Source organism: Tasmannia lanceolata, unplaced genomic scaffold (genome assembly GCF_043159265.1).
Source record: "Tasmannia lanceolata isolate RefF3 unplaced genomic scaffold, GAP_Taslan_0.1 ptg000012l, whole genome shotgun sequence".
Lineage (NCBI taxonomy): Eukaryota > Viridiplantae > Streptophyta > Magnoliopsida > Canellales > Winteraceae > Tasmannia > Tasmannia lanceolata.
In genome coordinates, this window is record NW_027518689.1 from 46,242,776 (window position 1) to 46,381,743 (window position 138,968).

Consider the following 138,968-nt stretch of genomic DNA (forward strand, 5'->3'; position numbering starts at 1 on the left):
AAGCAATTAGTCAACATTCATTCAAGAGAGACAAATCCCGGACTGCTCATTGATTCCGAATGAGGTAGTGGATTATTATTCTAAGAATGAGGACGATGGTTTAGTTTGTAATCTGAATATGAAAAAGGCTTATGATCGGGTTGAATGGGTTGCCTAGATTACCTACTAGGAAGAATGGGGTCTGGAAATCGGTTACACGCTTGTATCATGAGATGAGTATCCTCATCTTGGTTTTCTGTTCTAATAAATGAGTCACAAAATGGTTTTTTCAACTCTTTCTGAGGCCTTAGGCAACGAGATCCTTGCCACTTTTTTATTCTTGATTGTGACTTCAGTAGGATGATTGATAAAGGAAGATCTCAGGGGCTGAATGAAGGCTTCAAGATAGGCAGCTAAGGATTGGAGGTATCTCATCTTCAGTTTGTTGAATATAAATTGGTATTAAGCCTACCTGAGGTGGAAAAAGGTTTTAAAGCTAAATGCTATCCTTTGATGTTATGAGATGGTGATGGGCCAGGGACCGAACTTCCGCAAGTCTAGAATTTTTTGTATTCACAACTCTGCTGAGGATTTTGATGGGCTAGCCTGTTTACTCCCGACATCATATCTATGTCTTCCATTGGGTTTGGGAATCTGTCAAAAGAGGGAGCTGGATTCAATAGTGGGAATGGTGGAGAACGGATTGGACATGTGGAAGAACTTGGTCTCTCTAGGGGAAGAATCACTCACATAAAGGCATTGCTAGCAAACATTTCTATTCACTAGCTATTGGTATTCAAACTTCCCATGAGTGATCAAGCGAATCTTGCAGATTCAGCGAAGATCTTTTTAGGGAGATCTGATAGTGGGTGGAAATTGCATCTGGTCAGCTGGGAGGAGGTTTGCAAGCCTATTAAAGCATGAGCTTAGGTATCAGAGGATTAAAAGTCGTGAATAGTGCACTTTTGGGGAAATGGCTTAGGTTGTTTGGAGAGAACCACCAGCTATGAACCAGGGTCATTGAATGCGAGTATGGTTCTTCTCCGCGACATTGGATATCTGACGATAGGTTTAGAGACGGTGGAGTGACCCTTTGAAGGGACATCCTGAGACAAAAAAAGGTCAATAAAGGGAGATTATGTTTAGGGTTCTTTGTGTGAAGGATCGAGTTTTGATATGAGAAGTGGTGTGAAGAGTCACTTCTGAAGGAGGTGTTTACTGATTTGTTTGTAGTGGTCATGGGCAAGGAAGTATTTGTTCAGGATTGATTTAGGTGGAGGGAGGATAGTATTTCCTGGAAGATGAACTTTAGAAGGACCTTCCTTATCAGAGAATTAGACTGGGTGGCAATGCTATTAGGGATGTTGGAGAACTATTATATCAAGAAGTTCGGAGAAGATAAAAGGTTCGGATCTGGAGCTCTTCTGGGGAGTTCAACACCAAATCATTCTACCATCATATCATACCTTGTCTTGTGCTTCGCGTCGAGCCAGTGTGAAGCATTCCTGCGCCACCCAGGGTATGACATTTGGATGGACCACCTTCTTTGATAAATTATTGATAGTGGATCATCTGCGCAATTGCTACATGTTGATTATTTACCACTGTGTTATGTGTAAAGGCAGGAGAGCCAGTAGATCATATATTCCTCCACTGTAGATTGGCCAGGAAAGTATTGAGTAGAATCTTCAGCTGATTCGGGATGACGTAGGTTTCCCTTCCAGGTTCCTTGACCGCTTGGAGTGCTGGTCTTTTGTTCCCTAGAGGAAGAATGGAAATATTCTTTAGAACTTGATATTGTTCTCTACGATTTGGGTCCAATGGAAAGAAAGAAATGCATTTGTATTTAGAGGATTGGTAAAAAGGTCACAATTTATTTTCATAAAGGTGATAGCTTTAACCATTTCTTGGGTTAGGACCCTTTACTGTTTTAGGTTCGTTCCAGCCTTCAACCTATGACACAATTGGATGGAGATTTGTGTCAGTTCTGAGCTGATGGTGTCTTATTCCCAGCTGTGGGATCTGCGTGCTCCTGGTCAGCTGAAGTTTAACTTTGACGGCTCTAGCATGGGGAATCTTGGGCCAGCTAGAGTAGGCGGAGTTCTCAAAGATGAGAATGTGTCCACGAGGTGGGCTTTTTCGGATCCCATTGGGATCACTGACTCTAACGAGGCGGAGGTAAGTGCGATTTACCATAGTTTCATGATACTAAAGGGCTGTCTCATGGATTGAGCATATCTACCTTAATGTTATAAGGTGGCTTAAGAGGAGACATGCCTTCTCTTTGAGATTTGCTCACGATTTTTTTGAGATTCAAGACCAAGTGGCAGGCTCATCCATTTCATGTCAATAGTGGTGCTATCCAAGGACCGGTCAAAGATATTTGATTTTCTCCCTCCTTGATGGTTTTGCATTATTGTTTGTCTTCTTCTTTCTTTGCTTTCTCGTACTGATTATCTCAGTCATGGGTCCTCTCGCGTTTTCTATCCTTAATATAATCATTTGCCATTAAAAAATATAAAAAATTCACTCCTTAACGTGGTTGCTTGATGTGTGTTGGGACATATTGAGACATAAGTTCCTAGAAGGCATTGAATATAGAGTATATAAAAGGGACAGAGTTAAGTTTGTGCAAGACAAATGGTGTACATGGGCATCACTAATGAATTTATTTCCTGATTGGTTTGGCATGGCTTCTAATAAAGAAGTTTTTGTCCAGGATTGCTCTGAGAGGGTAGAGGGCCTAACATACTCAAAATCATAATGACCACTATTCAGTTGACAAATGTAGTTTAATTACCGTAATTGAAATGCGGGTTAGGCAACCGAGGAGGAGGAATTGGTTGTAATTAAAAATTTTGCCTTTTTAATACCCTTTTTATTTTTATTTTTAAATTCACCCTAAGTTTAATCGTTGTTAATGAAGTTGAACTATCTAATCCAATAAAATTAGATTAATGTAATATAGTTAGTTTTGGGCTAAAAACTTGATCAGATGAGTGAATGCCTAATTAGCACAAGATGATATATAATTTTGTTTTAGATGCTAAAAAGGTCAATAAAGGGATTACTGAACTCCTGAGTTTTCTTGTAATTATTTGCGAGCCTCCGGGTTTGCGCCAAAGTGGTATCACAACCCAGAGCTCATATTCCTAGCCGTGTCCATCACCATACGCCTTCTCGTCCTTTATTTCAATCCAGTAGGGCTTAGATGTCACTGCATTAGGTTTCCAGTAATAGTCAAGGTCGTAGCGCTAGTCTAGTTCAGTTTGGCATTCTCTTAGTATCTAGGGTTTTGTTTGCGTCGGTTGAGTCTCACGTAGCTCCTGCACATCCGTCGCATTTTTCATGCCATATAGGCCGAACGCTCCTCCATGGCGCCAGGGTCGTCTTTAGCCCAGTGGAGCCTGACAACAGCAGTCTCAGGATACAGTAGATTGGCATGCTCTTATGATGGCGACAATGAGTGCGACTCTGGATAGAATTAGTACTCATTTATGGATACAGCCTCCTGCGCCAGCCGCACCTCTTCAACCACAGCTTCCTCTGTCTTCCACTGCTACTGGTGGTGAGAATGGTCGTCGAGAGGTAGATTTGGAGGGCTCCTCAGATCGACAATCTGATGAGGATGATGCCTACGATTTGGATGAGGGGCAGGGTTGGTCCCAGGATGGAGCCCGCCTCTGGTTAAAGCAGAGATTGGTTAGAGCCTTAGAGCACTCATGGGATTCTAGCGTCAAGGTTGATATTGGGGATCTCAAGGGTCATCTCGATCCTGATGAACTCCTTGATTGCCTAAAAAACGTCGACAATTTCTTCGAGCGGAAAGAAGCCCCTGAGGATAACATGGATAAATTTGTGACCATGAAATTGAAAGGTTCTGCCCTCGTTTGGTGAAGCAAATACAAACCAGGAGAGTTCAGCATGGAAAGCGGAAAATTGATAGCTGGGATAAGATGAAAGTCGAAGAGAAAATACATCCCTGCTGACTTCAGATGCGAACTCTACCAGAAATTTTTAGAACTTCGACAAGGTGCGAGATCCGTGAGGGAATAAACGGACAAGTTCCACATTTTGGCAGCCCACAATAGTGTTGTAGAGGATGACGAACATGCCACCGCTCGATATATCTGCGGGCTGAGGTATCAGATTAAAGATCTCATCTCCTTTCAGACGATTCTTACGGTGGACGATGCCTACCGTCTGGCATTGAAAGCCGGGAAGTTAGCCCAGCGATCTCAGAAGAGAGACACAGATCGAGTCCAGCCTAGCTCATCCAGTCGAGGGGCTACTATTGGTCGACCACCTCTCACTCTTCCACTTAAGAGTATGGCTTTGAAGCCTCCTCTTGGCGAGTTGGGTGCAGGACGTGGGCTTCTTGGACCCAGGCCACAGACCAATACCATTAAATGTTTCAAGTGTAGTGACCTGGGCCATCGATCAGCAAAGTGCCCGCCATGTAGGGCATTCAATCGTCGAAACACTTTAGCAGAACCAGTACATGAAGAGGATAAGAATGATCCTAAGTTTGACGAGGACCCCCTCGATGATACTCATCTACTAGAGGATCCAGGTGAGCATGTGGCTATCCTTGATGGAGAGAGGGCCACGATACACTTCTTATCCTTAGGGTCATGATATATCCTAAAGCGCCAAATCTAGACAGATGGGTGCGAAGTAACATTTTCCACACCACAAGCACATCAGGAGGAAAGTTTTGCACCATCATAGTTGATAGCTGAAGGATGGGGAATCTCATCTCCCAGTTGATGGTTGATCGATTAAAATTGAAGACGGAAAAACTTAATCGACCATATAACATCGCATGGTTTAAGGGAGGAGCCGAAGTACCCGTCACATCCTGATGTCTTGTGAACTTTTCATTGGATCTGTTTACAAAGTAGCAGTTTGGTGCAATGAAGCTCCTTTATAGGTGTCATATTCTGCTGGGCCGCCTTGGCAGTATGACCAAAGACCACCCCTGACGGGGAGCAAAATACGTACTCCTTCGTGAAAGATGTCATATTCTGCTTTGTTCTGCTTTATCATACATGTTGAAGTACTTCTTGTGTGCAAGTGGATCATGGGCAGTGTCGGTGAAGCGGATATTCCAGTGGTGTGAAATCTGTCTCTCTTCACAAACATTAAAACCCAACTTATAAAAGGTAAAAACATGAAATTACACTGGCAGTCGGGCACCTTATCAACAGAGAATGCCAAAATAACGTAAAGCGAAAATGGACTCCGAAGGTCCAAAAACCCTAGGAACGTGTCCTCTCCGCTAAAAAAGTGTCAGAGTGGGATGAACCGCTTATGGATTGGCAAGTTCGGGCCAAAACCGGGTCCAGTCCGGTCCTTGTTTAAGGCTGGATATCATCGATCATAATCCAGCGATGCTATAAACATTGCCACTTCAAGTGTCAACATGCTCCATTCACTCTCGAGCTTGCTTTTGAACATTGAGACCACCACAGCTGCACCTTGAGTGTGTTTGGAGAAGTATCTTGGTTCTTGAAATTGACATAGCTGGTTTTTTTTTCATACATTTTATTGGCTTTTGAAGGCTCGAAATCAAAAGGTATAACTGTGAGGGATCAGCAATTGAGAGTGATTAGAGTTGGTTACCAAGAGGTGATATAGTGATGAAATTTTTCTTCTGATTTGTTTTATGGTAATTTAAACTAGACTTGTAAATGAAGCAGGCAAGGATCTCATCTGGGAAGCACTTTATGTAATGTATTCATCGAGTAGGCTCCCGAAAAGAGAATTGGAATCATAGTTTTAATTTGAAAAATTGTTTTGCATACTGATTGCCAAACTGATCTAGAAAACTGTTTGGCATTAATGAACTGTAGATATGTATCTAGAAATTCGGTATACCAAAAAAAACTGTTTGGCATTTCCTTATGAACTGCAGATACGTATCTAGAAATCCGGTATACAAAATATTCTAGGTTCAGTCATGGAACTATGTAAATTTAGTCTTTGCGAAATTGGCACCGGAAGAATCCCAATACTCATCTTGAAATTCGGGATACAAATATTATAGGTTCAGTCATGAAACTATGTAAACTTAATCTTTGTAGGGTTTGAACTTTGAATTGGGAGAATCCCAATCTGTCCATTTTTTGGTAGGGAAGCTGGGATTGAATATTCGACCTTGACTTTGAAGAATAAAGCCTTGACCATTGAGCTAGAGGCTCAATCCCAATCTTTCAGGTTCACTGTATTGAAATTCTTAAAATGGATAAAATGAAGAGCTCTTCAGGTAGACATAATTTCAGATGACATCTTGTTGATGTTACTGGAATCAATCAAACAGATAAAAGGGAAAATTACACTTACACCCTCTCTTTCTAACACTTTTAAGTTGGACCCTATAGTTTCAAAGTCATCAACCGACACCCGCGGACTTTTCTACACGTATAGAGTAGACCACCTCCATTGACGGCCCGTGACTTTAACCTGACGGAATGACTCAAATTAATCTAGATTAATATTTTGAGGATAGAATCACCATCTCACTGCCTTAAGACGTGCTAGAGGGATTATTAGGGTTATGCCATTTCCTTTCAAGCTCGTTTCTTCCTCGTTGACACTTCCTGTAGATGGTATCAAGTTGCTCTACTTCAAGTTGACCCTAGGCCTAAAGCTCGAAAAAACCCAATCAATTTGTCGAAAGATTGCAAACTCCTCAAACCCTAAGACTCCTAGTTTTGAAACTCAAAAAGGAAAATGGAAGTCAAGGAAAATGAAACTAAAAAATCCACCCAAAGAAAACCCAAATTGCTGACTCAAAAATCAAAACCTCAATCGCACCACTTTAGGTTAAAGCCTTTTGGAGTTTACAGATGGGCTTCTCTATTTGGTAAGTATGCACCCAGTTTCTCATATCAGACGTTCACCATAACCAATTTTACAATACATTTTGCCCGTGTTATGTCAATTGTCTAGTAACAATTTTAAAAAGTTTGATTATTAGAGCATTGAATATGATTTATCTCTACCCTTCCAAAAAAAGTATGTTTATCTGCAGGCTAAAGTGTTTTGTGTTGGGGCTGATTTGCTCCTATGGTGTTTGCCCTGCAAACTGCACTTGGTCCTATCCCTCTTTAGAATGTGGGACGCTATCTTAGGGAAAAATGTGCTATATCATTTGACATAAGGCAAATTTACTATGTCGGCTACGGATGAATGAGATCATGTTTTGACATTAGGAGTCCAAAAATGAAAGATGCCATCAAAACAACTTTAACTAGTTTGCTTCTTTTCTACTTCTGACATTGCTCATTCACTATACTTGAATGTTAAAAGTCATAAGTCTTCAAGTCTGGTTTGTTTGGATGCGCAGCTGTGACCTAATTGTAGTTAGCAAAACTCCGTTTTAAAAGTAAATGGCTTTTTTTTTTACTTTCAAAATGACGTTTTGTTTAATACTCCGTTTAAAACTTTTGCAATGAAGAAACTCCGTTTTTAAGGCGACCATTTTAAGCACGTTGAAAATGCGTTTTAAACATTTTAAACACGTTTTTTATTACAAACTTTCCAATTTTATCCTCACCATGCTTTGTAAATGACAAAATTTTATGCTCATTTTCTTTGGTTTCTGTATTTTTGACTACATGTTTTTGAACCAATACCGTATTAACCTTGAATTTTTGGCCCTCCCCCTTTTTTAGCCGGATCACGTTGACCTAATAGAGTATTGGGTAAGTAGTAACTAACCAGTAAGTACTCAACTGGCAAAATCCGTAATTTAGAGATCGTTTTTGTTTAGTGGAAGTCTCGTCGTAGGGCAAGAGTGTACAAAGACTACAATACACCCTACACTACATGTAATGCCTAAACTACCCTTACATGTTATTCAATAGGTATATAGTTGAAACTGACAAGACCATATGCAGCACCTCAGGGCTTCTTTTCAACTACTCGCACAACACCATTTATTTGTTAAGAGATCGAAGCATCCTTTTGGCAAGCCATGCTGGAATCTCTTGGGTATATAATCTCTGAGGGAGTTGCTAAATATTTAGCAAAAATCGAGAGTATGCTTGAATGGCCCAAACTGAAGACTATAAAAGCCTTGAGGGATTTCTAGGCTTAATTAGGTATTACAGAAGACTCATGAGAGATCAGGCAAAATCAACAAGCCACTCACTAAGATGGTCAAGAAAGAAAGAGGCTTTTCAGTGGACTGCCGTAGTCTGAGACTGCGTTCGGTCAACTTAAAAAAGCTATGAGCTTAACTCCGGTTTTAGCCCTCCCGACTTCACTGATGAGTACTTCATTGAAAGTGACACTTCGGGTGTCAGTATTGGAGGAATATTGATGCAAAAAGGTCGTGCATTGTCTCCCAAACATCTAGTCCTCTCTACTTACAAGAGGAAAATGATGGTCATAGCGCACGGCATACAAAAATGGACGCCCTGTCTGATTGGAAGACACTTCAAAATTCAAACAGACCACCAGAGTCTAAATTATTTATTAGACGAGTTGGTGAGTTGTGTGGAAAACTGTCTGTGAGCTAGAGCTCATGTAGCTTATATGAGCTAGAGGGCCACAACACATGGGTCCCACATTTTTTGGTGTGATCCAAAGCATTCATTTGGAAGGCCTTTACATAGATAGGGTGTGTATAAAAAATCAGGTCCAAAGGATCATCCTAACCCATTCAAAAGTGGAGGGAAAAATGGATAGACACTGTTTGTCGACAAATCTGCCCATTTTTTCCTTCCACTTTTGGACGGGTTAGGATGATCCAATGGACCTGATTTTTGGTACACCCTATCTATGATGGGGCCTTGCAAATGAATGGGTCAGATCACCACAAAAATGGTAGGACCCATGTGTTTGGGAACTTGAGCTCTTATAAGCTTATATGAGCTCAAGCTCACGAACAGTGAGCCCATAAAAAAAAAAACCCATTTTGCACATAAGCAAGTTTTTTTCTCTTTTGGTTTTAAATTCTCGGACTTCAATAAAAAGTGAGCCAGACTACGGGAACCACTTAGGGGCCCACCAAATCAATGATACTCAATATCCTAAGGCTCTGATTGTTTTGGATTTTGAGTCCAAAATTGATTATTGGGCTCAAATTTACATTTAGGCCATGTTTGGATACCCACAAGATTAAGATTTGGATTTAGTTCATATTTTGAACTGGATCAGATCCTTTAGATTTCCAAATCAGCTACGACAGTGCAAAAAATTCCGATTTTCAAATATGTTTTGGGAGACATTATTTGGAAATCAATATTTGTGGCACTTCCTTCACCGTCGCTGCTATTCAACGTTGCTCCGGCGGCAGCGAGACATCCCTCCTTCTCTCCCTCTCTCTCTCTTAAAACATGATCATGAAGATGATTGATGTAGTTTGTATCCAAAACTCAAATCCAAATCAAAATACAAATGCATGAGGTATCCAAACGGGCCCTAACTGGATTTTCACAATTGATTGTGAGCCCAAACTTATTGTTGGACTCAAGATTGAGCCCAATAATTAGTTTTGGGCTCATAATCAGTTCTCAAAATAAAAACCAAACAGGGCCTACACTCGACCAGTGATGATAGGGCTTTTCATGGTTGGCTACCAAAACTGGAACTAGACCTGGCAAAAAGTGACCCGGACCCACGGGTCCACCCAGCCCGCCTGTAAATTACGTGTCCAGGTCACCAATCCATGACCCGTTTGAAATTGACCCGCGGGTCCACCCGCCCAGTCAAAACTAGGCCGGGCCGGGTGGACCTGCGGGTGCACGTAGATAAGTGCAAAAGTTTTATTTTGGCTTTTTTTCCCGTAATTGTCATAATTTTTTAATATTCTTTGTAGTTTTTTCGGTAATTGTTATATGTTAGTACATCCTTTCGGTATTTTTTTTCGTAATTTCCATTTTCCCCTATTTTTTCATTTAAAACTTATTACTTCTGCCACAAATCCATAATGATTACTATTTTTTGCTAGCCACCTTTGCAACCATGTTGCTTCTGCCAATCTTTGCATCAAAGGATGGGCCACAAGTCACCTCGGCGAAGATGGCTAGCAAATTCCTATAAAAAAATCTTAAAAAGTACGGCAAAAATCAGGATGACTCGCAAGTCGACCCGGCCCGTACAGGCCGGGCGCAGTCCAAGCTCAGTGATCCGTAATTTTTTCCGGGTCATTTTGACCCGGCCCGCCCGTTTGCCAGGTCTAACTGGAACAAAGAAATCGTAGCATGGGCTTCATCCAACGATACAAATTGCTTCTCGTGCGGGCAATCCAATGGCTAACGAGTGTCTGATCCTTCTGGCAGCGAAGATGAAAGGGTTTTTGGGTGCTTTTATGGAACCCTAGAGAAGGACATAAAACTACTGTGGCTTTTGCTTCCAAATGAAAGGGTTCTTCCACAACTCTCTCTCTCTCTCTCTCTGTCTCTCTCTTTTGGAGCTAATCGATGAGTAAAATATTCTCAAGGAACTCAGATTTCATATCACTTGGAATCCTTTCTAACTCTTCCAACCTGTAAGTTATATCTAACTCCCTCGAATCCACCAATGTTTCATCATTTTCTTCGCAACAGGCTACTTCGAATCAGCATCACACAACATTCAACCACTTATGTCTTTTTTCTTCAAAACCCATTTCTCAAATCCATTTCCACCTTATCAAACCCTAACACATTTACAGTCTCCTACCTTGTTAATTCATGTGGGCTATCAGAAGCTGCAGCTCTTTTAGCCGCCAAGAAAGTCAGCATTGAAACTGCTGAAAAACCTGACTCTGTCCTTTGTTTATTTAAAAACTATGATCTTGACAAAACCCACATCTCAAAGCTCATTACCAAGTTCCCATCATTACTCTTATTCAAACCAGACAAAACCCTTAAGCCCAAGCTTGAGTTTTTCCGAGATTTGGGCCTTTCCGGCCCTAACCTTGCTAAGATTCTCTGTTCAAACCCATATATATTGAGAACTAGCTTAGAGAATAACATCATGCCTTGCATTGATTTCCTTAGAAGTTATCTTTGTACCAACGAAAACATTATATTTGCTCTCAGACGCTCACCGCATTGTCTTGAATTGGGTTTCAAAAAACGGATGGTATCCAATGTATCAACCTTGCAAAAACTTGGTATACCAGACCCGGGAATTTCAAAATTGATCATGACCCAACCCAGTTCACTGATGATGAATCCTGATCGTTTTAGTGAGAATATAATGGCGATTAAGGAGATGGGTTTCAATCCCTTAAAATCAGCGTTTATCAAAGCAGTTCACATTATGTCAGCGATGAGCAAATTGAATTGGGAAGCAAAATTGGAGGTGTATAGGAGTGAGGGTTGGTCTGAGAATGAGATACTTTATGCATTCAAAATGGAACCTAAATGCATGGGTACGTCGGAGAAGAAAATTAGGAAAATTAGTCGTTACTTCGTGAACAAAATGGGTTGGAAGCTATCAGTCATTTCCAGAAACCCAATTATTATGAATTTTAGCTTCGAGAAGAGAATTTATCCTAGATGTTCGGTTCTGCAAATTCTCATGTCAGAAGGTCTGATCGATAAGGATTTGAATCCAGCTCGGGCGTTGTTCTTGTCGGAGAAGGACTTCATGGAGAAGTTTCTGATAAAAAATCTACAGAAAGTTCCTAAAATACAGAAGGTATACCAAAACATGATTGGAGCAGTAGGATTAGACATTGAGTCTACGGAATTGGGTGGAATTCAGAAGTTGTAAAGTTTTCATAACTGAAAACTTCAAATATATGTATTTTTCAGTTTGTTTTCTGCCATTTTTTTTTCCGTTTTGATTCCTTAAAATCAATGTTCATCCAAGCAGTCTACATTATGTCAGCGATAAACAAATCAAACTGGGAAGCAAAATTGGAGGTTTATAGGAGTGAAGGTTGGTCTGAGAATGACATGCTTAATGCATTGAAAAAGCAACCTATATGCATGGGTATATCGGAGAAGAAAATTAGGAAAATGAGTCATTACTTCTTGAACAAAATGGGTTGGAAGCCATCAGTTATTTCCAGAAGCCCGAATATTATGAATTTAAGCTTCGAGAAAAGAATTCATCCCAGATGTTCGGTTCTGCAAATTCTCATGTCAGAAGGTCTGATCGATAAGGATTCGAATCTGGCTTGGGCGATGCTTTTGTCTTAGAAGAACTTCATGGAGAAATTTTTGATCAAGAATCTACAGAAAGTTCCTAAAATACAGAGGGTATACCAAAACATGATTGAAGGTGTAGGATTAGACACTGGTTCTAAGGAATTGGGTGGAATTCAGAAGTTGTAAATTTTCCATAACAGAACACTTGAAATATTTGTATTTTTCAGTTTGTTTTCTGGCATTTTTTTCTATTTTACAGAAAATGGTAGGCTGGAACCTGACAACTCACAGTCTAGAGCACACGATTTACCTCACTGGCGGTTTTCCCTCTTACACTTGATTTGGTGCAATTTTTTTTCTTTCAGTGCCATTAATTCTTACTCTCTGATGCCAATGATTTTATTAGGCTCTTTATCTCGGGAGAAATCTTTGATGAAGAATATGGTACTAATTGTGATTGTGTAGTCTAGACTTTGGTAACAATTCAGATGTGTTTTGGTTGGTTAAATTCAATACAACAAATCCCAGCAACTAAAAGTCGCTGTTCTAATCCTGACTAGAAAATCTTTTGACTCAAACTGAAGCATCTTTAGGTCTTCTAACTTTTTAATTGTTCAAAGTCAGCAAACTGAAAATTACTACCTATTGAACAATGATCTGCTTTATCTCATCATGTGTACACTTTGACCATCTATTTTTCTCTTACACTCTTCCTCAGTTTACCTCTATGGCTTTGTATTTTCTCTCAAAATCCTATTTGGTGAACAAGATTTTTCTTGTTTGAGTGTTTAGAAGCTCCATCCACAATGTCTGTAGTATTATGTACTATGGAATGACATTCTTGTAAAGATATATGAAATTATATATATGGTACCAAGAGTGAGCCGAATTAGCACTCCAAACGATCCCTTCACTCCAAATAGCAAACCAACTTAGCCTATCCTCATCGTACCGCGTACCAGGCTACAATTGTATCTCTTACTCGTTCCCGTACCGCGTTCCAGAACGAACTGCGTTCCAGGTAACACTGGTTTTGCATGAAGGAAGCTCAAAGGTCCTTTGTGAATTTTGGCTCAGAAGAAAGCAAGAAAGCCTTTCTAACATTGTTCTTGTGTACTGTGTGGAATGAGGCTGTTCGTATCTACTCCGGAATATTGCGAGTCACTAGTAAATAAGAAATTCATCAGTTTTGGTTTCATTTTCCCTTTCTGATTCGTCCTTGACTGTAAGTGCTCTGTGATCCTTCAATTCTAGACATGACCTTTTATTCAATTTCATGAAATACTGTCTGAATTGAGCAAAAGATCATGTGGTGTCTGCGTTCACACTTTCAAAATGGACTGAGAGTCTAGTCTTGCTGGTATTAACTTCAGTTTTTAGGGCTTGGCCTAAGCAGCTAGCCTACAAATGATCAGATCTGTGTCCTGAATAGCATTGCTTATTTCTTAAAGGATGACAAGCCGAAACTGAGTTTCTAGGTCTTCCTAACATCTTGATTAACAGGAGCATTTTGATCATGCAATCAGTATAAGCCTTTTATGAAAGTACACGTATCAGCACCATTTGATTGGCTGAAATTGCATGCGAATCAAAACATCACATTTTCAGATGGAAGTGGCCACAGTTTCTCCATGCTCAATATTTTTATAAAAGCTTAAGAAAGCACAAACCAACAGTGCTGAATTTATTTGTAACTGCCACTGAAATTAACTCCTTACAGTGTTGTGCATGTATTTCCATTGTGTGGTCGTTCCTTGTTTTCAATATCAAATTGAAAGTCTCATTTTCTGCTGCTGTTGTTTAAATTCATCCAACCTATTACTACTAACAGCTAAGAGAGTTATTTCACTCCCACCAAAGATCGGAGTCATCTATGAGTAGGATATGTTTAACATAATTGTGGATGTAATGTTTTGGAAATCAATTTCAGATGATGACAATACTGTTTCTGGAATCTACCAAAGGAAAGGCAAAGGAGTTCAGGAAATACCATAATGAATTAAAACTGTTCCAGTAACATTGAATATGATATAGCTGCAGATGCTTGCAGAGCTGTACCACAGAATCACATTGCTGCCTTATAGCATGGTGGATGAAATGCAGTTTTAGTTTTGATCTTAATTGCAAATTACTTACCTACAGAGGCCTTAACAAGATAATTATCCCGGTCCAAAGTTGAAGGTGATACCACTATAAAATTGACGAGCCAGAGACAAGCTGATAATTAATATTTAGGTGTTGATTTGGATTTAGAATTGATTCATCTGGTCATGTTTTCGGAATAGAAATTTTTCTCAGATCAGTTTTAACTATTATGAGGCTTTTCTTGAACGAATTTGAGTGGATTTTTTGATTGTTCATTCATCTATCGGATCAATAATTGTTAGTCCATTCTCTTTGGTAGAATTGCTTTGATTGAGATATAATTGTGACCATTTTTCTCTTCATCAATGATCACTTGACATAAGTCAAAATTAAGATGTTGAATCTTAGTAAAATGAGACGTCATGTTTCCACGAAAAATGAAAGATGGCATCTAAACAACTGGAATGGATTTGAGTTTTTTCTATTTCTGGCATTGCTCGCGCACTTTACTTGCATCCAAACAACTAGAAAGTCTTTTTCTTAAATATTAGTAAGTTGTAATGGGATAAAAGAAACCAACTGTACCAACCATGGACCTTCAACTTGATGCATCGCAAAGTGGCTGGCCATAGCCCAAACCTCAAGTGAAATTGGTGATAATCGGGCCATGTGTGGCAGTCGCGAAAATTTTTTCCAAGGAATATTGATTTATCAAGTGGTGGACGAGGAGGAATGATGGTGGGGAGAATTGAGAGGGCATGAGTGGGGAGAGGGTGAGAAAGGAAAACGTCTATTCAAAATAGAGTTTCATGTTCCTCTATTTTTAGTTCACTTTGCATCTATCTCCTCATTCATGCCATCTCAGTTCTCTTCCTCTCCCATTCTCCCTACCCTTCTCAACACTTGATAAGCTAATATTCCATGAAAAAAAAAACATTTCATGTTTGGCAAACATGGTCTTAGGCCCTATTTGTTTTTTGTCTATGCATTTTGATTAACTTGTAAACTTATGGGTCCCTTTTGTTGGCCGGAGAGTTCATTTTATGTTAATAGAATCCTCTTAAATGTCACTTCCAGTGCTTGTTTAGGCTTTTGATTACTTTTTTTTTTTTTTTTCCGAATGAGGGTAAATTTTATTTAAAAAAGAGAGGCAACCGAGATGGTCATTACAAGTAACCAAAAATGGCAAAAGAAAACAACTATAAGGCAGGAGATGGAAAGTTATGGGCAAGGAAATTTAATCTCTCCAAAGCTCGCACGGTTCTCCCCCTATCGAACTGCCTCATTGTCGGCCGATCTCCTAACGTGATGAAATCCTACTTGGAACCCTTTAAGCCGGTCTTGAATCTCCTCAAAGAAACCTGCGACTCTCCAGGAGTAGGGGCTTGTCCCCTACATCCACATTTAAGGAGTCACCTTCCACTATCAGCCTATCCAACTCACCTCTCTCGATAAAAACGGATTCCTTGTACTTATAGATTTTTTGCCCCCAACCTTGATTTGTGCCACCTGGCATAATTTTCAGTCCTTGCACTTTTAGCACTACCAGAGCCAAACAAATGAAAACCACTTTGAACCTTTGATGACAGCCTCTTTTATAGAAAAGGTTCTTTCTTTTGAGAATGACACCCTGCAACTTCACTCTACTATAATATTTTGAACCCTTGTTTTGATAATGACATCCTCTTTTATAGAAAAGTTTCCTTCTTTTGAGAGTAACACCCGCTCCCCCACCTTCACTATGCTATAATTTTTGACAACTAAATACCTATTTTCCAGTCTACTCTGCTTCTACTCTTGTTTGTTCACTACACTACTCAGGCCTCGTATGGTTGCTTCACTTTGGAAAACACTACGGAAAATTGCTAGAATCTACACCCATTGTTTCACTTCATTTGAATTCATTTCACCAACTAAATGCAAGTTGTTTTTTACTGTTTGACTTTCCTCTCCAACCAATAGAAAGAGGAAAGTGAAGAGAATCTATATTCCTTCTACTTCCATATATGTTATGTGCAACCAAACGGAGCCCTAAGAAAATTTGTTAGATTTGACTATTTCCCCTCATTTTGTTTACAATTGAGTGCGAGGAAAGCTACATTTTGGACTTTTCTTGTCTTGCCCAATTGTGACACTGAGAATAGCCTTTTGCCTTCTTCACCTTTCAAGAGCAAAAAATTTGTACTTGCAATGAAAAACTCCCTCCTTTTATAACACCTCAACCTTCACTCTTTATTTTCTTTTAGTTTTTGACAACCAAATAAGCTGCTTTAACTCCATACTATTCTTACTTTATTCAACATTCACTCAACGTGTGGTATACTCTCCATTTTACTTCACCTCTTAGGAAAGTAACAAGACAGGACCTTAGGAAAACGACCAAAAGAGCACAAAAGCAAGTTGTTTATTCACGGATAACTTCCATGTCTCTCCTTTTGTTTTTCAATCCAGGCCATTTTTGCAGAAAATGGTTGATTTCTGTCCATTGGACCACCTCTTGATTCATAATATAGTCCATTGGACACGAGTCAGACCACAGGGAATCACTTAGGGGCTCTCCAAATCAATGGTCCTCAATGTCCTAAGTAGGGGTCCAACTCGGGTCGGGTGGGTTGGGTTTTCCAAAACCCTACCCTACCCTACCCGAGAATTATCTCGGATCGGGTCTAATTTTTTACAGGAAAACCCGAGATTCGTAAACCCAGCCCTACCTAAGACCCATGATTTCTAAACCCTGTTAGAGATTTTGCAAAATGATGTTGATAAAATTATGTGAATTTTCACAAGTTTTATTTAAATTAGAAAAACAATTTTCAGACAGGTCCGGTCGACCGGGGTATCCCGAGCGACCGCTGATTGGTTACTAGAAACTTAATTGAGTTATAGAAAGGTGTGGGAGGTCGACCGCGGTTTTTTGGATCATAAAAATTAAAATTGACAGAAGCATGCAGGCGGACGACCGCGGTTGTTCGAAAATCTATCCGTTGGGAGAAAATGGACATGGCCTTTTCACTTCCGTTTTTTAACTTTCTTTCGTGTCTTTTGCTTCCCAACAGTCATGGATGATTTTCAAACACAAGGGACACCTTGTCCCTTGTGGATGATCCAAAACACTTAATCACAAAGAGTTGTGATCAAATGGTCATTATTCAAATCAATCCAAAAGATGTTTTGAAGGGATGTTTCCCTTAATGGATAGACATCTAATGCTCTATAAAAAGAGCAGAAATCTGTCTTTTCTATACGCTGAAAAATCAGTTATTGCTGTACTTTCTTTCTCTCTCTAGCAATCTCTTATTCCCTTGTTTTTCAAGATAGTTTGTTCATTAAACAGTGCACTAAAACTGTTTTTCAGAAACAATTTTTGTGTTTTCTCTAAGGCTTGAAGTTCTTGAAAGGTGTTTTGAGTTTGATTCCAATTGTGCAAAGTGTCATCAAATACTTATAGGACCTTCCTATAAGGCTTCATTATATCTTGGAGGCAATTCGTAGATCCCCTTTGCACACAACTGGTTGGGGCGAAATTTATCTTAAGAAAAGCGATTATGCGCCTTGAATCATCTCTACCATTTCTATCTTTTAGAAAATCCCACCAACAAACCCGACCCATGCTATTTACTTATTTTCCTGTCAAGTCGGTGTGTGTCGGGTAAAAGCCGACCCAAATTGCAGCCCTAGTCGAAAGGCCGTATTTGTTTTAAACTTTGAGTCCAATCTTGATTATTGGACTCAATTTTTTTTGTTTTTGATTTTCATAGCTGATTGCAAGCGTAAAACCGATTATCGGATTCGCCAGTGTTGCTTTTAATTTACTAGTAAAATTGCACGTGCGTTGCACGTGTGACTACGGATGATAGGATAACATATAGAGTAGTTTTAGACATTAAAAAGACATATATGTACTAATCCTATCTACCAAACAAGTACGAATGGTCACTAAGTATAGAGAACTGGTTCCTCATGTTAAATCCAAATACATCAAATGACCCTTTTATGATGGCGTTCATGAGGAAGTTAGAATTAAATTCTCCACAAAGAAGACCAATCCTTGCAAATATGAATTCGAAGTACTTGTGTTTTACCATAGAATGAAGGACCAACTAATTCTGTCAACTATACTAAGCTACGCCACTTAGTAAAATGCACCATATTTTCATATTTCAACAGAACATTGCCGAGGTAAAATCTACTGTTGTAAGAGAATCATATATGGCTGTTCAAGATACCCTTCATAGTCAGTGGAAAGAACATACTTATTCCATCGAGCATCTTGTAACAACTCCATTCCATAGATAAAATACATGTTTTCAATCATCTTATCGACTAAGATGTGACTCATAACAAAAGCCACTCAAGGGCAATTACACTGGAAGTCTGCAACAGACGACTTACCAAGGATCCGTGATTAACAGCCTAACATGCACTACATAATTTAAAAAATAATATCCGTGATTCACAGCCTAACATGCACTACATAATTTAAAAAATAATATCCGTGATTAACAGCCTAACATGCACTACATAATTTAAAACATAATATTTTTTTTTCGAAAAGACACAAATTTATTGCAAACTAAAGCTCAGGTACGTCAAGGCGACAAGCTGCCCCCAAAGACTACTAACATTAGCCCATTGAATCCTTGAAAAAATTCTACTTCCGCCTTCTCTGCACCTTCTTTTGCCAATTCATCTGCTATATCATTAGTTGCTCGCCCCATATGTTGAATGCAAGGTAAATAAAATAGAACTCTGCATAAAGCATAAACTTTGTGAAATTTGGCTTGTTCAATGTTTGTTTGTTCTATGAAAATACGAAATGGATATTTTGAAAATGCGAAAAGGATACTTGGTGATATTACCTGGCTATATAAAAGCATATATGCTCCCTAAGAGAACCTCCTCTAGGTCTACTTTCATGACCCGAGAAAAGTAATTAGTGAGCCCAGGAAAACAAAGCATCTAAAAGTAATGGCCAAAAAGAGAAGCATTCAACATGTCCACATGAACATGAACAACAATTGTATAAAGGTTGTATAGATGAGTACCATCTCCTGCTTCGTTCATGTACTTACAAAGGTCCAAAATCCAGGGAAATGTTACTACCTTGTCCAATTTTCCGCCCACCCTACGCAAGTCATTGAAAAATAAGAGGCTCGTAAACAACACCTTGAGAACAAATATTATAAAATGTGAAAGACGGTTCCAGTTAGAATACGGAATCTCTTAAGAGTAGATGCTAACATATACGAAATTTCAAAATTACATAAAAGAGAAAAATCTCATTTAAGGTCCAATTACTAAGAAAGCTACAGTACCACGTTGGAGGACCAATGACCCTATAAAGGAACCAGGGCCAATGTGAAGGGCTCCCCAATGGCTAATAAGGCTACCATGATCCACATGGAAGGCCCAATATATATCAATGAACACAAACCTATATCAAGTGAATCAAAGTTGATAGCTACATCACTCAATTTTCCTGTGGCCCTGTTGGCTTTGGATTTTGACAACCAATTGTGAGCCCACAATTTATTATTGGACTCAAAATTACCTCTTCACTCAAATAATTAGTTTTGGACATACAAGTGGTTCTGGAAATAAAAACAAACAGGGCACTAATATATGCTTTTTGGTTTTTATGTGATAAAGATTCATTGGAATACCATTCAAAAAAAAAAAAGATTCATTGGAAAGGCATGTTATCAAGCAGTGCAAGAAGGGATAAAATGTCTATTTGGTTTTTTTTATGTTTCTTCTAAAATTAATGGGCAATACATTAGTTAGAGCTTTTCAATTGGAATTGATAAGTAATATTCCAACAATTAGTTAGAGCTTTTCAATTTTGAGACAAACATTAAATCTGAACTCTCATTAGTAGTTTGCCTTCTTACAATTGGTTAGAGGCTTCTTGAATATGCAAGATAGAATCCTGAATTTGGTGGGGATATCACGACGTAATCAAGATTATTAATAAGTGTACATCAGTGAAGAAAAACAATGATTAAGAAAAGCCACATTAAAAATCAACTTTGTGTTTGTCTAAACAAGCCCAACACAAATTACGCTACAAGAAATAACCATATAAGAATATCTACTGTACACAAATTACGCTACAAAAAATAGCCATATAAGAATATCTACTGTACAAAAATTACGCTACACAAAATAACCATATAAGAATCTATTGTAGGGATCACAATTAGCAACTGTAAAAAATGGTGAGGTAACTACTACTGTGCTATATATTTGACAATATTTTATTAGAACTTGTATAGAAAGATCTAGTGGAGCAAAAACAGCTGCAACATGCCCAAATAATCAAATATGACAATAGGATTTAAGCGAAGGATAAATCCTATGGTCATACTCAAAACGTACTAAGGATTTGTTTTGAGCGATCAAATATGATCTTAAATCCTATGGTCATATTTTACGAATTTAATCTTCATTTTGAAAAATGAAATAATATAATATTGAACTTTTACCTTCCCAATGGATGCACCCATCATCCACAAAGCTCTGAAGGATCCCGGACAATACATCAAAATAAAATGCAAGAACTAAACAATCAAAATAAACAAAAGAGAAGGCCATAAATGAGAATTGAAAACAAAGGAAAAAACACTCAGATCAAATTGTGCTTCAAAATTGTTTAAAAGAAGGATAAAAAACTATGATACTGTAGAAACCCACAAAGTTTCATCAAAATCATGCCAAATAATGTCAAAATCAATCAAAAGCAATTGAAGCAATTGGAAAAAAGAAAGAAAGAGAAGTACCCATAACAAACCCAAAGATAATTCCTCTTGAACAGCCAATCAACGCATACTGGTAATTTTCATCTATAAACAAAACCCACTAATTTCCAATCACAGGGATTATGGATAAGAAAGGAGGAACATAATTTCACTTTGATAAGAAAGGAGGAACATAGAGTTTCACTTTGGCTTCGTTGCATTAAGGATTTGCCTTATAAGCAGTACTTTTGAAGTAACCCCTCTTTCTATCAGTTCATGCATTATTGAGGACATTAACGACTCCATACAAAATTTCATCAAAATCATGCCAAATAATGTCAAAATCAATCAAAAGCAATTGAAGCAATTGGAAAAAAGAAAGAAAGAGAAGTACCCATAACAAACCCAAAGATAATTCCTCTTGAGCAGCCAATCAACGCATACTGGTAATTTTCATCTATAAACAAAACCCACTAATTTCCAATCACAGGGATTATGGATAAGAAAGGAGGAACATAATTTCACTTTGATAAGAAAGGAGGAACATAGAGTTTCACTTTGGCTTCGTTGCATTAAGGATTTGCCTTATAAGCAGTACTTTTGAAGTAACCCCTCTTTCTATCAGTTCATGCATTTGAGGACATTAACACTCCATCTTCCTTGCACGTGTAGGTAGCTTTCGTGTTATAATGCAGCTTTTTGGTCTGAAACCTCGAAGGAAATGAAGCAATCTCGTACCGACGACCCATATACTAATTTTTATGCAATTACATTGTATCATCTTCTGTTACAAAAGATACTAAAGATGCTGCATTTCTTCCAGGCATTTCCATTACACTCCAAGATGCCAATGTCATCATCCATGTGACATGCCTATACCATATCAATAAAGATACAGATGCAAGTGGTAAGTTCATTCGTTGGACTGTAATTTCACTCCACAAATTCAATGAAAAGATGTATAGAAGGATGATCACTGAAGATGATACATAGTCGAACAACGTGATCTTTGCAAACCCACACAATTAAATGAATAAAAAAATAGAACTTCAAATGAGACGCCCACCTTCAACTGAAAATTGAGCTTCAATCCCAAATATAAATTATGCAGGTTTAAACTTTTAATGCAACAAATTAAACCGTGCTGAAAAGATTGAGGGGGTTGGGAGAGACTCACCTGCTGACCAAATTAGAAGAAATCTAAATCTTTTGTCAATGTCATCGTCCAAGTAGCATACACAAGTACTATAACAATAAAGATACAGATGCAAGAGGTAAGGTCACAAAAGCGCATTCGTTGGACTGTAATTTCACCTCACAAATTCAATGAAAAGATGTATGGAAGGATAACACTATGAAGATGATACATAAATTAACAACATGATTTCTGCAAACCCACACTAATAATTGAATAAAAATATTAAGAACCCTCAAAGGATGACACCTACCTTCAACTAAAAACTGAGTTTCAATCCCAACAACCAATGACGAAGATGGCTAGACAGAACCAAATCAATCTTATGTAAAAAGAGGAAAGTAATATGATCATTTCAAGTCAAACATATCTCTTTTTTTGTCTAATACACACAGAAAACTGGAAGGAAATAAAATAAGCAATGAACTCGCATTTATTGCTAGATTTCTTACTCTGCCGAAAAACCATTGAAATTGCAAAACCAAAAACCATCCCCAAGGTTCTGTTTTTGGATGTACACACAATTGCCATTTGGGAGCACAACCCTCATTGAGGATTTCTAAAATTTGGAATCAGAGGCCTTGGACTTATATATTTGTGGACGAGCTTTAAAATCTTAAAACTCAACATTGCCTTGATGAGGCTAGGATCCAACTTGGTTATAAATTTTGTGTAGCACCCCATAAATATTTCAAGTTTAAAAGCTTCTTCAGTCTAATCATTTGAGTTTACAACTGCTCAATCAATCAAACGTTTTCGGTTAAAAACTTTTTTAATTTAAAACAACTCCTCATCAAGTTGAGCGACGCAACACCACTTTCATATAGATTACATTTAATACCCACTAACCATAGGCATTTCCCATTTTTTTAGATGAACTTCATGAAAATTTCAGCCTGCTAAGAAGAAAAGGGAAAAAAGTAATAGAAGTTTCCACAAACCATTGTCTATTGAAAATCATTTATCTCAATAGAAAGTCAGTACCCAATTAAGAAACATTTTAATATTTTCATACGAAAAAAAAATCATAAGAAATTTTCTGAGTATGTGTATGTGATGGTTTGTTAGGAAAAAATGAAATGCAACAGAATTTTCCAAGAGTTCAAATTTAATACCCACTTACCATAGGCATTTCTTTTCATGACATGAATATTGCTCTTCCCGACACTTCAATGATACATAATCTCTTCTTATAAACCACAGATTTTGACATCTGAATATTGCATCTGACGTTTTATTAAAAAGAGAGACATTTGAATAAAAAAATTAATTAGAAAATATACACTTAACAAATTGATGGAAATGAATTTAAATGAATAAATAAGAAACTTTACAGGAACTTAATTGCAAGGGAAAAAAAATCAGTTGATAATCTTTATAACAAGGAAAAATTTCCTCATCCATAAAAATATCAAATTATCGAATTTACAAACCTATTTGAGCACGCAAATAAGATCCAAATAAATTTATAATATGCACAACAGAGAAGTTGGTCCAACCCATATGAATACTGAAAAAACTAAATTGAAACTCTTGGTCAAATCCGAATATTTGGTGAATTAAGGATACACAGCCCATGGACTTTCCTTTTGAAACCAAAATCCCCACATTCAGATAATGACAAGAGTAAAAACAAAAGTGAGATATATGGAGCAGTTGCACCTTGGATTTTTAAGTGCCCACCCTGTTTGGGTTTCCAATATGGAGAACTTGCACCGAAACTTCACCCGTCTCGATTCCATCCATACACCCTTCTTTGTCGCCTCCGGGGAATCATAGAACATGAAAGTAAACTGGTTCACAAAAATGAAGTGGAGAGAGAGAGAGAGTACCTTGAGCAGTTCGGTTGAAACCCAGAAACCGTATTCCCTAAAAGATTCAGAACTCCTTTCCATGTTCTCTACAAAGCAACAGGCGGTATGCAGGGAAACCCCACTTGGCAAAGCATGCATAAGATGGCCAGACACCTGTGGGACGGGCGATAAAGTCGAGAGAAGAGGCCAGCAGAAAGAAGGTGATTGGTTGAGAATGCGGTCATTATTTGGACACTTCTGCAGGGGTAACTGGGGAGACGAAAAGACGAAAATAGTATAGGGTCTGGACGCGTAAGATTGTTTTCTAAGAAATAAAAGCAAGAATCAAAGGCCATAAGAGCGGGACATAGCGGGAATTATAGGGGAAGATGGTTGACGAACTTTTGGTGGTTTAGGCTTTTAGAATAGTATGGATTGAGTCTATTAATCAGTTTGGGCCTTTAATTTTGAGTTCAATAATCAGTTTTGAACTCCCAATCCCAATTCAATGAGGTGGCCCATTAGACGAACTTATGGATGACCCTCACAGCAGTGAACCCTAGAAATACATAACACATGCAACTCTCTTCCTCCTTCCCCGCCCATCACTATCTATCTAGACTCGAGCTTGTCGACGAGAAAAAAAATCTGAAGGAACCCAGATTTCATTTCACTTGGAAGACTTTTTCTACCTCATCTAATCTGTAAGCTGTATCAAACTCCCTTTACTCCACCAATGTCTCTTTATTTTCTTCGTAGCAGGCTACTTGGAATAAGCATCACACAACATTCAAGCACTCATCTCTATTTTCTTCAAAACCCATATCTGAAATCCATTTCCACCTTATCAAACCCTAATGACCAACCCTCATTTACAATCTCCTACCTTGTTAATTCATGTGGCCTATCAGAAGCAGCAGCTCATTTAGTCGCCAAGAAAGTCAGCATTAAAACCGCTGAAAACCCAGACTCTGTCCTTTGTTTATTCAAAAACTATGATTTTGACAAAACCCACATCTCAAAGCTCATTACCAAGTACCCCTCATTGCTCTTAGCCAAACCAGACAAAACCCTGAAGCCCAAGTTTGAGTTTTTCCGTGATATGGGCCTTTCTGGCTCTAACCTCGCGAAGATCCTCTATTCAAACCCAAATATTTTGGAAAGGAGCTTAAAGAAGAGCACCATGCCTTCCATTGATTTCCTTAGAAGTCATCTCCGTACCAACGAAAACATTATCTTTGCTATCAGACGCTCACCGCGTCTTCTTCATTTGGGTTTCCAAAACCTGATGGTATCCAATGTATCAACCTTGCAAAAACATGGTGTACCAGAATTGGGAATTTCGAAATTGATCATGACCCGACCCAGTGCACTGATGGTGAATCCTGATCGTTTTAGTGAGAATATAATGGCGATTAAGGAGATGGGTTACAATCCCTTAAAATCAACGTTCATCCGAGCAGTCAACATTATGTCAGTAATAAGCAAATCGACCTGGGAAGCAAAATTGGAGGTTTATAGGAGTGAGGGTTGGTCTGAGAATGAGATACTTCATGCATTCAAAACTCAACCTATGTGCATGGGTATATCGGAGAAGAAAATTAGGAAAGCGTGTGATTACTTTGTGAACAAAATGGGCTGGAAGCCATCGGTTATTTCCAGAAACCCAAATCTTTTGAATCTTAGTTTGGAGAAGAGAATTCATCCTAGATGTTCGATTACGCAAATTCTGATGTCAGAAGGTCTGATTGATAAGGATTTGAATCTGGTTCGGGTATTGAAATTGACTGAGAAGGACTTCATGGAGAAGTTTGTGATCAAGAATCAAGAGAAAATTCCTAAAATACAGAGGGTATACCAAAACATGATTGGAGCTGTGGTATTAGACATTGGTTCTAAGGAATTGGGTGGATTTCAGAAGTTGTAATGTATTCATAACAGAACACTTGAAATATATGTATTTTCAGTTTGTTTTCTGCCATTTTTTTCTATTTAACAGAAACTGGTTGGCTGGAATCTGACAACACATTGGCTGGAGTGCACGACGTACCTCACTATGGTGGTTTGCCCTCTGACACTTGATTTGATGCAATATTTGTCTTTCAGTGCCGTTAGTTCTTAGTTATTTGAGTGCAATTAATTTATTTTAGACTCTTTTAGCTTGCCTAGGGTGAAATCTCTGATGAAGAATATGTTACTAATTGTGGGTGTAGTCTTTGGTCATAATTCGAATGTGTTTTGATTGGCTAAATGCAGTAAAATAAGTCCCAGCAACTAAAAGTTGTTCTAATTCTGACACCAGAAAAATCTTTAGACTCAAACTGAAGCATCGTTAGGTCAATATTTTTTTGAACAGGATCTTTAGGTCAACTTTTTAATTCTTCAAAGTCAAGCAAGTGAGAATCACTGCTTCTTGAACAATGAGCTGCTTTATCTTATCATGTGTACACTTTGACCATCTATTTTTCTTTTACACTCTTCTTGAATGTACCTCCAAGGCTTTATATATTCTCTCAAAATCATATGTGAACAAGATATTCTTGTTTAAGCGTTAAGAAACTCCATCCACTTTGTTGAACTTGCTTTTGAACTCCAAAACTTAGCAAAGTTGCACTTTGAGATATTTTGTGTAGATTTATGACGTTATCCTCCATTGAAGTTGTAAAATTAAATTGAAAAAGAATTTGCATAAAAATCCAAGAAGGTTACATCCCCAGATTTCTGAAGTAGGTTTTGGATTTGACATAATTTTATCATATTTCTGAAGTTGGTTTTGAATTTGAAATAATTTTATCAACAGAAAAGACCGTGAAGGGCCTGAATCAGTTATGTGCCAACTATTAGAGATGCTTTCAAAAGAAACTTCCCTTGAAACCAGCAAAATTAATGCATCATAGCTTTTACGGTCAAGTCTCTCTACCATCAGCTTGTGTATTCGACTGGGCGGCCCTTCTAGAAAGGATACAGATGGTGGACTTCTTGCTGCAGTGGGAGATGCTTATGATCACTGTGCTCTATGCATTTGGGCGGGGGAGAAATTTAATATATGTTTATGCATTGCAAAGTAGCTAGAGAGGTGTGGAGCAGTATATTGGCTACATTTGAAATATCGTGGGTCTTTCTAGCAAAGCTCATAGACTTATTGGAGGGATGGTCTACGGCCACATGGAGAAAAAGAGGAAAGGTATTGTGGAATGTATCTCTTTTAGCTACACTCTGGGTGTTGTGGAAAGAGAGAAATGCATGTGTATTTAAAGGACACATCAAGAGTCTTCTTTCCTCTCCAACAAAGTGATAACTCTATCAATATCTTGGATTAAGGCCCTGCCTTGTTTTAGGTTTGTGTCTACATATGACCTATAGAACGGGTGGAAGTAAGTTTGTCTTAGCTCAGAACAGGATCCTAAGGTTATGCAAAAGTGGGAGCCTCCTGAACACATGTTTAAGTTAACTTTGATGGGTCTAGTCTTGGAAATCCAAGGCCATCTGGCATTGGAGGGGTATTAAGAGATGAGCTTGGAGCAGTGACATGGGCATTTGCAGGTCCCATTGGACTTGCAGACTCAAGCGAGGCTGAAGTGCGTGAGTCCACCAAGGAATAAAGCTCCTTGAAAATGAAGGTATGAATAAGTTGGTGGTGGAAGGGGATTCTCTCAATGTAATCTTAAGGCAAAGGAGTTCAGGAAATACCATAATGAATTAAAACTGTTCCAGTGACATTGAATATGATATAGCTGCAGATGCTTGCAGAGCTGTACCAAAGAATCACATTGCTGCCTTATAGCATGGTGGATGAAATGCAGTTTTACTTTTGATCTTAATTGCAAATTACTTACCTACAGAGGCCTTAACAAGATAATTATCCCTTTCAATTGGTCCAAAGTTGAAGGTGATACCACTATAAAATTGGCGAGCCAGAGACAAGCTGATTATTGATTTAGGTGTTGATTTGGATTTAGAATTGATTCATCTGGTCATGTTTTCGGAATATAAATTTTTCTCAGATCAGTTTTAACTGGTATGAGGCTTTTCTTGAACGAATTTGAGTGGATTTTTTTATTGTTCATTCTTCTATCTGATCAATAATTGTTAGTCCATTCTCTTTGGTAGAATTGCTTTGATTGAGATATAATTGTGACCATTTTTCTCTTCATCAATGATCACTTGACATGAGTCAAAATTAAGATGTTGAATCTTAGTAAAATGAGACGTCATGTTTCCACGAAAAATGAAAGATGGCATCTAAACAACTGGAATGGATTTGAGTTTTTTCTGTTTCTGGCATTGCTCGCTCACTTTACTTGCATCCAAACAACTAGAAAGTCTTTCTTAAATATTAGTAAGTTGTAATGGGATAAAAGAAACCAACTGTACCAACCATGGACCTTCAACTTGATGCATCGCAAAGTGGCTGGCCATAGCCCAAACCTCAAGTAAAATTGGTGATAATCGGGCCATGTGTGGCAGTCGCGAAATTTTTTTCCAAGGAATATTGATTTATCAAGTGGTGGACGAGGAGGAATGATGGTGGGGAGAATTGAGAGGGCATGAGTGGGGAGAGGGTGAGAAAGGAAAACGTCTATTCAAAATAGAGTTTCATGTTCCTCTATTTTTAGTTCACTTTGCATCTATCTCCTCATTCATGCCATCTCAGTTCTCTTCCTCTCCCATTCTCCCTACCCTTCTCAACACTTGATAAGCTAATATTCCATGAAAAAAAAACATTTCATGTTTGGCAAACATGGTCTTAGGCCCTATTTGTTTTTTGTCTATGCATTTTGATTAACTTGTAAACTATGGTCCCCTTTTGTTGGCCGGAGAGTTCATTTTATGTTAATAGTTAAAAATCCTCTTAAATGTCACTTCCAGTGCATTTTTTAGGCTTTTCATTACTCTTTTTTTTTTTTTCCCTTCAAATGAGGGTATATTTTATTGAAAAAAGAGAGGCGACCGAGATGGTCATTACAAGTAACCAAAATAAAGGGCAAAAGAAAACAACTATAAGGCAGGAGATGGAAAGTTATGGGCAAGGAAATTTAATCTCTCCAAAGCTCGCACGGTTCTCCCCCTATCGAACTGCCTCATTGTCGGCCGATCTCCTAACGTGATGAAATCCTACTTGGAACCCTTTAAGCCGGTCTTGAATCTCCTCAAAGAAACCTGCGACTCTCCAGGAGTAGGGGCTTGTCCCCTGCATCCACATTTAAGGAGTCACCTTCCACTATCAGCCTATCCAACTCACCTCTCTCCATAAAAACGGATTCCTTGTACTTATAGATTTTTTGCCCCCAACCTTGATTTGTGCCACCTGGCATAACTTTTCAGTCCTTGCACTCTTAGCACTACCAGAGCCAAACAAATGAAAACCACTTTGAACCTTTGTTTTGATAATTGACTCTTTCTCTTGAGCCCTTCAATAACAGCCTCTTTTATAGAAAAGGTTCTTTCTTTTGAGAATGACACCCTGCAACTTCACTCTACTATAATATTTTGAACCCTTGTTTTGATAATGACATCCTCTTTTATAGAAAAGTTTCCTTCTTTTGAGAGTAACACCCGCTCCCCCACCTTCACTATGCTATAATTTTTGACAACTAAATACCTATTTTCCAGTCTACTCTGCTTCTACTCTTGTTTGTTCACTACACTACTCAGGCCTCGTATGGTTGCTTCACTTTGGAAAACACTACGGAAAATTGCTAGAATCTACACCCATTGTTTCACTTCATTTGAATTCATTTCACCAACTAAATGCAAGTTGTTTTTTACTGTTTGACTTTCCTCTCCAACCAATAGAAAGAGGAAAGTGAAGAGAATCTATATTCCTTCTACTTCCATATATGTTATGTGCAACCAAACGGAGCCCTAAGAAAATTTGTTAGATTTGACTATTTCCCCTCATTTTGTTTACAATTGAGTGCGAGGAAAGCTACATTTTGGACTTTTCTTGTCTTGCCCAATTGTGACACTGAGAATAGCCTTTTGCCTTCTTCACCTTTCAAGAGCAAAAAATTTGTACTTGCAATGAAAAACTCCCTCCTTTTATAACACCTCAACCTTCACTCTTTATTTTCTTTTAGTTTTTGACAACCAAATAAGCTGCTTTAACTCCATACTATTCTTACTTTATTCAACATTCACTCAACGTGTGGTATACTCTCCATTTTACTTCACCTCTTAGGAAAGTAACAAGACAGGACCTTAGGAAAACGACCAAAAGAGCACAAAAGCAAGTTGTTTATTCACGGATAACTTCCATGTCTCTCCTTTTGTTTTTCAATCCAGGCCATTTTTGCAGAAAATGGTTGATTTCTGTCCATTGGACCACCTCTTGATTCATAATATAGTCCATTGGACACGAGTCAGACCACAGGGAATCACTTAGGGGCTCTCCAAATCAATGGTCCTCAATGTCCTAAGTAGGGGTCCAACTCGGGTCGGGTGGGTTGGGTTTTCCAAAACCCTACCCTACCCTACCCGAGAATTATCTCGGATCGGGTCTAATTTTTTACAGGAAAACCCGAGATTCGTAAACCCAGCCCTACCTAAGACCCATGATTTCTAAACCCTGTTAGAGATTTTGCAAAATGATGTTGATAAAATTATGTGAATTTTCACAAGTTTTATTTAAATTAGAAAAACAATTTTCAGACAGGTCCGGTCGACCGGGGTATCCCGAGCGACCGCTGATTGGTTACTAGAAACTTAATTGAGTTATAGAAAGGTGTGGGAGGTCGACCGCGGTTTTTTGGATCATAAAAATTAAAATTGACAGAAGCATGCAGGCGGACGACCGCGGTTGTTCGAAAATCTATCCGTTGGGAGAAAATGGACATGGCCTTTTCACTTCCGTTTTTTAACTTTCTTTCGTGTCTTTTGCTTCCCAACAGTCATGGATGATTTTCAAACACAAGGGACACCTTGTCCCTTGTGGATGATCCAAAACACTTAATCACAAAGAGTTGTGATCAAATGGTCATTATTCAAATCAATCCAAAAGATGTTTTGAAGGGATGTTTCCCTTAATGGATAGACATCTAATGCTCTATAAAAAGAGCAGAAATCTGTCTTTTCTATACGCTGAAAAATCAGTTATTGCTGTACTTTCTTTCTCTCTCTAGCAATCTCTTATTCCCTTGTTTTTCAAGATAGTTTGTTCATTAAACAGTGCACTAAAACTGTTTTTCAGAAACAATTTTTGTGTTTTCTCTAAGGCTTGAAGTTCTTGAAAGGTGTTTTGAGTTTGATTCTAATTGTGCAAAGTGTCATCAAATACTTATAGGACCTTCCTATAAGGCTTCATTATATCTTGGAGGCAATTCGTAGATCCCCTTTGCACACAACTGGTTGGGGCGAAATTTATCTTAAGAAAAGCGATTATGCGCCTTGAATCATCTCTACCATTTCTATCTTTTAGAAAATCCCACCAACAAACCCGACCCATGCTATTTACTTATTTTCCTGTCAAGTCGGTGTGTGTCGGGTAAAAGCCGACCCAAATTGCAGCCCTAGTCGAAAGGCCGTATTTGTTTTAAACTTTGAGTCCAATCTTGATTATTGGACTCAATTTTTTTTGTTTTTGATTTTCATAGCTGATTGCAAGCGTAAAACCGATTATCGGATTCGCCAGTGTTGCTTTTAATTTATTGAGTCTATTAATCAGTTTGGGCCTTTAATTTTGAGTTCAATAATCAGTTTTGAACTCCCAATCCCAATTCAATGAGGTGGCCCATTAGACGAACTTATGGATGACCCTCACAGCAGTGAACCCTAGAAATACATAACACATGCAACTCTCTTCCTCCTTCCCCGCCCATCACTATCTATCTAGACTCGAGCTTGTCGACGAGAAAAAAAATCTGAAGGAACCCAGATTTCATTTCACTTGGAAGACTTTTTCTACCTCATCTAATCTGTAAGCTGTATCAAACTCCCTTTACTCCACCAATGTCTCTTTATTTTCTTCGTAGCAGGCTACTTGGAATAAGCATCACACAACATTCAAGCACTCATCTCTATTTTCTTCAAAACCCATATCTGAAATCCATTTCCACCTTATCAAACCCTAATGACCAACCCTCATTTACAATCTCCTACCTTGTTAATTCATGTGGCCTATCAGAAGCAGCAGCTCATTTAGTCGCCAAGAAAGTCAGCATTAAAACCGCTGAAAACCCAGACTCTGTCCTTTGTTTATTCAAAAACTATGATTTTGACAAAACCCACATCTCAAAGCTCATTACCAAGTACCCCTCATTGCTCTTAGCCAAACCAGACAAAACCCTGAAGCCCAAGTTTGAGTTTTTCCGTGATATGGGCCTTTCTGGCTCTAACCTCGCGAAGATCCTCTATTCAAACCCAAATATTTTGGAAAGGAGCTTAAAGAAGAGCACCATGCCTTCCATTGATTTCCTTAGAAGTCATCTCCGTACCAACGAAAACATTATCTTTGCTATCAGACGCTCACCGCGTCTTCTTCATTTGGGTTTCCAAAACCTGATGGTATCCAATGTATCAACCTTGCAAAAACATGGTGTACCAGAATTGGGAATTTCGAAATTGATCATGACCCGACCCAGTGCACTGATGGTGAATCCTGATCGTTTTAGTGAGAATATAATGGCGATTAAGGAGATGGGTTACAATCCCTTAAAATCAACGTTCATCCGAGCAGTCAACATTATGTCAGTAATAAGCAAATCGACCTGGGAAGCAAAATTGGAGGTTTATAGGAGTGAGGGTTGGTCTGAGAATGAGATACTTCATGCATTCAAAACTCAACCTATGTGCATGGGTATATCGGAGAAGAAAATTAGGAAAGCGTGTGATTACTTTGTGAACAAAATGGGCTGGAAGCCATCGGTTATTTCCAGAAACCCAAATCTTTTGAATCTTAGTTTGGAGAAGAGAATTCATCCTAGATGTTCGATTACGCAAATTCTGATGTCAGAAGGTCTGATTGATAAGGATTTGAATCTGGTTCGGGTATTGAAATTGACTGAGAAGGACTTCATGGAGAAGTTTGTGATCAAGAATCAAGAGAAAATTCCTAAAATACAGAGGGTATACCAAAACATGATTGGAGCTGTGGTATTAGACATTGGTTCTAAGGAATTGGGTGGATTTCAGAAGTTGTAATGTATTCATAACAGAACACTTGAAATATATGTATTTTCAGTTTGTTTTCTGCCATTTTTTTCTATTTAACAGAAACTGGTTGGCTGGAATCTGACAACACATTGGCTGGAGTGCACGACGTACCTCACTATGGTGGTTTGCCCTCTGACACTTGATTTGATGCAATATTTGTCTTTCAGTGCCGTTAGTTCTTAGTTATTTGAGTGCAATTAATTTATTTTAGACTCTTTTAGCTTGCCTAGGGTGAAATCTCTGATGAAGAATATGTTACTAATTGTGGGTGTAGTCTTTGGTCATAATTCGAATGTGTTTTGATTGGCTAAATGCAGTAAAATAAGTCCCAGCAACTAAAAGTTGTTCTAATTCTGACACCAGAAAAATCTTTAGACTCAAACTGAAGCATCGTTAGGTCAATATTTTTTTGAACAGGATCTTTAGGTCAACTTTTTAATTCTTCAAAGTCAAGCAAGTGAGAATCACTGCTTCTTGAACAATGAGCTGCTTTATCTTATCATGTGTACACTTTGACCATCTATTTTTCTTTTACACTCTTCTTGAATGTACCTCCAAGGCTTTATATATTCTCTCAAAATCATATGTGAACAAGATATTCTTGTTTAAGCGTTAAGAAACTCCATCCACTTTGTTGAACTTGCTTTTGAACTCCAAAACTTAGCAAAGTTGCACTTTGAGATATTTTGTGTAGATTTATGACGTTATCCTCCATTGAAGTTGTAAAATTAAATTGAAAAAGAATTTGCATAAAAATCCAAGAAGGTTACATCCCCAGATTTCTGAAGTAGGTTTTGGATTTGACATAATTTTATCATATTTCTGAAGTTGGTTTTGAATTTGAAATAATTTTATCAACAGAAAAGACCGTGAAGGGCCTGAATCAGTTATGTGCCAACTATTAGAGATGCTTTCAAAAGAAACTTCCCTTGAAACCAGCAAAATTAATGCATCATAGCTTTTACGGTCAAGTCTCTCTACCATCAGCTTGTGTATTCGACTGGGCGGCCCTTCTAGAAAGGATACAGATGGTGGACTTCTTGCTGCAGTGGGAGATGCTTATGATCACTGTGCTCTATGCATTTGGGCGGGGGAGAAATTTAATATATGTTTATGCATTGCAAAGTAGCTAGAGAGGTGTGGAGCAGTATATTGGCTACATTTGAAATATCGTGGGTCTTTCTAGCAAAGCTCATAGACTTATTGGAGGGATGGTCTACGGCCACATGGAGAAAAAGAGGAAAGGTATTGTGGAATGTATCTCTTTTAGCTACACTCTGGGTGTTGTGGAAAGAGAGAAATGCATGTGTATTTAAAGGACACATCAAGAGTCTTCTTTCCTCTCCAACAAAGTGATAACTCTATCAATATCTTGGATTAAGGCCCTGCCTTGTTTTAGGTTTGTGTCTACATATGACCTATAGAACGGGTGGAAGTAAGTTTGTCTTAGCTCAGAACAGGATCCTAAGGTTATGCAAAAGTGGGAGCCTCCTGAACACATGTTTAAGTTAACTTTGATGGGTCTAGTCTTGGAAATCCAAGGCCATCTGGCATTGGAGGGGTATTAAGAGATGAGCTTGGAGCAGTGACATGGGCATTTGCAGGTCCCATTGGACTTGCAGACTCAAGCGAGGCTGAAGTGCGTGAGTCCACCAAGGAATAAAGCTCCTTGAAAATGAAGGTATGAATAAGTTGGTGGTGGAAGGGGATTCTCTCAATGTAATCTTAAGGCAAAGGAGTTCAGGAAATACCATAATGAATTAAAACTGTTCCAGTGACATTGAATATGATATAGCTGCAGATGCTTGCAGAGCTGTACCAAAGAATCACATTGCTGCCTTATAGCATGGTGGATGAAATGCAGTTTTACTTTTGATCTTAATTGCAAATTACTTACCTACAGAGGCCTTAACAAGATAATTATCCCTTTCAATTGGTCCAAAGTTGAAGGTGATACCACTATAAAATTGGCGAGCCAGAGACAAGCTGATTATTGATTTAGGTGTTGATTTGGATTTAGAATTGATTCATCTGGTCATGTTTTCGGAATATAAATTTTTCTCAGATCAGTTTTAACTGGTATGAGGCTTTTCTTGAACGAATTTGAGTGGATTTTTTTATTGTTCATTCTTCTATCTGATCAATAATTGTTAGTCCATTCTCTTTGGTAGAATTGCTTTGATTGAGATATAATTGTGACCATTTTTCTCTTCATCAATGATCACTTGACATGAGTCAAAATTAAGATGTTGAATCTTAGTAAAATGAGACGTCATGTTTCCACGAAAAATGAAAGATGGCATCTAAACAACTGGAATGGATTTGAGTTTTTTCTGTTTCTGGCATTGCTCGCTCACTTTACTTGCATCCAAACAACTAGAAAGTCTTTTTCTTAAATATTAGTAAGTTGTAATGGGATAAAAGAAACCAACTGTACCAACCATGGACCTTCAACTTGATGCATCGCAAAGTGGCTGGCCATAGCCCAAACCTCAAGTGAAATTGGTGATAATCGGGCCATGTGTGGCAGTCGCGAAATTTTTTTCCAAGGAATATTGATTTATCAAGTGGTGGACGAGGAGGAATGATGGTGGGGAGAATTGAGAGGGCATGAGTGGGGAGAGGGTGAGAAAGGAAAACGTCTATTCAAAATAGAGTTTCATGTTCCTCTATTTTTAGTTCACTTTGCATCTATCTCCTCATTCATGCCATCTCAGTTCTCTTCCTCTCCCATTCTCCCTACCCTTCTCAACACTTGATAAGCTAATATTCCATGAAAAAAAAACATTTCATGTTTGGCAAACATGGTCTTAGGCCCTATTTGTTTTTTGTCTATGCATTTTGATTAACTTGTAAACTATGGTCCCCTTTTGTTGGCCGGAGAGTTCATTTTATGTTAATAGTTAAAAATCCTCTTAAATGTCACTTCCAGTGCATTTTTTAGGCTTTTCATTACTCTTTTTTTTTTTTTCCCTTCAAATGAGGGTATATTTTATTGAAAAAAGAGAGGCGACCGAGATGGTCATTACAAGTAACCAAAATAAAGGGCAAAAGAAAACAACTATAAGGCAGGAGATGGAAAGTTATGGGCAAGGAAATTTAATCTCTCCAAAGCTCGCACGGTTCTCCCCCTATCGAACTGCCTCATTGTCGGCCGATCTCCTAACGTGATGAAATCCTACTTGGAACCCTTTAAGCCGGTCTTGAATCTCCTCAAAGAAACCTGCGACTCTCCAGGAGTAGGGGCTTGTCCCCTGCATCCACATTTAAGGAGTCACCTTCCACTATCAGCCTATCCAACTCACCTCTCTCCATAAAAACGGATTCCTTGTACTTATAGATTTTTTGCCCCCAACCTTGATTTGTGCCACCTGGCATAACTTTTCAGTCCTTGCACTCTTAGCACTACCAGAGCCAAACAAATGAAAACCACTTTGAACCTTTGTTTTGATAATTGACTCTTTCTCTTGAGCCCTTCAATAACAGCCTCTTTTATAGAAAAGGTTCTTTCTTTTGAGAATGACACCCTGCAACTTCACTCTACTATAATATTTTGAACCCTTGTTTTGATAATGACATCCTCTTTTATAGAAAAGTTTCCTTCTTTTGAGAGTAACACCCGCTCCCCCACCTTCACTATGCTATAATTTTTTACAACTAAATACCTATTTTCCAGTCTACTCTGCTTCTACTCTTGTTTGTTCACTACACTACTCAGGCCTCGTATGGTTGCTTCACTTTGGAAAACACTACGGAAAATTGCTAGAATCTACACCCATTGTTTCACTTCATTTGAATTCATTTCACCAACTAAATGCAAGTTGTTTTTTACTGTTTGACTTTCCTCTCCAACCAATAGAAAGAGGAAAGTGAAGAGAATCTATATTCCTTCTACTTCCATATATGTTATGTGCAACCAAACGGAGCCCTAAGAAAATTTGTTAGATTTGACTATTTCCCCTCATTTTGTTTACAATTGAGTGCGAGGAAAGCTACATTTTGGACTTCTCTTGTCTTGCCCAATTGTGACACTGAGAATAGCCTTTTGCCTTCTTCACCTTTCAAGAGCAAAAAATTTGTACTTGCAATGAAAAACTCCCTCCTTTTATAAGACCTCAACCTTCACTCTTTATTTTCTTTTAGTTTTTGACAACCAAATAAGCTGCTTTAACTCCATACTATTCTTACTTTATTCAACATTCACTCCACGTGTGGTATACTCCATTTTACTTCACCTCTTAGGAAAGTAACAAGACAGGACCTTAGGAAAACGACCAAAAGAGCACAAAAGCAAGTTGTTTATTCACGGATAACTTCCTTGTCTCTCCTTTTGTTTTTCAATCCAGGCCATTTTTGCAGAAAATGGTTGATTTCTGTCCATTGGACCCCCTCTTGATTCATAATATAGTCCATTGGACACGAGTCAGACCACAGGGAATCACTTAGGGGCTCTCCAAATCAATGGTCCTCAATGTCCTAAGTAGGGGTCCAACTCGGGTCGGGTGGGTTGGGTTTTCCAAAACCCTACCCTACCCTACCCGAGAATTATCTCGGATCGGGTCTAATTTTTTACAGGAAAACCCGAGATTCGTAAACCCAGCCCTACCTAAGACCCATGATTTCTAAACCCTGTTAGAGATTTTGCAAAATGATGTTGATAAAATTATGTGAATTTTCACAAGTTTTATTTAAATTAGAAAAACAATTTTCAGACAGGTCCGGTCGACCGGGGTATCCCGAGCGACCGCTGATTGGTTACTAGAAACTTAATTGAGTTATAGAAAGGTGTGGGAGGTCGACCGCGGTTTTTTGGATCATAAAAATTAAAATTGACAGAAGCATGCAGGCGGACGACCGCGGTTGTTCGAAAATCTATCCGTTGGGAGAAAATGGACATGGCCTTTTCACTTCCGTTTTTTAACTTTCTTTCGTGTCTTTTGCTTCCCAACAGTCATGGATGATTTTCAAACACAAGGGACACCTTGTCCCTTGTGGATGATCCAAAACACTTAATCACAAAGAGTTGTGATCAAATGGTCATTATTCAAATCAATCCAAAAGATGTTTTGAAGGGATGTTTCCCTTAATGGATAGACATCTAATGCTCTATAAAAAGAGCAGAAATCTGTCTTTTCTATACGCTGAAAAATCAGTTATTGTTGTACTTTCTTTCTCTCTCTAGCAATCTCTTATTCCCTTGTTTTTCAAGATAGTTTGTTCATTAAACAGTGCACTAAAACTGTTTTTCAGAAACAATTTTTGTGTTTTCTCTAAGGCTTGAAGTTCTTGAAAGGTGTTTTGAGTTTGATTCCAATTGTGCAAAGTGTCATCAAATACTTATAGGACCTTCCTATAAGGCTTCATTATATCTTGGAGGCAATTCGTAGATCCCCTTTGCACACAACTGGTTGGGGCGAAATTTATCTTAAGAAAAGCGATTATGCGCCTTGAATCATCTCTACCATTTCTATCTTTTAGAAAATCCCACCAACAAACCCGACCCATGCTATTTACTTATTTTCCTGTCAAGTCGGTGTGTGTCGGGTAAAAGCCGACCCAAATTGCAGCCCTAGTCGAAAGGCCGTATTTGTTTTAAACTTTGAGTCCAATCTTGATTATTGGACTCAATTTTTTTTGTTTTTGATTTTCATAGCTGATTGCAAGCGTAAAACCGATTATCGGATTCGCCAGTGTTGCTTTTAATTTATTGAGTCTATTAATCAGTTTGGGCCTTTAATTTTGAGTTCAATAATCAGTTTTGAACTCCCAATCCCAATTCAATGAGGTGGCCCATTAGACGAACTTATGGATGACCCTCACAGCAGTGAACCCTAGAAATACATAACACATGCAACTCTCTTCCTCCTTCCCCGCCCATCACTATCTATCTAGACTCGAGCTTGTCGACGAGAAAAAAAATCTGAAGGAACCCAGATTTCATTTCACTTGGAAGACTTTTTCTACCTCATCTAATCTGTAAGCTGTATCAAACTCCCTTTACTCCACCAATGTCTCTTTATTTTCTTCGTAGCAGGCTACTTGGAATAAGCATCACACAACATTCAAGCACTCATCTCTATTTTCTTCAAAACCCATATCTGAAATCCATTTCCACCTTATCAAACCCTAATGACCAACCCTCATTTACAATCTCCTACCTTGTTAATTCATGTGGCCTATCAGAAGCAGCAGCTCATTTAGTCGCCAAGAAAGTCAGCATTAAAACCGCTGAAAACCCAGACTCTGTCCTTTGTTTATTCAAAAACTATGATTTTGACAAAACCCACATCTCAAAGCTCATTACCAAGTACCCCTCATTGCTCTTAGCCAAACCAGACAAAACCCTGAAGCCCAAGTTTGAGTTTTTCCGTGATATGGGCCTTTCTGGCTCTAACCTCGCGAAGATCCTCTATTCAAACCCAAATATTTTGGAAAGGAGCTTAAAGAAGAGCACCATGCCTTCCATTGATTTCCTTAGAAGTCATCTCCGTACCAACGAAAACATTATCTTTGCTATCAGACGCTCACCGCGTCTTCTTCATTTGGGTTTCCAAAACCTGATGGTATCCAATGTATCAACCTTGCAAAAACATGGTGTACCAGAATTGGGAATTTCGAAATTGATCATGACCCGACCCAGTGCACTGATGGTGAATCCTGATCGTTTTAGTGAGAATATAATGGCGATTAAGGAGATGGGTTACAATCCCTTAAAATCAACGTTCATCCGAGCAGTCAACATTATGTCAGTAATAAGCAAATCGACCTGGGAAGCAAAATTGGAGGTTTATAGGAGTGAGGGTTGGTCTGAGAATGAGATACTTCATGCATTCAAAACTCAACCTATGTGCATGGGTATATCGGAGAAGAAAATTAGGAAAGCGTGTGATTACTTTGTGAACAAAATGGGCTGGAAGCCATCGGTTATTTCCAGAAACCCAAATCTTTTGAATCTTAGTTTGGAGAAGAGAATTCATCCTAGATGTTCGATTACGCAAATTCTGATGTCAGAAGGTCTGATTGATAAGGATTTGAATCTGGTTCGGGTATTGAAATTGACTGAGAAGGACTTCATGGAGAAGTTTGTGATCAAGAATCAAGAGAAAATTCCTAAAATACAGAGGGTATACCAAAACATGATTGGAGCTGTGGTATTAGACATTGGTTCTAAGGAATTGGGTGGATTTCAGAAGTTGTAATGTATTCATAACAGAACACTTGAAATATATGTATTTTCAGTTTGTTTTCTGCCATTTTTTTCTATTTAACAGAAACTGGTTGGCTGGAATCTGACAACACATTGGCTGGAGTGCACGACGTACCTCACTATGGTGGTTTGCCCTCTGACACTTGATTTGATGCAATATTTGTCTTTCAGTGCCGTTAGTTCTTAGTTATTTGAGTGCAATTAATTTATTTTAGACTCTTTTAGCTTGCCTAGGGTGAAATCTCTGATGAAGAATATGTTACTAATTGTGGGTGTAGTCTTTGGTCATAATTCGAATGTGTTTTGATTGGCTAAATGCAGTAAAATAAGTCCCAGCAACTAAAAGTTGTTCTAATTCTGACACCAGAAAAATCTTTAGACTCAAACTGAAGCATCGTTAGGTCAATATTTTTTTGAACAGGATCTTTAGGTCAACTTTTTAATTCTTCAAAGTCAAGCAAGTGAGAATCACTGCTTCTTGAACAATGAGCTGCTTTATCTTATCATGTGTACACTTTGACCATCTATTTTTCTTTTACACTCTTCTTGAATGTACCTCCAAGGCTTTATATATTCTCTCAAAATCATATGTGAACAAGATATTCTTGTTTAAGCGTTAAGAAACTCCATCCACTTTGTTGAACTTGCTTTTGAACTCCAAAACTTAGCAAAGTTGCACTTTGAGATATTTTGTGTAGATTTATGACGTTATCCTCCATTGAAGTTGTAAAATTAAATTGAAAAAGAATTTGCATAAAAATCCAAGAAGGTTACATCCCCAGATTTCTGAAGTAGGTTTTGGATTTGACATAATTTTATCATATTTCTGAAGTTGGTTTTGAATTTGAAATAATTTTATCAACAGAAAAGACCGTGAAGGGCCTGAATCAGTTATGTGCCAACTATTAGAGATGCTTTCAAAAGAAACTTCCCTTGAAACCAGCAAAATTAATGCATCATAGCTTTTACGGTCAAGTCTCTCTACCATCAGCTTGTGTATTCGACTGGGCGGCCCTTCTAGAAAGGATACAGATGGTGGACTTCTTGCTGCAGTGGGAGATGCTTATGATCACTGTGCTCTATGCATTTGGGCGGGGGAGAAATTTAATATATGTTTATGCATTGCAAAGTAGCTAGAGAGGTGTGGAGCAGTATATTGGCTACATTTGAAATATCGTGGGTCTTTCTAGCAAAGCTCATAGACTTATTGGAGGGATGGTCTACGGCCACATGGAGAAAAAGAGGAAAGGTATTGTGGAATGTATCTCTTTTAGCTACACTCTGGGTGTTGTGGAAAGAGAGAAATGCATGTGTATTTAAAGGACACATCAAGAGTCTTCTTTCCTCCCCAACAAAGTGGGAGCCTCCTGAACACATGTTTAAGTTAACTTTGATGGGTCTAGTCTTGGAAATCCAAGGCCATCCGGCATTGGAGGGGTATTAAGAGATGAGCTTGGAGCAGTGACATGGGCATTTGCAGGTCCCATTGGACTTGCAGACTCAAGCGAGGCTGAAGTGCGTGAGTCCACCAAGGAATAAAGCTCCTTGAAAATGAAGGTATGAATAAGTTGGTGGTGGAAGAGGATTCTCTCAATGTAATCTTATGGCAAAGGGGTTCACATGCTCACCCGTGGCGGTTTGCTAGATTTTTTTATGAGATTCTAGATGGAGTGGGTGAAGCAAATTTATCTTTCAAGCTTGTTAAGCGATCGGCAAATGGGGATGACGATAGGTTAGCAAGGGACGGGGTTTCTAGAGAGGTGTTGGAGCTGTTTGATTTCCTGCCTCCATGCCTTCTTTTTTCTTATGTCTCAGAGGATGCCCTTTGTACTTCTTTTGTTTTCTTTCTTTTTTATTCGCTTGTACTGACCATCTCGGTCTTTGCTGGCTTTTAATGAAACATTCCTCCATTCAAAAAAAAGGAAAGAAAGAAAGAAAAATGAACCAAATTGTAGATCTTTTCATAAATGCTATGGATTGTTTCAGTGTCTGAGTTAAAAATTGTTGATTGAGTTACAATGACTTGGACAGCTATGTTTAGTATACTGAGCATGATGAACTTGAATGTGAGATCCATGTTGATTTAGAAACTTTTGTTTTTGAGCATGAGGATGGAAATGAGGACACCGAGTTTGAAATGGCTTGGTTCATGTTTGACATTGAGGGTAAGAATGACCTTAAGGATTCCAATGGATTAGGGAGCATGAAGAAATACCATTAAAAAAAGAGAGAGGGAGCATGAAGGAAGAAATGAGTGAAAAAATCAGCCATGACACACACAGGACAGAAATTGAAGACCTTGTGGTACTCACAAGGTAACTTTTGCACCATTTGGGGAATTCTATGGGGTATATGCCCTTACATCTTCGCATGGACTGTTCACTACTCATTTTATACACCATGAGGCTGCCTTACATCACCATTTTGACATGAAGAATGCTATGATGCAAAGAGAACTAAATATGGGTGATTACTATGGAGATACCACCCTAAATAGAGCAAGGATCATCTACATGTTTGATTCGGGTGGACTGCGTCAACAATGGGGCTGGTGGGGAACTCAAGGTCGAGTTCTTTCAAATAAGGAGTGTGATGCTGGAGCATCCCCTTATTAAAGTCTACATCAGCCCAAGTTGCTTCGTTAACCAAGGATTTTCTTTCTTACATCAGTGTAAACAAGTAGAGTGGTGTAGTTTAGCCATTTTGGAGTTTTTACATGTCTTTTTAAGTCAATTAGTAGATAGTTTAGACAAGTTATACTTAATTGCGATTTCATTTAGATTAGTACTTTTAGTTTCATTTGCATTTACGTTTCATTTGTAAAGGGAGCTATAAATAGCTTTCCTTCCATTGTAATTTTAATATTTGGACATGTAATTTTGAATTGAATTTTGGAGAAAGGATTTTGTAAAGTTTGTTTCTTCCAAGTGGAGAGAACGATTCTGTTGAAAATTGTAAAGGAAAAATAGATTCGAGCTTGATTTTCAAGCTGCTCGACTTGTTTCTGCATTTACCTTGCTAAAAGGAAGGATTTCTTCCAATTCGTTATCTTAGCATCCCCTTGCTAGGTCGATTGTGGAGATTGATGAAGAAAATCAAAGCTGATTGAAGAAAGCCCCAGGAAGTGTGCAGATCTGTCCTGTTAAAGATACATCACAAGGTTGCTGATTTCTGTGGCATTTTTATGCATCTTTAGTGTTGGATCTCATCGTCCATAAACCTGTAAGTAGAATTCTATAAACATGAAATTACTGCCTCTGATCAACTAAGGTTTTTGGTGGAACTCGTTGGAAATGTAAAATCCTCACTCATCTCTGTTTTAGTAGAGTTCATTGGGATCGATTGGATCCGAGTCCTCAGATCTTGAAATTTTCAAGTTTTAATCCCGATCTTGAGCTTAGAGTTACACTATTGTGATTGTTGTATGGGATTTGCATGCGCGCATCTCATCATGAAGAGCTCAAATCAAACAAATGACAGAAGTTTATTGGAGTGCATTTGATTTCACTAGCATGTTTGAAATTTATGGGTTTTGATCCTAATACAGCCTAATTTGTCAGTGGTGATTTTCTGAAATAGTTGCCTTGTGTTTTTCAGAGGTATTGAAACCGTGCATATGAAAATCAGTATCATGGAACACCTGTAACTGAAGTAAACAAGTTTTTGTTCTTATATGCTGTCAATTTGTTGTCTTCCATCTTTAAGGCCATGTGCTTATAACAGATCTAAAGAGGCTTTGAAGTTGAGTGGAATTCATTGAATCCCACAATCTGATAGAAAGTTGAAGCAATTTGATGTCCTTAGCACAATAACGAAACTACTATACTGACAAAAGCCTAGCTTTTGATAGCAACATTAAGATGCTTGTTTCACATCATTTTGAAGGTTGAAAGAAGCCTTTGCCATCTCCAACTTTTCCAGATAGCTTAATACCGTGAACATGAAGTGGATTTGTGGGATTCAAACTCATGAGTTTGTGTTTAATGATTATAGCATCACTGTTCATTTGAAGTGCAATATCTGCAACTATATGCTATTGAATATCAATTAGAATTTGATTTTCCCACTTTTGGCCTGAAGCTTTGATTAACAATGGCAAGTAGACAACGATATCTACATGCATAGTCGCTTGGAAGGTGTTGAAATGCCTGAATTGGGACCAATTTTAAAATTCGCTCATTTTAAAATAAGCTTACCCTTCAAAAAAGTTAAAATAAGCTCCATTTGCCCATTTGAGTTAAATTTCTGGTTCTCGGTTAGGTCCAAAAACAGATGTGACTAATTGTAGTTTTGAGATTGTGTCAAATTGTGTTAGGACGTGGTTTTAAGTGTACTCATACTAAACATCCAAAGCGAAGCTGAGAGCTAACTTGTTAATGCTCAATATGTGATTGAGGCAGTTGCAATGAGTTTGAGTTGCGTGTTACAAAACTGAACTTCTCCATGCTCAGCTGCAGAACCCTTGATAGAAATTTCCTGAAAAAGGCACAATTCTACCTTTTACTGTTCATGCTTGCCTTTATCATTGTTTCTGCAACTAAAACTCACCTCGAATTACAAGATCGATCTGGTCTCTGTGTATCCAACTACCAGTATCCGACTCCTGCTCATTGACAGCTTCATCAGAACCGGTCCCCTAGAATCTTGATCATAAGTCTTCATTCGGGGAAAAAAGGCTATGCAGATTGGTATGGAATGCCATTCTGCTAGAAACTGATCTAGGAAACTGCTTGGCACTTCCTTGTGAATTTAGAATTTTGGCACACAAGCTATTCTAGCTTCAATCAAGGATCTGTGAAATGATTAATTTACTATTTAAATTTAATCTTTGCAGGATTGGAACTGGAAGATGCCCAATCTTTTGAAATTCTTGAAATTCCGAAAATGAAGAGATCTTCAGAAAGACGATTTCAGATGACAATAGTGTTGCTGGAATCTACCAAAGAAAAGACAAAGGAGTTCAGGAAATACCTTAATGAATTAAAAATGTTCTACAATCATCGGTCTGGTGGTTGATATGCAGTTTTAGTTTTGATCAGAATTACAAATACTTACCTACAAAGCCTCAACAAGATGATCAGCCCTTTCAACTGGTTCAAAGTCAGAGGTGATACCACTATAAAATTGGCGATTCAGAGACACGGGAGTGGATCACTGATTTGGGTGTTGATTTGAATTTAGAATTGAATCATTTGGTCATGGTTTTGTAATATAAATTTTTTTCCCAGGTCAATTTTAACTTTTTGAGCCTTTTCTTGAACCAATTTGGGTGGCTCCTTTGCATGTTCATCCACTTATTTAATCAAGTAATGTTGATTCATTCTCTTTAGTAGAATTGCTTAGATTGAGATATAACTGTGAACGGTGTTCTCTTCATCAATGATATCACTTGATATATGGCAAACATATGATGTTGAATCTTAGATAAATGAGAGATCGTGTTTTGACCAAAAAAAAGAAAATGAATTTTTTTTTTTTTTGAAAGTTGACAATTTTATTGAATAATGGTTGGATAAATCCGAGTACACCATAGACATCAATCATAAATGTAACCCCAATATAATTTTCAACCAGCTGTACTAACTAGAATTGTGTTAACTACGGTCTCCTCCTTTAGCACCCCTGCTTTGGCAAGAAAATCTGCCTCCTTGGTAGCTGTGCTTCTCCGATGTTCATTTATTGGCTGCAAGACCTTTATAAGATCAGGAAAGGGATGTAAGAGATGTCAAGGTAACCTACCTCTGATTTGGGGAATCCGCTTTTAATCAAGCTCCATCTGTTTGTTTGTTGCCTCGTCTTGGTCGGGTGTTACAGGGGTGAAAACCCTAAAAATTAGATTTTTGAGGGGTTTACGCTATAGAATATATAAAACAGAGGACATCCTAAGTTTTCCATGTAGCTTGGCTTTCTCAAAAAAAACCCTTTTCTTCTCTCCGGCGAGCCTGATTCGACGGAGCAATTCCCCGGCTGCTGACGTTCCACGGCTCTTCCCCCGCTTATAGCATCCTATGGCCGAGTCACGATTCCTCCGAGGACGAATCTGAGGTTCCCTCAATGACAGACTCGGGACTCGCCGGGGGTAAAGCTCTCATTTGACGATCTTCGGGAGGTTGATACGCGATCCGGAGCGATTCCGAGTTTGGCGGCATCGGTGTTGTAGTAGCCGCCGTCGATCCATCTCCCCATCTGTATCTTTCCATTACCGCCTCAAACTCATCCCTCTCCGATCCAGATATAGAGGTTTCCGACGCGGAGGTCTCTTTGTTGTAGACGTCGGCCTCATCGGATTCCTCATCCGTATCCTCTACCTCTTCTTCTTCAGATCCCTCAGATTCGGTGTCTTCCTCCATCTCGGTCTCCTCGTGGGTATCCGACTCAGAATCCGGGGGATTCCCACGGTTTGGTGGGAGACACATTTTGCAGAGTGGAGGAGGATTTGGTGAACTTTATGAACTCTGGCAGGGTAAGCCGTGGGGTGGGAGTTCGCCCTAGATGGGCCAGTGGGGCGAATTTAACCCCTCTTGAAGTTCGGCGGATCAATCCCGAACCAGGCCTTTTGGGCGTTCCTCCAGAAGGTGGGCAGCAGTTTCGATCGGAGCCGGCAGATGAGCCGAGCAAGTGGCTTCACCGAACTGAAGAGGCGACTTGGCTACCCGTCCGAACCAAGAAGGGAAGACGCCTGGAGAGTGTCTTCCACAAAAGACAGAGCAGAGAATTGGGAGATTGGCGATGTCACAGATGTGCTTTCAGGAATTTTAGAAGGAGGGTTAGCTGCTGGAAGTGTCACAAAGTCTGGTCCAGTTCGGATTTCAATTTTCCAGGGCACCAACAACAGAGAGCGGATCAGGTGGAGAGGCGTCGACTTCTTCCTCAATCAAAAGAGCATCCAGCAGAGAATGTTAGAATGGAGCCGTTGCTTCCTGCAACTTCGGATGGGGTAGCTTTCAACCTTGAAGTAGTCCCCCTTAAGTCTATTAGTAATGCAGACTTAGGATTATGGGGGAAGATGAAGGAGGGGTGGGATGATGATCTGGATGCGTTGGAAGCCTGGCTTGTTCGAAATGGCAGTCAAGGGACTGAAGCTGTGGTGTATAAAATTGCTCCTCTTGAAATCCAAATTTCCATCCCTGCGAGCGCTAATCGATCGCATTTAATCAGAGACTGGTGCTCTCCATCCCATTCTCCTTTGGAAGACCTGCAAAAATGGGATACAAAATATCCTAAGGAGGGGAAGCCTTCCTGGTGGAAAATCGAAGGCGTTCCGCCTGAAGCATGGTGCGCTGATAATTTTCGGCGTATAGGGAGGAAAATAGGCCAGGTGGTGGAGGTGGATTTGTCGTGTTACGCGGGCTTCGGGTATGAAGTGGGTAGGATGCAGATCATAACTGAAGGTCGTCCCGGAAGTGAACTATCTCTCCCAAGCTCTATCGATGGCACAATTCGCTGGATTCTAGCCTCCCGGGAATCCGATGAAGGCTATCAGAACTCTGCAAAACTCTCCTCTCTTTCTCCAGTAGGGCAGCTGGTTGAGGAAGAGGCGTTGGGTACTCCTCTAAATAATGCTAAGGGAGGGGTATGTGCAGCTGAAGAAGATAACCATCCCATTAATGCAATCCAGGCTGCCTTCAATGCCATCAATGAAGCCTCAGAGTCCATAAATGCTGTCCAGGATACATTCAATGCCATCAATGAAGCCTCAGATTTTCCTTCTGTGCCGGAGATAAATGTCGGGGTCCTCGGGTTGGTGGAGTCGGCGATTCCTTCGCATCCCGCTTCTCGGGTGCAGCAAGCGACGCCGGTTAGCAGCATTTCATCTGGCGCAAATTTTGAATTTCAAAAAGCGGGTCCCACACAATCATACAGGTGGCACAGTGTCGATCGGCCTATTCAGGAATTCTCAACCTCAGATACTCCTTACTCTAAGGTCAACAGCTATGCTGACATTATTTCAGCCTTAACTTCTCCGTATCACAGGGACTATCCTCGAGTGGGTGTAAGCCACGTGCCCGCTTCGGGTCAAAAGGAATTTGATGAAAGAGGAGTTGGTTCAGAGGACATTTGGGATTCTCCACTGGTGGGCCTTGGGACCAAGGAGGAGGTATGGGCCTTTGGGCCTCATCAAATCTGTCTTGGGTATGAATATCTATGTTGGGTCGACAAAGACGTTGGGCCCGCGTATCATTCTCCTTCTTTCTCAGCGTTTGATTTTATTCTGAAGCTTGTTTCTCCCAATTCCAACCCAGACGCTGCCTCTTCTCCGTATTTATTGAACTCTAGACCTCTGAGTCTCCATTCCGAATCCAATACAGTGGGCATCACTCGATCCTCTCCTGAGACTGAGGAGGAGATTGGGGTCAACCAGTTGAGGGGGCATCGTCTGCCAAGTCCCAACAGTAGGTGCATCATTTTCTCTCGAGAGGACCGTTTTACCCTTCAGTGCTGGGTGGGGCAAAGGACGGTGCTCTTTGATTATAGTGGTTGGGGAGGTATGAAGTCTTTATTCTATGGTGAAGTTAGGGGGTGGTCCTTTCGCTCGCTCGTCAAGGTATCGCTTGGAAGATACTCCCATCTTCGTTCACTGAGATGGTGTAGCAAGGCGGACATCCAGTTCCTGCCTTGTGCCCCAGACCTCTATTATGTCCCTTCAAGGGATGACTCTGGTCCAGTTTCTACCCAACAGGTGATTGAATTGATGGTGGACCATACCGTGAATCTCAGTTCCCACTTGGGCCTAGTATTCCCGGGTCCCATTGAGGAATACAGGTCTAGCATAAAGGCGGCAGAATTGCGGGAGGTCGCTGGAGTGTCATCTCCAGAATCCATCTCCGAAGCAAACCTGAAACGCACGGAGAGAGAATTGATGCGACTTCAATCGGATATCAATTATGACTCTGGCTCGCATAGCAATGGTCTCAAACGAAAGAAAAAAGGAAGAAAGATTGGTTTCAGGGAGGGGAGGAACTCATCGGAATACAGTTGTTGATGAAGATTTTATCCTGGAATAGAAATGGCTTGGGCTCTCGGGAGAAAAGAATTCAAATCAAAGCATTAGTTAAACATCGGCGCCCTGAGGTTGTTTGTCTTCAGGAAACTAAGATGGAGCAAATCAGTACCATAGATATGAGAAGCATGGGGTTCAACTCTGATTGGAATTTTGCTTTCTTAGCATCCAAAGGAGCTTCATGGGGTATCTTGGTGGTGTGGGATTCAGTCTTGTGGGACAGTTCAGATGTTTGGCGAGGAGTCTTCTCTCTCTCTGTTGCCTTCAGAAAATGTGAAGATAGTTCAGTCTGGTTCTTCTCAGGCGTCTATGGTCTTTTGTCCACCTTTGAGAAGTGCTATTTTTGGGAAGAATTAAATCAGATGCGCGGCCTATGCTCCGCTCCTTGGTGTATCGGGGGGGATTTCAATGAAGTCCTAGGATCAAGGGACCGCCTCGGGGGCCAGCGAATTACTGTGGGCATGAGATCTTTTGCTGATTTTATCGCCATCAATGAGCTAGCAGATTTACCTTTGGGTGGATCATCTTTCACGTGAGCAAGAGGTTCGCACCGGAGTCGGCTTGACCGATTTCTTCTATCGGGCGACTGGTTGGCAGTTCTTTCCGAAGTTTATCAGCAGGCTCTACCCCATTCTGTCTCCGACCATTGCCCTATCCTTTTGTCTCCTAAAATGGAGTCCTGGGGCTCCCCACCCTTCCGATTTGAGTTAGCTTGGCTGGAAAATCCCCTATTGGAGGCTCAGTTAGTCAGATGGTGGTCTGAATGTGTTTTCGAAGGTCCCAGCGATGTCGTTATTGGCAAAAAATTGAGGTTCATTAAAGGAAAATTAAAAGAGTGGGATAAGGAGCAGAAAGAAGTTGACTACGGTAGGAAGCGGATTCTTGAGGACAGATTGATGGAGATACATTCATTGGCCGATAGTGGTTTGGCATCGGCGGAGGATTTTGAGCAACAAGGAAGATTAATACAAGAACATAAAGAGTTGTTGATGCTTGAAGAAATCTCTTGGCGTCAAAGATCTCGAGTCAAGTGGTTGTTGGAGGGAGATAAAAACACAGCCTTCTTCCATGCCATAGCCAGTGCTCGCAGACGAAGGAACAGAATTGAATCCTTAGAAGTGGAGGGGGAGATTGTATCTGACCGGGAGCGGATTATTGAAGAAATTATTGCATTCTACAGATCTTTATATTCCGCTGATGGGATTTTACGCCCGATCCCTCAAGACATTTGTTTTGCAAGTTTAAGCCTGGAAGCCTCAGCCGGATTGGAAATCCCTTTCTCTGAGGAGGAAATCCGAACAGCACTGTTCTCTCTTGCAAAAGATAAAGCCCTTGGTCCCGATGGTTTCTGCTTGGTTTTCTTTCAGACTTGTTGGGAAACAGTAAAATCGGACCTTCTTCGATTCTTCCTAGAATTTTTTGAGGGTGCTCTCCTCGACAAAGGGACGGGTGCAACTTTTCTAGTCCTCATTCCAAAAATTGAAGGAGCATCAAAAGTATCAGATTTTTGCCCGATTAGCTTGGTGGGCAGCCTCTACAAAGTGCTCGCAAAGGTCCTGGCGGACCGTATCAAAGTGGTTCTTCCATCTATTATTTCGGTAAGTCAAAGTGCTTTTCTAAGCAATCGTCAAATTCTTGATTGTTCCTTAACAGCCAATGAACTATTACCGGAGGAAAGGGGAAGGCGGCATCTTATGCAAGCTCGATATGGAGAAAGCATATGACCGAGTGGATTGGGCCGCTTTAGATTTTCTCATGGGTCGTATGGGCTTTGGGGTAGGTGGAGAGGGTGGATTCGGAACTGCTTATCATCCGCCTGGTTTTCTGTCCTCATCAACGGATCAGCAAAAGGATTTTTCAAATCATCTAGAGGCTTGCGGCAGGGAGACCCTCTATCTCCTTTTCTTTTCCTGATCGTGGCCGAATCCCTGTGCAGTCTGCTGAAAAAAGGTAGTGACATGGGGCTATATAAAGGGTTCCTTATTGGAAATAGTAAGGTGGAAGTCTCGCTTCTTCAGTTTGCGGATGACACTCTTCTGTTCTGTTCTGTTCTCCGGTCATATCCCAGGTTCTCAATCTTAAGGCCATGCTTCGTTGTTATGAGATGGTCTCGGGGCAACGATCCAATTTCACCAAATCTCGGATGTACGCGATTAATGTTTCTGAGAGCGATGCATCCTCTTTCGCCGGAATTATGGGGTGTGGTCTAGATGTCTTTCCAGCAACCTATTTGGGTCTTCCTCTCGGAGTGGGTCGACCGAAACACACCCTATGGGCTCCTATTATACAAAGGATCGAGCGTCGGTTGGCCACCTGGAAGCGCCGGTTGGTTTCCAAAGGAGGTAGATTGGTGCTTCTAAAGGCCGTTCTATCCAATATGCCGATTTATTTTCTATCCCTTTTTCAATGTCTCGTCTCTGTTGCTAAGCGCATCGAGCAACTTCAGAGACGTTTTCTGTGGGGCGGTTCAGGGTCTTCCAAGGGGGTATCCCTGATTAAATGGAGTATGGTCTGCTTGCCTACTAAAAATGGAGGTTTGGGTATCAGGAGGGTTCAGAGTTTTAATCAGGCCCTTATGGGGAAGTGGTTGTGGAGATATGGCAAAGAACACTCCTCTTTGTGGGTCCGGGTCATTGAAAGTAAGTATGGTTCATCTCATGGGCATTGGGAATCAGTTGATAATTTTAAAAACAAAGGGCTTACGGTTTGGAGGGACATCTTGCAGTTGAAGTCTTTATTTGCTCCTGGAGTTCGATACAGAGTATATAGGGGGGATCAGATTCGGTTTTGGCAGGACCCTTGGTGCTCGGCTGATCCCCTTCGAGTTATGTTTCCTGACTTATTTATCGTTTCATCTCAGAAAGAGGCTTGTGTATCGGAATGTTTTGTACGAGAACAGGGAAAAGTGGCGTGGGCTCCTAAGTTCCGCAGAGCCTTCTTTGTTAGGGAGTTAAGATCTCACAGCGCCCTCCTCTCCTTATTGGACTCTTGATTCATCAAGTCTTCGGGCGTAGATCGTCGAATTTGGATTTGGAATCCGTCGGGGATATTCTCCGTCAAATCTTTTTATCACCACATGATCCCTCCTTTAGTGGAGCATGTGTCCTCCTCGGTTTGGCGCCAATCTTGCCCTCCGAGAGTTGCTTTCTTTGGGTGGTCGTTTAGCTGGGGCGGCATTCAAACTATGGATTTCTTGAGGAAGAGAGGAATGTGGCTGGTGGATCACTGCCCTCTATGTTTATCCGCAGGAGAATCCATAGACCACCTCTTTATACACTGTAAGGTTGCTCGATCTATTTGGGGTCTTCTCTTTTCTCGGTTTGGGATCAGTTGGGTCCCTTCCAATTCTATGGCTGAATTTATTCAGAGTTGGGAATGGGCTCCTTGGAAAAGGAAAGGCAGAATTCTGTGGAAGATGTGTCTCTTAGCCTCATGGTGGTTTTTGTGGAAAGAGAGGAATGCGCGTGTCTTTGAAGGGAAGGCTAGTTCTCCATATTGGATTTATATTCAGGTGATAGTTGCGGTCATCTCCTGGGCCCGTATACTTCCTCTTTTTCGTTTTGTTTCAGCTTTTGACCTCTGGGAAGGATGGTCAATCATCTGTATGGAATCGGCTACCAAAGTGAAAACCCGCCCCTCCTGGTCTCCTCCTCCGCCGGGGTCCCTGAAGCTTAACTTTGACGGCTCCTCTATCGGCAACCCAGGAGCGGCAGGAGTAGGGGGGTTATGTAGAAACCACAAAGGGGAAGTCCTCTGGGCCTACTCGGGGCCTATTGGATTGGCAGACTCGAATGAGGCAGAGGTTAGAGCCGTGCACAGCGGGCTTCACTCCATGCCTCGCCTGGAGTGCGACAGAATTATAGTCGAAGGGGATTCCTTAAATGTTATTTGCTGGCTTTCGGGCGCCGCTTCTCCTCCATAGTTTTTCGCCATGTCAGGAGATCAGCCAATGCGGATGCCGACTCCCTGGCCAAGAAAGGCGTTTTTCGGGCTGAGTTTGAGTGCTTTGACTATCTCCCTCCTTGACTTATTGTATTGCTATCTTTCTATTCTCTTTGTTCCTTCAGGACCATCTCGGTTCTGTTTATACATCTATATATATATATATATATATATATATATATATATATATATATATATATATATTCTGTTGCCTTCTTAAAAAAAAAGACCTTTATAAGATCAAGCACTTCGGCTATTATATTCTAAAGGTGCCACGGTCCCCGCAAACTATCCGAAGCCCATCCAACAACATTCGTTGAATCCCCTCCCACTATCAAGGACCTCAAGTTTTTCTCATAAGCCCACCGTAGACCAAATAGTAGAGCCTTGATTTTGCCTCATTTGCATTGCACTGGCCCGCTGGGCTTGAATAGGACATAATAATCGTTTTGTTGTTATCTCTAATTAGGCCTCCGATCCCTCCCCTGCCAGGATTACCCATAGAGCTTCCGTCAAAATTCAGTTTTTCTTTCTAAACATCGTTTGTGCACTTTACTTGCATCCAAAATCCAAAAGGTCTTTGTCTTAAATATTAGTAAGTTGTAATCGGATAAAAGAAACCACCTTAGAATCAGGAATCTTCCGTCGAGGTACCGGTTCCAACTTGGAACCTCGATTCGGCACTCCTTAAGAAGGAGCTTCCAGGGAGCGCGATCCGAAGAGATGAAAACAGCTCCCAACCTGCTCTTATTACTCCATTAGGTACCCCATCACCAATTAACTTGCATCAAACCCCCCTCAAACTGTTCAAAGTATTTCATTGGAGCAATCACATAGGCAAATTTTCAAAAGGCATGAGGAAAGATGGCATGAAAATGAAGACGGTTAGAAAAATTACTGCTTGTTGATGTACTAAAATTTTGAAAGATTTATATGAAGATAGTTAGAAATTACTATTTGTAATGTACTTGAATTTTGAAAGACATATGATGAAAATATTACATTAATGCTCTCACGACGCTCCCAACTTTAACTCTTCTATACCCCATGCTTCCCCGCCCCCGTTCCCGCTCCCGCTTTGTGCTTCTATGCTTATACCATCCATGGACCTTGAACTTGACGCACCACAAATTTTGAAAGATTGATATGAAGACAGTTAGAAATTACTATTTTTTAATGTACTTGAATTTTGAAAGACATGAAGAAAATATTATCTTAATGCTCCCACGATGCTCCCAACCTTAGACTCTTCTATACCCTATGCGCCCTTGCCCCGCCCTTGCCCCTGCCCCCGCTTTGTGCTTCTATGCCTATACCATCCATGGACCTTGAACTTGGTGCACCATAGAGTGTGGCCATAGCCCAAAACTCAGTGAAATTGGAGACACTTGATAAGCTATGAAAGTTTTTTCCATGGAAGATTGGTTTATCAAGTGGTGGGAGAGGGGCAATGAGAGTGGGAAGTGGCTGAAAATTAGGGTGAGGAAAAAAAATCTATTCAAAATGGAGTTTTATTTTCCCTTATCTCCTACTCTCCCTGCCCCTTAACACTTGATAAACTATGATTCCACCTAACCTCAGCAGAAAAAAGGGAAAACAACCTCTAAAAGGAGCAGAAAATCCTGGGCACCTGAGAACAACAATAGGAAAATTCATTTTTTTAAATAAGGCTCTGTTTCTTTCGCTGTAAAAATAGACGTAAAATTTGTTTTATGCAGTAAAAATGAACATAAAACAAATTTTACGTCCATTTTTACGTTGAAAAGAACGGAGCCAAATAGTTAAAAATCCTCTTAAATGTCACCTCGAGAACTTTGTTTAGGCTTTTGATTACTGAGATGGTCATTACAAGCATTAAAAAACAATGGCAAAAAGAAACTATACCAAGCATTCGTCAAGCCACTATCTCTGCATCTAGGTATGGTGGGGCCCACTATTTTAACACCTGTTGGTATGATGGGTCGGGCCCAGTGATTTATAACTATACCTAGCATGGGTGAGGCCACCATGTTGCGCGGTTGCGCCTTATGTTATGATGGGGTGGGCCCACCATCTCCATCCAAACCCATCCATAGAGTGGGGCCACCAATTTACAGCTCATGTTATAATGGGATGTGACTGCGGCTTAACACATGTTTTTTTTATGGCGTGGGCCTACCATTTTACACCGTACGGGTGGGACCCATCATCTCTACCAAAACATGCATAGGGTGGGTCCCACCATTTTAACCTCAATGTTATAGCTGGGTAGGACCCACCAGCTCTACCCCAAATGGCTAAATCCATTTGGGTAGGGCCTACTATATTACACAACATATTTTGATGGCGTGGAGCGCCCCATTTTGCAACCATAGCACGGATCCAGAATACTAGTGCAAGGATAATCATCTAGCATGGGCTCGATCCAAGGATGCAAATTGATTCTAACACGTTTAATCCAATGACAGATCTTCTCCTAATCTCTGCTTTACTGTTTTTTGTCAATGTGGTGGCCCACTAAAAACTTCAACCCCCAATCCTAACCCAATCCAACCCGAGTTTCAACCCGGCTTGGCTAACCTAACCCAACCCAAATTGATTTTTCCCTAACCCGAACCTAACCCAACCCAACCCGATTTCCCAAGTTGGGTTGGGTTTCTGCTGAAATCTTAATGAAAAAAATGCCTCTTTAAATTAGTTACCCCATCAAATGCCTCTTTAAATCTTAATGAAAAAAATCGGAAAGAGAGAACCTTGTAGGTCCTGTGGCGGAAGAACCGAAGAAGAATGAGAGATGGTCTGATGGAGGATTGGAGGCTGCTTGCTTCTCTAAAATAGAAATAGAGAATAAAGATTTCTACTTTCTAGGTTAGGATTTGCGTTTACCTCTTGTTTTTGACTTTTTGATAAGTATATAAAGTATACACTATTATATTTTCAAGGATAGAAAATTAGAAGCTAGAAAAAACAACACGTGAAAAATTAAAAATGTCAAAAACTAACGTGTTAATCTTATTTTTTTGCCGGGTTACAGGTTAGGTCGGGTTGCCTGATGCCCAACCCAACCCAACCCAACCCGGATTTTGGTCGGGTTGCCAAACCCCAACCCGGACCCGAACCCAACCCGCCCCAAATTCGGGTTCAACCCGACCCACGCATTGGGATGATCCTACACTGCAAGCCAAGATGAAAGGGTTTTCCGATGCTTGTGAACCCTAAAAACACATAAAACCATTGTTGCTTCCTTCTTTTTCCCGCTCCCCACTATCCATCTTGAATCGATCAACGAGTACGTTCGAAATGATGGTTAAGGAATCCAGATCTCAAATCCCTTGGAATACTTTCTACCTCATCCAATCTGTAAGTTTTATCTAACTCCCTTTACTGCACCAATGTCTCTTCATTTTCTTCGTACCAGACTATTTGGAATCAGCTTCACACAACATTCAACGACCACCTATGTCTTTTTTCTTCAAAACCCATATCTCAAATCCATTTCCACCTTATCAAACCCTAATGACCAACCCTCATTTACAGTCTCTTACCTTGTTCATTCATGTGGCCTATCAGAAGCAGCAGCTCTTTTAGCCGCCAAGAAAGTCCGCATTGAAACAGCTAAAAAACCAGACTCTGTCCTTTCTTCACTCCAAAGCTATGATTTTGACAAAACCCACATCACAAAGCTCATTACCAAGTGCCCATCATTACTCTTAGTCAAACCAGACAAAACCCTGAAGCCCAAGTTTGGCTTTTTTCGTGATTTGGGCCTTTCCGGCCCTGACCTTGCAAAGATCCTCTGTTCAGACCCATATATTTTGAAAAGGAGCTTAGAGAAGGAAATCATGCCTTCCATTGATTTCCTTAGAAGTCACATTAGTACCAATGAGAACATCGTCTTTGCTCTCAGACGCTCATCGCGTCTTCTTCAATTGAGTTTCCAAAAACGGATGGTATCCAATGTATCAACCTTGGAAACACATGGCGTACCAAAATCAGGAATTTTGAAATTGATCATGAACCAATCCAGAGCACTGATGGTGAATCCTGATCGTTTTAGTGAGAATATAATGACGATTAAGGAGATGGGTTTCGATCCCTTAACATCAACGTTCATCCGAGCAGTGTTTGTTATGTCATTGATAAGCAAATTGACCTGGGAAGCAAAATTGGAGGTTTATAGGAGTGAGGGTTGGTCTGAGAATGAGGTAGTTTATGCATTCAAAAGTCAACCTATGTGCATGGCTATATCAGAGAAGAAAATTAGGAAAGCGAGCGATTACTTTGTGAACAAAATGGGCTGGAAGCCATCGTTTATATCCAGAAACCCTATTCTTTTGAACCTTAGTTTGGAGAAGAGAGTTCATCCTAGATGTTCGGTTATGCAAATTCTGATGTCCGAAGGTTTGATCGATAAGGATTTAAATCTGGCTTGGGTTTTGAAATTGACTGAGATAGACTTCATGGAGAAGTTTGTGATCAAGAACCAAGAAAAAATTCCTAAAATACGGAGGTTATACGAAAACATGATTGGAGCTGTAGAGGATTAGACATTGGTTCTAAGGACTTGGGTGGAATTCAAAAGTTGTAAAGTTTTAATAGCAGAGCACTTGAAATATATGTTTTTGTCAGTTTGTTTTCTGGCATTTTTTTTTTTTTTTTGTATTTTGCAGAAACTGATAGGCTCGAAGCTGACAACTCGTAGGTTGGAGAGCACGACGTTCCTCCCTATGGCGGTTTGCCCTCTGACACTTGATTTGGTGCAATTTTTTTGTCTTTCAGTGCCATTAGTTCTTAGTTCTTTGATGGCAATTATTTTATTTTAGACTCTTTTAGCTTATCTGCGATGAAACTTGTGATGAAAAATATGGTACTACTTGTGGGTGTAGTCTAGACTTTGGTCACAATTCAAATGTGTTTTGGTTCGCTAAATGCAGTAAAACAAATCGCAGCAACTAAAAGTTGTTCTAATCCTGTCACCAGAAAATCCTTAGACTCATATTGGAGCATCTCTAGGTCAACTTTCTAATTCTTCAAAGTCGGCAAGTAAAAAATTACTGCTTCTTGAACAATGAGCTGCTTTATGTTATCATGCATGCCCCTTGACCATCTATTTTTCTTTTACACTCTTCCTCTATGTACCTCTAAGGCTTTGTATTTTCTCTCCAAATCATATGTGGTGAACGAGATATTTCTTGTTTAAGTGTTAAGAAATTCCATCCACTTTGTTGAACTTGCTTTTGAACTCCAATACTTAGCAAAGTTGCACTTCGAGAGATTGAGTGCAGATTTCTGAAGTTATCCTCCCTTGAAGTTACCAAATTAAATTGAAAAAAGAATTTGCATAAAAATCCAAGAAGGTTACATCACCAGATTTCTGAAGTAGGTTTTGAATTTGAAATAATTTTATCAACGGAAAAGACCGTGAAGGTCCTTAACCAGTTATGTGCCTACTATTAGAGATACTTTCAAAAGAAACTTCCCTTGAAAACACCAGAAAAATTAATGCCTCATAGCTTTTGCTGTATAGAAAATAAACCAAGATTGTAGATCTTTTCATAAATGCTATGGAATCTTTCATTGTCTGAGTTAACTCAACAACTTGCATGAAAATCCCATGTTTCAGTGTCATTTCTTATTTCATGCGTCCGGGTTTCCAAGTTGTTGAAGATTAAGGATTCCAATGAATTACAGAGCCTGAAGGAAGAAATGAGTGAAAAAAAATCAGCCATGACACACATGGGACAGAGATTGAAGACCTTGTTGTGTTTCCCAAGGTGACTTTTGTACCATTGGGGAATTCTATGAGGTATATGCCCTTACATCTTTGCATGGGCTGTTCAGTACTCATTTTTTACACCATGAGGCTGGCTGACATCAACATTTTGACATGAAGAATGCTATGATGCAAAGAGAACTCAAGATGGATGATTACTATGAAGATACCATCCTAAATAGAGCAAGGATCGTCTACATTTTTTATCCGGGTGGACTACATCGACAATGGGGCTGGTGGGGAACTCAAGGTTGAGTTCTTTCAAGAAGGGGAGTGTGATGCAGGAGCATTCCCTTAATAAAGTCTACATCAGCCCAAGTTGCTTCGTTAACCAAGGATTTGCTTTGTTACATTAGTGTAAACAAGTAGAGTGGGGGTAGTTTAGCCATTTTGGAGTTTTTACATGTTTTTTTAAGTCAATAAGTGAGCATAGTTTGGACAAGTAATACTTAATTGCCATTTCATTTAGATTAGGCCTTTTAGTTTCGTTTGCATTTACATTTCATTTATAGAGGGAGTTATAAATAGCTATCCCTCCATTGTCATTTTAGTTTTTGGACATCGTAATTTTGAATGAATTTTGGAGAAAGGATTTTGTAAAGGAAGTTTCTTCCAGGTGGGGAGACTGATTCATGTTGAAAATTGTAAGGAAAAAGGTGGATTCGAGCTGCTCTAGTTGTTTCTGCATTTACCTTGCTAAAAGCAGGTATTTCTTCTTCCAATTTCGTTATCTTAGCATCCCCTTGCTAGATCAATTGTGTGGTTTGATGAAGAAAATCACAGCTGATTGAAGAAATCCCTGGGAAGTGTGCGGATTTGCCCTGTTAAAGATACGTCACAAGGTTGCTGATTTCTATGGCATTTTATGCATATTTAGTGTTGGATCTCATCCTCCATAAACCTGTAAGTAGAATTCTATAAACATGAAATTACTGCCTCAGATCAACTAAGGTTTTTGGTGGAAATCGTTGGAAATGTAAAATCCTCAGTTTATTGGAGTGCATTTAATTTCACTTGCATTTTTGGAATTTTGAGGGTTTGGATCCTAATACAACCTAATTTGTCAATGGTGATCTTCTGAAATAGTTGCCTTGTGTTTTTCAGAGGTATTGAAACCGGGCATATGAAAATCAGTTTCACGGAACAGAGTTTTTGTTCTTATGCGCATTCAATTTTTTGTCTTCCATCTTTACTGCCATGAGCTTATAACAGATCTAAAGAGGTTTTGTAGTTTAGTGGAATTCAATGAATGCCACAATCTGATCGAAAGTTGAAGCAATTTAATGGCCTTAGCACAGTAACGGAACTACTATGTTGACACAAGCCTTAGATGCTTTTGTAAGCAGCATTAATATGCTTTTTTAGATTGAAGAAGCCTTTGCCATCTGAACTTTTCGAGATAGCTTAATACCATGAACCTGAAGTGGATTTGTGGGATTTGAACTCACGAGTTTGTGTTTTCTGATTATAGCAGCTCTGTGCATTTGAAGTGCAAAGGCGTCCTTCAATTTTAAAATAAGCTCCATTTGCTCATTTGAGTTTTGTCAGAACCCATATCTGAAATCCATTTCCACCTTATCAAACCCTAATGGCCAATCTTCATTTACAGTCTCTTACGTTGTTAATTCATGTGGGCTATCAGAAGCAGCAGCTCTTTTAGCTGCCAAGAAAGTAAGCATTGAAACAGCTGAAAAACCAGACTCTGTCCTTTGTTTACTCCAAAACTATGATTTTGACAAAACCCAAATCTCAAAGCTCATTACCAAGTTCCCTTCATTACTCTTAGCCAATCCAGACAAAACCCTAAAGCCCAAGTTTGAGTTTTTCTGTGATTTGGGCCTTTCTGGCCCTCACCTTGCAAAGATCCTCTGTTCAAGCCCATATATCTTGGGAAGGAGCTTAAAGAAGCACATCATACCTTCCATTGATTTCCTTAGAAGTCATCTTCGTACCAACGAAAACATTGTCTTCGCTCTCAGACGCTCATCGGGTCTTCTTCATTTGGGTTTCCAAGAACGGATGGTATCCAATGTATCAACCTTGCAAAAACTTGGTGTACCAGAACCGGGAATTTCAAAATTGCTCCTGACTCAACCTACTGCACTGATGGTGAATCCTGATCGTTTTAGTGAGAATATAATGGCGATTAAGGAGTTGGCTTTCAATCCCTTAAAATCAATTTTCATCCAAGCAGTCTGCATTATGTCAGGGATAAGCAAATCGAACTGGGAAGCAAAATTGGAGGTTTATAGGAGTGAGGGTTGGTCTGAGAATGAGATACTCAATGCATTCAAAAGGCAACCTAGATGCATGGCTATATCAGAGAAGAAAATTAGGAAAATGAGTGGTCACTTTGTGAACAAAATGGGTTGGAAGCCATCAGTTATTTCTAGAAACCCAACTATTTTGAGTCTTAGCTTTGAGAAGAGAATTCAACCTAGATGTTCGGTCATGCAAATTCTCATGTCAGAAGGTCTGATGGATAAGGATTTGAATCTGGCTTGGGTGTTGTTAATGACTGAGAAGGACTTCAAGGAGAAGTTTGTGATCGAGAATCAACAGAAAGTTCCTAAAATACAGAGGGAATACAAAAATATGATTGGAGCTGTAGGATTAGACAATTCCTCTAAAGAATTGGGTGCGATTCAGATGTTGCGATGTTTTCATAACAAAACAATTGAAATATATGTATTTTTCTGTATGGTGCTCGCTATCCAATAAGTTAGATATTTCAGTTTATTTTCTGGCATTATGTTTTTTTTTTTAAATTTTTACAGAAACTGGTAGTGTGGAACATGACAACCCGCCATGGAGATAGAAAGAAATTTCAGAATTGCATTCTGTAGCTCTATTTGTGCCATCTGGATAGAAAGAAATTTCAGAATGCATAATCAAAAGGAGAACCACAAGCAAGCAATCTTATTAAACATCCTTTTATGCACCAGATGCCGCACCCTTGCCCTGGGTCTATCCAACACTTTGAATACTACTAAATCCCGCCTAGCCTCTCATCTAGATATTCCCTTATTCACTCCCCAAAAAATTTGGAGAACTTGCAGTTGGAAGCCTCCTGACCGAAACATTGTGAAAGTCAACACTGATGCCTCCCTCTTAAATTGCTCTGCTGGAGTTGGAGGCTTAATGAGGAACCACCATGGAGATATTCTTGGCTACTTCTCTCTTGAAGTTCCCCAAGAGGACATCCTCTGCCTTGAAATCGAGGCTATCTACAAGGGAATTCTCCTTGCAAATTCCTAGTTCAATTCTCATCTTTGGGTAGAATCTGATTCCCTCAACGCTGTTAAAGTTATTCAAGGGAGCTTGGCTTGCCCTTGGCACAAGATCCCAACTGTTGCCAAGATTCATAAGATTCTCTCAAATTACAATTCCTGGGATATCTCTCACATTTGGAGAGAGGCAAATCAAGCAGCAGATCTCCTCTCTAAAGAAAATTTTGATCCAAAAGGGGAATTTCTGTATCCTAGTTGTGTTCCTTCCGAGCTTAATAGAATTGTTGTTAATGACTCCTCGGGAGTCTTATATCATCGAATGTAACCTTTTTCTTTCTTTAATATATCTGGTTGGGGTCTGCCTAACCCCAGTTTACCCATCAAAAAAAAAAAAACTCATAGGCTAGAGCGCTCTACGTACTTCACTGCAGTGGTTTGCTCTCTGACACTTGATTTGGTGCAATTTTTGTCATTCAATTTTATTAGTTCTTAGTTCTTTGATGGCAATTATTTTATTTTAGCTCTTATAGCTTATCTTGGGTGAAATCTGTGAGTAAGAATATCATGCTTATTTTGTTTGTGTTGTCTAGACTTTTGTCACAGTTCAAATGTGTTTTGGTTGGATAAACGCATTAAAGACAAATCCCAGGAACCTTGCAACTAAAATTTGTTGTTATAGTCCTGGCACCTGAAAAATCTTTAGAGTCACACTGTGGCATCCCTAGATTCTCTAACTTTTTAATTCTTCAAAGGCAGCGAAGTGATGATTGCTGCTTCTTGAGCAATGATGTACTTTATCCTATTATGTGTATACTTTGACTATTTTTTTTTTTTTCAGGATGGTTGAAATTTCATTCAAAGAGAAAGACCGAGATGGTCAAATACAAACACAGAAGAATAGAACAAGATGGTTACATGAGAAAGCCAAAAGAAAAGATAGCATAGGTTCGGAAAAAGCTCAAGGTAGTAATAAATCGAACTGCTCAAGGGCCAACCGAACCCCATTCCTTGCAAGATGGATACATGAAAATAAAGTTTTATTTTTCCTTGTTTTTCTGTCACTTTGCATCATCTCCTCATTCATGCCATCTCAGTTCTCTCTCTCTCTCAACAATTGATAAGCTAAAATTCCATGAATTTTTTTTTTTATGGTTGCCAAACATGGCCTAAGTCCCTATTTGTTTTGGATTTCGAGAACCAATTGTGATTCCATAACTGATTATTGGAGTCAAAATAATGTTTAATTTAAGACCAATATTCAGTTTTGGACTCACAATTGGTTCTCAAAATACAAAACAAACAGGGCCATAAAAGTTTAGTGGATGCTTTTTATGTTGTTCTCTTTTGTTGGAGAGTTATCTTTTTTAGGCTTTTGATTACTGTTTTTTTCCTTCTGAATGATGATAAATTTTATCGAAAAAGAAGGGGTGACCAATGTGGTTATTACCCGCAACCAAAAAACAAGGGAAAATTCTCAAAAAAATATGATTGTTATATGAAAATCTCAAAAAAAAGGGTAAAGTTAGATAATTTCTCAAAAAAGGGTGAAACGCATCCCAATGAGTGTTTTAGGACAAAATTGCTCTTGTGTTGGTTTTCCCTCCAAAAATATAAGCAACAGATCCCAATGCATTTCACCTAACATTTTTAACTTTTTATCTTCTTCTTCCCCATGCCCAAACGAAACTCCATTGTTTGTTTTAAAATTCCATTGCAGAGAGGTGAAACTCCCCTCTCCTAAAATCTAGCATTGGATCTCTTTATTTTTCTTTGGCTATCAAACCTATAAGCTTCTCTGGTAGGTCCATTGTGATACATTTGCATATGTTTAACATGTTCCTTACAATGCTATGGTGTATTGTCATCATCTTGGTTATTTGTTAGGGATTTGTTATTGTCATCATCATCTTTACAATGCTATGGTGTATTGTCATAATCTATCTATCTCTCGATTGCCCTCTATGTTTCTATGTAGAGTAAACTCGGATGAAACTCATGTCTATACAATTACAACCACTATTTAAATGTGTAGAAACAATATTTTGTTCTCGGAACCACTGTTGATATCTGGGAAACAATATTTAAACACTCAGAAGCAACAATTATACCTAGGAACCACTATTTACCACTATATAGTGGTTCTGATGGAGGAATAGTGGTTCCAAGGTATAAATAGTGGTTCCAGAGTAGAAATATTGCTTCACACAATCTAATTGGGTGTCAATGTTGTAATGAATTTATGAGTAATGGGTTAAATAGTTTTCTAAACACTCAGATGTTATGGTGGTTCATAGTTTAGATGGCCCAATACTTGTGAGAATGACTGTATTTATAAGGTTTTAAACACTCATAAGCACTCATTATACCTAGGAACAAATAATTATACTTAAGAACCACTATTTAGTGGTTCCAAAGTAGAAATATTGTTTTACACAATCTAATAGTACTTCATTGGGTGTCAATGTTGCAATGAATTTATGAATAATGAGTTAAATAGTTTTCTAAACACTCCGATGTTATGGTGGTTCATAATTTACATGGCCTAATACTTGTGAGCATGACTGTATTTATAGGGTTTTAAACACTCAGAAGCACTCACTATACCTATGAACCACTAATTATACTTAGGAACCGCTAATTATACGTAGGAACCACTATTTACCATTATGTAGTGGTTTCAATGTATAAATAGTGGTTCCAGAGTAGAAATATTGCTTCACACAATCTAATAGTACTTAATTGGGTGTTAATGTTGCAATAAATTTATGAACAATTGGTTAAATAGTTTTCTAAACACTCGGATGTTATGATGGTTCATAGTTTAGATGGCCTAATACTTGTGAGAATGACTGTATTTATAGGGTTTTACACGCTCAAAAGCACTCACTATACCTAGGAACCACTAATTATACATAGGAACCACTATTTACCATTATGTAGTGGTTCCAGATTAGAAATATTGCTTCACACAATCTAATAGTACTTAATTGGGTGTCAATGTTGCAATGAATTTATGAACAATGGGTTAAATAGTTTTCTAAACACTCGGATGTTATGGTGGTTCATAGTTTAGATGGCCTAATACTTGTAAGAATGACTGTACTTATAGGGTTTTAAACACTCAAAAGCACTCACTATACCTAGGAACCACTAATTATACATAAGAACCACTAATTATACGTAGGAACCACTATTTACCATTATGTAGTGGTTCCAAGCTATAAATAGTGGTTCCAGAGTAGAAATTGGAGGGGGGGGTGTGGAAGTGGTCTTTATGGGGAGTGGTTTTTGCAAACGACGTTTGTGTTTTTTTGTTTTTTTTTTAAATTGCATCGAATCGGTCGACCCGTTTTCACTTGTTTTACATCTGTCTGACAGAATGGTGGAAAGGTCGATCTGTAATTAGTCTTCCTACCTGTTTGGTGAAATGGTGAAAAGGTCAACCTATCAAGGCAAATTCTCACTTGTTTGTAAATATGCCACAAAGGTCAACCTGCAGGTCGACCCATTAAGCCAATTTGGCACCTGTTTGCGAAGAATGGAAAATGAACGACCTTCCGGCGAAAATCTCTTCTTCTCCGGCCAAGAGCTCATCGTTTCAAGAGGAGGGAGATTTCAGCTTCAAAAAAGAGTAAAAAACAAGAGAGATAAGCGAGAAGGTAAGAAGATGGTAGGTGAACAGTGCCCAAAGGGCATTTTCGTCAAAAAAATACTCCCGGGATGCGTTTCCCCCTTTTTTGAGAAATTAGCCAACTTAACCCTTTTTTGATAATTTCGGATAAAAATCATATTTTTTGAGAATTTTCCCAAAAAACAAAGGAAAAAAGAAACAACTATAAGGCAGGAGACAAAAAAACAAGGGGAAAAGAACTCAAATATCTCCAAGCTAGCATGATTCACCCTGATCGAGCCAACGGGTTTGCCTCACTGTTGGTTGTGATGTAATCTAACCTGGAACCCCTTTGAGTCGGTTTTGAGTTTCAAAGAAATTTGCGAATCTCTAGGGGTAGGAAATAGATTCCCTAGGCTTTTGATTACTTATCCTTATGGGTTAATTGCTCGCAACCTTGTGGATAGGGCTGGCAATGAAACCTGCGAAAACGAGGATCTGTTAAGCGATGACTGGGACGGGGCGGAGATGTGGATGGCTCTGGCCCTACCCCGTAATCCCTATCTATAAAGTTACATAAATGGGAAAAATACACTTAGACCCCCTGTGGTTTCAAAACGTGACAAGTACACCCCCTCCGTCAGTTTCACATGTGAAAAAAATCCAAGAAATGCTGTCATGACAGCATACAGCTGCTTGATCATGAACCCTCTTTTACACTGTTTTCAAACTAAAAACCTGGATTCTAAAATCTGCATATCCAAAAGGCCCCTAAGAAGTTTTAATAGTTTTGCAAATGCATTTGTGAGGCTTACACTGCTTGACCGGAATGGTATATCATGAGTGGGTGTAGACACCCCATTTTGACCGTGCCCTAAACCTTCCAATATTGTGTAAAACCCAATCAAATCAATCAACTAGGGTCCCAAATTTCACCCTAGGCTAGCTGAGGGTCTCACTGAGGTCCCCGCATAATTTCATCGAAATTCGGGCGCGTTTGCTTAGCGAACGAGTCAAGCAAAGTCGTAGTGCAAGTTCATATAGGGGGGGTGGATTATCCGAAAGGTGGTTGTCCAAATAAGAAAAAGAGGTCGAATTTATCACTTCATTATAAAAAGAATCCATCGTCAAAAAAAGAAAGAAAGAAAGAAGCTTATTCTCAGATCTGAAAAATAGCAGAGAGGGAGAGAGAGGGAGAAAACCAAACCCCAAACCCTTTTCTCTTCTTCTCCGATCATAACTCCGGCCAGATTCCGGCAAATTTCTTGCCGGATCCCGACCATTTATCAGCTATCTTTATCATTGCTTCCATGGATTCCGATCCCCACTAGTCATCTTTGCATCTAGATCCCCAACTTTTCTTCTTCTTCTTTAATTTCTATCACCACGAGCTCCATTGATTCCGAGGAAAAAAGAAGAAAATCAAGAGTAGAGGAGTACAGAGAAAGAGGGAGCCGATCGAAATCCTAGTGTCCTCCGATCATCTTCTCCAGCGAGGTTGCCGGAGCTCCGGCCTCGTTTTGTTATTGTATTCCATCACAGTTTTGTTGGATCTACTATTTGTCATCTTTTCTTTGCTAGATTTTAGTTAGGAACCCTAGATCTGAAGCTCTAGAAACCTTTTTTTATTTTTATTTTTATCTTCTCTGTGATGCTCGTCGGAATCCGGCAAAACTCCATGTAATCCTGTCTCTTTTTATTTGGATCAGGTGAACTCAAACATTTCAGTTTCAAGAGATCATTTCCAGATCTAGAAAAAATTAGAGAGAGAGATTTAGGGTTTCTTCCCCAAATCTCATCTTCTCAGACAAGATTCCGATCTCCGTACAAGATTCCGACTAAGATCGGGCAAATCTCCGGATACTATGATCTCTTTCATAAGTTACTATTTCTGCAATTCTGTGTGACTCTGTCTTCTCCGGCGAAATCTGCGACTTTCAGGTCTATGGAATTTGAAAGATTTGCTAAATTCCGGTGGCGAGGCATCGAGGGATACTCATTCTGAACATTGAGCAAGAAAAAGGGAAAAAGAAAAAAAGAGGATCGAGCAATTGGAGGATTTTTGGTGCCAATTTCATCATCTACGGTGTATTTGAGTTAGTCCTTTGCTCTATCACTCTGAAAAGAAAGGTAAGTACTTTGCTTTTTTGCTTTTTTCTCAGAAATTCTACTGGATTCTTATTATTTCTCAACTTTAATGGTAAGTTCTGAATAATGCTTGCTTGATAAAATAAGATCCTGATCTTGTTGGAACTTATGATGATTTTCTTAAACAAAATGATTACGATTTGCTTGAATTTTGTTATAATTTTCAAAAGATATGTACAGGTTTATGATCTCCACATGAAATTTGTTAATAATCATTATCAAGTTCAGTTCCTGTTTTTGTGCATTTTATGAATTGGGATAGCATTTGGTCATTAGTGTTTGCACTGTCAGGCTTAGTTGTTGATGAACAAGCCGTTTGCTTTAATTGCCATAACTACTATAAACTAGAATTTTCTAAGGCTTCAGCTGCATCGTAAGTTACTACAGTGGAACATGAATATCATTTCTTGGAACTGAGAAGAACTGAGAAGGCTTCAATATTATTTCTTCGAACATGAATGCTTGGATTAGTTACTAATCCAATCAAGGTACATATTTTTTTTTTAGTTTCTGGATTAAACATTCAGCTGAAGGATTTTCTTGAGCTGGAAGTAATCATTGCCCATTGAAATTTGAGCTTCGGCAAATCCTTCAACACTTTATACAAAATTTCATTTGCAAAAGTGCAGCAAAACTCCAGATTGATTCAATACAATTCTTCACTTCTGTGCTGTAACCCGTGGCATTTTAGTTCATATTCATTGCAACAACACAGATTTAGTTGGCAAACAACTTACAACTTCGTTATGACAGTTACTCTTCCTTGGTAGTGGCTGTCCAGTTTCTGAACTATTTTAGGATAGTTCTGTCTCCTTCAATTAGAACTGAGCAGATCTTGATTCGTGTGGTTTTGGAAAATAATGTTGATCCATTGAAGGATTGCTGTCAATCCTTAATCAGAAAGTTGTTAGCCACTTTAGTTTGTAGTAAACTGAACTGAAAGTTTCCATTCAACCATTCAACCACTCTAAGGTGCAGTGAAGCAGAGAATTTCTTGGGTGACCAGTTACAACCATAGCAGCCGGAATTTCTTTGCTAGAAAAGGTCTGAAAAGGATAAAATGTGGCACTATCAGGATCCATATGGAAAATCTTTCTTCTTTTCTTTCTTATATAAGACTTAGTCTCTTAAGTGCCATTCTTATTAGTTTGTTTTCTCATCATAGCAAAAAAGGGCGATGAAGGCGTTAGCCCAAGCCCAGTCTTAGAGGAATTTACCTGATGTGGTAGTACCCTCTGCTCTTATCTCCCCTTCTTTAGGTAGAGAGTTTGTAATCTTTTAAATGCACTTATACTTTAGGTAATCCATTCATCGCAAAGGGCGATGAAGGCGCTAGCCCAAGCCCATCATTAGGGGACTTGCTCAGTCCGAGTAGCCCTCCCCTCGTTTGTTTTTAAGACTTGCCCTATCTTTTGGGATACCCTTAAACATTGTCATTTAGAGCCCCAATTTAGGGAGACAAGCTATGTCTCAGGTAAGCAAAGTTACATTCTTTTAGAGAGACATGCTTTGTCTCGTAGAAAGGTTTATCCTCAGGGAGACAGGCTATGTCTCATGTGGTAAAATTCAACCCCTTTGGAGACAGGCTTTGTCTCATTGGTCATAGTTGTCCTCCATCTCTTTTAAGAGACATGCTTTGTCTCATTAGCACATCCTCCTTAGAATTCCTAATTTCAGTGTCAGTTTTTAGCATAGGAGTCTATCCTTAGCAAGAATGTCTTTTCCATTAGCATAGGAGTCTATCCTTAGCAAGAATGTCTTTTCCATTAGCATATGAGTCTGTCATTAGCTAGAGAGTCAGTCTTTCAAGAGTCTGTCCTATCATCATAAGGGTTAGATTTCCGTCCAACCTTTGCAGAGTTGTGATTCTGTCTTTTTTCCCCCGCAAAGCATAGGATGCTGTCCAACCTTTGCGGGATATCACGAGTCTGTCCTCCCCTTATGATGATAGGATTCTGTCCTCTTGTGTCGAAAATAACAAAAACATAAAAAATATCTGAAAAACCAAAAATCTCAAAAATCTTGAGTCATAGGAGAGTAGTTAGGAAAATCAGTTTCCGAACTACGTTGGCTTGATCCCTTTTCGTAGGGTATGTAGTGCAGCTTGGGATCCACATCCCAAGTCTAGCCAAAACTTTAAAAATAAAACATTTCAAATCTTCAAAAAATACAAAAATTCTTCAAAACCTTTTCAAAAAGATCTTCCCCTAGAGTTAGGAGTCTGTCTTAGCTGTTTGGGGCGTTTTAGAGTTAGGAGGCTGTCCTGATTTGTTTGATATGGTGTGTCCTGTTGTGTGAGTGTCCCTAGAGTTAGGAAGCCTCGAGTCGATCGGTTAGACACTTAGTCGAACCGATGGCTAGACTAGGAAGCATATAGTCAGCCCGTGGTTTTCATTAGGTTGCACAGCCTAGTTACACATAGGATATAGGGCCCACCTGCATTAGCTTAAGGCTAACCAACTTGCATTAGTTAGGGCATATAAAGAGTCCTAAAAATTACAATTCACTTGAACTTAAGTAAATTGTGCAAAAACTTTAAAAATCAGTCGAGTCTAGTGGATCGAGTCTAGGATAGCGGTTATAGATGGTTAGGCATCATAGTTTAGAATAGGGCATCGAACTACGTTGACTCCGATTCTTCCCGAGGCCGGGATATGTAGAGCAGCGGGGATGGACGGCCATCTTGGTCCGAGTCAAGTCGCATTAGAGTTTTATGATTCATTTTGTCTGGTCATGTATAGAATTGAATTGTGTTGTGTGTTTTGCTGTGTTTTCTTACTTTCATGTACAGATCCTATACCTTTAGCTGTAGCATGCATGTGTTTGCACACCAGAACTTAGACACCAATTAGGTATGACACTCATAACCTAGCTATTCTCAGGCGACACTTATTTCATTCCTTTTACATGTGCTTATCAATCATCTCCGAGACATGCATGATTTGATAGACGTCTTCTCGGAGATATTCGTTCCCATTTCATATGACTTTCGCCCAAAACTCTTCAAAATTAATAATAAATTGCATAAGAGACCAGGTGCTTGCACTTGGGCGGACGAGGTGCTCTTCGGACCTTCCAAATTCGTAACCAGGCACGAACCTTCTTTTATATCTCTGGTTATCCGTTGCAACAGAGCATAGTATGGGATCCTTGGCCCACTTCCTTGGATGGTGACTCTTCTTTGTTTAAGGTACGCCTCGAATCTGGGCTAATCCCCGAATCGAGAGGTATCTCACCCTTTGTATCGCCACTCATGCTGTGAGAGGCATTCCTTTCTAGAATTCCTTGGTAGAGCTCTCCATTCACGTGGATGATCCATAGAGACGACTGTTAGCGTGGGGGCTCGTCCCCCCGCCTCTCTCGGATCGGGGACAGTGGGCCCTGTTTGCACAAAATTATACCGCAAGCGCACGGGTCAATCGTAGCTACGGGTCGATCACAAGGAAGAGCTATTAAACCTCTTAACTTAGGCAAAGTGAACAATTATCCAAATATTACTACTGATTATCTAATCTAGATGATTAAATTAAAGCCAATTTACTAGTCTAACAATTTTTCAATTAATAGAAACAACTTCTCTAATCTAAGTGAACCCTAATCAAGCAATTTAACTATTAATTTTTTTTATAAAATAAATTAAAGGACTGATTTGATTGAGAATTTTAACCACTAATTTAGTCATTAATCTAACACAATAATTATTTAATTTAATGAAAAACTTAAAGAACTATCAAGGTGCAAAGTTGTAAAACTATTAGAATGTTGCCTAAAATTCAAATAAAAAATCTTAGGGTTAGAATCCACCATAGGTTAGATAAAAAATATTAGTTTGTATATATAGATTCGCTTCGATCACAATCTTGAATTAATTTGACTTGTATAGATGATCAATCCGATCAATGAAAAATCCAATCAATGGATGAGATTTCCCATTCGTAATTGATCAAGTACACAAACAATTTTCAATATCTATACAAGACTGTATAAATTCTCATCAACGATCACATATACAAGAGATAATCAATGGCATATATGATCTATAATTCGAATTTACAACCCCTTGTATATTAAAATTATATTCACAAAATTGAATCTAGACCATTAGATCACACAATCTAACATATTTAATCTACCCTTAAGGCTTCATCTAAACCCTAAGATTAAAAATTTAGCTACTCATTATTTATTCAAAACACAAATAATAAAAGATTACCATGATCAATAATCTAAACTAAAAGAAATAAAAATAAACAATAATTCAAAAGAATAAGAGTGCTTCCCCTTTAATTGAACTGTCCAAGTACAAGCATATTCCAAAAGAAAGAAAAGAAATTTTCTACCCTCCTCTTTAAAACTCCTCTCCAATTCTTCTTGGACGATTCATGATGATTGAGCCTTCTTGTGAATTTGAGTTCTTGGAATTGGTTGATGGTAGCCAAGGGAGAGAAAAAATTGAATTTCTTTAGTTAACTATATAGAGGAGAGAAGATAGAGAGCCCCCATAAATAGAAAACGTCCACCTCCTCTTGGTAATTTGCCAACTTTCTTAATGCAAGTAGGAATCGTCCACTTCCTTCTTATTTTGGCTCCTTTTGCTTTTGGAAACTCTCCACCAATAGGAAATAAGTTGATTGCTTAAGAAGTAGGGGTGGATATTACTAAAAATAAGATTCCACATGTTTTTTCTAACCATAATAGTGTGGAAATAACGTCCAAAGAGGGGAGAAAACGTGTATAATTTGGGCTCAAATTTGGTTTGGTTGGAAGTTACCAATTTTGATCCATTTTTCTTCTCGGTTACAATAGATAATAAAAGTTGGGTGTACATATTACCAAATTTGATCCCCTTTTGCTTTCAACTCTAATGTTATACGGTGATTGATGAGTTGTAAGGGGGTGAATTCATCCATTCCACTCAACTTTTTCTGGTGCTTATGAAACTACTATATTGTCCCTACTCTTCAAAATAATTACACCCATCGCCATAATTATTTGCAAATGGCAAGACTACCCCTCCTTTATATTGTACACAAGCACTTGATATTTCTCCTCTCCTTTTCATCTCCAATAAACGATCCAAACCATTCAATTGACGGTCAACTTGTAAATTACTTGCACCACTAAACCGTCTCATTGATATGATCTGAACCGTTAAATTTGCAGGCCTCGATATGAATTTTGATACCAATGAGTGCACCTCTTGAATCCTTTTTGTGGGCTGATCTGGACCCTTCAAACGACGGTCAATAAATGTGAATTAATTTCCCCTCCAAGCCCATTTTCCATGGATTTTCTAAAAATAACCTGAAACATAAAAACAAGGGAAAATACCATCATAGCACCGCTTTAATTAAAGAATATGCATCCCTAAGTACCTAAAATTCACACATTAATGTGTTCATCAGATTCCCCCATACTTAAGATTTGCTTGTTCTCAAGCAAACAAGAAGAAGAAGAAAACTAAACTAAACTAAAAACAAGTAAAATAAAATTCTAACTCACTTTCGTATGAATCACGATTGCACTTAGCACGTGCATATAAGCCTTTAAACCCCTAGGTTACCCTAGTGGACGAGTTGTGTCTTGTGAGTGTTTACAGTGAATTTACACACAAAATTCAAAAATTTTCTTACTTAAATGCAAAGTCGAACTACGAAATAAAATAGAATATAACAATTCCAATGCCTTGATGTTTTACTCAAGAATGAAATCCACCAAGAGTACCCCCATACGTAAATTTTATTATCCCATTTCAAGTTGTAAAATTATCATATATCTTAATCAAGAAACCCTTTCAATGTTTTTCATACTTTTGTCCCTATAGGATAGATCCATGTATGCCGTCTAGTCTACAAAAGACCTTAGTGCGGAAATTTGATAAAAATATTGACAGTTACATGATTCCATCCTTTCTTTCAACATTCCCAAATTTTTTTTTTCAAGGCTTGAACTCATTTATTCCTCTACTGCTGTTGGCGTGAATGACATGCAGGGCAAGCACCAGACACCCAGGTTACTAAGCAGCGTTGGAATTATTGTTGCATATTTCTCCAAATCATATTTTTCATGAGACTTTAGAAAGTGATGCAGTAGAGTTCAAATAACTTTGATCCGTGCAATGTCTCAACCCCTTAAGCTTTCTAGATGACCCTTGAAATGAGCTTTAGGCCAATTACTCTCAAGCCAGTTGGCTTTAAGGAATTAGGTGTAAACACCCCTCGGGCTTACTTACTCGAGCAAAAAAGGCTACAAGTCAAGACTGAATCAAAGAAACTTTTTTTTTCCACTATTTCATTCCACGTTTTTCCTAACCATGTAAAAGTCCAAAGTCTAATCTCGTCTCCTAACTAAGACTTAAGTAAACAAGATTACACATTGGATCGCCCTATAGGTAAAAAGTGTTTTTTTTTTAATTCTCAAATTAAGATATAAAACAAAAAATTTCTTTTAAAATACAAGAGGGTATCTAAGTCTTTCTTTCCTTTACAAAATATCAAAAAACAAGGGAAAAAGCAATAATCCTACTGTAAACCATAGAAAGAATTTTACAAATAAGTTAACACCCCCCATATGTAAATCATGCAGTGTCCTCAATGCATGTAAAAATAAATGAATACAAGGACAATAAAAAGAGAGGGGGCGTACCTCATACAATCATGATGTCATAGAGTAAAGAGGCTCATGGAGATCCATGGCCTCTTCCAAATTTGTAGAAGGTAGCGCAATGAATGGCTTTAACCGTTGTCCATTCACTTTGAAAATCTCACCATTCTTTTGATTTAAAACTTCAATAGCACCATGTGAGAAAATTTTATGCACTAAGAACGGACCATCCCAACGGGATCTCAACTTACCTGGAAAGATGTGCAATCTTGAATTGTACAAAAGGACTTTTTCACCTTCCTTGAAAGATTTTCTCAAAATATGCTTATCGTGAAAAGCCTTTGTCTTCACCTTGTAAATTCTTGCATTCTCATAGGCATCATTACGTAATTCCTCTAATTCCACAAGTTGAAGTTTTCTAAGATTTCCTGCCTTAGACAAATCAAAATTCAAAATTTTAATTGCCCAAAAGGCTTTGTGTTCTAACTCAACAGGAAGATGACATGCCTTCCCATACACAAGGCGATAAGGAGACTGACCAAGGTCAGTCTTAAATGCGGTTCTATGAGCCCATAAGGCATCCACTAGCCTAAGGGACCAATCCTTGCGATTGGGGTTGATAGTCTTCTCTAAAATTTGCTTAATTTGCCTATTGGACACTTCCACTTGGCCACTAGTTTGGGGTGATAAGGGGTAGCTAATTTATGGGTGATCCCATATTTCTTCATAAGGGCCTCGAAAGGTCTATTGCAAAAATGTTTACCCCTATCACTAATGATAGCACGTGGTGTACCAAAGCGGGAAAAAATATTTTCTTTGAGAAATTTGACCACAACCTTGTGGTCATTGGCTTTACAAGCTATGGCCTCAATCCATTTTGAAACGTAATCCACGGCCAATAAGATGAACAAATTCCCAAAAGAGTTGGGAAAAGGACCCATGAAGTCTATGCCCCACACATCAAAAATCTCAATTACTAAAATAGGGTTGAGGGGCATCATATTCATCTTGGTGACACGACCTAAAGACTGATAGGCTTTGCAAGCCTTGCAATACTCAAATGAATCCCTAAATAAGGTCGGCCAATAGAAACCACACTGAAGGACTTTGGCTGCGGTTTTCTTTGGCCCAAAATATCCTCCACAAGCCTGATCATGGCAAAAAGATAAAATAGAATGGTGCTCATGATCTGGAACACAACGTCGGACAATCTGATCCGAACATGTCTTGAATAGATAAGGGTCTTCCCAGAAAAAATATTTGACCTGTGAGTGAAACCTATACTTGTCTTGGGTGGACCAATGATCTGGGGTCGCACCCGTGACCAAGTAATTTACTACATCTGCATACCAAGGCTCACTAGAGATGGCCAATAATTGCTCATCTGGAAAACTCTCATTAATGAGACATTCGTCATCCTTTGCATTGGGGAGACGGGACAAGTGGTCTGCAACCAAATTTTCTGTACCTTTCTTGTTCCTAATCTTTAGGTCAAATTCTTGAAGAAGCAAAACCCACCTAATGAGGCGAGCTTTGGCATCTTTCTTAGCCACAAGATATTTGATGGCGGAATGATCTGTATAAACAATCACATGTGAGCCAATCAAGTAGGACCTAAACTTCTCAAGAGCAAACACAACTGCTAGGAATTCTTTTTCAGTGGTAGTATAGTTGAGTTGCGCATCATTGAGGGTCCTACTAGCATAATGAATAACATGGGATAAGTTATTAATTCTTTGACCCAAAACAGCCCCAACGGCAAAGTCAGAAGCATCACACATGATTTCAAATGGCTTAGTCCATATGGGTGCTTGAATGATAGGAGCCGTGGTTAGCTCCTTCTTTAAATGCTCAAAAGACTCTAAGCACTCATTGGAAAAATCAAAATTTTCATCATTTGCAAGCAAGTTAGTTAGAGGCCTAGCTATTTTACTAAAGTCTTTTATGAATCTCCTATAAAAGCCAGCATGGCCCAAAAATGATCGGATGTCCTTCACATTTTTGGGTGATGGTAGATGGGAAATAAGGTCCACCTTGGCTTTATCTACCTTTAAACCCTCTTTTGAAACTACATGGCCTAAGACTATGCCCTCCTTCACCATAAAGTGACACTTTTCCCAATTAAGAACTAAGTTCTTTTCTCTACTTCTTTCCAATACCAGCTTTAAATGGTCAAGGCACTCATCATAGGTGGAGCCATGAATGGAAAAATCATCCATGAAGACCTCGAGAAATGTCTCCACCATGTCCGAGAAGATACTCATCATACACCTTTGGAACGTGGCAGGTGCATTGCATAACCCAAAGGGCATGCGTCTGTAAGCAAAAGTTCCAAAAGGGCATGTAAAAGTAGTCTTTTCTTGGTCCTCAGGGGCTATAGGGATTTGATTATAACCAGAATATCCATCTAAGAAACAATAGTAATCATGTCCTGCTAGTCTCTCTAACATCTGATCAAAAAAAGGCAAAGGGAAATGGTCCTTCCAAGTGACGGCATTAAGCTTTCGGTAGTCAATACAAACCCGCCACCCCATTTGAATACGAGTAGGTATAAGTTTATTGGTGGCGTATTGTATAACGGTAACTCCCGACTTCTTAGGCACCACTTGGACTGGACTGACCCACTGACTATCTGAGATGGGATAGATAATCCCATTATCAGGACACTTTAAAATTTCTTTTTGAATGGCTTCCTTCATCACAGGATTAGCCCTTCTTTGGGATTCCCTTGAAGGTTTGGAACCCTCAATCAATTGTATATGATGTTGGCAAATCGAAGGGCTAATTCCTTTGATGTCAGCCATGGTCCAAGCTATGGCTTCCTTATTTTTCTTTAACAAATTAAGTAACTCATCCTCTTGACTAGAAGTTAAATCAGAAGAAATTATAATAGGAAGAGTTTCATTATTGCCTAAGAAAGCATACCTGAGATTTGAAGGCAAAGGCTTCAAATCTAGCTGTGGGGGCTCCTCTATGGATGGCTTGGGAAGGGATTTAGAAAGGGGTCCCACGGGCTCCATTATGTGTTGTAGGCTGAAAGCCTCAGAGAAGAAGTCTTCTCCTGGGTCTCCCAACTGCTCTAAGCATTCTTGAAAATCTGCAGCAAAATCAATATCAAACTCAGTTTCTATCTCATCTGGGAATGAATGCAATAAATTAACTTCTTCATGCAAACAAGGATGCTTTCCTAATCTAAAAATATCTCATCTGGGAATGAATGCAATAAATTAACCTCTTCATGCAAACTAGGATGCTTTCCTAATATAAAAATATTGAAATCTACTGATGTGTTACCAAATGAGAGTTTCATGAGGCCATTTCTACAATTTATTAATGCATTACTAGTAGCAAGGAATGGCCTACCTAAAATGATTGGGATTTGATCTTTAACATGCGCAACAGGTTGGGTATCTAAAACTATGAAGTCCACAGGAAACAGAAATTCACCCACCTTAACTAAGACATCCTCCACCATCCCTTTAGGAGTTTTGACTGATCTATCTGCCAACTGAAGAGTGACAGTGGTTGGTTTGAGTTCTCCTAGTCCTAATTGCTGGTAGACAGTATATGGCAAAAGATTGACACTTGTTCCCAAATCAAGTAGGGCATGGTCAATTCCTGTGTTGCCAATGGTGCAAGCTATTGTGGGACATCCCGGGTCCTTATACTTGGCCACCATTTGCTGAGATAAGATGAAACTAACATTGGCGCCCAAGAAAGCCTTCTTAGGTACGTTCGTTGTGCGCTTTTGAGTGCACAAGTCCTTAAGCACCTTGGCATAAGCAGGGACTTGGGAAATAGCATCTAATAATGTGATATTCACTTGCACTTGCTTAAAAACATCTAAAATCTTGTCCATGGCAGCAACCTTTTTATTATTTTGAAGCCTCTTAGGATAAGGAGCTTTAGGTATAAACTGTCTCTCTGGTTGTGGAGCTGGCTGCTCCACTGCGACATTGTCGGGCTCCTCAAGTGATCCCGTGACAGGGGGCTGATCTCTAACCTCTACAGATGAATCTTTGGAGTCCTTAGATGGTTCGGATCTGACCTCCTCCTTCTGATACTCTCGGCCACTCCGTAAAGCATAGACGGCATTACACTGGTTGGAGGGCTCTTGCTGTGGGTTCTGTTGAATTACACTCAACTGACTCGGTTGACCTTGTTGGTTTGGATTGACATTCCTAGGGTTAGGAACGGGTTGGGAAGGCATTTTTCCTCTCTCCCTCTCATGTAAGGCATTGGCAAGTTGGGAGATTTGCTTCTCCATGTTGTGCTGACTAGTCATGAAAGTACTCATGAGAAGTTCTAAGCTCTTTTCTAAGGAATTGATCCTAGCCGAATCAGCCTGTTTTGAGAAACCTTGGGGGGTTTGGATCTGATTTGAAAAGTGATTTTGGATCTGATTTTGGAAGTAATTTGGGTTGGGTAGGGGGTTGGTAGGTGGCCTAATAAGATTTGGTGGCAGATTTGGCCTTGGTGGGCCAAACTGGTCCTAATTTTGGAAACTAGGTTGTGCGGCTTGGTAATTGGGTTGACTCCACGAGAAATTAGGATGATTCCTCCAACCAGGGTTGTAAGTGTTACTAAATGGATTATTTTGAAACATAGCACTTACGTTCTCAGTACCACTGCTGGGCTGAGAAAGGTTGGGGCACTCTTCCACAACATGGCTTGGATCCTGACACCAACTACACATAGGGACTGTTTGACTAACATGATTGACCTGTGAAGGTCCTTTAACCACTATGGCTTCTAGCCTTTTGATAAGAATATCTAGGTGAGCCTCTTTAGCTACAGTACCCTTAATGAAACCCTTACCAATGGCTCTTTCACTCTCTTGAGTTGATTCCCACTCACGAGTCTTTTCAGCCAATTCAATTAAAAAGTTCCAAGCATCGTTTTCATCCGTATATGATGTAAATCCTATTGGGCACATAGATTCTAACAACTGCTTGGTTTGATAGTCAATACCCTCATAAATAATTTGGCATAAATGCCAAGTGTCAAGTCCGTGGTGAGGGCACTCTTAGAGAAGATCCTTAAACCTCTCCATGAACTTGGAAAAAGACTCATGGGGTTTTTGCCTAAACTGAAGAATGTCATTCCTTAGTTTATTCGTTTTATGCATAGGAAAGAACTTTTTAAGAAAGGCAGCAGTGAATTCTTCCCAAGTAGTGATAGAATTGGTGGGAAGACCATAGAGCCATTTCTTAGCCCCATCCTTGAGTGAAAAAGTGATAAATCTAAGCTTTACCGCATCATCTGAGAGTTGCTGCATTTTAATGAGGACACACACTTCCTCAAACTCCCTAAGAAATAGATAGGTATCCTCAGAAGGTAGCCCATGAAAATGAGGTAACATGGTGATGAATTGGGATTTGAGTTCAAAATTATTTCTCTGCACAGCAGGCAAACGTATGCATGAAGGTTGTGCTGTCCTAGCTGGATAGAATCTATCCCTAAGGGTTCTAGATGCTTCTTCATCTGCCATGTCTATAGGTATAGGTTGAATTTTTATTTCTGTTTCTGATCTAATTGCTCTTTACTCATGCAAAAATCAAAATCACGAAGGCAAATAAAGAAGCAACTAAAAATATGCAATAATTAAATCTAATATAAACAAAAAAAAAAATTACTAAAACTAAAACACTTCGAATAGTTAAGAATTTAATAAAAACTCCTCCCCGGCAACAGCGCCAAAAACTTGTTTGCACAAAATTATACCGCAAGCGCACGGGTCAATCGTAGCTACGGGTCGATCACAGGGAAGAGCTATTAAACCTCTTAACTTAGGCAAAGTGAACAATTATCCAAATATTACTACTAATTATCTACTGATTATCTAATCTAGATGATTAAATTAAAGTCAATTTACTAGTCTAACAATTTTCCAATTAATAGAAACAACTTCTCTAATCTAAGGGAACCCTATTCAAGCAATTTAACTACTAATTTTTTTTTATAAAATAAATTAAAGGACTGATTTGATTGAGAATTTTAACCACTAATTTAGTCATTAATCTAACACAATAATTATTTAATTTAATGAAAAACTTAAAGAACTATCGAGGTGCAAAGTTGTAAAACTATTAGAATGTTGCCTAAAATTCAAATAAAAAATCTTAGGGTTAGAATCCACCATAGGTTAGATAAAAATTATTAGTTTGTATATATAGATTTGCTTCGATCACAATCTTGAATTAGATTGACTTGTATAGATGATCAATCCGATCAATGAAAAATCCAATCAATGGATGAGATTTTTCATTAGTAATTGATCAAGTACACAAACAATTTTCAATATCTATACAAGACTCTATAAATTCTCATCAACGATCACATATACAAGAGATAATCAATGGCATATATGATCTATAATTCGAATTTACAACCCCTTGTATATTAAAATTATATTCACAAAATTGAATCTAGACCATTAGATCACACAATCTAACATATTTAATCTACCCTTAAGGCTTCATCTAAACCCTAAGATTAAAAATTTAGCTACTCATTATTTATTCAAAACACAAATAATAAAAGATTACCATGATCAATAATCTAAACTAAAAGAAATAAAAATAAACAATAATTCAAAAGAATAAGAGTACTTCCCCTTTAATAGAACTGTCCAAGTACAAGCATATTCCAAAAGAAAGAAAAGAAATTTTCGACCCTCCTCTTTAAAGCTCCTCTCCAATTCTTCTTGGATGGTTCATGATGATTGAGTCTTCTTGTGAATTTGAGTTCTTGGAATTGGTTGATGGTAGCCAAGGGAGAGAAAAAATTGAATTTCTTTAGTTACCTATATAGAGGAGAGAAGATAGAGAGCCCCCATAAATAGAAAACGTCCACTTCGTCTTGGTAATTGCCAACTTTCTTAATGCAAGTAGGAATCGTCCACTTCCTTCTTATTTTGGCTCCTTTTGCTTTTGGAAACTCTCCACCAATAGGAAATAAGTTGATTGCTTAAGAAGTAGGGGTGGTTATTACTAAAAATAAGATTCCACATGTTTTTTCTAACCATAATAGTGTGGAAATAACGTCCAAAGAGGAGAGAAAACGTGTATAATTTGGGCTCAAATTTGGTTTGGTTGGAAGTTACCAATTTTGATCCCTTTTTCTTCTCGGTTACAAAATATAATAAAAGTTGGGTGTACATATTACCAAATTTGACCCCATTTTGCTTTCAACTCTAATGTTATGAGTTGTAAGGGGGTGAATTCATCCATTCCACTCAACTTTTTATGGTGCTTGTGAAACTACCATATTGTCCCTACTCTTCAAAATAATTACACCCATCGCCATAATTATTTGCAAATGGCAAGACTACCCCTCCTTTATATTGTACACAAACACTTGATATTTCTCCTCTCCTTTTCATCTCCAATATACGATCCAAACCATTCAATTGACGGTCAACTTGTAAATTACTTGCACCACTAAACCGTCCCATTGATATGATCTGAACCGTTAAATTTGCAGGCCTCGATATGAATTTTGATCTTACGAATGAGCGCACCTCTTGAATCCTTTTTGTGGGCTGATCTGGACCCTTCAAACAACGGTCAATAAATGTGAATTAATTTTCCCTCCAAGCCCATTTTCCATGAATTTTCTGAAAATAACCTGAAACATAAAAACAAGGGAAAATACCATCATAGCACCGCTTTAATTAAATAATATGCATCCCTAAGTACCTAAAATTCACACATTAATGTGTTCATCAGGCCCAGGGGCTAAAGGGGTTCACCGCCTGTAGGACTCAACTCGGTAGATGTAGATCGGAGAAGAGACTTGCACATACTAGATGTGGTTAGGGGTAAGATGATTTGACATTCATCTTCAGGATTACATCTCGATGGAGGCCACTGCCTCAATACGAGCGAGATCGCAGTGGGGCCCATTATTGAGTTCTGCAGGATTGACCATCAGATCCCTGCAACGATCCCACTCATAACTCGGATGACCCAAGTACATTCTTATGAATGAGGGTCCCGCATTTTATCTATAAGCATTTACGGATTTGATCCGATGGAGAATAAACATTGGAAATGTTTAAAAGGATTTTAGAAATCTATTGGAACCTTTTCTATTCCCATTGGATATGATTTAATATATTAATTAGTGAGAGTTATACAGAAGGGAGTGGATTATCCTGTATACAGTTGACACTACAGAAGGGGAGTGAATTATCCTGTATACAGGGGTGAATTATCTTTGAGAATTTGGCTATGGGGTTCTCCCCATGCTTGGCAAACCACCTACACACTCCAATTCAGCATTTGTGGAAAAGTGTCTTCCTATTTTATAGGTATTGCTAAATAATAGCCTAAAAAGTAGGGAGTAATTTGTTTCCTACAATTTAGGATCTAGCTTTTGAAATATTTTTTTAGGAAAAAACATCTTCCAAAAAGTTAGGAAAAGATAACCATCCTCTCTCCCCCATAAAATTCAAATTCAATTTTCTCTCTCTTCTAGTATCTCTCTAACTTCTCTCTACACAGTCTCTCTAGAATTTCTACTTCTGTTTGATAGAATTATATAAAGGCTCCTAAAGGAAAGTTGTTCTTTTTAATTTAATGACCGATTTGTATCAGTTCCTTGTTGGAATAAAGGTTATTCCATCTCCTACAAGTGCAAAGAACCGGAATCCATCGATTCAACTTCTGGATTTGCGGTGTTGAGAACGTGCACGAATATTCGAGGAGTATATCAAGCATAAGAATTCGTAACTTCGAATTCTTAAGGTAATTTTAATGATCTTTGTATGTTTATTATGTCACCATAAGATCACTTAGTTTTCTAGGACCTTGGGTTAGCGGGCGAAATCGAAGAAATTTCTTATTCTACGCGATTTCTAGTTCCGCTGCGCGTAGCGATTTCGCCTGGGGTGAAAACCATTCCAATACTAAGCCATCTCAACTTTTGTGCAACCAAACAGACCCTCAGATTTCTTGAGAATGATGCCTTTTCTCTCATTCTCTCTCATTGCTCTCACTATTATAACACCCCCGACCATCACTCTATGAGGTTGACAACCTAACACTATTTTCCACTATTCAACGAGGTAAGTTTGAGGTAGATCAAATGCTCGTCTCCAAGCAAATATTTTGTTGGGTATCTTTAGTGCACCAAGAAGTAGGAAAATTGAAGTAACAAGGCACAATTTTAATTTCTTATTGTGGTTTGGTTGACACCTGCTATTCACATGGCAGTCCATGTCGACTGTAATGACTTTCCTCTCATATAGATTGAAAAGGGAAAGTAAAGAAACGACAATTTATATTCCTTCTTCCTCTATGACGTGTGCATCCAAATGGACCCATAGAAGTTTGCTAGATTTCACTACTTTCCCTTATTTAGTTTGCAAATGGCTGCAAGTTAAATTTTGGATTTTAAAGTTTTTCTTGTTTTGCCCAGTCGTGTCACTGAAAATAGTCTTTTGCATTCTTCACCTTCAAGACCAAAAAATTTGTGATTCCAAGAAAAAAGTCCCTACTTTTATGACACCTCAACCTTCACTCCACTTCACCTTCTTTTGAATTGTGACGACCAAATATGTTGTTTTTTAAATCCATATTACTTCCACTTCACCTTATTCAACTTTCACTCCACGTGTGGTGGACTCCATTCTACTTCACTTCACCTCTTTGGAAAGTATGGGCGTGTTTGGCAACTATTCTTTTACGGAATTTTCCCCCTTTTTAGGGGTGGAGAATGACGAAACCCTAAAAAATCTCAGAAGTCTTGTTCGGCTGCGTGACCCGCTAAGGTCCGTTTCCAAAATTTCTAATACTTTTTCAACTAAAAAATAGGATTCCTTGAAGCGAAAAATAACCGTTTCTAAAGTTTCTCATAACTCTGTTTCCGCCCGATTCTTTAGGCGAGAATGAGAAGTGTTGCCGAACATGCCGTAAGTGGACCTGAGGAAAACATGAAAAAGAGCACAAAAGCAACTTTTTTTAGGGAGATGATTTTTTCGCACCCCCTTTAGGATAATAAGCACCACTTCTAACGTGAATTGTGGGCAGATTTTAACGCTTTTTGACCTCAAATCACGTTAAAAGTTGTGCGATTTATTGCCCGGGGAGGGGGAAATCATCGCCCTTTTTTATTGGTGGATAACATCTCATTTTGTTTTAAAATCTTGGCCATTTTTATTGGTGGATAACATCTCATCTTGTTTTAAAAAGTGAATTTGATGGACCACATCTTGGATTTATAAGATATAAGATAGTCCATTGGACATGGTTCAGACCACGTGAACCACTTAGGGGCCCACCAAATCAATGGTCCTCAATATTACAAGGCCCTGTTTGTTTTAGATTTTGAGAACTGACTGTGCCTAAGATTGATTATTAGACTCAAATTTACATTCAAATTTAAATTCAAATTCACATTTCCATGTTTGTTTAGGATTTTCAGAATCGATTATGAGCCCAAAACTAAATATTAGACTCAAAATTATGTTTAATTTTAAGTCCATTAATCAGTTTGAACTCATGATCAATTCTAAAAATCCAAAACAAACAAGGCAATAATTAATTTTGAGTCCAATAATCAGTTTTGGACTCACAATTTGAGTTCGAGGGCCTAAGCATGAGTTGGAGTGATGTTGAGCTTTAACCGGTTGATTCCATTTCATATTTTAGCAAAAGTTCAACCCCACCCATGTTTCTTTCCATTGTCATTCATTTTCTTTCTAAGAAAAGTTTAATTGGAAAACATTTTCCTCTATAAATTCAGTATTCTCTCTCTGACTTCTGTTTTTTTCACTCTTATTCCTAGTTTTTGCATTTCGGTATATGATGGGGCCACTGTTTTAACACCTGATGCTATGATTGGTGGGGCCCAACAATCTATAACTATGCCATGGGTGAGGGTATCATTTTGGACCTCATGTTTTGATGTGATGGGCCCACTATCTCCATCCAGAGAGTGGGGCCACCATTTTACAGCTCATGCTGGGATGGGACCACATCTTTACACATGTTTTTTTTATGGGGTAGGCCTTCCATTTTAACACCTTAGGTTTGGATGAGTGGGACCCACCATCTCTAACAAAACCATAAGTAGGGTGGGGCCCACCTCTATCTTCCCACCCTACAAAGACATTACCCCCTCTTTCTTGCAAATTAAACGTCTCTCTCTGTCTTGAATGGATCAATGAGTACTGAACAAATGACTCGGAGCTGAACGATGAGAAAAATATTCTGAAGGAACCCAGATTTCATATCACTTGTAATCCTTTCGTACTCTTCCAATCTGTAAGTTATATCTAACTCCCTCTAATGCACCAATGTTTCATCATTTTCTTCGTACCAGGCTACTTGGAATCAGCATCACACAACATTCAACCACCTATCTCTATTTTCTTCAAAACCCATTTCTCAAATCCATCTCCACCTTATCAAACCCTAACACATTTACAGTTTCTTACCTTGTTAATTCGTGTGGGCTATCAGAAGCATCTGCTCTTTTAGCCGCCAAGAAAGTAAGCATTAAAAATGCTGAAAAATCGGACTCTGTCCTTTCTTTGTTAAAAAACTATGATCTTGACAAAACCCACATCTCAAAGCTCATTACTAACTTCCCATCATTACTCTTATTCAAACCAGACAAAACCCTAAAGCCCAAGCTTGAGTTTTTCCAAGATTTGGGCCTTTCCGGCCCTAACCTTGCTAAGATTCTCTGTTCAAATCCATACATATTGAGAACTAGCTTAGAGAAGAACATCATGCCTTGCATTGATTTCCTTAGAAGTTATCTTTGTACCAATGAAAACATTATATTCGCTCTCAAACGCTCATTGCATCTTCTTCAATTGGATTTCAAAAAACGGATGGTATCCAATGTATCAACCTTGCAAAAACTTGGTATACCAGATCCGAGAATTTCAAAATTGATCATGACCCAATCGTCTTCACTGGTGTTGAATCCTGATCGTTTTAGTGAGAATATAATGGCGATTAAGGAGATGGGTTTCGATCCCTTAAAATCAACGTTTATCAAAGCAGTCTACATTATGTCAGCAATGACCAAATCGAATTGGGAAGCAAAATTGGAGGTCTATAGGAGTGAGGGTTGGTCTGAAAATGAGATACTTTATGCATTTAAAATGGAACCTATGTGCATGGGTCTATCGGAGAAGAAAATTAGGAAAGTGATGGGTTACTTTGTGAACAAAATGGGTTGGAAGCCATCAGTTATTTCCAGAAACCCAAGTCTTTTGGGTCTTAGCTTTGAGAAGAGAATTTATCCTAGATGTTCGGTTATAAAAATTCTCATGTCAGAAGGTTCGATCAATAAGGATTATAATCCGGCTTATGTGTTGAAATTGACTGAGGAGGACTTCATGAAGAAGTTTGTGATAAAAAATCAAGAGAAAGTTCCTAACTTGCAGAGGTTATACCAAAACATGATTGGAGCTGTAGGATTAGACAATTGGTCTAAAGAATTGGGTGAGATTCAGAACTTGTGATGTTTTTATAACAGATCAATTGAAATATTTATATTTTTCAGTTTGTTCTCTGTCATTTTTTTTCTATTGTAGAGAAACTGGTAGGCTGGAACCTGACAAATCACTGACCGGAGCGCACGACATATCTCACTATGGTGATTTGCCCTCTGACACTTGATTTTGCTCAATTTTTTGTCTTCCAGTGCCATTAGTTCTTTGATGGAAAATATTTTATTTTAGGCTCTTTTTGCTCATCTATGGTGAAATCTGTGTTGAAGAATATAGTACTAATTGTGTTTGTGTAGTCTAGACTTTGGTAACATATTAAATGTGTTTTGGTTGGTTAAATGCAGTAAGACGCATACTAGCAGCTAATAGCTGTCTTTCTAATCCTGACCAGAAAAATCTCTAGACTCAAACGTATGTATCCCTAGGTATTCAAACTTTTTAATTCTTTGAAGTCAGCAAATTGAGCATTACTGCTTCTTGAGCAATGATCTACTTTATCTTATCATGTGTACACTCTGACACCCTATTTTTCTTTTACTCTCTTTCTCAATGTACCTCTAAGGCTTTGTATATTCTCTGAAATCCTGTTTGTTGAACAATATATTTCTTGTTTTAGTGTTAAGAAGATCCATCCACTTTGTTGAACTCGCTTTTGAACAATAAAACATACCAAAGTTGCACTTTGAGAGATTGAGTGCAGATTTCTTAAGTTATCTTCCACTGAAGTTACAAAATTAAATTGAAGAAGAACTTGCATAAAAATCCAAGAAGATTACATCACCAGATTTATAATATAGGTATTGAATTTGGAATAATTTTATCAACATAAAAGACCTTGAAGTGCCTGACACAGTTGTGTGCCTACTGAAAGTAGAGATGCTTTCAAAAGAAACTTTCCATGAAAACACCAGCAAGATTAATGCCTCGTAGCTTTTACTACAAAGAAAAATTAACCAAGATTGTAGATCTTTTCTTAAATGGTATGGAGTGTTTCAGTATCAAGTTAAAATTCTAATTGTTGATTGAGTTTCAAAGACTGGGACAACTATGAAATGTGAAAGCATAGCATATTCAGAAATTCAACTGAACTTTGATCTCCTACTGACCAACAGAGGTTCCAATAAATTGTCACCAGGCGGCGAACTTGGCAGGCAAAACCGCAAATTATTTTGAAGAGTAAAGATAAAGGAGTCTGTTGAACGAGTGAAAGAGAGAGTCCTGACAATGTACTTAAGGCTCATTATCAAGTTCCTATATGGAAGGAAGAGAAAAGGTCAAAATTATCAAACCTTAAAACAAAACAAAAAACAATTGATTGAAATTTCTACATTTAGAAGCTTTCTAGAAAATTATCAAAGCTGAGATGAGATGAAGGAGAAACCAAAGCAAATATAACACTAATCATCGAACATCAAGAGAGTTTGAAGAGGATACTGCCTGGGTGGAGGGAAGTTTGGATGTGGTGAGGAGCAGAAGAGAAAAGCGGTTTGAATAAGCAGCTAAGGTTTTGAGGTTGGAAATGCTCCCACTGCAAATTGGTAAATTTTAAAAGAAGATTAGAGTGTTGGAGAGGCAAAAAGATATGGTCTGCTAATGACATGAACATCAACAATCGATGGAGAATGGACCAAATAAACAGAGCAACTGACCTTCTAAATAGAAGAGTGTTATCTCCGGATTTAAAGGAAGAGACTGAAGCCCTCAGGAGAAGCGACGAGATGGAGAACCAGAAGCCAGGGGGTGTTTCCAGTAGAAAGAGCCACCTTGGAAGTTATCTTCCTCCAAACAATTCCAGATGCAAAGAAAGGGATATAGGGAAAGTTGGCATCCATGTTGTCAGGATCACTCTATACGTTGGAGGTATGGTTAGAACGAACCGGTGAAATTTTTGGAAGGATTGCTGTTTAGCAAATAGATGCCTTTGAGGTGGTTATTATTCAACCGCCAAAAGCATACTAGAAATCCTGAAACAAGCTTGGTTATCGAAGGTGGGATGGATGCCCCTTTAATGAAATGGACCTTTGGTTCATCAAGTTCGTGAATGTGCTTACGGCTACTTGGTGGGAGGTTTCAGGTGTTACGCTTGGTGCGAGAACATTGTTGGGAATATTGGAGCGAGAATTGAAAGAGCACTAGCCGTGGATGAGTCCTGCCAAGCAAGTCGGGGATTTAAGGGAGGAATACTTCTGCTTCAGTCCTCTGTTCCATCTTTAGAATCGAGGTCTATCCCGATATACATAAATGAAAACCTCTGCTGGGTTCTGGCTTTGAATATCAGGTTCAACCATGAAACCCCAGAGCTGTAGGAGTAGGTGTACAAGAGAGTGACAGGAGCCAGCAAATGGATGCTCCTTTGCTGAACTATAGGCGTGGTGAAAATCTAGCTTCTCAACTGATTGTTTTTGTATCTAGGGCCTTCTATTTTATTATATTATTATTTTGGAGGCTAGATGTAAGGGTAAGGGGTTGTCCACATAATCTAGGTCCACACCACCTCGCACCCTACTTCATAAGCTTTATCCCATAGTTGAACCCTTTTAACCTTTAGTAGTTTTTCCTTTGTTTTTAAGTGATGTCATTTGTCATTGTGTGATGCCTTAGTGAGAACATAACCCATTGGTTTAGAGAGGAGGCCCAATGCCATTCACTTAACTCTAGTATAAGAGGACCAAGGGGGAGGAAAAAATTACTTTTGGACATGTAACAACACCGCACCTCCCTTGGACGCATGAGGGAGCTTGATGTGGACGAAAATCACTAAGAATGTTCAGGTCCTTGGTGTGGAATAATTGTTTTATTAATTTTCTTCTATTTTTGTCACTTTATATGTAGCTTATTTTTTAGGCATAAAATCTTGCTTATTTGGTTTGATTTTGGTATCATTAGAAAGGTTTTTCAATTACCTATCTAATGAGCCCAAGATCACGTGATTTGGGATGTGATTTGAGAAAGTTATGGGTGTTTTTAGAATTTTCGCTATTGTTTTTCACAACCTGTCCCAAGCCAGGATAAAGGAGGAGGGTTGGCGTCCAGTTGGCAGCGGGCCGTAAACTTTGCCACTCTTCTATGAAATGAATCCTATAGAAAATTCTTCATGAAATTTTTCTAAAGGATTCATTTAGCCGACCCCAATTAGTTTGGGACAAAGGCTTTGTGGAGTTGAGTTGAGTTGAGATGGGTGTTTTTAGGATGTGGTAAGCTTTATTATGGGATTACTATTTTAGGTAAGTTTTAGTTAAATTTTAGATTTTTTATGTTATTTTAGATGAGCGACTAAGATTAGTTGCTTAGGCCTTAAGTTAGATTTTAGGGTTTCTTTTATTATAAATAGATGTTATGAAAGCAATGTAATGGACTTTTGATTATTGAATGAAAATTTGCATTTAGGCTTTTGAGTTCGTAGAGAACTTTTGGTTGCTTGGATTAGCACCTGCAGGAGTATTTTCTAGTTTCGCTCTAAGAAGCTCTACTTCGATGCGATCGAAGAAAATTTCATCTCCTTCGACATCGATCGAAGTATCCTATTCCCTACGATGGTGTTCGAAGGGCCCCTTTTTTCATTTATTTTATCAATCTTGTATCTGCTGCTACGCAACGAAGAGCGTCCAGTTTTTTGGACTGCATCAGTTGGTATCAAAGCTAATTCCTTCCTTGGGTTGAAGAAGAAATTTGGTAGCGACGTTTGCTTGGATTCGCAATGGCTATAGAGTATCTTTGGTCACTTTAAAGGAGAGTTTCTGAATGCCTAGATTGAGAGGTAACACCACACTTAAAATTGTTTTATTATTACCTAGAGGAAGAGATCATAAATTGGGACTCACCACCAATTTATGATGAATATTCGGAAGATGGATATTTGATTATTACTAAAAGTTCAGATCATGAGTCATTATCCATTCATGGTGACGAAGTGATCGCCGAATCACTTGAAGTGATGATTGTTGTGCCCCTTGCAATCACGGACGAAGAGCCAAGAGAAATTGGATCTGGCAACATATTAGGTGAACAAATGGAGATTGAAGAGATGGGTGAACGAAAAATAATAAATTAATTTTTTCATCAATTTATATTGATCCGTTTTTATTAGATCATACACTCAAGCTTACTATGGATATTCGTGACTTCGAGCCTATTCAAGATCGTGACAGATTATCTATTCGTTTGAAGATTATGAAGCAGAGTTTGATCCTCGAGTGATTCAATTGGTGACTGTTCTTCGACACTTTAAAACTCGAGGAACAATTGTTTATGATTTTTCTTCTATTTTCATCACTTTATTTATAGCCTATTTTTTTAGGCATCAAATCTTGCCCATTTGGCTTTGTTTTGGTATAATTAGAAATGTTTTTCGATTACCTATCTAATGAGCCCAAGATCATGCGATTTGGGTGTGATTTGAGAAAGTTATGGGTGTTTTTAGGATGTGGTAAGCTTTATTACGGGATTACTATTTTAGGTAAGTTTTAGATTTTTTTATGTTATTTTAGATGAGCGGCTAAGATTAGTTGCTTAGGCCTAAAGTTAGATTTTACAGTTTCTTTTATTATAAATAGATGTTATGAAAGCAATGTAATGGACTTTTGAAAATTTGCCTTTAGGCTTTTGAGTTCTTTGAGAACTTTTGGTTGCTTGGATTAGCACCTGCAGGAGTATTTTCTAGTTTCGCTCTGAGAAACCCGACTTCGACGGGATTGATGTAAATTTCATCCCCTTCGACAGTGATCGAAGTATCCTATTTCCTACGACGGTGTTCAAAGGGCCCCTTTTTTCATTTATTTTATCAATCTTGCATCCGTTGCGCGGAGCGTCCGGATTTTTGGACTGCATCAGGGCTTCTCCCAAGTCTTAAGAGGAGAAAGCTGTAGGGTTTTCTCTCTCTCTCCTTCCTCGTATTCTTCCTTCCTCCCCTTCCCTTCACTATGCTACTTCTTCTGCCTTTCTCCTTCTGTTCTTCTCTCTGTCTCTTTCGTTCTTTTTTTTCTTCCCATTCCTACGGTTTCCTTCTCTTCCAACCGTGTGCATGTTGCTACCTGCGGTTGCAATAGCCCATGATCTCATATATTCCTATAATCTCTTCTCTCTTTATACTTTTGCCTATTCTCCTCTTGCTTTCTCCTCTTGTTTCTTTCCCTCTTGGCCGATCATACAGTCCTAATAGATGTTTAGATAAGGGATGTTCATCTCAAAATAGTCCCCTCTTACCACCTTCGCATTATTTCTTGTTGATCCTTTCTATCTTCATGATTTTCCGTTCACTATGGGAATCTTTTCATCACCCTGTTGGATATGATATTACTCTTTTGTGATCCGGCTGGTCCGGGGTGCTAACGTGCCGATCATCATATTATTCTCCTCTTCGGACACAATGTGGTGTTGATTGTTGCTGCCTTGGGCTATTCAGACCTTCCGGGCTTCTCCACTGCTCTCTTGGGACTCTGATACATGAGATTCGAGGTTGATGGGCTGCTCTACTCGGGCGAGATCCTTTCTACTACCATATCCATCGCACTAGACATTCTTTGATCTATATACCTCCGTCCTTTGGAATGCTACCTTTGCCATCCATTCTGCTTAAGACCTTTTATTTTCTACATAGGTGGTTATTTTTTAGTCCTAGATCTATTTTTCTCTTTATTTCTTACATAAGTGGTTTTTTTAGCTCTAAATCCATTTTGCTCTTACGGCCAGTTTGTATTCTGACGCTTATGTTTATTACAACCATTTATATATTTTGCATCCTTTGATGAGAGTTGTTATGTTCATTGCCTGCTTGAGATTGATTTTAAGTTCAATGTTGAATTAGCTGACATAAAGTAAGCATCCTAGTCTGGTTTGATTATTTCTGAATACTTGATCTGAATTGTGGGATTGATTTAGGTTATCTTAACTGGGAACTACCCCATTAAGCTCCTAAGGTTCTTCGAGATTACACCCAAACCGACAGGTTTGCACCACCAATCGTTGCAGTGACAAACCAGCATTGGTCGTTAACAAGAGGTTGTGAACCGTTGGACTTCGGTGAGGTTGGCGTGCGATAGTGAATTAGCTAGCAGTTTCAATTTTGAAAGTTGACCGCTATCCTATGCACTTGCACAAAGGTTAGATTAGAGACACGCGAAAGAAAGTCCACTGGCCATAACAGCGTGGGAAGAAACTCCTTGTGTACATGCATAACAAAGGCTTTCTCTGTCGATATGTAATAGGGCGACGACTTTAAGTTCGACAGTCCCGTGGTTAACTACATTTCGAAAGAAATGTTAAATCAGGTACCTACACTTGGCAGGACATTCCCTCGATCCACCTGAGAGCAGCAGGCATGAAGACAACCTGAATAGGTGGACCACAGAGAATACCCCTCATCTGACCTAGTGCTGGCGGGCCCAATTATTTCCAGCATATGTATGACCTGTGGTGCTGAGGGCCTGACGTTTGCTTCCAGTTGGGTTAATGTGTTTATCTATGGGCTTGGGCTCCTCGGTGGTCGGGTGAGATCCAACTATGCCGAGTTAACTCCCATAGCTCAAAACTCATCACAAGTCGACTCAATAATATCGGGTCTCATTTCGTTTTCACCAGAGCGAAGAATATCGACTATGTCGACTACGGTTCCATCGGCCGGGAGATTATCTCCATGCATTGATCCGATAGAAGGATCAACTAACGCTTTAGGAGAACTTACTTCCATGGAAGGGTGTTTGGTAGAGGAGGATTCATCGCCAGACAGTGACCCTTGGTTGCTGATCAACTCAATCGGATTCGCTTCAACAAACTCTTAGCAAGGTAGCACTCCTTGAGCACTAGGATTGGGTGGCAATTCGTCGATTCTGGGTGACAATATGCTAATTTTGGGAGTGGATTCATTAAAGGGAGACGATGGAATGATGGCAAGACATTCTGTTTTGGTTCGACGAGATCCTCTTGCAGCTCCATCTCGAGGAGGCAAACAAGATCATTTATCGGCTCCGACGTCGAGCAGGTAAGCGAAGGTGAAGGGATAGCCCATATCACTCTTGCTCCTATAGATGGTGAAGAACTTATAAAGCATCCAATCCAAGCCCCAAACGGGGCGTCCCCTCCAAGTACACAACCTATATGCTATGGGTTTTCAGTTGGTTTGCACTCGCTTTCTGGTTTTTAATAGGGCACAAGTTTAGGTGTAGAGATGGAAAATAAGGAGAGCATCTACCCTAGAGGAGTAAATATAGATGAAATCCTTTTTATATTTAGCTCACATCAATCAGATAAGATAGGGGCGATTCTGATTAAGAGGGTCCTGTAAGTGAGGGTGAGGAAGAGGGTGAGGAAGAGTGGTTGGGCTAGCTTTACGGACATGTAAGGACAAAAGAAACAAGAAGGAAAGAGAGAAAAGGAAGGTAACAGGTTAGCAATGGTGTAGCGGATTAAAGAAGATACAAGTCCAATAGCGTGACGAGTGTCAAATTTTGATCAAAATGATATATTTGTGAATCACGTCATGGCAACCAGTAGGGTGCATCAGATTGATGAATATACAAGTCCAATAGAGTGGCAAGTGCTGAATTTGGTTCTAAATGAGCTGTTTGTAAATCATGTCATGGCAACCGGTAGGGTTATGTGTTTATCCTATGTGGGCCTAGAGGAAAACCTGAGGTAATTGTTCCAGCAGGCTGAAATGAGGGAACTAGGGAAGTTAAGATGAGAGATCAATAAGAGATATCAAGATTCAAGGCCCTGAGGAGGATGATTAGAGTGATGATGTTGATGGAGGGGTGTCGTCTGAAAAACCTAGATCAGGGATGGAGTTAGAGTTGGAAGGAGCCTTTCTAGGGGGGGAGGAATTCTCGTCAAATTGGGTGTCATGAAGATGTTATCTTGGAATGTGAGAGGGTTGGGATCCCATAAGAAAAAGGCCCACATCAAGCAAATGATATTAGAACATAAACCAGAGTTCCTATGCATCCAAGAGACTAAAATATACTATATTTCGGTAGTGATCAAAGAGCTAGGAGGCAGATCTAGTTGAACCTCTAGCTCAATGGTAAAGGCTTTGGCCTTCCACCTTGAGGTTAAAGGTTCGGTCCCAACTTACCTACCAAAAAAGGATCTAGCTGAGCTTTCGTGACCATCGATGCAGTTGGCACGATAGATGGAATCCTAGTCACTTGGGACTCGGTGATCTTTATTTTTTGCTAGGTAAGCAGGGATTGAACGTCCGACCCATGGTTTTAAATTTCCACCGAAACTGACATGAAATGACCGAAATGTTTCCATTTCCATCCCCACCGAAACCGAAACCGAAATGCATAAACCAAAATTTTAAGTGTAATTGTTGTATGCTATATTAGATGTATTATATAATTATATTTATACGAAGAGAATTCAAGAAGTGGTGCATGCATTATTTATAAATATTTATATGAATTAAATGCCAAGTTTGGCAGGTACTAAATTGTCTGACATGAACAACAATGCATGTCATTAGGTGTTTGATGTCTTTAAACCATTATGGATGGTTGTCTTGCTTAGATGATGATTTCTAATATGTATTTGTGCTTATTCTAGCCTTCCCTGAAGTTTCATCTTTAAATTCTATGATTTGCATGTGTTTTCATACGTTTCCTTGATTTTACAGGATTTCCACCGAAGTTTCCTTGATTTTACAGGATTTCCACCGAAATTTCCACCAAAACCGAAACGTTTCCATTTCCATAGTGTCCGAAATTGAAACCGAAACCGAAACTTAAAACCTTGGTCCGACCTCAAAGTTAAAGAACAAAGCCTTAACCAGTGAGCTAGAGGCACAACCCCAACTCGGTGATCTTTGAGACGATTAAGAACTTCATTGGAAGGTTCTCCTTTTCAATTGTAGTTAAGGTGGCTGATCATTCTTTGTGGATTTTTATAGGCGTTTATGGGCCAATACAGAGAGCGGAGCAAAGGTTGCTGTGGGTAGAGTTGGACATTGCTAGGAGCAAGTGGTCGAATCCTGTATGAGATTGGGATGATAGAGAAGAGCGTGGGTTGCCTTAGATCCGGCCAGTGTATGCTAAGTTTTTCTGACATCATTTTTAGAAATGAACTTATTGACCTTCTATTAAACCACGTCCACTTCACCTGGTCAAGAAACTCAAGTCAAATTAGAATCAATCAATTTCTTATTTGCCCTTTGTGAATCTCCTCCCCGATGTTTTTCAGTCTTCTTTGCTTCACACCATATCTGATCACTGCCTTTATCACCGCCCTCTTCTTTTAGAACCTAGACTATTCGTGGGGCCATACATTTCAAATTAGCATGGTTGGAATTTCCCAATATGGAGAGATTGGGAGGACTACTTTGGAATCTAAAGGTTTTAATCGACAAAACCAAAGCAGGAGTAAATGCTAAATTAGAGTTATGGAGAACTACTTTGGAATCTAAAGATTTTAGACTGAGTAGCACTAAGACAGAATATATGGAATGCAACTTTAGTAATGTAAGGAGGCGGGTCGAGGATGTAGTAAATATGACTGGACAGGAGGTACCTAAGAGGGATTTCTTTCGCTACCTTGGTTCAATTCTACATAAGGAAGGAGAGATTGAAGAAGATTTTAACCATAGAATAAGAGCAGGTTAGTTGAAGTGGAAGCTTGCCTCAAGAGTTCTGTGCGATCGTAAAATCCCTATCAAGTTGAAGGGAAAGTTTTATAAGACAGTTGTGAGGCCAGCCATGCTGTATGGCTCAAAATGTTGGGCCACCAAGAAGCAGCATGTGCATAAGATGAGTGTAGCGGAGATGCGAATGCTTAGATGGATGTGCGGCCACACAAGGCTAGATAGAATTAAAAATGAAGACATTCGTAAAAAGGTGGGGGTGGCTCCAATTGAGGAGAAGATCAGAGAGCACCGCTTAAGATGGTTTGGACATATCCAACATAGGCCTTTGGATGCTCCGGTGAGAAGAGGCAACTCGTGCCAAATTGATGTAGTAAAAAGAGGTAGGGGCAGACCGAAAACAACTTGCGTAGAAACATTGGGGAAAGACTTGATAGCTAGGAAAATAACAGAGAACATGACCTTGGATAGGATAGAATGGAAGAAAATGATCCACGTAGAAGAACCCAACTAGAACCAGGATTAGAGCAGGGTAGATTCCTTTTACCTTCTTCATGAATTTTTTCTAAAGGATTCATTTAGCCGACCCCAACTAGTTTGAGACAAAGGCTTTGTTGAGTTGAGTTGAGTTGAGTTGGAGAGATTGGGAGGATGGTGGAATGATTGGGATGGTAGCGGAATAAAATAAGTCGCAATCTGATCAGCAATAAACTTTGTCACGTCAAAAAGAAGCTAAACGAGTGGAATCAAGACAGGCAAAAAACAGGAGCTGAAAAGGTGTGGTTGCTCTCTAGAGTCAAGGACATCTCTAGGGCAGATGACGGGGGTCTTGCTAGTACGGAGGAGGTAGAGGAGATGAGCCCCATAAAAGAGGAGTATAACTGTCTAGTGCTCCGGGAAGAAATATCTTGGAGGCAAAGATCAAGAGTGAAATGGCTCGAGAAGGGATATAAAAACACGACTTACTTTCATAGGATAGTTAGGGCTTCCAGGCGTGGAAATCACTTCAATACTTTACAGGCGAATGGATCAATCATAGAGGACAAGGAAGTCGTTGTGAAAGAGAATGTCTGAGTTCTATAAGGGTCTATACTCTTCCAAGCTAATGGTTTGCCCCATTCCTAAGGGGGTAGAGTTTAGTATGCTGGAGGACGGGGAGAGAGTCACCCTAGAAAAAGCTTTCATAGAAGAGGAAATAAAGACGGGCTCTTTGCATTGGGCTGAGACCGAGCGCCAGGACAGGATGGATTTTGGATAGCACTCTTTCAGAGTTGTCGGGATTATGTTAAAGGGGAAATCTCTAAATTCTTCAAGGAATTCTGTGATAGATTGGAGCCAGATAAAAGTACAGGGGCCACATTCATTACTTTGATTCTCAAAGTGAAAGAAGTTGGTAATAGCAGACTTCCACCCCATTAGCTTAGTAAGATGCCTATATAAGGTTCTAGCCAAAGTCCTGGCAGAGTGACTGAAGAAGGTACTTCTGAATATCCTTTCGATCAATCAGTCTGCATTCTTTCAAGCAAGACAAATCCTGTACTGCGCATTGATTGCTGATGAGTTGGTGGATTATTATTCTAAGAATGGGGACATTGATTTAGTCTGTAAGTTGGATACAGGAAAAAGATTATGATCGAATTTAATGGGGTTGCTTGGATTACCTATTAGGAAGAATGGGGTTTAGAAATCGGTTGCGCGCTTGGACCATGAGATGTGTAACCTCGGCTTGATTTTCTGTCCGTATCAATGGGTCGCCAAAAGGTTTTTTCTTCTTGTATTCTAGAGGTCTAAGGCTAGGAGATCCTCTCTTCCCTTTTCCATTCGTGATTGACGCAGAGACTTTCAGTAAAATGATTGATAAGAGAAGACCTCAGGGGTTGAATTGAGGCTTCATTATAGGGATTGGAGGTATCTCTTTTTTAGTTTGCTGATGATACATTGGTATTAAGCATACTTGAATTGGAACTAAAGCCGAAGGCTGTCCTTCGATATTATGAGATGGTGACGACAAGTGATCGAACTTCCGCAAGTATAGAATTTTTGGTGTTCACACCTCTGTGAGGAGGTTGATAGGCTAGCCAGTTTACTTGGTTGCAAGGTAGATCATTTTCCAACATCATATGTAGGTCTTCCATTGGGTGTGGGAAGCTCTCAAAAGAGGGAGCGTGATCCGATAGTAGAAACGGTGGAGAATTTTGCAAGTTAATCAATTATCAGAGTGAAATTACAGACTTATTAAAGATAACATTCAAGATCAAGATTATAAAATAAATGCAAGTAAAGGATCAAAGAAAGAGATAGAGAGAGATCAAAGAAGAGTGCACCCGGTATTTTTATAGTGGTTCGGTCCAAACCCCAGACCTGCATCCACTCCTCTATATTCCCTTGGTGGCTTCCACTAAAAACCGATCTTAAAGGCGAAGATCAAACCGATACCAAGGCGGCTCCATGCCTCACCACTTTCCGACAGAGATGGCTTTGCGTCTCCCACCACTCACATTCCAAGCTCTAACAGAGAGCTTTTACAATCTACGGGTTATATATGTGCCCTGTTCACGCTCTTTTACAAAAGATCAATTAATGCCTTCAAACAAGGTAGATACACCACTTCATATCTTCTTATCTTCTCATAGATAAATACAATATAGGCCTAAGGAGATTCTCTTCAAAGGTATGCAGGATCAAAGCACAATATTGAGGTTTTTTTTATGAAAAAATGATTTTCCAAGTGAAAGCTTGATTTTCAAGTTCAAAGAAGTGTAAACGCTTCTTCAAGAGGTGTATTTATATTGAAAATTGTTGAAAGAAAGAATTAGAGAAGAGAAAGTGAGTTAGAGAGATGATCTCCCCCTCACTAGTATATTTATTAATAATGGAGAAGCATAATTACATCTATGCCCTCAGGCTCATTACATATATCCAACACTCCACCTCAAGCTGGAATGTAGATATTGTACATTCCTAGCTTGCTACAAATATCATTCAACTTTGACTTAGGCAAGGGTTTTGTAAATATGTCAGCTAACTGGTCCACAGATCGAGTAAAAGAAACCTGTATCTCTCATTTATGAATTTTCTGACGAATAAAGTGGCAATCCACCTCTATATGCTTGGTTCTTGTTAGAAATGAGATTAGGGTTAGAAGAGAGGAAGAAGAAGAGTGAAGGATGGAGAGTCTCCATTGAGGAGCTCCTCATGAATATGATGTATATATAGGCCCAAACTAGGGCAACAACATACAATGACTACAATACCCCTAACTAATACAAGTAATGTCTAAACTAACCTAATACATTATTCAACACTCCCCCTCAAGCTGGAGTGTATATACTATGAAGCTCCAGCTTGCTACAAAGAACTACGTCAACAACTAAAAAAGTACAAGAAGCTCATGCACATCCAGCTTGGTATAACACTCATCCTCAAGCTGGTGTGTTACATACATAATGAAAAACATAAACAAAAAAACAAAGGCCACCATGAACAGCATCGAGATCAATGTCCATCAAAAGAGTAGCTCCTCTGAAGTAGCACAACAACGAGAGCGATCAAATAGGGCCTCTCCCTGAATGAGAGCACGACGAACATATCCGCATATCGAGGGCAATGGAGGCGCCATGGCAACAACAGCTACAATTCAGCAAGCAAAAGAGGCACACCAAAGGTGCGCACAACGAACATTGGCGAAGCAGCACAACGCCAGTGAAGAGGATAGCAACTGATGGGGAAACCATCGAAGACAAGGTCGACGGAGAAACTGTTGCCTGGAGAGAAGGATAGAGAGAAAGAGGATAACCAACCAACGATGGGGAAACCATCATCTGGAGACTAGGTCGACGGCATGAACATCGTCACCTGAAAAGATAAGAAGATAGGAAGAGGATAACCAACCAGCGATGGGGAAACCATCGTCTGGTGACAACGTCGACGGCATGAACATCGTTGCCTGAAGATAAGAAGAGGAAGATAACCAACCAACGATGGGGACATCATCGCCTGGAGACAAGGTCGACGGCATGAACATCGTCGCCTGAAAAGAGCATACCAACGATGGGGAAACCATCGCCCGGAAAGGAGAGGTCGACGGGAAAAGACAGTCGCCTGTAAGAGAGCCGACCAACGATGGATATGGAAGCCATCGCCCGGAAAAGGAGGAAGAAGATAACATGAAGGGATAAGGCAAAAAGCCGAACAACACGAAGAGACATGAAAAACAAGACATGAAAACAAGACAACACCCCCTCAAGAAGACAAAGACAACACTAACAACACTCCCCCTCAAGAAAAGATAACAAAGTGGACAACACTCCTAAGAAAAGACACAAGAACTAAATGAAAACACTCCCCCTCAAGTTGAAGGTCAAATACCTTCAACTTCCAACGAAAAGAAGACAAATAAGGCACGACACTGCTTTCGGACATTTGATCAAACACTTGGTGTGCGCCGTAGAGAAGAAGACAAAGGAAAGATGACAAACAAGGCACCACACCTCTCTTAGACATTTTATCATAACTTGGTGCGCGCCTTGAAGAACTACATAAAAGACATAGAAGGTAATAGAAAGAAAGAGATGATAAGAAGACTACAACAAGACAAGCACAAGAGAACAACAAGAAACAATACAAGACAAGCACAAGAGAACAACAAGAAACAATACAAGACAACACTCCCCCTCAAGTTGAATCCAAAGGCCTTCAACTTGAAACAAAAAGAACACTTTCAAGGCACAAAATCCCTTTAAGACATTTCATCAAACACTTGGGGTGCACCTTGAATTTGAGATGAGAAAGACAAAGGCCATAGGCCAAAAAAGCTATAGAGAAGAGAAAATAAAGAGAGCTTTGGAGTGGACTAGAACCCAAACATGGGTTTACACAAGTAATACAAACATGATTTTTGTTTTGTTTTAAGATATACGATAGAGGGAAAATGGGTTAAAAACGAAATGAAAGAGAAAGAGTGAGATTTCTAGGGTATAGAAATGGTTTTTTTTTTGGTATCGTAGCAGGTTACTGTAGCGATTTACTGTAGCGGGTTACTGTAGTGGCTTACTGTAGCAGGGAGTGGAGGGGTTAGGCGAAAGGGAAGATGGGCAGTGGGAGGAGGAGGAGGAGGAGGGAAGGACACGAGCGAGGAGAAGAATTGAGGGAAAAACTATAGAGAGATAAAGAGAGGAAAACGAGATATGAGAGAGATACGAGAGAAAGGGATGATGGCATGGAGGGAGATACTCTTCTTCTTTCCTTCTTGAAGGATCAGCCCATTGGCTCTGATACCATGTTAGAAATGAGATTAGGGTTAGAAGAGAGGAAGAAGAAGATGAGTGAAGGATGGAGAGTCTCCACTGGGGAGCTCCTCATGAATATGATGTATATATAGGCCCAAACTAGGGCAACAACATACAATGACTACAATACCCCTAACTAATACAAGTAATGTCTAAACTAACCTAATACATTATTCAACAGTTCTCTCATGGAAAACAGGATTGGTGGCTATGTGAATTGCAGCTTTATTATCACAATAAAGCTGAGCTGAAGAAGAACAAGGAAAACCAATCTCCGCCATGAGGGAACGTAACCAAAGGTGCTCCCCACTAGTATAGGACATAGCTCGATATTCTACCCTCAGCACTTGACTTCGAAACAACTTCTTGCTTTTTACTTTTCCAAGACACCAGATTGCCCCCAACAAATGTACAGTAGCCAGTGGTTGATCTCCCATCTGCTGGAGATCCTGCCCAATCTGCATCACAATAGCCTTCTATTCTGAAATGTCCATTTTTCTTGAATAGTAGTCATTTCCCTGGTGTTCCTTTCAAATAACGGAGAATCTGAACTACTGCCGCCCAGTGAGAAGTACGAGGGGCACTCATGAACTGACTGACTACTCCAACTGCATAGGAGATATCTGGGCGAGTAACTGTGAGATATATGAGCTTGCCAACTAGTCGTCTATATCTTCCAGGGTCTTCCAGCAGATCTCCTTCCTCTGGAATAAGCTTCACACTAGGATCCATAGGCACAAATATAGCCTTTACTACAAGATTTCATGTTTCTTCCAGTAGGTCTAACACATACTTTCTCTGTGATAGAGATATTCCTTGAGAAGATTAGGCCACCTCTATCCCTAGAAAGTATCTAAGTCGACCCAAATCCTTTGTAGCAAACTCTGTCCGTAAGAAACTCTTCAACCTTTGAATTCCTCCTGAGTTGTTTCCTGTAATAATGATGTCATCAACACACACAATCAGAAGGATGCATCCTGTAGAGGATTTATGACTGAATACTGAATGGTCTACTGCACACTGTCTAAGACCAAAGCGAATAACGGCCTCACTAAATCGACCAAACCATGCTCTTAGAGACTGTTTCAAGCCATATAAGGATTTCTTAAGGCGACAAACAGAGGAGGACATCTCCCCCTGAGCAGCATATCCTGGAGGTTGCTCCATGTAAACCTCCTCCTGTAGATCGCCATGCAGAAAGGCATTCTTCAAATCAAGTTGATGCAGAGGCCAACCATGATTAGCTGCCATGGATAAGATGACACGAACTGAAGGAATCTTGGCTACAGGGGAGAAAGTCCCATGATAGTCAACCCCAAAGGTCTGAGTGTACCCCTTAGCAACCAGACGAGCTTTCAACCGTTCAACCTTTCCTCAAGTAAATACTTAATGGAGAAGACCCAACGACAACCAACTGGTCGAGTCCCAGCTGGAAGAGAAACAAGTTCCCATGTTTGGTTGGATCGAAGTGCCCCAATTTCCAGATCCATAGCAGCTCGCCAGCCATGATGTTCAAGAGCCTCCTGTAATGATTTTGGTAACTCTACAGAGGACAAGGAAGAAACAAAGGCTTGAAAAGAAGGCGTTAGTCTATCATAAGAAACAAACTGAGAAATATGATGGGCTGTAGAATGAGACCTAGTACGAGAAGCAATGGGAGAATCAGAAGTAATGGCAGATGATGGTAAAGAAAATACCTCAGTAGGCATGAGTGGGACCTCGACTGTAGCAGACGATGGATGATGAGAAGGAGGTGGAGGCCTCGTCTTTTGCACTCGTCGCTGATATTCTTTTGTAACGGGTGGGCGAACCACTGGAACTGAAGAAGAGGGTGCCGGTTCTGAGTGTGGCGCAGGCTGGAGTGGTACTTGTACAAGGTCAGCAAGCAAAAGAAGAAACAAGGGTACCTCATCCGGGATGGAACTAGGAGTAGGAGACCAAGGCCCAAAAAAAGGTTATGATTCAAAGAATGTTACGCGGCGGAGACAAACCATCGTCGTAAACGAGGACTATAGCAGGGATAACCTTTCTGAGTCCTAGAATAACCCAGAAAGACACAACGCTCTGACCGAGGATCAAGTTTGTCCCTACTAGGTCGAAGAAGGTGAACAAAACAGACACACCCAAAGACGAGAGGGAGGAGAGGAAACGGCTTCTGTTGAGCATACAACATACGAAAAGGAGAGGAACCACGAAGGACAGAAGATGGGAGACGATTTGCAAGAAAACATGACGTCAATACGGCCTCTCCTCAAAAAGATTTAGGGACTCGCATTGAAACAAGAGCGTGCGAGTAACTTGAAGTATGTATCTCAATTTTCTTTATGCGACACCATTTTGCTGCAACGTGTAGGCACATGAAGATTGATGAATAATTCCATGACCTGTAAGATAATCCTCAAAACCATGTGTAGAAGAGAAATATTCGCGAGTATTATCAGTACGGAGACATTTGATATTGCAATTAAACTGGTTTTTTATTTCAACATGAAATTTCTGAAAAGCACTGAAGACCTGGGAGCGGTCTTTCAACAAATAGGTCCATGTCATACGTGAATAATCATCAATAAAAACAACGAAATACCTAAAACCATTATTGGACGCGACCCTAGAGGGCCCCCATACATCAGAATGAACTAAACTAAAATGACTATTGACACGACTGAGGACTCGGGAAGGAAAGGACACCCGGTGATGCTTCCCAAGTTCACCGACTCGCACTGGAATGGAGAAATAGAAGATGGAACATAAGACGTCTGCTGATGGCGCTGAAGGGACGGCAGTGCCACTGAAATGCATCGACGGATGTATGCAGGACTGTAGGAGAACGACTGCAGTCAAGGCGGTAGAGACCATCCACCTCACGACCCGATCCAATCGTCTTCCTAGTCGAAGATCTTGAAAAACACAATACGATGGATAAAATGAGATGGAATACTGAAGATTTTTCGTTAATTGGCTAACAGACAATAAGCTAAAATGAGATTTTGGAACACATAAAACATATGATAAAGAAATATTAGGTGAAGGAGAAATTATGCCAATACCAGTGATGGGGGAAGTGGACCTATCGACAAGAGTAATGGTCTGAGTTCCTGTCGGAATGGAATGAAAAGAAGCAAGCTGAGAAGAGTTACCAGTAATGTGATTGGAGGCTCCCGAGTCAATAATCTAGGACCCGGAGCTAGAAAGTAAGGTTGTGGGTGAGCTATCTGGCTGAGCAAACCCAGCAGTATGATGGGAGGCATTATGTCTGAACCGCTGCAGTTCCTCATAATCTGATCTCGTGAATGTGAAAGGTTCATTAGCAGAAGTAGAGACAGGCAAAGAGGTCACACTGTCAGACGGACCGGTCGCAGTGAGATGAGCTGACCGGCCTGGGCGAAGCTCTGGATGTAGTGTGTAGCATGTCTCAATCTGGTGGCCATCCCTATGACAATGAGTACAATAAGGACGACCACGGCCAGCACCAACTCTGCCACGGCCACGAGCCCGAGTAGAGTAGCCACCTCCTCTAGGTGGTCGAGACCCATTAGAACTGTCAGAAGAAACTAGAGCTGCACTCTCAGACGGAAGGTTGGGAGATGGATCATCAAGACACTGTTGTGCTCGTAAATAAGTCTCCCGTAATGAGAGAATAGTGCCCGAGCAAAGGATCTGCTGACGGAAGGAAGCAAACTCAGGGCCTAAGCTCTCAAGATAGTGAACAACCCGGATTTGCTCTCGCTGGCCGCGAAGAACATTGATATCAGACGTGAGGGGTAAGTAGATGTCAAGCTGCTGACATAAGGACAAAAACTGGCCATAATGAGTCTCTAGGGACAGATCACCACGGCGAAGACGCATCCACTCAGAGTAAGTAGAGCAAATACGTCGGAGATTCTCAACCCCAGAGTAAGTGTCAGCTGTATGATCCCAAATCTTCTTCGCAGTGGGAAGGAGAATCATTGTGGATGAAATGGCAGGCGTCATGCTCTGCCATAGAAGACTGCGAATTAAGGCATATTCCATTTCCCAACAGGTGAAGGACAGGTCCGTACGTGGAGGGGGGTCCTGACAAAGAAAACTGACCTTACCTCTCCCAAGGAGATAGGTCTCAATTGCAACTTTCCATGGAAGGTAGTTAGTTCCATCAAACTTGGCAATATTCAACTGTGGGTATGAACCCTCCACGTGTGCCAAGGTAGGGTGAGACGATGAAGAAGGAACCGACGGTGTGGTAGAAGCATGAGTCTCAATGGTCATGCCAAGAGATTGATCAGCGATGACAGGAGGTTCCATCAAGACAACAAAGATCAAGAAACAAAGAACCCACAACCAAGGGCTCCAATGAGGAGACGTAGAGAAGATGAATAAGAACTAACAAAATCCACCAGGAAGCTCATAGAAGAAGCGCACAAGAAAGGACCAAGTGCGTAGAGAGACCCATATAGAGACGAGGAAGATGCCGAAGACGTAGTAAGAAGAGAGAAATCTAACACATCAAAGAAAGAGGGTAAGAAATAAGGCTTTTAACAAAGAAATCCAAACGCTGCTTGGGTTTTCAGAGGGGATGCGAGTGGGTTTGAGGGGGGGCAAAACGTGGACTGCTTGGGTTTTCAGGGGGGGCCGCGAGTGGGTTTGGGGGGGAGGGGGCAAAACGCTGACCGTGCTTGGGTTTTCAGGGGGGCACGAGTGGGTTTGAGGGGGGCAAAAAGACGAAATCTGTTTTGGATATGGGGAAGGTTAGGGTTAGGTTTAGGGCATGGGAGAGATGAAGATGAGAATGAGGAAGGGGTTAGGGAGAGATAAAGATGAGGATGAGGAAAGGGGTTAGTTAGGGTTGAGGAATGGAGAAGATGGAGGCTTAGGGGTTTCCCTAGGAATCAAAAACCCTAGGGCTCTAATACCATGTTGAGAGAAAGAATTAGAGAAGAGAAAGTGAGTTAGAGAGATGATCTCCCCCTGACTAATATATTTATTAATAATGGAGAAGCATAATTACATCTATGCCCTCAGGCTTATTACATATATCTAACTTTATCCAACAAAGATCATCAACTAGCTGTTGTGGGCTAAATAGGGACAGTTTGATTTGAAAATATTCAAAAAATTCATTAGCCGTTATGCATTTTTTCCATATCTGCACTTTGACAGACATATGTGGATAATTGAAAGACATATGTGAGAACTCTTTATTTTTATGTGAACTCACTGTAGACGATGTACGTCTGTTCAAACGTTTGTGGAAAGTATGTTCAGTATATTTTTTTTGTTTTCCAGATTTTTTTTCGGATTTGCGCAGTTAACTTTGAAAACTTATATCTCTCTCTTTTGTTATCTGATTTTGATGATCTCGTGCTCTACGGAAACATAAGAGAGCTTACTTTCTGATCAAAATAATTTCAAAAATATTTGAAAATATCCTAGAATCATTATCCATAGGACAATGTCCATTGTCAACTAATTTTGGCCTTTTTTTCCTTTTATCGTCCTCGTTTTGGGAAGTTTTTGAGTCGTAAAAGTTGTGAATCTTGAAATAAATGTTTTTAAATATGTTTTGGACTTGGGGTACTTCTTAAAAACATTTTTGCTTTAAACTTAGGGTGATATGAAAGAGTTTTGAGTTTAGTGCTTTGCAATGCATTCTATGAGGAAGATGTTCATGTACAATCTATGCAATGATAAAAACGCTAGCTTCACTTGATTGATTGCCTTTTTATGGTTCTTTGGACTCTGCTTGTGCTCCCATCATGATCATATAGACTTTGACTCGACGGGTTCAAGCTTGTGGCTCCATCTTTGGCCATCTCATTGCCCGCAAGTCCAATGTTCTTCCATCTTCCATGTCTTGCCTTATGCAATAAAATTTGTTCTCCATGGATCTTGCATTTAAACTTTGATGCTTCAAAATTGAGAATACGCTTAGCACATTGAAGCATTAGTATGGTAATAAATGAAACATATCATATTGTCTTTGTTGTCATCAGAACAAGACTAGGAAAGAGACCAGGGATGAACTCTTGGGCTAAAAGTATTCAAATTTCCCATGAGTCTGATCAAGCGAATTGTACAGATTCATCAAAGATTCCTTGTTTTCTTTGGGGTGGGTGGGGTGTGTGTGTGGTCCGATGGTAATTGGAAATGGCATCCGGTTAGTTGGGGGGAGGTTTGCAAGCCTGTTAAAGCAGGGGGCCTATAAGTATAAGAAGATTAAAAGGTATGAACACTTAGGGAAATGGCTTTAGAGGTTTGTAGAGGAGAACCGCTAGCTATGGGCCAGGGTCATTGAATGCAAGTATGGTTTTTCTCCATGACATTGGATATCCGACAATAGCTTCAGATATGTTGCAGCGACAGTTTGGAGGGATATTCGTAAACAAAAACAAAAGTCCAATGAAGGTATTACATTCAAACTTTTATCGGGTGAAAGGATTAGGTTATGCTATGATGAGTGGTGAGAAGAGGCACCTCCGAAGGAGATATTTCTTGATTTGTTTGTAGTGGTCATGAACAAGAAAATATTTGTTAGGGAATGCTTTGGTTTTGGATCTAGAGCTCTTCTGAGGAGTTCAATGTCAAATCATTCTGACATCAGTTTGTACCTTTTCCTGTGCCCTCACGTCTAGCCTGAGTGTGGAGCATTCATTGTTGCCCAGGGTATGCGCATTTCAATGCACCTCATTCCTCAATAAAATATTGATAGTGGATCATCTGCGACATTTTGATTATTAACCACCACACTGTGTTGGGGCGGGAGAATCAGTAGATCACTGATTCCTATATTGTAGATTGGACAGGGAAGTATTGAGTAGAATCTTCAGCAGATTCGGGATGACGTGGTTTTTTCCTTCCAGGCCCACTGACCTCATGGGGTGCTGGTCCTTTGTTCCTTGGAGGAAAAAGGGAAAGAGTCTTTGGAACGTGATACTGATAGCCACAATTTGGGTCCCATAGAAAGAAAGAAATGCTCGTGTATTTAGAGGCCTTGTTAGAAGCTTGTAGTTTATTTTCTTGAAGGTGATAGCTTTAACCATTTCTTGGGGAGCACCCTTCACAGTTTCATGTTCGTTTCAATCTTCGACCTATGGCGTATCAATTTTGTGCAGGCGGTGTCTTATTCCCCGGGTGGGTTCCTACTTGTCCTGAAACTGAAGCGTAACTTTGACCGGTCTAGCATGGGGAATCTTGTGCCATCTGGAGTAGGCATAGTTCTTAGATATGTGAATGGATCCACGAGGTGGGTTTTTTCTAGTCCCATTGGGATCGCATGACTCTAACGATGTGGAGGTTGGAGTGGTTCTCCAAGGCATTTGGATATTAGAGTGCAGTCATGGATAGAGTGATTGTGGAGAGAGAGAGAGTCACTTTATGTTATAAGGTGACTTAAGGAAAGCCATGCCTTTCCATGGAGATTTGCTTACCGGTTTGATGAGATTCGGGTTCGAGTGACAGGTTCATCCGTTTATTTCCACCATGTCAGAAGATCGGCAAATAGTGACACTGATAGGCTAGCTAGGGCAAGGGTATCCAAGGAAAGCTTAGAGATGTTTGATTTTCTCCCTCCTTGAGGGTTTAATGTTATTATTTGTATTGTTCTTTCTTTGCTTTCTTGTATTGACCATCTCGGTCACAGGTCCTCTTACTTTTTCTACATTAATATAATCCCTTGCCATCCAAAAAAACAAAAGAAAACAAAAAAATCACTCCTTGGAGTGGTGCTTTTGATGGTGGGTTGGGCCATATTGAGACATAAGCGTAAGTTCTTACGAGGCATTAGATATGGAGTATACGAAAGGGATGGAGTTAAGTTTTGGCAAGGCAAATGATGACAGGGGCATTACTAATGGATTTATTTCATGACTTATTTGCTGTGGCTTCTAATAAAGAATTTTTTCTAGGATTGCTCTGAGATGGTAGAGGGCCTAACATACTCCACTCTTAATGACGCCTATGCAGTTACCTTAAACTACGCTTATTATGAGTCCAACTTAAGAAAAATCAATCAGATTGTCATAATCACAAAAATACCTATGCGTGAGCCTGGTGAGCCACCGTGTCACGTAACCCTTTCGTTGGGCTGGGCCACGACAGACTATTGATTTCCACTCTAAACAACATATTATTGTGATCCTGGCGAGACACCGGTCATGTCACGGTTATCGTTCCGTTAGGCTGAGCCATGACCCCAATGGACTCTCACCCATGAGACCGATCGGGCTAGACAACACAATAATACTAGGTGTGCACATCACCGTCGGGAGAAGCAACACCCCCAGCTGAGCCATTTAGGCATAGCCTCCTCCCACCGCTTATTTGCGCAAAATTTCAACCATCAATTAGGCTAACTGTACCCTAAACAGGCAGACACAACCAGAGAATGGTTTCACGGTTCAAAAGTTGTCACTACGTGTGACAGTTCTTAGTTCCACCACAGACCACAAGATGGTTCTGTTTTCCCAGAAAGAAGCAAGATTTCCCATTTGTTCATTTATGTAGTGACTAGTGAATAATCAAATGTAAACCAGTCTTTTATGTCAACCAGAATCATTAGATTAGACTTATAACACGTAACTACAATTAATAATATATTACAGAAAATAATATTTCAATTCGGGTTTCACAAGCGTTTGCAAGACCTCATTATCAATATAACCCCAAGGTCCCCAATCAAAGAAACAGTCACAATCTAGATAACAGGCCGATTAGATCAACCAGTGCATTTTCACAAGTTTCCAGCTATCCCATTAATGTAGTGAAACGATCGGAGATTGGACAATATGGATCCTATTGTCAAAACTCTATACCTGTGAGCCAATTTCAATGGCATACGGGTCACTTTTGGGTTTCAGCAGAAACCACAAGAGTTTTTTTCTGTTACATCAAGACCCAGATAGTTACAAAAGATGCACAATCAGTGCCCGATGGCATTGGATAGGGATATCGAGAGTTCAAAGATCAGAAGCAAACATCTACCCAACTTATTAAAGGTGAAAACATGAAATTTCACTGGCACCTTATCAACCTAGCCTCAAAATGCCAAAATAACATTAAAAAATGGACCTCTGAAGGTCCAAAAACCCTAGGAACATGTCCCCTTGGTGAAAAAAGTGCCAAAAAATGGGACGAACTGCTCAAACAGGACGAACTCGAGGGGCATCCCCTTGGAGTCTTTACACTTGCCTGGACATGCTAATTAGCATAGGACTTTTATGTTTGTTTCATTGGTCATAGGAAGCTTTCATCCAGTGGCTCCCTTGAATTGAGCCCAATTCTAGTTTTGCATTAGTTGACAGCCTCATTGTGCTCTAGTATTGTGTTCAATTAGACAATGTGGCTCATGAATTGAGAGTTAAATTCAATTTTACATGGCAGAAAGTGTCAATTTGTAAATGGGATATTTTGGACCATCTCCAATATCTCTTAACCGTGAGCTGTTTTTCACCAGAGAAGTTCTGCTACATCAAGGGCAGCAAGATTAAACACCACTCTTTGAAGTAGATCTTCCACTACTTGTGACTTTTGCACATTTCCCTTTTATACTCCACTGTTTTCATTTGAAACTTGTCATGCACATTCACTGGCAAATGCTTATTGAAATGCATTTTTGGAATTGAGTTAATGTTCTGAACCGAGCCTTATTAAGCCAGGGGAAAAAGATGTTGAGAAATGGCTTTGGATTATGCACGTGCTTGCCATTCTTCCATTTGAAAGAGGCAAATATTCTTCCATGTGATTTACTGTTGGGTAGAAGAAGATCATCAAAATTAGATTCTTGTCCATATTGAATATGAGGCTTGCATTTTGGCTAGATCACCCTCAACATAGCTAAATCGTGAGCTATAATTGAGCCTCCAATTTGAAGATTTCAGAGCTTTCCCCTTGCCACACTAAAATGGTACCTCCCCACCCGTTTCACCTACATCAATAATCCAATGATGTTATAGACATTGCCACTTCAAGTGTCAACATGCTTCATTCACAGTCCCGAGCTTGCTTTTGAACACTAAGTCAATCACAGTTGCACCTTGAGTGTGTTTTTGGAGAAGTCTCTTGGTTGTTGAAATTGACATAGCTGGTGTTTTTTATACATTTTATTAGCTTTTGACGGCCCGAAATCATTTATAGCTATAATGGAGTAGAAAAGTGTAACTGTGAGGGATCAGCAATTGAGAGTGACTAGGGGTTGGTTACCAAGAGGTGATATGGTGACTAGTCTGTTGAAATAGTTCTTTATTTCATTGCGGCTCTATTTCTTTTGACATAAAAATGGGCATAAATTTTCTTACAAGCATCGGCACAGTCTTCCCACAGTTGGATTACTTCAACCTATCCAAAAATATTTTGCAAAGTAAGATCTGATCATCCATGGATGAAATAAGAAGTTTACGGGTATTGGATCTATCTTGCAACAATAAACGTATCAAGTAATAGATTGCAAGGAGACATTCTCCCAATTGATGCTAACTTGACACAATTGCAATATGTACTTGTCAGCCACAATAACTTCACTAGAATAATTCTATCTGGCCTATTAAATAGCCCTGACTTGATGATTCTTGATATGCGAAAAAATACCCTATCCGATACTATTCCTAGTTGGTTATTCTCCCTCTCAAAATTGGTATCAATTCTTTTAGGACATAATTTCTTTCGATGATACATTCCAATACAAATGTGTTAACTAAGTAACCCCCATGCCTTTGATCTCTTCAACAATTCTTTTTCTGGAAATATACCTTCTTGTCTCAATAACATAAGTTCATGGAAGAAAACATATCAAATCCAATTTTTTGATATTGTATTAAATCGTACATACTTTCATCATAGGCCTTCAACTTCTTTTACCACAAATGGTGTAACTTACTTTTACGAGGGCCTTCCTTTTGGCTTGATGATTGGAATTGATTAGTCTATGAATCAATTTGAGGGTGATATTCCATTCCAAATATGAGACTTGGGAGCACTTCACTCATTAAATTTGTGAGCTGCTCACAATGCAGGTGATGATTGTCTAACAATAATTTATTAAAAGTTCAAGCAGTTATTTTTTTGTGCCATCCCAACCATATAATTGTTGATATGGAGTGATCAACACCATTGCTTTGGGTAAGCTGGTTTGATCTTTGTGGTCATAAGCCATTCATTGCAAAAATAACAAATTATTGCCTTAAAACTCAAGATAATGCTTATTATTAGTTCCAACAATCATTTTGCATTACAACTAAAGGAAAATTGTACCATTACTTGAAACAACAATTTTTCAAGTAACTACCGAATTCTGAGAGCTTCTCGGTCGACCGGTCAATATATGCATCCATAGCTCTGAAGTATTTATGCCTCCAATTTTTGTTGAGGATGAGAAAGCCGATGACTCCCCAAAATCCCAAAGCATATGACATTGCCACTAATGAGTAGAAAATCACAGGATTATCAAGAACCCTAGGATTTTCCCCCCTCATCTTTAGGAGGTTGTGAAGGGATTTCCAAGGAGCAATTTCTTTCTAGTGGTGGTCCACAAAGATCTTGATTTCCCTCATAGCTATCCTTACCAAATGTGGTAAGGTGTTTCTCATAAGGGATCTTATCTGATAGGTTGTTGTAGGCGACGGAGAAAACACCAAGTGAATCCAATTGAGATAAATCATAAGGAATTCTCCCAACTAACTTGTTGTGAGAAAGATCCGAACTCTCCAAGCTTTTTAGATTTTGAAAGGATTGTGGAAGATAACCAGTTAGCAGGTTGTTGCAAAAATTTAATGAGTGAAGCGCTCCCAAGTCTCCTATTTAGAATGGAATAATATCACCCTCAAATTGATTCTTGAACAAATCAATTTCATTCATCAAGCCAAAGGGAAGGTCCTCGTAAAAGTAAGTTACACCCTTTGTAGTGAAAGAAGTTGAAGGCTTAGGATGAAAGTATGTATGATTTAATACAACATCGAAAATTGGTTTGATCTGTTTTCTTCCATGAACTTATGTTGTTGAGACAAGAAGATATATTTTCAGAAAAAGAATTGTTGGAGAGATCCAAGGTATGTGGGTTACTTAGTTGACACAGTTGTATTGGAATGTGTCATCGAAAGAAATTATGCCCTAAAAGAATTGATACAAATTTTGAGAGGAAGAATAACCAACTAGGAATAGTAACGGATATAGTATTTTTTCGCATATCAAGAATCATCAAGTCCGGATTATTTAACAGGCCAGATGGAATTATTCCAGTGAAGTTATTGTGGCTGACAAGTAAATATTGCAATTGTGTCAAGTTAGCATCAATTGGGAGAACGTCTCCTTGCAATCTATTACTTGATATGTTTAGGTAAACCAGCTGAGTGCAATTTTTGGTGAGTTGATGTGGCATTTCTCCTGAAAGGTTGTTGCAAGATGGATCCAATACCCGTAAGCTTCTTATTTCACCCATGGATGATGGGATCCTACTTTGCAAAATATTTTTGGATAGGTTGAAGTAAATCCAACTGAAGGAAGAGTGTGCCGATCACTTGTAGGAAGTGGGACAATTAAATAAAGTCATTACCCTCAACATAGCTAAATCGAGAGCTATAATTGAGCCTCCAATTTGAAGATTTCAGAGCTTTCCCTTTGCCACACTAAAATGGTACCTCCCCACCCGTTTCACTTGCATCAATAATCCAATGATGTTATAGACATTGCCACTTCAAGTATCAACATGCTTCATTCACAGTCCCGAGCTTGCTTTTGAACACTAAGTCAACCACAGTTGCACCTTGAGTGTGTTTGGAGAAGTCTCCTGGTTGTTGAAATTGACATAGCTGGTGTTTTTTATACATTTTATTAGCTTTTGAAGTCCCGAAATCCTTTATAGCTATAATGGAGTAGAAAAGTATAACTGTGAGGGATCAGCAATTGAAAGTGACTAGGCTTGGTTACCAAGAGGTGATATAGTGACTAGTCTGTTGAAATAGTTCTTTATTTCATTTAGGCTCCGTTTCTTTTGACATAAAAATGGGCATAAATTTTCTTTTATGTTCATTTTTACAACATAAAACAAATTTTATGTCGAAAAAATTGGAGCCTAAGAAAAAAGGGACATACAAGGGATCCCCCCCCCCCCCCAACCCCCACTCCCCCTGCGCGCTATCCCTTTTATGCCCTTGTGTGCATGGGTTAATTAATGCCCCCCAAGTGTGGATGTGGCCACGGCCCCCTAATGGAATGTGCAGGCAAAGTTTAAATTAGTCCCCCCCCCCTCCCCAAGCGTAAATTCCTGGCTCCGCCCCTGCATACTTCTATTAGTGGGACAATCAATAGAGAAGTTAATTCACCATTCTCACGACTTATAGGTTACTTTCTCGCCCATCACGTCACTTCATAATACACGTGTTATAGGGTTTAGGAAAAATTGTCAATTGGTGACACAAAAATGACAAAATAGTGGATGGGTGACACCCTTTTGAAAGCTTGTGAATGGAGGTCAAAACACCTTTTACGTACATGGTTTTTTACATAAATACCCCCGAGGGCAAAAAAACCCATCGTTTTAACTTTTCTTCATCTTTAACTGTTGAAAAGCTTTTATTTTTCACTTTTACTCTCTCCTTTTTTTCATTTTTAATCACCTGCAACTCATCTTCTCCCGCGTGAGGTGATGACCGACGTGAAAATCAACCCATTCTCTCTAACGTGGGGCGGTTTTCTGCGCTACTCCGAACCTCTATTCTCCGTTCTCAACCACATATTCCGGCGAGAGCTTCATTTTTCCGGCGTGTTCCCCATCCCCATCGTCTCACGTATGGTAGGGTGTCATGTTTCATTTTTTTTACTTTTATTTTCCTTTTATTAAATTACTTTTGTGGTGTATTGTTTCATTTTCACTATTTGGAAGCCTTCACGCATCTAGGGTTTCATTTTTTTATTTTTTCCCCTATTAAGTTGGCTTTGATGAGAAACCGTTAAAATGTTAGTTTCATTTTCACTACGGAGAACCCCCTTTTGATAATCTCCCATTTTCAGTGTTGGGAACCCCCTACCCCATTTTCACGGTTGACAACCCCGTCTTGAGATTGATAATCTCCCTTTTTCCAGTGTTTAGAACCCCTTCTAGGTGGATCATAATCCCCCATTTCCAGTGTTGGGAACCCCCTTTTGAGGTTCATAATCCTTCGTTTTCAGTGTTGAGAATCCCCTCCAAGTAGCTTAATAATCCCCCATTTGTAGTGTTGAGAACCCCCTTTTGAGATTGATAATCCCCAATTTCCAATGTTGAGAACCCTCTTAAGGAATAGTTGATAATCCTCCATTTCCAATGTTGAGAACCCCCTCATTTCCAGTGTTGGTAACCCTCTCTAGGATGTTGATAATCCCCCATTGCCAGTGTTGAGAACCTCCTCTAGGTAGATTGATAATCCCCCATTTGTAGTGTTGAGAACTCTCTTTTGAGATTGATAATCTCTCATTTCCAGTATTGAGAACCCCCTGTAGGTAGTTCATAATCCCCCATATTCAGTGTTGAGAACCCTCTCATTTCCAGTGTTAGTAACCCTATCTAGGTAGTTGATAATCTCCTATTACCAGTGTTGATAATCCCCCATATCCAGTGTTGAGAACCCCCTCATTTCCAGTGTTGAGAACCCTCTCTAAGTAGTTGATAATCCCTCATTGCCAGTGCTGAGAACCCCCTATAGGTAGTTGATAATCCCCTATTTCCATTGTTGAGAACCCCCTGATTTCCAGTGTTGGTTACCCTCTTTGGGTAGTTGGTAATTCTCCATTTCCAGTGTTGAGAACCCCCTCTGGGTAGTTCATAATCTTCCATTTGCAGTGTTAGGAACCCCCTTTTGAGGCATATAACCCTCCATTTTCAGTATTGAGAACCCCTTCTAAGTAGATTGATAATCCCCCATTTCCAGTGTTGATACCTACCTTTTGAGATTCACAATCCCCCATTTCCAATGTTGACAACCCCTGCTAGGTAGTTGGTAATCCCCCATTTCCAGTGTTGAGAACCCCCTTTTGAGGTTGATAATCCCCCATTTGCAGGTCGATAACCCTTTGTAGGTAGTTGATAATCTCCCATTTTCTAGTGTTGATAACCCCCTGTAAGTAGTTGATAATCCCCCATTTCCAGTGTTGATAATCCCCCATGTCCAGTATTGAGAACCTCCTCTAAGCAGTTGATAAGCCACACATTTCCAGTGTGGAGAACCCTGTAGGTAAATGATAAGCCACACTTACAGTGATGGTAACCCCCTCTAGGTAGCTGTGATAACCCCATGTAGAGTGTTGTTTTTGAACCCCCATTCAGTGTTATAAACACTGTGATAATAGGTTGGGTGATACTTGATGTCCATGGGTGTTTAAAAGTAGTTTGTTTAAAAGTAACTCCATTAACTGCATATTTTTTATAGGGTTGATTGTGGCGCTTTTGTTCTAAAAGCGATTGAGCATCTCTATCATGGTCACCCACTCAACTTTGGGCCAGAGGACATTCCTCAATTCCGACTACAAGTCTGTGAGAGATTTTTACGAGGAGAGTTTGGGAACTGCAAAATTCTGTAGGAAAACCTTTTAATGTTCACAGATGTTTGTTTCTTATGATGATCGTGGTAAAAACTTTATTTTTTAATGGAGATTGGTAGAAACTATGGCAGGGAGCTGTTAAATGGCAGGGGAAGTTGTTTGTGAATTGCTGGGGAACTTGTAAAATTTAAACAGGTTTTATGGTGTGTGTTTGTGTATGTGTTTCAATAAGTTGTTTGTGAATGGGTGAACTTGTAAATATAACAGGTTTTATGGAAGTGTGTTTCTGTTTGTGAATGGGTGGAGAACTTGTAAATTGAAACAGGTTTTATCGAAGTGTGTTTGTGTTTGTGAATGGGTAGAGAACTTGTACATTGAAATAGGTTCTATGGAAGTGTGTTTGTGTTTGTGAATGGGTGGAGAACTTGTATATTTAAACAGGTTTTATGGAAGTGTGTTTCTATTTGTGAATGGGTAGAGAACTTCTAAATGTAAACATGTTTTATGGAAGTTTGTTTGTGTTTGTGTTTCAATTTGAACATTGGAAATTGTTTGTGAATGGGTGGAGAACTTGTAAATTTAAACAGGTTTTAGACAACTGTGTTTGTGTTTCAAGTTGAAATGTGTTTTTTTTTTTGTTAAAATGCTTACAGGTTAAGTACACAGCTTTCTATGGTCCTATGATGTGTTTCTGAGGCCAGTAGCTTTATCTACCCTAGTAAATGGTTGGTGACCCATTTTTTGAGTGGATAACCCACTTTAGAAGGTCAATCACCCCCAAAAATGGGAGGTTGGTAAGCCTAAATTTCAATTCCAGTAGCTTTACCTACCTTGGTAAATGGTTGGTGACCCATTTTTGGGTTGATAACCCACTTTACAAGGTCAATGACCCCAAAAAATGGGAGGTTGGTAAGCCTAAATTTCAATTCCAGTAGCTTTACCTACCCTGGTAAATGGTTGGTGACCAATTTTTGGGTTGATAAACCCACTTTACAAGGTTAATCACCCCAAAAAATGGGAGGTTGGTAAGCCTAAATTTTATTTCCAGAAGCTTTATCTACCTAGTTAATAGTTGGTAACTACTTTTTTGGGTCGATCACCCACTTCCGAATGTTGGTAATCTCGTTTTGAGGTAGTCGATAATCCGGAATCACTCATTAGCTTTTAATACCCAGTGAATGGGTTGATAACCCATTCACTGTATCGGTGACCCACTTCCGAATGTTGGTAACCCAAAAAAGTGAGAGTCGATAACCCGGTTTGTCAATTCCAGTAGTTTTATCAACACAGGGATCTGGTTGATAACCCAATTTTTGTGTCGGTAACCCACTTCCGAATCTTGGTAACCCCACTTTGAGGGAGTTGATAACCTGGATTTTGAATTCCAGTAGCTTTATCAACCAAGGGAATGTGTTGATGATCCCATTATGTAAGTTGGTAACCTCACTTCCGATTGGTTGGTGACCTATTTGGAGGAGTTGATAACCTGAATTCCAACATTTCAGTAGCTTTATCAACCAAGGGAATTGGTTGATTATCCCATTCTGTGTGTTGGTAACCTTACTTCCGATTGGTTGATGACCTATTTTGAAGGAGTTGATAACCTGAATTCCAACATCCAGTAGCTTTATCAACCTAGGGAATGGGTTGATAATCCAATTGTGTGTGATGGTAACCCAATTCTTACTGTTGAGAAGTACCTTTTTCAGGGTGTACATGCAGGAGAGCAACAACTAAATAGAGCACAAATAAAGAGCATGTCTATATAAAAAAAATATTTATGTATTTATGTTCCAATGACAACCATTCTTTACAAAATAACAAGAAGAAGTCATCACAATATCTGAGTACATTCAAAAAATTCAATTACACCCTTACACGAAGAAGGGAGCTTGGCAAGGTACGCCCGACCTACTACTGAGTACGGGTGCAGAAGGCCCAATAGCAGTTTGGTCAACTTGTTGTCTTACCACGGGAGGTTCTTTGCAACTTCTTCTATTGTAGCCAAGTTGTCGACATCGGGTGCAGTTATAATGTAATCCACCTTTCAATTCGCTATCCATTCTTCTCAGACACGGCCTTCCTGGTGGTCGCTTTGCAATCGGTGATAATATTGTCATCAAGGATTCAAGATTTAATTCTCATTGGGTCCTGTCTACCGTCGGGTGTAAAACCTCAGCGTACGTATCCCGATATCTCTCTACATGAAATCATTTCTCGTAGTAATCGTACGCATCGAATTCTGTTATGCTAATGGCTGCCAATGGTGAATATGTTCATCTCTGCTGCCAATACGTACTGCCTCAGCAACATAAAAAACCATCCCCAACTATCTTCGTTCTCCGTCTCAACAACCCCAAATGCTAATGCATATAAACCGTTGTTACCATCAACCCCGATTGCAATCAATAAGATTCCTAGATACTTCCCTCGCAGATGTGTCCCATCAACCAAAATTATAGGCCTGACCTACCTCCGATTGAAGGACTAAAACTCACTCAATTCAACTCGGAATTCATTGAAATTCAAGCCATTTCGACGATGTCGAAGTGTAGTTGAAAACGGAAGAAACAGAGATGAAAAATTCTAAGTATTTTAAGAGTTATGATGGAAATAGTTAGACTCGCGCTTTGGTCAAGCAGTTTACAGACCTACCTCCGATTGATTGACCATAACTCACTCGATTCAACTCGGAATTCATTGAAATTCAAGCCATTTCGAAGATGTCGAAGTGAAGTTGAAAACGTAAGAAACGGAGATGAAAAACTCCAAGTATTTTAAGAGTTATGATGGAAATAGTTAGACTCGCGCTTTCATGCTGGGACCAAATGTTCAAAATAAGCGAACAAATCTATCATCTCCCCTAGGTCGTAAATCTCTCGCTCTGAAAACACGAATATAGGTGGCGAGATTTCTTCTCATCATCTGAACTACAAGTGCAGGCAATATTCGATGAGTCCTCCACATTCTCACACTTAATCTCAAGTATGATGCCCATCGCGTTGTACGCTTTCCAATAGCTTATACTTATACCCCAATGCATCTTGATATATTCTCGTATGATCCTCGTCCTCACATCATCTGGGCGAGCGAATAAGCGTAAACATGTCTGAGCAACCCAAGCTGTTGTGACAAGAGGGTGATCATTGCCCTTTAATTGAGTTGTACACGTATGGTCGGGGACAAACGACTTCACTAACACACGAGTCATATGATTAGTACCCGTTATACGCCATTTGCAACCTTCTACCTTGCATCGAACGGCATACTTCTTCGGTGTTGACTTTGACCTAACGAACATAAACCTCTGTCGAATAGTATACTCTTTCACAACCTTCTTGAAGTGTTGCATATTATAAACTATTGCCCCAACCGTTAACTGCTCAAACTGAAGATTATTAGCATCTACATCATGGGTCTCAATAATCATCCCATCTACTTCCATTAGCCGACTACGGTCAGTCGGAACCGGTTGAGAACCCCCTCTAGTAGGAGAATCCGCACTGATAGGCTGAGTGCATGGACTAACACCAATCTTTCCTTGATCGTCATTCTCCTCCTCCTCCTCCCCATCATCATCGTAATCATCATCACTACCATCGTCATTATCATCATCATTTCTTTCTTCTTCTAAATCTAAACCCCTCACACAGAAACCATCTTCAAAAACATTACTGAAGTCCACTTCAACATCTCCCACATTTTGGAAGTCATCGATACCTCCAGTAACATGGTTGGCATGCAAACCACTTGCCAATGTTTCATTTAAGTCAATTTGAGACCTGCATAGTTCGACAATATATAATCAGTTTCAATCCATATGAATAATTCATAAATTGAAATATGGAAGTATTGAAAGATTGTCAAATAACTACAATACCTTACGTTGGGTTCTGCTGGAGCACCTCCCATCTCTTCACTTACATATCTCCCATCAAATTCACTTTCGTAGTCTTTTTGCAAGTCTACTTCAAAACGTGGACGTTTTTTAGACGGAATCGAAGTCGAAGGAATGCTACGATTAAGAGAGGGTCTACTAGTACAAATATTGTTTGAGGGAAGCATTGACGAATTCAAAGAATTAATACCATTGTCAATTATGCTCTTCGTTATGTATATCATCACAGAATTGAACATGTATCTGTCAAACTTCCTCAACATTGTTTGGAGGACATCATCGTCATCGACGTCAATTAAAGTGACTATATATGGATCGACAACATATCGACATTTTATCGATAGTGAAACCTGCCTTTCTGTAACACCAATTCTTCTTTGGATTGCAGCTTCAAATTCGTTGAAATTGATTCCGCGGCTGACTAGTAACAATGTCTTCTTCCCCCCGACATATTCCTGAGAAACATCATCCTTCAAATCCCCATCAAAGTGTAAAAGAAAATAAACCATTGTTTCGGACATTTTTCTAAAATTGTAAACAGGGGTTCTAAACAAAGTTTATCAAGCCTCTGAAAGGATTTATCAAGTTGTTGCTAAAGGGCCTTATCATCTCTCCTTGAGGGCTATTCAGGTGTATACAATAGGTTACCAAGTTCATAAATGGGGTTATGGACTCTAAAGGGGGGTTTCACTACCTTAATGGGGGTTTGCAAGTCAATACAGAAGGTGTTCTAAGGGGATTATTAGGTCCCTAAGGGGGGTTTCAAGTAGTCAATTAGGTGTTTTCAACTCTCTACGCAAAGGGGTTTTTAAGTACCTAAAGGGATTACCAAGTAAGTAAAAGGGGAATTACCAAGAATGTACAAGGGCTTTTCAACCCCCTCCAATGGGGTACCAAGCCTCTCCAAGGTGTATCAAGTGTCAAAACAGGTTTATCAGGTAAATATATGGGACTTACCAATAGCAAATAAGAGATTATCAAGTGCAAAAAATTGTGATTCATGTACAAAAGGGTTTACATAAACCATCTTTATTCTGGTCATCAAACACTAGTACCAACTTTATTAGCAGGGTACCAACTCTAGAAGTGATTCAATTCACTTGTAGCAACTCTATAAGAACGGTTTCAGAGATAATAGAAGCACAAGCCCTAAGTCACAATTTTAAAATGGTAATAAGATAGGGTTATCAATCACAATAAAGACAGGGTTATCACACACAATACAGACATGGTTATTATCACACACTAAAGACAGGGTTCAAACACATTAATGGAAGCACAAATCCTAAGAGAGTAGATAAGCTACTAACCTTCACTTACACTTCGTGGGTTTCAGGCGTTAATGGAGAAATCTGCAAAAGATTGGCGGTAAATTCTGGTAGGTGAAAAGTAACAGAGAGAAAAATATACTCTAACATGTTCTTTTTGTCATGAGGGGTATTTGGGTAAAAGGCCATGTCAGAAAAATATGTTATGACCTCCGTTCATAAGCTTTCAAAAGGGTGTCACCCATCCACTATTTTGGCATTTTTGTGTCACCAATTGACAATTTTTCTTAGGATTTACTGCATAACCCTAAGGCGTATTTTGAAAGACGGCACATCATCATCACATCCTCTATTTTTTACATTTTCATAATCTTTTTTCCCATCCTCTTTAGTTGTTTAACTTTTCATCTATCGTTAGCTCTTCTTCTCCATTGCTTCTTCCCGAGCTCAGTAACTTCGGTTTCAATGAAGGAACCAACATCCAGGCTCTGTTAGAGAATTTTCAAAATGCAAAGTAATATTTTAGAAATTAAAATGGTTTTATAAGTTTTAATTTTAAATATAAAAAGAATTTTAAGACAGGGCCGGTCGATCGGGGTATCCCGGGCGACCGCGGATTGGTTACTGGAAATTTAATTTGATTTCCAGGGAGGTGTCGGAGGTCGACTGCGGAAGGCCCGGTCGACCGCGGCTCTTTGGATCGTAAAAAATAAAATGGACAGACGCAAGCCGGCGGACGATCTCGGTAGGCCGATCGACCGCTACGATTCGAAAAACTATCCGTTAGGAAAAAATAGACATGGCTTTTCACTTTCGTTTTTCATCCTTTCTTCATGTCTTTTCTTTCCCAAGAGTCATGGATGTTTTTCAAACACAGAGGACACTTTATTAGTGATCCAAGACACTTAAATCACAAAGAGTTGCGATCAAATGGTGATTATTCAAATCAATCAAAGAGATGTTGTAAGAGATGTGTCTTTTAGTGAAAAGCCATCTAGGTTTCTATAAAAGAAGCAAAAATCTGTCTTTTTAATGATGAGAAAAACAGTTGTTGCTGTAGTTTTTCTTCTCTCTAGCAATCTCTCATTCTCACTTGCAATTTTAAGTTTGTTCTGTTCATAAAACAGTGCACTAAAATCTGTTTTCTGCAGAAACAGTTTTAGTGATTTTCTCTAAGGTTTGAAGTTCTTGAAAGGTATTTTGGGTTTGATTCCGCTTGTGCAAAGCGTCGTCAAATAATTGTAGAATTATTCTACAAGGCTTCGTTGTATCTTGGAGACAATTCGCAGATCCCCTTTGCACACAACTGGTGGGGGCGAAAATTGTCTTAAGGAAAGCGATTAAGTGCCTTGAAGCATCTTCTTCTTCTTATCATTTCCTTGACTGAAGGACATTCCCACCAACAGGCTCGACGTTGGAGTGGTTTCCAATACCTAAATTTAGGCCATCCTCATCAAATCCTTCCATCATCCTCCATCTTAATGGTATCCAATTCAAACGCTAAGAATGCCTACAAGGCTACAACGCTAGTGAGTCCGATCCTACTGAAATTCTTGATCGTCTAAAGTAGTTCAAGGAAAATGACCCATCGATAATGAACACTTAAGTTACTTTCTGATGCCCATAAATCCTCATCTCTTATCGTAGGTCCTTGGTGCATTTCTGATCTCCCTGAATAAATATTAATATTTTTAGTGAAGAACTCTTAATAGAAGGGACTATTGTTGACATCTCTTACTGAACCAAGACAAACCCATGCGGTCTTAGCCTATTTTTTATATAGAATGGATAGACTAGGTAAATCAGGTCCAATCGGTATTTACGATATCATTCAATTTTTAAAGATTTTGATTCCTCTGAACATACCATTGGTGTCTTTAACCTTCTTCTGTGGTCTCTGCCAACAAATTATGTTGATTTCATAGTTGGGGCTATGATGCTAACTCTTTAGGTATTACTGGCCTCGTCAGTCTTTCTCCTCGCGATGAGGAATTATCAGCAATATATCATATCCGAAGAACATTTGGTCTTAAGTTTGAAAAGAAATCTTCCTTTTGCAAGAAATATTTCCTTATGATAATAAAACAAGATCATTGACCGATTAAGAATGGGAAATGATTTTAACACTACAATGTTTTTATATGCAGCGAAAGTAGAATGTTGTTTTGCTTATAATTGGGACTGTCAGATCTTTTGGGGAACTGTGAATAACCTTTTGACTGCCTGTTAAAATCAAAACGACAAGCTACTTTAGCTACAAGTAAAAAGATTGGAGTGTTAAAATCATTTCCCATTAAGAATATGTTGTTTTTCTCTTAACTTGGGTCTATAAATATCTCATTTGTAACCCGTACAGGTGTGTCTTTGGCTTAAAGTCATGGGTATGCTTCCCATTGATGCGAGTTCAAATCCCCCGGGCTTACCCGATGCGTGTGGTTTACGGATGATTGTGCGCAAGGTTTTAAATTTCGGTTTTAGGCGAAATTTCGGTCCTTCCCGAAACCGAAATTTTAGCCGAAATCATGAAATTTAGGTCCAAATTTCGTAAAACCTCTCGAAATATCGAAATAATATTATTTTATCTATTATTTCACCGAAATTTCGACCGAAATTTGGTACATTTCGGAAATTTTGGTTTGGGTGCAATTTCATTTCGTCCCCGTTGGTCAAAATTTAAAACCATGATTGCGCGCATCCGTAGGGAATAATCCCACCCTAAAAATTGGGGTGGGGATACCCTATGTCATAAAAAAAATATCTCATTTGTATTGTAAATATATCATATGCATTAAGTCTCGCTAAATAGTAAATGCTAACTTGAAATTAGCTTTAAGCTTAGCTCAAGGCCGGAAATTACCATTAGGACCTATTGTTCCCGCTCTTTTACTTGGTTGTCATGATTTCTTCATTTCTTGGACTAAATCATCTGGCGGACCACTCCGGATTCTTCAACTTCGGCTTCATATGTATATCTCCGACATTAGTCCGAGCCTCCCTCTAGCCGACAACCTCCTGGCTTTGATATGAAGAGCTTTCTGTTATGTGCCATACCTGTATGGGATGGTTGTGTAAGTATGACAGACTTGAGTTAGGGCCTAATAAATGAATGGTTTGGATCCGTCCAACCATGTAGGCCCTCCCGCTGTTTTAAAAATAAAAATAAAAATACTTGGAAGTACCTACGAACCATCTAAAAATTCCTTTTGAACCCTTGTTTTGGAATGTTAGAGAAATTTGCTAAAATTAACTATTTTACCCTAATTCGTTCGCAATTGGGTGCAAGGAAAGTGAAATTTTGGATTTCAAAATTTTACTTGATTAGATTGTTGGTCGACGTGGTTTCGAAATTAGTCGTATGTATTCTTCGCCTTCCAAGAGCAAAAAAATGAGTGATTGCAAGGGAAACCTTGAAAGTCTACCCTCTTTGTATTGATATTTCTTTTTGGGGAGTGATAAATCGACTCCCAGAGGAGACAGAAAGACACATAGGGAGTCGGTTTAAGATATATGGGAGTCGATTTATCACTGCCCTTCTTTTTTACTGCTTCTATTGATAATCAAGATGTCTTTTCAACCTTTCTATTCAACCGAGTTTTTATATGATGCCCGACCGTCAAAATTACAAGGGCAGGGTGGCAAAATCCTGCCCCTTGATTTTTTATAATGGTCAAACCACCTTTTTTTTTTACTTCCCACTTAGTCAAATCACCATTTTTGACTTCTCACTTAGATAAAAAATCAAGAGGTAAGATTTTGCCACCCTGCCCTTGTAATTTTGACAGTCGGGCATCATATAAAAACTCCTATTCAACCTTCCTTCTATTGATTTTTACCTCTTATTTTGGGAAGTGATATATCTGCCCCTTACTTTTACTTAAGACAACCCGCTGCGGTGTATCAATGACTGTAGAGGGGCTAATGTACTTCACTTGGCAAGGATTCAAGAGACCTGATTGCCGCTTACACTACAGCTGGCTATCCCATGTAAAGAAGAGAGGGGGGGGCGCGTATATATCATTTCCCTTTATTTTTGCGACGTCATTCTAAAGCTTTTCTGAAGTCTTCGTGACTAACCTGGCAAGAATTGACCCGGATCCGCAGGTTGACCCGGCCCGCCCATAATTTCCGGGTCCGGGTCAACATTTTGTGACCCGTTTTTAAGTTGACCTGTGGGTCAACCCTGCCCGTCAAAACTGGGCGGGTCCCCGTGGACTCGTGGGTGCCCTTAGAAGTGAAACAAAGTAATTTTTCCCTAATTGTCATATTTATATACCTCTTTGGGTACTTTTTCCGTAATTGTCAAATAAAGTTACCCTTTTCAGTACTTTTTTCCGTAATTTTTCTACTTTAAAACACTTTTTTTGTAATTTCCCTCCAAAACTTTAGTAGTCATGATTATTATTGCTAGCTTTCTTTCAGTACTATTATTGCTAGCCACCTTTCAACAAATAGTATTTCCGTGCAGTTTTCACCACATTAAATAAGACAAATCTCTAAACACATACAATTCCAAAGGATGAGCGAGAAGTAGCATTTGGAGAAGGTAGCTAGCAAATACCTATAAAAACAAAAACAAAACAAAAAATAGAAAAAACAAAAATTTACTAAAACACGGGTGACCCGCGGGTCGACCCGGCCAGTACGAACCGGGTGCGGGTCCAAGATTCGTGACCCGTAAAAAAATTTTTAGGTCATTTTGACCCGGCCTGTTTGACCCGGGCCCGTACGGGTCAGGTCAAACCCGGCCCGGCACACCCATTTCCCACGTCTATTCGTGACCCATGGAATACAATTGAACCGAGCCCTAGGGTGCATTTAGATTGTTAGGATGACTACTAGAATTGGCATCTTATTCTGATTTCACATGATTTTGGTGTTTGATTTCTTTTCTTTTAAAGAACAGAATCAGGTGGAATTATATGGGGGAATATGTCGAAATTTGTTTCAGCCCATGAGGACATGAGGTGGTATTTTGATTCCACCCCAATAGGAATGAAATGTGTTGTTTTTCGTGGCTTAATGCCTTGATCTAACAGAAAGAGAAATTATATGATGCCCGTGAGAATGTAGAGGGCGGATAGAGACAAAACTTGTTGCCTAGGTTTCTGAACCAAAGAAAAGTCACAAAAAGGGGCTTTCTCTTGGATTAAAAATCAAGGAAGAGATGGTTTTCTCACTCCGACCTTTATAACGTGACGGTTCGGGCATCATATAAGTTCTCCTACTACCAAAAATGAGACAAAGAAATACTAGCAAAGCTCGTGCAAGGGAAATACAGTCAAGCATGGGCTTGATCCAACGATACAAATTGCTTCTCACACGATTAATCAGTGGCTAATCTGGTCCTAATCTTTGATTTACTGCCCGTAAATGGGTTGATGACCCTACGGTTTTCTGATGCTTTTAGCGAACCCTAGAGAAACCCTATTGCTTACATTTGCAACTCTCTTTCTTCTCCCCTTCACCATCTCTCTCTATCAACGATCTCTTATCGCTTCGAGTCCTTTCTACCTCATCCAATCTGTAAGTTTTGTCAAACTCCCTTTATTGCACCAATGTCTCTTCATTTTCTTTGCACCAGGCTCCTTGGTATGAGAATCACACAACATTCAACAACCACCTCCTATCTCTATCTTCTTCAATACCCATATCTGAAATCACTTTCCACCTTATCAAACCCTAACCAACAACCTTCATTTACAGTTTCTTACCTTGTTAATTCATGTGGCCTATCAGAAGAAGCAGCTTTTTTAGCTGCCAAGAAAGTCAGCATTGAAACTGCTGAAAAACCAGACTCTGTCCTTTGGTTTTTTTAAAACTATGATTTTGACAAAACCCACATCTCAAAGCTCATTATCAAGATCCCGTCATTGCTCTTATCTAGGGTGAAATCTTTGATGAAGAATATGGTACTGATTGTGTTTGTGTAGTCTAGACTTTGGTCACAATTCAAATTTGTTTTGGTTGGTTAAATGCAATATGACAAATCCCAGCAACGTCTTTATGTTCTAATCCTGACCATAAAAATATTTTGACTCGGAATAAAGCATCTTTAGGTCTTCTAACTTTTTTATTGTTTAAAGTCAGCAAATTGAAGGTTACTTCTTACTGAGCAATGATCTGCTTTATCTTATCATGTGTAAACTCTGACCATCTATTTTTTCTATTACACTCTTCCTCAATTTACCTCTAAGGCTTTGTATTTTCTCTCAAAATCTTATTCGGTGAACAAGATTTTTCTTGTTTAAGTGTTAAGAAGCTCCATCCACTTTGTTGAACTCTCTTTTGAATTCTAAAACTTATCGAAGTTGCACTTTGAGAGATTTGATTGCTGATTTAAAAATTTATCCTCCACTGAAATTACAAAATTAAATTGAAGAAGAACTTGCATAAAAATCCAAGAAGGTTATATCACAAGATTCTTATGTAGGTTTTGAATTTGAAATAATTTTATCAACAGAAAGGACCCTGAAGAAAAATAAACCAAGATTGTTGATCTTTTTCTTAAATGGTATGGAGTGTTCCGTTATCAAGTTAAAATTCCAATAGTTGATTGAGTTTCAAAGACTTGGACAGCTATAAAACCTGAAAGCCTAGCACATACAGAAATTGAATTGATCTTCGATCTTTTACTAACCAACAGAGATTGTAAGAAATTGTAACAACTTCGTAGGCAAAACCAGAAAGTATTTTGAAAGGGAAAGATAAAGGAGAGTCTTTTGAACATGTAAAGGAGAGGGAGTCTTGACAATGCACTTCATATACTGGAGAGGATACTTGCCATTTGGAAGGAAGAGAAAAGGTCAAAATAACCAAACTTTAAAACAAAATAAAAATCACTAGATTGAAATTTTTACATTTAGAAGTTTTCTGGAAAATTACCAAAGTAGAGAAACGAAAGAAGAGATGAGACTAATGATTGAACAACAAGGGAGTTGGAGGAGGATACTGCCAGGGAGGAGGGAAGTTTTGTGGTGAGGAATAGAAGAGAAGCGATTTGGAAAAGCGGCAAAAGAAAATAGAAGGTTGGGAGACTAGAAATGTTCCTACGGCAAACTGGTAAATTTTAAAAGAAGAGTAGAGTGTTGGTGATGCAAAAAAGATATGGTCTTCTAATGACATGAAGATCGACAATAGATGGATAATGGACCAAAGAAAAAAAGGAGAAAATACCCTCTCGATAGAAGAGAGTTATCTTTGGCTCTAGAGGAAGAGACTGAAGCCCGGAGGAGAAGCGATGAGACGAAAAACCAGAAGTCAGTGAGGGTGTTGCAAGTAGAAGGAGCCTCCAAGTTATCTCCCTCCAAACAATTCCAGGTGCAAGGAATGAGATTTGAGGAGAGTTGCATCTGAGTGGTTAGGAACTCTCTATATGCTGGTGGCTTGTTAGAATGAATCAGTGAAGTTTTCTGAAGGATTCCAATTTACCAACTAGATGCCTTGCATCAAAGTGGTCAGGATCTCTCTATAAGCTGGTGGCTTGTTAGAACGAACCACTGGAATTTTCAGAAGGATTCTCATTTACCAACAAGATGCCTTTGAGGTAGTTATTATTCTACCTCTAGAAGCCAATGCAAAAATCTTGAATCAAGCCTGATTGTCGAAGGCTTGATCCCCCACTTTTGATGAAACAGAACTTTGGTTCATCAAGTTCGCAAATGTGCTTAAGACTATGTGGTGGGAGTTTTCAGGTGTTCCGCCACAAGCTTGGTGTGAGAATAATGTCAGTAAAGTTGGAGCAAGAATCGAAAGAGACTAGATGTGGATGAGTCCTGCCAAGCAAGTCGAGGATATAAGAGAGGAAGGATTTTGCTTCAATCCTCTGTGGCAGCTCTAGAATTGATGTCTATCCTGGTAGACATAGACGATAATCTTTGTTGGGTAGTGGCTAGGAATATCCGGTTCAACCAAGAGCCCCTCAGAGTTGCAGGAATAGGTGTTCAATAGAGTGATGGGAGCCAACGAATGGACAGTCCTCAGCTGAACTGTCGCCGTGGCAAAAACCTGGCTACCCAACTGATATGATCCGGCCATGATTAAATGCCATTTTATAGACTTTATATTTGTTTAGTTGCTATTTTTGTACCCATGACCTATTTATGTATATTATTATTTTGGAGCCTAGATGCGAGGGTTTTCCACGTCATTTAGGGCCCTATCTACCTTCCTCCTCCTAAGGTTTACTATCTACCTATCTCCTTCTCCCTATTCTGTGTTCCTCCTCTTCCCTTTCTCATGCTTCTTCTCTCTTCCTCATTCTCTTCTTCTCCCTTTCTCCTTCACTTCTTTTTCTCTTTCTTTTTTCCTCTCCCATCCCACAGTTTTCTTCACTTCCAACCGTGTGCATGCTGCTACCCGCTATTGCAACAGCCCACAATCTCATATTTTCCCATCATCTCTTCCCCACTATATCCTTTTCCAATTTTCCCTTTTCTCTTCTTCCCTTCCCCTCTTATTTATTCCCCTATTCTCTGACCGTACAGTCCTTGGGACTGTTTGATGTTTGGATAGGGGTTGCTCATTTCAAAACAATTCCCTTTGACCACATTTCTTGCTTTTTGTTTATCATTCCTATCTTACTGATTTTCCCTTCACCTTCAGAATCTTTTCATCACCCTGCAAGATTTGGTATTACTCTTTTGTGATCCTTATGTTTGGGGGTGCGTACATGCATTCATCATATTATTCTCCGCTCCGGACACAACATAGTGTTGATTGTTGTTGCCTTGGGCTGTTCGGACGTTCCTGACTTATACATTTAAGGCTATATATGTTCTCTCATAATAATCCTCTGATATGGTTTAAATATTGCTGTTTATGTGTTAAGAAGCTCTATCTGCTTTGTTGACCCGCTTTTGAACTACAAAACCCAACAAAGTTGCACTTTGAGAGACCGAGTCCAGATTTCTGAAGTTATACTCCACTAAAATTACAAAGCTAAATTGATGAAACTTGCATGAAAATCCAAGAGGATTCCATCATCCGATTTCTTAAGTAGGTTTGAACTTGAGAACTTGGTGTTATAGCTATAACCTTAGAGAAATTGAAATAACTGTATCAGCAGAAAAGTCCCTCAATCAGTTATTAGTAATCAAGGAAACTTTCCAAGAAAACACTAGCAAGATTAAGACCTTAGAGCTTTTACTATAAAGAAAAATGTAACAAGATTATAGGTCTTTTAGGTAAGTTTGATCTGCAGTTACCATTCAAAAATAAAAAAGTTTGATCTGCAGTATCAAAACTTAAAACATAATTCTAGTTCTAGCTAATAATGGATCCTATAAATAGTAATCAGATCTTTCAGGTGGGTTGAATTTTTTAAGTTTAAACAGGAAAATCTTTTCTTAAATGCTAAGAAGTTATTCAGTTTCAAGTGAAAATTCCAATAGTTGATTGAGTTGCAAAAACTTGGATTGCCATGAAAATATAGAAATTCCAATAGCATTCAAGGAAACTGAAGTGAACTTTGATATCTTACTGAGCTACATAGATTGATATAAATGGTAACTTGTTTGTGAAGAGATAAAGGAGAGCCTTTTGAATAAGTAAAAACAAGGGAGTCCTTACAATGTACTTCATATACAGGAGGATACTTCCATATGGAAGGAAGAGAAAGGTTAATAACAAATTATTAAAAAAAATCAGCCTTTCTTTTACACTTCCTTCTCATTGGATAAGAACTTGTAAGTTTCTATATATGGAGAAAGGATTGAGTCATCATGAATGTCTTATTTTCGAATAGATCCTCTTGTTGGCTGTGTAAATTCGAAACTTGTCAAGGAAAAGTACACGCCAGCCCATTTTGTCCCCACATTCAGAAGATTTTTCTCTATGATTTATCCGACACTTTGAATTTATTGCCGAGTCACATGTCTTGCCGTGTCCGACACAACACCCGTGTCCACACGTGTCGACACTCCTTTGGACACTTTTACTTGTATTGCTGGAAGTGTTAGACTTAATGTGGGTGTGTGGACATGTTTTTGTACCGTGTCAAGTGTGACATTCTGTTTTTTTATTGAATATTGTGTTTACCTCTTTTAGACAACTCGTATCCATGTTGAAACTGGACACAGAAATCCATATCCACATATCACGATTACATATACTTTCTATTTTAGCCATGTCCCCATTTCTAAAGCTTGGGGGTTTGCCGTGTTCGACACTCCGTGTCCATGTCGACACGCGACACTCGTGTCCGTGTCCACAAATCATAGATTTTTCTTGATACTATGAAATAGAGGAAGTTGAAATGGATCTTCCCCTCCAAGAAACACCTAAAAGCTGTTGTTCCAATATGTACATTAGATAATCTCTATACCCTCAAACCTAGTCAGACCTAGCAGTGCAACTCAGGTTGAGGCCAACCCGATCCGACCCGAGGAACCCTTTTTTCCAACCCGACCCGACCCGACCCGACCCAAGGAACCTTTTTCCCAACCCGAATCCGACCCGACCTAGGAGTTTTTAAGCTTACAAAGAAAAAAATTGATAAAAATGTCAGGTTTCACTTAGGTTGGGTTGCCCAATCCCTCAACCCGAACCCGACCCGAATTCAACCCAGGTTGGGAAACCTCAACCCGAACCCTAACCTGACCTGAACTCAAAACGACCCGACTTTTTTTTCGGGTTGAACCTGACCCGAGTTTGCACCCCTAGTCAGACCGAGGCACAAGTCATTTATACAGCAAAAATCACCAAGTCTGTAGGAAACAACCATCATTAGCCACCAGGGAGAGTGGAAAAAAAATGTCAACATCTCTCCATCCATATACTATTTCACTAGTAATATGAATCGATCTCCAAGGAACAATCCTTTGATCCGACCAACCCATCTCTTAATCGAGTCATATTCAAGTAAGGGTGTCAATTTTGGCTCGGGCTCGGAAGCTCGCTCGAGCTCGGCTCGAATCCTTAACGAGCCGAGCCGAGCCGGCTGTCCAGGCTCGTTAAGCTTAACGAGCGGAGCCCAAGATAGGCCAGGCTCGGCTCGTTAAGGATTGGTGGTAAACAACCAATGTTTTGTTGCGTGTCGTTGCCTGTAACGCATGGAGGCCATCTGTTGCTTTGCATGTATAGGTCCAACTGCTCGTTCTTATCTCGTGTAAAGACCACCACTCCTGCTACCGTTGTCTGGCAGGCCTCTGTCAACCTGCATGTACGGCAGACATTTCTTGATATTACGCTCCATATTCTGATTGTGTGCCACGTTAGGATGTCTAGAAGCCTCTCCAGTTAGTGCTCTGTCCTTCCCTGTTCTTTCATCCTTGTTGTGACACACGTCCCCTATTCTTTCGTATAAGTGATCCCTATACGGGTACAACTTACGTGTTCTGCTTTTTGAGCCAGTTGTTATCCACCATATTCTTGACTGCCGTCACGTTGCTTGATTTTGAAGCCACACTTAGATCCCGCCTTTTTCTCAATTTTGAATCAATGGCCTCGATTAAGCCTTCGTTGCGTCTTTCATCACTAATCATCAGATCCTTTCCTTTCCTTTTTCTTTCTGCCAACCAATGAGCACCGTCCGATTTGTTGCCGTTATCCATCTGTTGATCTGACGGTTGAAAGGTTGTCTTCTCCGGCGCCGCCAAAAGATTTTTCACCATGTTTTTTTCCGGAGTCTTGGCTGTCGCTATTTCCTTTATTCCATCCATGGTCAAGATCGAAAGGATAGTGTTCACCATGGATTGCAACAGAAGTCGCCGCGAGTTTAAAATCCATTCCAACCTCTCCGGCTACCCCAATATTGTAGTACCTGTTCTCAACTTTCAATCTGGCCACAGATCTAAGAAACCCCCATTCCAACGTGAATACTGTCGCTTTCGCAAATTCCAAGCTTTTTGGATCATCACTCTTTTTTGGAACCCCATTTGTTACTTGGACCACCCCCCGGTAGTGTAAAAAGAGTAGTCGAATTACACTAGATAGGGCTGTCCAGGGAAGATGAGGGGTGTGAACTTAATATAACAAAAGCTCGTTAAGGCTCGCGAGCCGCTCGCGAGCCTGGCCGAGCCGAGCCGAGCCCGAGCCGAGCTTTGTAGCTTAACGAGCCGAGCCGAGCCTGGTCAAGGTCGGCTCGGCTCGTTTACACTCCTATATTCAAGTCAAATTTCACTCAACTCCCTTTTATATAGCCTAATCCTTGTTAGAAGCAAGATTTCAGGTTTCACTTTTGGTATGTGTTTCAGTTGCAACAGAAATGGAAATATGTTGGTTTTGGATGGAATTCTTATAAACGTATGGAAACAAACGCAGATGATGGATATTTAAGATGAAACTTCACAAGTGCTAGAATAAACAGAAATACACACTAAAAAACCACCACATAAGCAAGAATCACCTGTAATGGTTTAATAATTCAGTTCATATGTGTTGTGACGCATGTCTAATAATTCAGTTCATACCGCATTTCACATGTAATTTATATAAATATATATTCATAATACACACGCTACATTTCACATGCAATTTATATAGATATAATTACATAACACATATTGTTATAGTATCACTAAGACATGATTTTGCATAGTCACAAATATTTGTCTCAGGAATTTTAGGATTTCTAGGAAAGGTTGTATCTCGAGATTTTTAAAATTTATATTATTTGTAGGTTTATATTGGGAAAAAATTTGGAGAATTAAATATTTAAAATATATAAGAAATATATAATCTATGAACAAAATTAGGACAACCAATAATAACTTGGATTTTTTGGGATATTTTTGTGCTAAAAGTTAAATATAAAGTTATCTCAATGATTTTTCATATTCTCAGAAAAATTTCAAAAAAAGAAGAAGTTATCTTAATGATTTTTCATATTCTCGGAAAAATTTAGAGATTTTGTCTTATTAGAAAAAAATTGCCATTTTTACTAAAATACAGGAGATATTTGTGACAATGGGATTTGGTTTTTTGTATGCATTTCTGTAGGGATGGAAACAAAAACTTTTTTTTTTCATTTCATGTTGGTGTCGGTGGAAATTTAAAACTGTTAACTTACCAACTTCTCCAAGAGCTTAAGCTGTTGGAGAAAGGCGTTATTTATCTTTTATACTTTAACACTCCCCCACACGTGTGGCCCACTTGGCAAACACGTGGCACATGTGGTCTCACTTTGGCCGGCCATCGCATGCGGATTTTTTCTATCCGGCAGGTTTGAACTCGAGACCTTTAGCTCTAATACCATGTTAACTTACCAACTTCTCCAAAAGCTTAAGCTGTTGGAGAAAGGCGTTATTTATCTTTTATACTTTAACAAAAACCATGGTTAGAAGAGCTCTAGCCCCAACATTGTTTGAGTAAATGATGCCAATTGCAGCCAAGTAACCCTAGGCATTCACTGCTCTATATTTTGCTAAATACTCCTTTAATGCTTTTTGCAAACCTAGGGTTCACGGATCATTTTCTGGTAACTTAGGAGCTTAAGAACGGTTTCTAATTCAAATCAGTCAGAACATACTCCCCCAAATCATAATGAACAACACATAATAACCCAAAGCAGTTTGAATTTTTATAAAGATCCAAGAGAAAAATCAACTCATCCAAGTAGTGTTCCAACAATAGCTTCTTTTTTTTTAAAGTGACAAAGTTCCAAAACTTGGTTCTAGTAAAAGAGAAATCAAATAATTAATCCAAGAATTCATATTTCTACATAAATCTATCAAACAAATCATATCTACTATCCAATTTCAAACTATGACACTAAAATGTCTAACATGATATAAGACTAATTGGGGTTGGTAGGTTCAGGGTAGTAAGCGGGGAAAATAGGATGAGAATGATTAGGGTTATGGTCAAATGAAAAATTCAAGGAAAATGTGGGTAGTCTAATAAAATAAATAAATGATGAATCCGAATCCAGCCTTAGGTGTCATCCTATTGCAACTGTTCTCTAAGAGAGGAGAGAGATAGAGTAGAGGTTGATGCAGATTTTAGGCCTAAATAAGAGGCATATTTGCCCTTTAGATTTTCTAGGAATTTATTTTCCATATTATTTAGTTTTTAGGATTTTGTTTTCCATTTTAGGCAGTTTATTATGTTTAGAGTTCTTATTTTAGTAGGCTTCTTTAAGAGTTCATGTTTTAGTAGGATTCTAGTTCTTAGGTTGTTTATTTGCCTATATATAGGCCTCTTTACAGCTTATTTGCCTATATATAGGCAAATAAACAACCTAAGAACTAGAATCTTACTAAAACATAAACTCTTAAAGAAGCCTACTAAAATAAAAACTCTAAACAGAATAAACTGCCTAAAATGGAAAATAAAATCCTAAAAACTAAATAACATGGAAAATAAATTCCTAGAAAATCTAAAGGGCAAATATGCCTCTTATTTAGGCCTAAAATCTGCATCAGAGGTAAGAATTGATCTCAGACTATATAATAGAGAGAAAAGAATAGGGAATTAAGATCAAGATCAAGAAAGGGAAAACATAAGGGTAGAAAGGGGAGTGTTTTATGAACCCAACTGGGAAGGGTGAAGAAGGAAAGGGAGTAAAAGAGGGGAAAAGAAAATTGAGATTACAAGGAAAGCGAGAAGATATGAAAGAGGAGAGTGGGAGGCAAGGACGTAAGAAGGGAGAGAGATGGGAGAGGGGTGGTGGAAGGTGGGGACAAGAGAAAGGGAGAAAAGAGATAAGATGTTGTAGAGGGCGGGAGGAGAGGAAAAATAAGGGAAAATAGAATAGAGAGATCAATTGGGGAGAGAGAGAGAGAGAGAGAGAGAGAGAGAGAGAGAGAGGGGGGGGGGGGGCGCAAGAGAGAGATTGATTGCGTAAGAGGGGGATTTCGTCATTAATTGCTTCTTTCCAAAAAGCAGCATCTTGTGACTTTATGGCTTCTCCATAGGTTTGAGGGTCACTTTCTATGCTTAAGTTTAACAAGACAGAACCTTGGAGTTTTTCTCTTGTCCCTTCTACCAGGTAGGTTATAAAGTCAGGGCCAAAACTCATATCCCTTCTATCTCTTGAACTTCTTCTTCTTTTACTAGGCTCACCAACTTCTGTTTGTGATTCTGAAGGATGATCTACAGAAGTTGTAGGTTCAATTTCCTTAGGAATTGAAGTGAACCTATTTTTATAGAAAAAGGCATCTCTAGACTCAATTATGGTATTGACATCTATGAAATCATTAGGTTCTATAACTAAGAACCTATAGGCCTTACTGTGACTAGCATATCCCAAAAAGATACACTCAATACCCTTTTCACCTAATTTTCTTAACTTAGGTTTAGGAACTTTAACTATAGATCTACAACCCTAAACTTTAAGGTAACTTAAGTTTGGTTTTCTTTTCTTCCACAATTCATAAGGGGATATATTAGATTTCTTACTAGGTACCCTATTCAAAATGTGACAAGCCGTAAGTAAGGCTTCACCCCAAAAACTCTTATTTAAACCAGAATTAACAAGCATAGCATTTATCATTTCAGTAAGTGTCCTATTCTTCCTTTCTGCTACACCATTTTGTTGTGGTGTATAAGGGGCAGAAGTTTCATGGACTATGCCCACTGATTCACAGAAATGAGGAAAGTGATATTCACCACCTCTATCTGATCTGAGACATTTAATGCTTGTTATACATTGGTTTTCGACTTCAGTTTTATAAATCTTAAATTTTTCTAAAACCTCATCTTTATGACTAAGTAGATAAACATAACAGTACTTAGAATAATCATCAATAAATGTAACAAAGTACTTTTTACCTCCCTTTGTGGGAACACTATGTATGTCACATACATTACTATGAATTAAATCTAACAAGTTAGAAGTTCTATATACTTTAGGAAATGACTTAGTGATTATCTTGGTTTGCATGCATGTTTTACATCTATCTACTAAGTCATTTTCATATTTAGGAATTAAGGTTAACTTAACCATATCATTCATTTTCCTAGTATTTACATGTCCTAAACGATTATGCCATAAAGATAAAGAAGAATTCAAAACATAAGCAAAGACATTCACTTTATTGATATTAAGTTTGAACATCCCTTCATACATATATCCCTTCCCAACAAAAGTACCCCCCTTAGAAAGAATGAACTTGTCAGATTCAAATACAAGTTTGAAGCCATTCTTGTTGAGAATGCTTCCAGACACTAAGTTCTTTCTAACTTCTGGTACATGGTAGACATCGGTTAGAGTGAGTCGCTTGCCGGATGTGAACTCAAGTTCCACCTTGCCCTTCCCTTTGACTTCTGCTGTCGACGAATTTTCCATGTATAACACGCTTCCATCTTTAACTGTTTCATAAGTTGAAAACAGGTTCCTGTCTTTACAGACATGCATCGTGGCACCAGAGTCAATCCACCAATCATTGCCATCTTCAAGCATATTTGCCTCTGAAATCATGGCGACAAACTTTTCTTTGTCTGTTGGTGCACCTGATTTTTTATCCTTAAGAAGTCGGCACTCACTCTTGTAATGGCCTGGTTTGCCATAGTTAAAACAAGCACCCT

The 138,968-nt window shown here is 39.3% G+C and overlaps 7 protein-coding genes and 1 long non-coding RNA gene across 16 annotated transcripts; 7 read left to right on the forward strand and 1 right to left on the reverse strand.

The window, feature by feature from the left end:
* The first annotated feature begins 10,303 nt into the window (after positions 1–10,303).
* Positions 10,304–11,941, forward strand: LOC143887417 (uncharacterized). The gene has a single exon (XM_077391503.1). The coding sequence runs from the start codon at positions 10,513–10,515 to the stop codon at positions 11,692–11,694; it is 1,182 nt and encodes a 393-aa protein (XP_077247618.1). The 5' UTR covers positions 10,304–10,512; the 3' UTR covers positions 11,695–11,941.
* Positions 11,942–18,427: 6,486 nt separating this feature from the next.
* On the reverse strand, positions 18,428–24,208 carry LOC143888369 (uncharacterized). 8 transcript variants are annotated; one of them, XR_013254566.1, is made up of 5 exons: positions 23,754–24,199; positions 20,939–23,317; positions 20,645–20,719; positions 19,019–19,284; positions 18,428–18,908 (listed from the first exon to the last, which is right to left on the reverse strand). It is a non-coding gene; the product is annotated as an uncharacterized LOC143888369 (long non-coding RNA). The 8 variants fall into 8 exon arrangements; XR_013254565.1 differs by having other exon boundaries at positions 19,019–20,719; positions 21,291–23,317; positions 23,754–24,208; XR_013254561.1 differs by having other exon boundaries at positions 19,019–20,719; positions 23,754–24,207.
* Positions 24,209–24,376: 168 nt separating this feature from the next.
* Positions 24,377–26,148, forward strand: LOC143888368 (uncharacterized). The gene has a single exon (XM_077392757.1). It carries the CDS (start codon positions 24,621–24,623, stop codon positions 25,809–25,811), a length of 1,191 nt encoding a protein of 396 aa, XP_077248872.1. The 5' UTR covers positions 24,377–24,620; the 3' UTR covers positions 25,812–26,148.
* A 5,683-nt stretch (positions 26,149–31,831) lies between these two features.
* LOC143888876 (uncharacterized) lies at positions 31,832–33,022 on the forward strand. Its single transcript, XM_077393265.1, has one exon. It carries the CDS (start codon positions 31,832–31,834, stop codon positions 33,020–33,022), a length of 1,191 nt encoding a protein of 396 aa, XP_077249380.1.
* A 5,785-nt stretch (positions 33,023–38,807) lies between these two features.
* On the forward strand, positions 38,808–45,492 carry LOC143888371 (uncharacterized). 2 transcript variants are annotated; one of them, XM_077392759.1, is made up of 2 exons: positions 38,808–40,368; positions 45,076–45,492. In XM_077392759.1, the coding sequence occupies exon 1, from the start codon at positions 39,043–39,045 to the stop codon at positions 40,231–40,233; it is 1,191 nt and encodes a 396-aa protein (XP_077248874.1). In that variant the 5' UTR covers positions 38,808–39,042; the 3' UTR covers positions 40,234–40,368; positions 45,076–45,492. The 2 variants fall into 2 exon arrangements, with proteins under 2 accessions (XP_077248874.1, XP_077248873.1); XM_077392758.1 differs by having other exon boundaries at positions 38,808–40,365.
* Positions 45,493–49,913: 4,421 nt separating this feature from the next.
* Positions 49,914–52,234, forward strand: LOC143888877 (uncharacterized). Its single transcript, XM_077393266.1, has 3 exons — positions 49,914–50,840; positions 50,896–51,018; positions 51,311–52,234. Exons 1-3 carry the CDS (start codon positions 49,914–49,916, stop codon positions 52,232–52,234), a joined length of 1,974 nt encoding a protein of 657 aa, XP_077249381.1.
* A 4,321-nt stretch (positions 52,235–56,555) lies between these two features.
* On the forward strand, positions 56,556–63,313 carry LOC143888878 (uncharacterized). Its single transcript, XM_077393267.1, has 4 exons — positions 56,556–57,698; positions 57,834–57,896; positions 60,434–62,599; positions 63,005–63,313. The coding sequence occupies exons 1-3, from the start codon at positions 56,556–56,558 to the stop codon at positions 61,655–61,657; spliced, it is 2,430 nt and encodes an 809-aa protein (XP_077249382.1). The 3' UTR covers positions 61,658–62,599; positions 63,005–63,313.
* Positions 63,314–85,645: 22,332 nt separating this feature from the next.
* LOC143887418 (uncharacterized) lies at positions 85,646–87,644 on the forward strand. The gene is made up of 3 exons (XM_077391504.1): positions 85,646–86,991; positions 87,084–87,145; positions 87,344–87,644. Exons 1-2 carry the CDS (start codon positions 85,830–85,832, stop codon positions 87,116–87,118), a joined length of 1,197 nt encoding a protein of 398 aa, XP_077247619.1. The 5' UTR covers positions 85,646–85,829; the 3' UTR covers positions 87,119–87,145; positions 87,344–87,644.
* The last annotated feature ends 51,324 nt before the right edge of the window (positions 87,645–138,968 follow it).

What these genes read in the sequence shown, in the direction of transcription:
- LOC143887417 (XM_077391503.1), top strand. Translation starts at nt 10,513, where the DNA reads ATGTTTCATCATTTTCTTCGCAACAGGCTACTTCGAATCAGCATCACA.
- LOC143888368 (XM_077392757.1), top strand. Translation starts at nt 24,621, where the DNA reads ATGTCTCTTTATTTTCTTCGTAGCAGGCTACTTGGAATAAGCATCACA.
- LOC143888876 (XM_077393265.1), top strand. Translation starts at nt 31,832, where the DNA reads ATGTCTCTTTATTTTCTTCGTAGCAGGCTACTTGGAATAAGCATCACA.
- LOC143888371 (XM_077392759.1), top strand. Translation starts at nt 39,043, where the DNA reads ATGTCTCTTTATTTTCTTCGTAGCAGGCTACTTGGAATAAGCATCACA.
- LOC143888877 (XM_077393266.1), top strand. Translation starts at nt 49,914, where the DNA reads ATGGAGTCCTGGGGCTCCCCACCCTTCCGATTTGAGTTAGCTTGGCTG. An exon ending in TTCTTCCATCTATTATTTCG is followed by an intron (nt 50,841 to 50,895) that starts GTAAGTCAAAGT and finishes GTTCCTTAACAG; the next exon opens with CCAATGAACTATTACCGGAG. An exon ending in TGGGTCGTATGGGCTTTGGG is followed by an intron (nt 51,019 to 51,310) that starts GTAGGTGGAGAG and finishes GTCATATCCCAG; the next exon opens with GTTCTCAATCTTAAGGCCAT.
- LOC143888878 (XM_077393267.1), top strand. Translation starts at nt 56,556, where the DNA reads ATGTCTCTTCATTTTCTTCGTACCAGACTATTTGGAATCAGCTTCACA. An exon ending in ACGAAAACATGATTGGAGCT is followed by an intron (nt 57,699 to 57,833) that starts GTAGAGGATTAG and finishes TGTATTTTGCAG; the next exon opens with AAACTGATAGGCTCGAAGCT. An exon ending in CGACGTTCCTCCCTATGGCG is followed by an intron (nt 57,897 to 60,433) that starts GTTTGCCCTCTG and finishes TGAAGTGCAAAG; the next exon opens with GCGTCCTTCAATTTTAAAAT.
- LOC143887418 (XM_077391504.1), top strand. Translation starts at nt 85,830, where the DNA reads ATGTTTCATCATTTTCTTCGTACCAGGCTACTTGGAATCAGCATCACA. An exon ending in CAATTGGTCTAAAGAATTGG is followed by an intron (nt 86,992 to 87,083) that starts GTGAGATTCAGA and finishes TTTCTATTGTAG; the next exon opens with AGAAACTGGTAGGCTGGAAC.